Source organism: Ranitomeya variabilis, chromosome 2, assembly GCF_051348905.1.
Source record: "Ranitomeya variabilis isolate aRanVar5 chromosome 2, aRanVar5.hap1, whole genome shotgun sequence".
Lineage (NCBI taxonomy): Eukaryota > Metazoa > Chordata > Amphibia > Anura > Dendrobatidae > Ranitomeya > Ranitomeya variabilis.
This window is the reverse complement of record NC_135233.1, coordinates 1,090,557,569-1,090,701,747: the sequence shown is the minus strand read 5'-3', so window position 1 is coordinate 1,090,701,747 and position 144,179 is coordinate 1,090,557,569. Positions and strand designations below refer to the sequence as shown.

Here is a 144,179-nt window from a genome sequence, read left to right as displayed (position 1 = left end):
TTGAAGACGTCAGCGTAGGACCAGTAAGGAGAAGGTAACCCGTCAGGAACTTCAGCAGGCTGGGTACGAGAAACCGGACATACAGACCGAAGGCAACGATCATGGCACGAAGGACCCCACCGAAGTACATCTCCAGTGCGCCAATTCAGTGTGGGCTCATGTAGTCGAAGCCAAGGGAGACCCAGCAGGAAGGCGTAGGAAAGGTTAGGCAGAACATAAAAAGCGATCTTCTCGCGATGAAGGGCCCCAATTTGTATCTCCACCTCTTCAGTGACGAGGGAAATTGCATCTTGTAAAGGTCTTCCATCCACAGAGGCGATTAGACGGGGGGTGTCCAAAGAGATTACTGGTACGCGAAGCCTCCGAACCGCCTCAAGACTGATAAAATTGCCTGCCGCTCCAGAATCCACATACGCCACCTCGGAAGATTGATGCTGGTTAGAGAAAAAAAGAATGGAAAGAGTCAAAGGTTGAGAGGAAACGCGGGCACCTAGGGAGGCCTCTCTTACCTGTCCTAGGCGGAAGAGTTTTCCGGTCTGTCAGGGCAACTGCGGAGCAAATGGGTTGCACTACCACAATAGAAGCAGAGGCCCTGGGTGCGTCTCTCTTTGCGGCGTTGTTCCGCCATTTTAACTCGATCCACTTGCATAGGTTCAGAGGTTGGAACAGTAGAGGGAACAGAAACGGGAGCACGAGAAATACTAGACTGACGGAAGGTAGCGGAGACAGGCATAGATCTCCTCTCTCTAGCAGACTCCCGCAAACGCTCCTGGAAGCGGAGGTCGATCCGAGTGGCGAGAGAGATAAGGTCCTCCAGGGTAGTTGGAGTGTCACGACCGGCGAGCTCGTCTTTAATACGGCTGGACAGGCCTCGCCAGAAAGCACCCACAAGAGCCTCATTGTTCCACCCTAACTCCGAGGCCAAAGTACGAAAGCGGATGGCATATTGTCCAACGGAAGAAGAACCCTGACGCAGATTAAAGAGAGACTCGGTCGTAGAGGCTAAACGTCCGGGCTCATCGAAAACTTTCCGAAACGTCTCAAGAAAGTCCTCCAGGTGGCTGACAACGGGATCGTCACGCTCCCATAAGGGGTTCACCCAAGCTAATGCCTCCCCCTCAAGATGAGACACTATGAACGCCACTCTCGCCCGATCTGATGGATACTGAAGTGGGAGAAGCTCAAAGTGGAGGCGGCATTGATTTAAAAAACCCCTGCAAAGTTTTGGATCGCCAGAGTACCTGGGAGGTTTACCCAAACGAGGGGGAGGGTGAGCGGTAGACGGAGAACTGGAGTCAAGGGAAGAGGCTTGTGTGACCACAGCTGGGGCAGACTGGAGATTAAACAAACGGTCATCAATAGAGGCCATATAACTCAGCATGTGGGATTGGGTATCGCGTTGCTGGGCAAGCTCTTGTTGGAGACTAGCTAACTGGGCAGCGTTAACTGGGTCTGAAGTCTGTATCGAGGTAAGGCGGGACTCCATAGACTTCATAAAAGCCATTATGCACCGTTGGTTTTCACGCAAATGGGCTAGCTCTTTCTGGGCCGAGAAAGGGGTACCCGCGGGGTCCATGGCCTGATTGTACTATAGCGAACTAGGAGAGACAAGAGTGGACCCTCTGGACCGTGGGGAGCCCTACCCCTGGGCGAGCGACCTAGGAGATAACGACCCCTATACAGGGACCGCAAGGAGCAAGCCCAGAGGTCACTTACCCACGGTGAGATACCAGTAGGGACGGCTCCAGGAAGAGAGATAAACGAAGGCAGGATACTGAGGAAGAATACGGGAAGCAGCTAGAGAGCCCGGAGGGCTGGGAGGCAGGAATGGAGCTGAGCTGAGGGAAGGAAAACAAAACAAAGACCATAGGTAAACTACAGGAAAAGAAGAACGGGGACTGCAGGTAACAACAAGGAGGAAACGGAGTGAACCAGAGAGAACCGGAAGGTAGCACGGTAAGGCACAGAGTGCAGGTACTTGAGCAGGGAATACGAAGGTCCAAACGTAATAGCAAACGTGCTAAAACAATCAGGCACCAGGAAGCAGGAAGAACTACCTTTTATAGGAGGAGCAGGAACAGGATTGGGTGGAAAGAACATGTGACTTCAGGAGGAGGTAACAGAGACGCTGGGCCTGCGAGCTACAGGGAAGCTAGAGCGCCTGCGCAGAGAAAGAACACCTGCAGAGGAGCGTGCAGACCGGGACGCTGGAGCGGTGGAAACGGCGACGCTGGAGCGTGCAGACCGGGACGCTGGAGCGATGGAACGAGGACGCTGGAGCGTAGCGGAGGATGTAACACACAGTCAATATGTGTGGGGGGCTGCCTTTACCTTTGGGGAATTTCTCTGAGGCAAGGTTAGGCTTCTATTTCTATCTTTAGGGGTAGTTAGCTCTTAGGCTGTGAAGAGGTGTCCAGGGAGAGTTAGGTACGCTCCATGGCTATTTCTAGTGTGTGTGATAGGAGTAGGGTTTGCGGTCAGCAGAGTTCCCACTTCCCCAGAGCTTGTCCCGATTACTAGTTTACTCATCAGGTCATTCCGGGTGCTCCTAACCACCAGGTCCATAACAGACATGTACTGAAGCGGATACAATTTACCAAAGAACACATCAACTGGCCTAAAGAGAAATGGAGAAACATTCTGTGGACGGATGAATGTAAAATTGTTCTTTTTGGGTCCAAGGGCCGCAGACAGTTCATCACACGACCCCCAACTCTGCATTCAGCCACAGTACACTATGAAGACAGTGAAGCATGGTGGAAGCATCATGATATGGGCAGGTTCCTCTTACTATGGTGCAAGAACCTATTTACCGCATATCAAGGATCATGGACCATTTTGCATATATTACAATACTTGAAAAGGTCATGTTGCTTTACACTAAAGAGAATATGCCCATGAAGTGGGTGTTTCACCAAGACAACGACCCTAAACACACCAAAAAATTTGCAAAATCTTGGTTCCAGTCCAAAAAATTGAGGTTTTGGAGCGGCCGGCCCCATCCCAGGACCCTAATCCGATAAAACACTTCTGGGGTGACATCAAAAATGCCTTTTCTGAGGGAAAGCCAACAAATGCCAAAAAAGTGTGGGATGTCGTCCATGCATCCTGGGTTGGAATAACAGGTGACAGGGGCCAGAAGTTGGTGACTCCGTGCAACATAGATGTGAAGCAGCTCTAAAAAAAATTGTGGGTAACAATGAAATATTAGGTCAGCGATTAACAGGAATGATCAATCCTCATAAAAAGTAATACAAGAGACAAATACATACGCGGCTGTTTATTAGAATGGCCCAGTGTTAATTCTTTGTTATTTTCTCTAAATATTATATAACTAGATGGTGGCCCGATTCTAACGCATCAGGTATTCTAGAATATGTATGTCCATGTAGTATATTGCCGAGCCACATAGTATATTGCCCAGTGACGTAGTATATTGCCCAGCCACGTAGTATATTGCGCAGCCCATGTAGTATATTGCCCACTGACGTAGTATATTGCCCAGCCATGTAGTATATTGCCAAGCCACGTAGTATATTGCCCAGCCACGTAGTATATTGCCCAGCGACGTAGTATATTGCCCAGCGACGTAGTATATTGCCCAGCGACGTAGTTTATTATCCAGCAATGTAGTATATTGCCCAGCCACGTAGTATATTGCACAGCCACGTAGTATATTGCCCAGCCACGTAGTATATTGCCCAGCGAGGTAGTATATTGCCCAGCGAGGTAGTCTATTGCCCAGCCACGTAGTATATTGCCCAGTGACGTAGTATATTGCCCAGCGACGTAGTATATTGCCCAGCCATGTAGTATATTGCCCAGCCACGTAGTATATTGCCCAGCGACGTAGTATATTGCCCAGTGACGTAGTATATAGCACAGCCCATGTAGTATATTGTCCAGCGACGTAGTATATTGCACAGCCACGTAGTATATTGCCCAGCGAGGTAGTATATTGCCCAGCGAGGTAGTATATTGCCCAGCGAGGTAGTATATTGCCCAGCCACGTAGTATATTGCCCAGCCACGTAGTATATTGCCCAGCCACGTAGTATATTGCCCAGCCACGTAGTATATTGCCCAGCCACGTAGTATATTGCCCAGCCACGTAGTATATTGCCCAGCGACGTAGTATATTGCCCAGCGACGTAGTATATTGCCCAGCGACGTAGTATATTGCCCAGCGACGTAGTATATTGCCCAGCCACGTAGTATATTGCCCAGCGACGTAGTATATTGTCCAGCGACATATTATATTGCCCAGCGACGTAGTATATTGCCCAGTGACGTAGTATACAGCACAGAGCCACGTATTATATTGCACAGTGACGTAGTATACAGCACAGAGCCATGTAGTATATTGGACAGTCACGTAGTATATTGCCCAGCCACGTATGTCACAGGTTAAAAAAATAAACATATACTCACCTTCCGCAGGTGCGTTGTAGTTCTGTCGCCTGTGTGGGGTGCAGGCGGCAGCTTCCGGTCCCAGGGTGTGATGACGTCGCGGTCACGTGACCGTGACGTCATGGCAGGTCCTTTTCGCGCAGGCGTGCAGGACCTGTGATGACGTCGCGGTCACATGACCGTGATATCACGGCAGGTCCTTCTCGCGCAGGACTTGTGATGACGTTGCGGTCACATGACCGTGACGTCATGGCAGGTCCTTCTCCCAGACCATCCTTGCCACCGGAATGTGCCGCTTGCATGGACCGGCCGGAGCATCGCGAGGAGCGGGAAAGGTAGCAGAAGGTGAGTATCTAATGATTTTTTATTTTTTTAATTATTTTTAACATTAGATGTTTTTACTATTGACGCTGCATAGGCTGCGTCAATAGTAAAAATTTGGTCACACAGGCTTAATAGCGGCGGTAACGGAGTGCGTTACTTGCGGCATAACGCCGTCCATTACCGCCGGCATTAACCCTGTGTGAGCGGTGACAGGAGGGGTGTATGCGAGCGCCGGGCACTGAGTGCGGGGAGTAAGAAGCGGCCATTTTCTTCAGGATTGTGCGCGTCGCTGATTGGTCGTGGCAATGGTCGTGGGTGTTTTGCCACGACCAATCAGCGACTTGGATTCCATGACAGACAGAGGCCGCGACCAATGAATATCAGTGACAGACAGAAGAACAGACTGACAGACAGACGGAAGTGACCCTTAGACAATTATATAGTAGATTATCTACATTTCTCTTGGTGTTGTGAATTAAAGAACAGTGCGATGTTCCCAACTAGGAGAAAGATTCTGTGATTAACTCAGGTTTCTGATCACACTGATCCAGAGGTGTAGCTAGGGTTTTGGTTCAGGGGGGAGCAAAGCTTCAGAGTGGCCCCTAACCAGGTAACCTTGATTACACCTGGGTAACGCGCCCTAATAGTGGAGGAGAACCTCAGCAGATAACGGCGCTGTTACTGAAGATAATCTCTATATAACGACCAACATGGATATTACCGCCATATGGTCAGTGGTAGATACCAGTCCTACAGAACATATAAGAGATCACAGCACAGTTACAGATAATGTCTTACCGCTGACGTTCTTTCTGATGGAATCGTTCACTTTTCCCGTCTTTTCCATCTGGCCCAGACCGACATGACAACTTCTTCCAGCTACAACTCGTCTGCAGAGAAAACAACAAAGACACATTTCACTTCTCATATTCCAGCCATCACTATCTATCCCCAACCTGCATAAACTCCTCATCCTGCTGCTACCCCAATACTGAGCCGCTCCTGCCTTATGTGTCCCTATTACTTCCCCTGATACCCCAATACTGAGCCGCTGCTGCCTTATGTGTCCCTATTACTTCCCCTGATACCCCAATACTGAGCCGCTGCTGCCTTATGTGTCCCTATTACTTCCCCTGATACCCCAATACTGAGCCGCTGCTGCCGTATGTGACCCTATTACTGCACCTGATACCCCAATACTGAACCGCTGCTGCCGTATGTGTCCCTATTACTGCCCATGATACCCCAATACTGAGCAGCTGCTGCCGTATGTGACCCTATTACTGCACCTGATACCCCAATACTGAGCCGCTGCTGCCTTATGTGTCCCTATTACTGCACCTGATACCCCAATACTGAGCAGCTGCTGCCGTATGTGACCCTATTACTGCACCTGATACCCCAATACTGAGCCGCTGCTGCCGTATGTGTCCCTATTACTGCCCCTGATACCCCAATACTGAGCCTCTGCTGCCATATGTGTCCCTATTACTGCCCCTGATATCCCAATACTGAGCCGCTGCTGCCGTATGTGACCCTATTACTGCACCTGATACCCCAATACTGAGCCTCTGCTGCCGTATGTGTCCCTATTACTGCACCTGATACCCCAATACTGAGCCGCTGCTGCCATATGTGTCCCTATTACTGCACCTGATACCCCAATACTGAGCCGCTGCTGCCATATGTGTCCCTATTGCTGCTCCTGATACCCCAATACTGAGCCACTGCTGCGGTATGTGACCCTATTACTGCACCTGATACCCCAATACTGAACCGCTGCTGCCGTATGTGTCCCTATTGCTGCCCCTGATACCCCAATACTGAGCCGCTGCTGCCGTATGTGTCCTTATTACTGCACCTGATACCCCAATACTGAGCCGCTGCTGCCGTATGTGTCCCTATTACTACCCCTGATACCCCAATACTGAGCAGCTGCTGCCGTATGTGTCCCTATTACTGCACCTGATACCCCAATACTGAGCCGCTGCTGCCGTATGTGTCCCTATTACTGCACCTGATACCCCGATACTGAGCCGCTGCTGCCGTATGTGTCCCTATTACTGCACCTGATACCCCAATACTGAGCCGCTGCTGCCGTATGTGTCCCTATTACTGCCCCTGATACCTCAATACTGAGCCGCTGCTGCCGTATGTGTCCCTATTACTGCACCTGATACCCCAATACTGAGCCGCTGCTGCCGTATGTGTCCCTATTACTGCACATGATACCTCAATACTGAGCCGCTGCTGCCATATGTGTCCCTATTACTGCCCCTGATACCCCAATACTGAGCCTCTGCTGCCATATGTGTCCCTATTACTGCCCCTGATACCCCAATACTGAGCCTCTGCTGCCGTATGTGTCCCTATTACTGCCCGATACCCCAATACTGAGCCGCTGCTGCCGTATGTGTCCCTATTACTGCACCTGATACCCCAATACTGAGCCGCTGCTGCTGTATGTGACCCTATTACTGCACCTGATACCCCAATACTGAGCCGCTGCTGCCTTATGTGTCCCTATTACTGCCCCTGATACCCCAATACTGAGCAGCTGCTGCCGTATGTGACCCTATTACTGCACCTGATACCCCAATACTGAGCCGCCGCCGCTGCCATATGTGTCCCTATTACTGCACCTGATACCCCAATACCGAGCCGCTGCTGCCGTGTGTCCCTATTACTGCCCCTGATACCCCAATACTGAGCCGCTGCTGCCATATGTGACCCTATTACTGCACCTGATACCCCAATACTGAGCCGCTGCTGCCTTATGTGTCCCTATTACTGCCCCTGATACCCCAATACTGAGCCGCTGCTGCCGTATGTGACCCTATTACTGCACCTGATACCCCAATACTGAGCCACTACTGCCGTATGTGTCCCTATTACTGCACCTGATACCCCAATACTGAGCCGCTGCTGCCGTATGTGTCCCTATTACTGCCCCTGATACCCCAATACTGAGCCGCTGCTGCCTTATGTGTCCCTATTACTGCCCCTGATACCCCAATACTGAACGCTGCTGCCGTATGTGTCCCTATTACTGCCCGATACCCCAATACTGAGCCGCTGCTGCCGTATGTGACCCTATTACTGCACCTGATACCCCAATACTGAACCGCTGCTGCCGTATGTGACCCTATTACTGCACCTGATACCCCAATACTGAGCCGCTGCTGCCATATGTGACCCTATTACTGCACCTGATACCCCAATACTGAGCCGCTGCTGCCTTATGTGTCCCTATTACTGCCCCTGATACCCCAATACTGAGCCGCTGCTGCCGTATGTGACCCTATTACTGCACCTGATACCCCAATACTGAGCCACTACTGCCGTATGTGTCCCTATTACTGCACCTGATACCCCAATACTGAGCCGCTGCTGCCGTATGTGTCCCTATTACTGCCCCTGATACCCCAATACTGAGCCGCTGCTGCCTTATGTGTCCCTATTACTGCCCCTGATACCCCAATACTGAACGCTGCTGCCGTATGTGTCCCTATTACTGCCCGATACCCCAATACTGAGCCGCTGCTGCCGTATGTGACCCTATTACTGCCCCTGATACCCCAATACTGAGCCGTTGCTGCCGTATGTGACCCTATTACTGCACCTGATACCCCAATACTGAGCCGCTGCTGCCGTATGTGACCCTATTACTGCACCTGATACCCCAATACTGAACCGCTGCTGCCGTATGTGTCCCTATTACTGCCCCTGATACCCCAATACTGAGCCGTTGCTGCCATATGTGACCCTATTACTGCACCTGATACCCCAATAATCAGCCGCTGCTGCCGTATGTGACCCTATTACTGCACCTGATACCCCAAAACTGAGCCGCTGCTGCCGTATGTGTCCCTATTACTGCCCCTGATACCCCAATACTGAGCCTCTGCTGCCGTATGTGACCCTATTACTACACCTGATACCCCAATACTGAGCCGCTGCTGCCATATGTGTCCCTATTACTCCACCTGATACCCCAATACTGAGCCGCTGCTGCCGTTTGTGTCCCTATTACTGCACCTGATACCCCAATACTGAGCCGATGCTGCCGCATGTGTCCCTATTACTGTACCTGATACCCCAATACTGAGCCGCTGCTGCCGTATGTGTCCTTATTACAGCCCCTGATACCCCAATACTGAGCCGCTGCTGCCGTATGTGACCCTATTACTGCACCTGATACCCCAATACTGAGCCGCTGCTGCCGTATGTGTCCCTATTACTGCACCTGATACCCCAATACTGAGCCGCTGCTGCCATATGTGTCCCTATTACTGCCCCTGATACCCCAATACTGAGCCGCTGCTGCCGTATGTGTCCCTATTACTACACCTGATACCCCAATACTGAGCCGCTGCTGCCGTATGTGTCCCTATTACTGCACCTGATACCCCAATACTGAGTCGCTGCTGCCGTATGTGTCCCTATTACTGCACCTACTGTGTGGTTCTCTGTGCCTTCTAAATTCTAAAGCACCCCTCTATAATAAAGTAATGCCGGGTGCAAGTGCCCTAGAAAACAGTGCCCACATTTTGCCCCCTAGAAAGTAATAATGCCCTGTGTGTGCCCCTTTGATAGTCACAGTAACCTGAGTTCCCCTATAATAAGTGCCCACTTTACATTTAATAATGTCCTGAGTCTCCCCCCGTACAGCTCCCTTATACACAGCATAATGCTCTCTTATACACAGTATAATGCCCCCTCAATATATAGTACTACCCACACAGTATACTGACCCCTTAGTAACCTCCAAACTGTTTGATGGCTTAAACGCTGTATGATGGCCCCTCCACTGTAATCCCCACACTGCAGGATGGCCCCCTCACTGTAATCTCCACACTGTATGATGCCCCCCTAGATAGCCTCCATATAGTATAATGCAGCAGATAGTTCAAAATGTAGTATAATGCACTCCCCATAGGCATACTCTATATTGTATAATGCACCCCCCCATAGGCAGACTCTATAGCACAAGGCAGCCCCCATAGGCAAACTCTATATTTTAACATGCACCCCCCATAGGCAGACTCTATAGCACAAGGCAGAACCAAAAGGCAGACTCTATAGCACAAGGCAGCACCCCATAGGCAGACCCTGTAGTATATGGCAGCACCCCCTTAGGCAGACCCTCTAGTATAAGGCAGCACCTCCATAGGCAGACCCTGTAGTATAAAACAGCACCCCTATAGGCAGACCCTGTAGTATAAGGCAGCACCCCAATACGCAGACCCTGTAGTATAAGGCAGCACCCCACAGGCAGACCCTGTAGTATAAGGCAGAACCCCACAGCAGACCCTGTAGTATAAGACAGCACCCCCATAGGGAGACCCTGTGGTATAAGGCAGCACCCCTATAGGCAGACTCTGTAGTATAAGGCAGCACCCCTATAGGCAGACCCTGTAGTATAAGGCATAAGGCAGCACCCATAGAAAATGAGATTTTTGTGTACTCACCGTAAAATCTCTTTCTCTTAGCCTCTAATTGGGGGACACAGGACCATGTGTTATGCTGCTGTCCACTAGGAGGTGACACTATGCATAATCTGAAAAAGATTAACTGTGGCTCCTCCTGTGCAGTATACACCCCTGGACGGCATCAGCCTTCTCCAGTTTTGTGCAAAAGCAGTAGGAGGAACGTAACATGAATAACATAATTATGCCTGTAAGAAGGCAACTATGTACGAACTCAACAGTTCCAACAGCCCGGAAAGGGCAACAGGGTGGGAGCTGTGTCCCCCAATTAGAGGCTAAGAGAAAGAGATTTTACGGTGAGTACACAAAAATCTCCTTTACTCTGTCACCTCATTGGGGGACACAGGACCATGGGACGTCCTAAAGCAGTCCCTGGGTGGGAAGCAATGGACGAATATTGTGCAGACAGGCCCGTACACTTAGGGCACCGCCGCCTGCAGGACACGTCTACCCAGGCTCGCGTCCGCTGAAGACTGGGTATGAACCCTGTAGTGTTTAGTAAACGTGTGTAAGCTAGTCCAAGTGGCCGCCTTACACACTTGTTGTGCCGAAGCCTGGTGCCGAATGGCCCAGGAGGCCCCTACCGCCCGTGTAGAGTGTGCCGTAATACCGGCTGGAAGAGGAGAATTCTTAAGGCGGTATGCCTCTTGTATGGTGGATTTGATCCACCTGGCAAGAGTAGCTTTGGAAGCTGGCATACCCTTGTGGCCGCCTTCCGGAAGGAGGAAAAGGGAATCAGACCTCCGGAAGGACGCAGTCCTAGACACGTATATACGCAAAGCCCTGACAAGGTCCAGCGTATGCAGAGCCTTCTCCACTCTATGAACCGGAACCGGACAAAGGGATGGTAGTGAAATTTCCTCATTGAGGTGGAAGTCGGACACAACCTTCGGAAGGAAGGATGGGACCGTACGAAGAACTACCTTGTCCTGGTGAAAAGCCAGGAAAGGCCGTCTGCAGGAGAGTGCTGTCAGTTCAGACATCCTGCGTAGCGAGGTGATTGCCACCAGGAAAACCACCTTCTGGGAAAGAAGGCGGAGCGGGACCTCCTTAAGGGGTTCGAAGGGTGGTTCCTGCAATGCTGTCAGGTCCAGGTTGAGGTCCCACGTTTCTAGTGGTCGTCTGTAGGGGGGAACCAATCGGGAAACCCCCTGAAGGAAAGTCCTTACTTGCGGCTTGGTAGCAATGCGCTTTTGGAAAAGCACTGAGAGGGCTGACACCTGGCTCTTAAGCGAGCCCAATGACAGCCTGGCCTCCAGACCCGATTGGAGAAAACCAAGCACTTTGGGTAGGGAATAAGGGAGTGGGATCTGGCCACGAGATTCGCACCAGGTAAAGAAAGCTTTCCAGGTACGGTATAAATCTTGGCAGAGGCTGGTTTCCGTGCTCTGATCATGGTTCCAATGACATTTGTCGAGAGCCCTGCCTGGGTTAGAACCCAGGTCTCAAGGGCCACGCCGTCAAATTGAGAGCCCCTGAGTTCTGGTGGTAGAACGGCCCCTGTGATAGAAGGTCGTGGCGGTCGGGGAGACGCCAGGGGGCGTCTGCTGTGAGTTGTACGATGTCGGCGTACGATGTGCGTCTGGGCCAGTCCGGTGCAATGAGGATGGTTGGAACTCCCTCTTGTTTGATCTTCCTCACCACTCTGGATATCAGGGGGAGAGGTGGAAAAATATACAGAAGCTGGAACTGGGTCCAGTCCTGAACCAGAGCGTCTGCTCCGAGCGACCGCGGATCGTGTGTTCTGGCAATGAAGTTGGAGACCTTGGCACTGAAATGGGATGCCATTAGGTCCACATCCGGGGTCCCCCAGCGGAGACAGATCTGTTGAAAAATTTCGGGATGGAGAGACCACTCTCCCGAGTCTATTCCTTGTCGGCTGAGGAAGTCTGCTTCCCAGTTGTCCACACCCGGAATGTGGACCGCCGAAAGAACCGACCCTGTGTCCTCCGCCCAGCGGAGGATATGTGACACTTCCCGCATCGCCTGGGTACTGCGGGTCCCCCCTTGATGATTCACATATGCCACAGCTGTGGCATTGTCCGACTGTATCCTGATGTGAGAGGCTGCCAGTAAGTGATGGAAGGCCCTCAATGCCAGAAGGATGGCACGAATTTCCAGGATGTTGATGGGCATGGTCACTTCCGCTGGGGACCACTTGCCCTGTGCCCTGTGGTGTAGGTGCACCGCACCCCAACCCGTCAGACTCGCGTCGGTGGTCAGAACCTTCCATTGACCTGAGAGAAAGGATTTCCCCTTTGCTAGCGAGGTTGGCTTGAGCCACCAGTGCAGGGACCTCCTGGTTGACGACGTTAGCTGGAACGCCCTGTCGAGAGAGAAGGGATTCCTGTCCCAGGACTTGAGAATGGCTAGTTGGAGAGGTCTGAGGTGAAACTGGGCAAATGGGATGGCTTCTATTGCTGCTGCCATCTTGCCGAGGACTCTCATGGCAAAACGGAGAGATCGAGGGGGTTTGCGGAGGAGGGTGCGAACTGCTAGTCGGAGGGCCAGTGCCTTGTCCTTGGGAAGGAGCACTAGACCCCTGGAGGTGTTGAATAACATTCCCAGGAAGGTCAGGGACTGACTCGGGGTTGGTGATGACTTTTGTAGGTTGATTAACCAGCCCATGCGACTGAGAGTATCGGTTGTGATTGAGACGCTGAGCTCGCAGTCCTTGAAGGTGGGAGCCTTGATGAGTAGATCGTCCAGGTATGGAACGACTACTATGCCTCTGGAATGCAGGACGTCCATGGTTGCTGCCATGACCTTGGTGAACACTCTGGGAGCCGTGGCGAGTCCAAAGGGGAGAGCCACGAATTGGTAGTGGTCCTGGCCTATTGCGAACCTGAGAAACCTCTGATGGGCAGGTGCAATGGGTATATGCAGGTATGCGTCTTGTATGTCTATGGAGGCGAGATATTCTCCCTTCTCCATGGACGCAATGATGGACCGAAGGGACTCCATGCGGAAGTGACGGACCCGTACATATTTGTTGAGCTGTTTTAGGTCTAGTATGGGCCGTACGCTGCCTCCCTTCTTGGGAACTACGAACAGATTGGAGTAGAACCCTCGGAAGCGGTCGGTCGTGGGTACCGGTACTATGACTCCTGATTGATAAAGCGAGGAGACCGCTTGGTGGTAGGCTCGAGCCTTGGCTGGCGGTTTTGGGGGGACAGAGAGGAAGAACCGGTCCGGTGGGTTGGAGGTGAAGTCTATTTTGTATCCGGAAGACACTAGTTCCATGACCCACCTGTCTTCTGTAATAGGCAGCCAGACTTGATGAAAGAGCAAAAGTTGGCCGCCTACTGGTGTGGTGTCTTCCGGAGTCCGTGAGTCATGAGGAAGAGAAAGTCTGAGATTTTCCTCCTCTGGGCTTAGACTGGCCTGCTTTTGACTGCCAGGTCTTGTCCGACCTTTGCGTCGATAGTGAGTTGTCCCTGCGTGGGGAACGGTTACGATTTTGTACTGGACGTGAGACGGACCAGCCGGAGGAATTCCGAAAGGATCGGAATCGAGTTTGGTTACGCTTCTTGTAAGTACGTTTAGGTTTCAGTTGGGGAAGAGAAGTACTCTTACCCCCTGTGGCGTTGGATATCATAGTATCCAACTGTTCACCGAAAAGTCTCCCACTGAGGTAGGGGAGGTGCGTGAGGGACTTCTTTGAGGCTGCGTCTGCTTTCCATTCCCGCAGCCAGAGGATATGCCGAATCGTGATGGCGTTTGATGCTATCCCCGCGACTCCCTTTGCTGAATCCAGAGCTGCATGGAGCATGTAATCTGCTACAACTGCAATTTGAACCGCTTGGTCCGACAGTTCAGGAGCGGATGCTTGGAAGGCTTGTAAATTCTTTGCCCAGGCCAGGATGGCCTTGGCAGCCCAAACTGAGGCGAACGCGGGAGCCAGGGATGCCCCTGCTGCCTCGAAAATTGAACGAGCCATGCGTTCTACCTGCCGGTCTGCTGCGTCCCTGAGGGTTGAGCTATCTGGCAGTAAAAGGAGGGTCTGTGCTGCTAGCCTGGAGACTGGGGGATCCACTTCAGGTGGATCTGTCCATTCCTTGGTGTCCTTCTGTGGGAAGGGGTACCTCGCCTCCAGATATTTGCGATTAGCGAATTTTTTCTCAGGCTGTGAGAGCTGTTTTTTAAGGATCGCCTTAAACTCTGGGTGGTTAGAGAAAACCTTAGGCGGCTTCAGAGGTCCTTCAAAGGAAATCTTATGCTCTGGGGCCTCTGGTGGCGGATCAGAAATGTCCAGCACCCGATGGATAGACGATATTATGTCCTCAACTAGCGCTGTATTGCTAGGAGGGATTGGGATCAGGGACCCCTCCGTTTCTCTGTCCGAGTCAGAGTCGCAGATGCCTTCCGAATCCTGTGTATCACTGAGGCGTCCCCTGCTGGGTGGGCTGGGGAGGAGGCCTTCTCTGGTTGGGGATTGCGGAGATCTGCATTGTATGTCCCTGGAATGGGACAGTCTAGATGACCTGGAGCTACGGTGTCTCTCCCTAGAGGGGGATGACCGTGTGCTATGGGATGACGCAGATGGACTTGATCTATGGGTCCGCTTGCGTCCTGACCTAGACGTGGATGTGCCAGGGTCATCTTGTTCCTGAGTCAAGCTCTCCCTTTGCTGGGTAACGGTCATAGCCGGGGCATGACCCTGCAGAGCCTGAAGCAATGTGGAAGTTAGGTTATCTATAGACTGCGTCATAGATTGCGATATCTGAGTGGCCCATTCCGGCGTGGCATTAGACACCGAGGCATTGGCAGGGGCTTCTTGAGGCTGTGACACATTAGTTTGTATACAGTTCTGACAATGCGGGTACGTGCTACTACTGGGGAGAGCGGTCCCGCAGGCTGTGCAGAATGCATAATAGCAGTTCTGCCTGGTTCTCTTGGACCTTGAGCCCTGCATAGTGCACAAAGTGCAGAGGTGCTGCCAGCAGATGGACCTTACAGGGGTAGAGAACCTACAGGGGAGCCTTATAGGTAATATGGATTCACAGCTGAGTAAAAGGAACCCAGCTGTGATCTTACCCCACCAGTGTGCCCCTAGGTCCAGCGCCGAAGATCCACAGTCCTGTGCCCCCCGGAGACTGGCTGCCTGGTCCTGGTCCTGCAGACCGGGAGATGCAGGGTTAATCTGCAGCCGAAAATGGCTGCAGAGACAGAGAAGAGAGGAGGAGAAGGGGGCGGAGAGCTGTAAAAAGGCGGCAAGGCTGTGTAAAAACGCGCCCTTTCTGTCTCGATCCGCCCCCTGTATGACACGGTAGAGTGTCATATTTTTCATCCGGGGGGCAGGCCGGGGGGTGGAGAGGAGGCTGTGGCTTCAGCTAGGCCGAAGCCGGGGCCTAAAGTAGATGCCTGAGGCCCAGAAGGGCTCCAGGCCGGCGCGAAAGTCCGGGAGGGGGTCGGATCTGAACCGGACCCCTCCGGATTTAAAGGCAGGATAGCGGTGGGGCTGTAAGCAAGAGGTGAGCCCTGTGAGGGGTCCCCCTGAGGCAGTATAGAGCTGGTGCTGCCGCAGAGACAGGGACGCAGGGAGCTATGTGTGCCATGCCTGCCTGCACTCCCCCCGGCCCCAACAGGAGCCCGCAGCTGGGCTGGGGTCCCTGGATGCAGGCGCAGTGTGCTGGCCCATTGCTGGGAGCTGTAGGATGCTGCCTGTACAGGCCTTACCTGAGGTGTCTCAACCTAATACCCCCAGAGGGGGATAGGGAGGGTGCTTTGTCACCTTCAGGGGCCTTTATCCTCGCCTCGACCTCAACCCAGAAACCAAAAGGAATTGGGGAAGGAGGGGGGGTCTCGACTTCGAACCAGCACCCGAGGGACTGGGGAAGGAGCAACATGGGGAATAGCCATCTCAACTTCAACTGGGCACCCCATAATAGGGGGCCGATGAAGGAGCCATGCCGGGAGTCTCACAGGAGACCCTCTTTACTTCATCTGTAATCCCGTCGGAAAACAGAGTAAAAATCTTTTAGGTGTGCCTCCTTTGCGACACTAAGCAAAAACTGGAGAAGGCTGATGCCGTCCAGGGGTGTATACTGCACAGGAGGAGCCACAGTTAATCTTTTTCAGATTATGCATAGTGTCGCCTCCTAGTGGACAGCAGCATAACACATGGTCCTGTGTCCCCCAATGAGGCGACAGAGTAAATAAATAAATACTCGCTGTCAGAGTCGGCGTCAGTGAAGTGAGACGCTGACAGGGGGATGATGGGAGGGGGAGCATAGCATAGAGCTCCTTCTCCCATCAATGAAATCAGCTGTATCGGCTAAATGCCGATACAGCTGACCTTGCGATGACGGGTGGGGGGCCCAGTGCTGGCACCAGGGTCCCCCTGCATGATCAGGGGCCCCATAGCGGCCAAGCGGCAGAGCAGGGAGATCGATTCTCCCTGCTCTGCCGTAGAATGTAACTGTATCGGCGCGCTGTGCACGTCGATACAGTTACAGTAGTGTAGCTCCAGGTGGGCCCCCTCAGAGCACTGGGCCCTGGGCGCCCGCACCCTCTGCCCCCCGGTAGCTACGCTACTGCACTGATATTATTTTGAACACTACAGTATGTTACATTATTTATCCTGTATTATACTCCAGAGCTGCACTCACTATTCTGTTGGTGCAGTCACTGTGTACATACATTACATTACAGATCCTGTACAGATCCTGAGTTACATCCTGTATTATACTCCAGAGCTGCACTCACTATTCTGCTGGTACAGTCACTGTGTACATAGATTACATTACTGATCCTGAGTTACATCCTGTATTATACTCCAGAGCTGCACTCACTATTCTCCTGGTGCAGTCACTGTGTACATACATTACATTACTGACCCTGAGTTACATCCTGTATTATACTCCAGAGCTGCACTCACTATTCTGCTGGTGCAGTCACTGTGTACATACATTACATTACTGATCCTGAGTTACATCCTGTATTATACTCCAGAGCTGCACTCACTATTCTGCTGGTGCAGTCACTGTGTACATACATTACATTACTGATCCTGAGTTACATCCTGTATTATACTCCAGAGCTGCACTCCCTATTCTGCTTGTGCAGTCACTGTGTACATACATTACATTACTGATCCTGAGTTACATCCTGTATTATACTCCAGAGCTGCACTTACTATTCTGCTGGTGCAGTCACTGTGTACATACATTATATTACTGATCCTGAGTTACATCCTGTATTATACTCCAGAGCTGCACTCCCTATTCTGCTGGTGCAGTCACTGTGTACATACATTACATTACTGATCTTACATCCTGTATTATACTCCAGAGCTGCACTCACTATTCAGCTGGTTCACTCACTGTGTTCATTCATTACATTATTGATGCTGAGTTACATCCTGTATTATACTCCAGAGCTGCACTCACTATTCTGCTGGTGCAGTCACTGTGTACATACATTACATTACTGATCCTGAGTTACATCCTGTATTATACTCCAGAGCTGCACTCCCTATTCTGCTTGTGCAGTCACTGTGTACATACATTACATTACTGATCCTGAGTTACATCCTGTATTATACTCCAGAGCTGCACTTACTATTCTGCTGGTGCAGTCACTGTGTACATACATTATATTACTGATCCTGAGTTACATCCTGTATTATACTCCAGAGCTGCACTCCCTATTCTGCTGGTGCAGTCACTGTGTACATACATTACATTACTGATCTTACATCCTGTATTATACTCCAGAGCTGCACTCACTATTCAGCTGGTTCACTCACTGTGTTCATTCATTACATTATTGATGCTGAGTTACATCCTGTATTATACTGCAGAGCTGCATTCACTATTCTGCCGGTGGCAAATCCTGTGCATAGGTGATAAATTATACTTCTAGTTGGAATCAGGTGCCCGATTATCAGACTTCGTAGAGAAGCAATTCCTATGATGGACTGTTTTTTTAGTGGTGTGTTTTCTGGGGTGTCCAGGCGATGCTGTGGGTTTCCTGCAGTCCTATGTAAGGATGATGTGCACAGAGATGGGAGCTTTTGTCGTACATGGATGTTTAGCCATTCTTCCTCTTGCTGTTAATATGATGCATTTTCTTGCGCCGTCCTTGGCTCGTTTAATCTTCACTTTAGGCTTCATCAGTGTAAATGGGGCTCCGGAGTACTGTGGTAATTGAGGTAATTCCCTCCTCTCGCCGTGACTCCATCTCTGCATCCTGTGCATTGGCCTAATGTATGCTCCAAACATAAGTCATCATTAAGCCAATAGGAGGGTCTGAAGGCAGCGCTGCCGTCTCCGCTAATAGGTCTCATAAACAGTTCAATGTTCCTGAGCGGGTGATTGAGAGACGCGCAATCATTCAAGGGAAAACTCATTTTTTTTGCTATTATTATTTCATTTTCCAAGAATACAAGAACATAATGAAATGGGAGGAAAAAAGTAATATTGTTTTTTATTATTATTTTTTAAATAGCATGAAGAATATTCATTATATAAAGGACGTAAGAAAGAGCTTTATGGGATGAAGACGAGAACGCTGAACAACGGCGGAGAAAGGGGAAAAAATATATATTATATGTGACGGCACCGCCAATGTAGGGCGATGGATGACCGGACCATGGCATCACATGCTTGACACAAAGTTTTTTACCCACAATTTTGGAAAGGTGCCAACAATTTTGTCCAGACCATTATTAGGGTTGTGTGTGAAGTTATCTCCAATTTACCTTTTTGTGTTTTTCCAATAAACAGAAAGGAAATAAATATGTATATAAAACAAAATATATGTAACAGCATTAATTTCCTAGGAGAAATACTTCAATTTCTGTAACAATTGGTAAGGGTGCGACAATATTACTATATATATTACTATATCACACTGAGGAGAAGGGCGGCCATGTTACTATATATATTACTATATCACCAATGAGGAGAAGGGCGGCCATATTACTATATATATTACTATATCACCACTGAGGAGAAGGGCGGCCATATTACTATATATATTACTATATCACACTGAGGAGAAGGGCGGCCATATTACTATATATATATTACTATATCACACTGAGGAGAAGGGCGGCCATATTACTATATATATATTACTATATCCACTGAGGAGAAGGGCAGCCATATTACTATATATATTACTATATCACACTGAGGAGAAGGGCGGCCATATTACTATATATATTACTATATCACCACTGAGGAGAAGGGCGGCCATATTACTATATATATTACTATATCACACTGAGGAGAAGGGCGGCCATATTACTATATATATTACTATATCACACTGAGGAGAAGGGCGGCCATATTACTATATATATTACTATATCACACTGAGGAGAAGGGCAGCCATATTACTATATATATTACTATATCACCAATGAGGAGAAGGGCGGCCATATTACTATATATATTACTATATCACCACTGAGGAGAAGGGCGGCCATATTACTATATATATTACTATGTCACCACTGAGGAGAAGGGCGGCCATATTACTATATATATTACTATATCACCACTGAGGAGAAGGGCGGCCATATTACTATATATATTACTATATCATCACTGAGGAGAAGGGCGGCCATATTACTATACATATTACTATATCATCACTGAGGAGAAAGGCGGCCATGTTACTATATATATTACTATGTCACCACTGAGGAGAAGGGCGGCCATATTACTATATATATTACTATATCACCACTGAGGAGAAGGGCGGCCATATTACTATATGTATTACTGTATCATCACTGAGGAAAAGGGCGGCCATATTACTATATATATTACTATATCACCACTGAGGAGAAGGGCGGCCATATTACTATATATATTACTATATCACACTGAGGAGAAGGGCGGCCATGTTACTATATATATTACTATGTCACCACTGAGGAGAAGGGCGGCCATATTACTATATATATTACTATATCACCACTGAGGAGAAGGGCGGCCATATTACTATATATATTACTATATCATCACTGAGGAGAAAGGCGGCCATGTTACTATATATATTACTATGTCACCACTGAGGAGAAGGGCGGCCATATTACTATATATATTACTATGTCACCACTGAGGAGAAGGGCGGCCATATTACTATATATATTACTATATCACCACTGAGGAGAAGGGCGGCCATATTACTATATATATTACTATATCAACACTGAGGAGAAAGGCGGCCATATTACTATATATATTACTATATCACCACTGAGGAGAAAGGCGGCCATATTACTATATATATTACTATATCACCACTGAGGAGAAGGGCGACCATATTACTATATATATTACTATATCATCACTGAGGAGAAGGGCAGCCATATTACTATATATATTACTATATCACACTGAGGAGAAGGGCGGCCATATTACTATATATATTACTATATCACCACTGAGGAGAAGGGCGGCCATATTACTATATATATTACTATATCACCACTGAGGAGAAGGGCGGCCATATTACTATATATATTACTATATCACACTGAGGAGAAGGGCGGCCATATTACTATATATATTACTATATCACACTGAGGAGAAGGGCAGCCATATTACTATATATATTACTATATCACCACTGAGGAGAAGGGCGGCCATATTACTATATATATTACTATATCACACTGAGGAGAAGGGCGGCCATATTACTATATATATTACTATATCACACTGAGGAGAAGGGCTGCCATATTACTATATATATTACTATATCACACTGAGGAGAAGGGCGGCCATATTACTATATATATTACTATATCACCACTGAGGAGAAGGGCGGCCATATTACCATATATATTACTATATCACACTGAGGAGAAGGGTGGCCATATTACTATATATATTACTATATCACCACTGAGGAGAAAGGCGGCCATATTACTATATATATATATATTACTATATCATCACTGAGGAGAAGGGCCGCCATATTACTATATATATATATTACTATATCACACTGAGGAGAAGGGCGGCCATATTACTATATATATTACTATATCACACTGAGGAGAAGGGCAGCCATATTACTATATATATTACTATATCACCACTGAGGAGAAGGGCGGCCATATTACTATATATACTACAATATCATCACTGAGGAGAAGGGTGGCCATATTACTATATATATTACTATATCACCACTGAGGAGAAGGGCGGCCATATTACTATATATATTACTATATCACACTGAGGAGAAGCGCAGCCATATTACTATATATATTACTATATCACCACTGAGGAGAAGGGCGGCCATATTACTATATATACTACAATATCATCACTGAGGAGAAGGGTGGCCATATTACTATATCACACTGAGAAGACGGGAGGCCATATTACTATATATATTACTATATCACACTGAGGAGAAGGGCGGCCATATTACTATATATATTACTATATCACACTGAGGAGAAGGGCTGCCATATTACTATATATATTACTATATCACACTGAGGAGAAGGGCGGCCATATTACTATATATATTACTATATCACCACTGAGGAGAAGGGCGGCCATATTACTATATATATTACTATATCACACTGAGGAGAAGGGTGGCCATATTACTATATATATTACTATATCACCACTGAGGAGAAGGGCGGCCATATTACTATATATATTACTATATCACACTGAGGAGAAGGGTGGCCATATTACTATATATATTACTATATCACCACTGAGGAGAAAGGCGGCCATATTACTATATATATATATATTACTATATCATCACTGAGGAGAAGGGCCGCCATATTACTATATATATATATTACTATATCACACTGAGGAGAAGGGCGGCCATATTACTATATATATTACTATATCACACTGAGGAGAAGGGCGGCCATATTACTATATATATTACTATATCACACTGAGGAGAAGGGCGGCCATATTACTATATATATTACTATATCACACTGAGGAGAAGGGCGGCCATATTACTATATATATTACTATATCACAGTGAGGAGAAGGGCGGCCATATTACTATATATATTACTTTATCATCACTGAGGAGAAGGGTGGCCATATTACTATATATATTACTATATCACCACTGAGGAGAAGGGCGGCCATATTACTATATATATTACTATATCACCACTGAGGAGAAGGGCGGCCATATTACTATATATATTACTATATCACACTGAGGAGAAGGGAGGCCATATTACTATATATATTACTATATCACACTGAGGAGAAGGGCGGCCATATTACTATATATATTACTATATCACACTGAGGAGAAGGGCGGCCATATTACTATATATATTAGTATATCACACTGAGGAGAAGGGCGGCCATATTACTATATATATTACTATATCATCACTGAGGAGAAGGACGGCCATATTACTATATATATTACTATATCACCACTGAGGAGAAGGGCGGCCATATTACTATATATATTACTATATCATCACTGAGGAGAAGGGCGGCCATATTACTATATATATTACTATATCATCACTGAGGAGAAGGGCGGCCATATTACTATATGTATTACTATAGCACCACTGAGGAGAAGGGCGGCCATATTACTATATATATTACTATATCACACTGAGGAGAAGGGCGGCCATATTACTATATATATTACTATAGCACCACTGAGGAGAAGGGCGGCCATATTACTATATCATCACTGAGGAGAAGGGCGGCCATATTACTATATATTACTATATCACCACTGAGGAGAAGGGCGGCCATATTACTATATATATTACTATATCATCACTGAGAAGGGCGGCCATATTACTATATATATTACTATGTCACACTGAGGAGAAGGGCGGCCATATTACTATATATATTACTATATCACAATGAGGAGAAGGGCGGCCATATTACTATATATATTACTATATCATCACTGAGGAGAAGGACGGCCATATTACTATATATATTACTATATCGCCACAGAGGAGAAGGGCGGCCATATTACTATATATATTACTATATCATCACTGAGGAGAAGGGCGGCCATATTACTATATATATTACTATATCATCACTGAGGAGAAGGGCGGCCATATTACTATATATATTACTATATCACCACTGAGGAGAAGGGCGGCCATATTACTATATATATTACTATATCATCACTGAGGAGAAGGGCGGCCATATTACTATATATATTACTATATCACACTGAGGAGAAGGGCGGCCATATTACAATATATATTACTATAGCACCACTGAGGAGAAGGGCGGCCATATTACTATATATATTACTATATCACACTGAGAAGGGCGGCCATATTACTATATATATTACTATAGCACCACTGAGGAGAAGGGCGGCCATATTACTATATCATCACTGAGGAGAAGGGCGGCCATATTACTATATATTACTATATCACCACTGAGGAGAAGGGCGGCCATATTACTATATATATATTACTATATCACACTGAGGAGAAGGGCGGCCATATTACTATATATATTACTATATCACACTGAGGAGAAGGGCGGCCATATTACTATATATATTACTATATCATCACTGAGGAGAAGGGTGGCCATATTAATATATATATTACTATATCACACTGAGGAGAAGGGCGGCCATATTACTATATATATTACTATAGCACCACTGAGGAGAAGAGCGGCCATATTACTATATCATCACTGAGGAGAAGGGCGGCCATATTACTATATATATTACTATATCACCACTGAGGAGAAGGGCAGCCATATTACTATATATATTACTATATCTCCACTGAGGAGAAGGGCAGCCATATCTATATATATAATTGTCTAAGGGTTTTTCCGTCTGTCTGTCTGTCTGTCTGTCCTGGAAATCCCGCGTCTCTGATTGGTCGAGGCAGCCAGGCCTCGACCAATGAGCGACGGGCACAGCATGGCGACGATGATGTCATAATGGAAATCCCGCGTCTCTGATTGGTCGAGGCCGCCAGGCGACGGGCACAGTATCGACGTAGATGTCATAATGGTTGCCATGGCAACGATGATGTCATAAAGGTTGCCTCGACCAATCAGCGACAGGCACAGTCTGCCGTGAATTCTGGAATCATCATTGTCCATATACTACGGTGACATGCATATTCTAGAATACCCGATGCATTAGAATCGGGCCACAGTCTAGTTACTATATATATTACTATATCACCACTGAGGAGAAGGGCGGCCATATTACTATATATATTACTATATCACACTGAGGAGAAGGGCGGCCATATTACTATATATATTACTATATCACACTGAGGAGAAGGGCGGCCATATTACTATATATATTACTATATCACACTGAGGAGAAGGGCGGCCATATTACTATATATATATCACACTGAGGAGAAGGGCGGCCATATTACTATATATATTACTGTATCATCACTGAGGAGAAGGGCGGCCATATTATTATATATATTACTATATCACCACTGAGGAGAAGGGCGGCCATATTACTATATATATTACTATATCAGACTGAGGAGAAGGGCGGCCATATTATTATATATATTACTATATCACCAATGAGGAGAAGGCCGGCCATATTAATATATATATTACTATATCACACTGAGGAGAAGGGCGGCCATATTACTATATATATATATTACTATAGCACCACTGAGGAGAAGGGCGGCCATATTACTATATCATCACTGAGGAGAAGGGCGGCCATATTACTATATATTACTATATCACCACTGAGGAGAAGGGCGGCCATATTACTATATATATTACTATATCATCACTGAGAAGGGCGGCCATATTACTATATATATTACTATGTCACACTGAGGAGAAGGGCGGCCATATTACTATATATATTACTATATCACAATGAGGAGAAGGGCGGCCATATTACTATATATATTACTATATCATCACTGAGGAGAAGGACGGCCATATTACTATATATATTACTATATCGCCACAGAGGAGAAGGGCGGCCATATTACTATATATATTACTATATCATCACTGAGGAGAAGGGCGGCCATATTACTATATATATTACTATATCATCACTGAGGAGAAGGGCGGCCATATTACTATATATATTACTATATCATCACTGAGGAGAAGGGCGGCCATATTACTATATATATTACTATATCATCACTGAGGAGAAGGGCGGCCATATTACTATATATATTACTATATCACACTGAGGAGAAGGGCGGCCATATTACTATATATATTACTATAGCACCACTGAGGAGAAGGGCGGCCATATTACTATATATATTACTATATCACACTGAGAAGGGCGGCCATATTACTATATATATTACTATAGCACCACTGAGGAGAAGGGCGGCCATATTACTATATCATCACTGAGGAGAAGGGCGGCCATATTACTATATATTACTATATCACCACTGAGGAGAAGGGCGGCCATATTACTATATATATATTACTATATCACACTGAGGAGAAGGGCGGCCATATTACTATATATATTACTATATCACACTGAGGAGAAGGGCGGCCATATTACTATATATATTACTATATCATCACTGAGGAGAAGGGTGGCCATAATAATATATATATTACTATATCACACTGAGGAGAAGGGCGGCCATATTACTATATATATTACTATAGCACCACTGAGGAGAAGAGCGGCCATATTACTATATCATCACTGAGGAGAAGGGCGGCCATATTACTATATATATTACTATATCACCACTGAGGAGAAGGGCAGCCATATTACTATATATATTACTATATCTCCACTGAGGAGAAGGGCAGCCATATCTATATATATAATTGTCTAAGGGTTTTTCCGTCTGTCTGTCTGTCTGTCTGTCCTGGAAATCCCGCGTCTCTGATTGGTCGAGGCAGCCAGGCCTCGACCAATGAGCGACGGGCACAGCATGGCGACGATGATGTCATAATGGAAATCCCGCGTCTCTGATTGGTCGAGGCCGCCAGGCGACGGGCACAGTATCGACGTAGATGTCATAATGGTTGCCATGGCAACGATGATGTCATAAAGGTTGCCTCGACCAATCAGCGACAGGCACAGTCTGCCGTGAATTCTGGAATCATCATTGTCCATATACTACGGTGACATGCATATTCTAGAATACCCGATGCATTAGAATCGGGCCACAGTCTAGTTACTATATATATTACTATATCACCACTGAGGAGAAGGGCGGCCATATTACTATATATATTACTATATCACACTGAGGAGAAGGGCGGCCATATTACTATATATATTACTATATCACACTGAGGAGAAGGGCGGCCATATTACTATATATATTACTATATCACACTGAGGAGAAGGGCGGCCATATTACTATATATATATCACACTGAGGAGAAGGGCGGCCATATTACTATATATATTACTGTATCATCACTGAGGAGAAGGGCGGCCATATTATTATATATATTACTATATCACCACTGAGGAGAAGGGCGGCCATATTACTATATATATTACTATATCAGACTGAGGAGAAGGGCGGCCATATTATTATATATATTACTATATCACCAATGAGGAGAAGGCCGGCCATATTAATATATATATTACTATATCACACTGAGGAGAAGGGCGGCCATATTACTATATATATTACTATATCACAGTGAGGAGAAGGGCGGCCATATTATTATATATATTACTATATCACCACTGAGAAGGGCGGCCATATTATCTATATATATAATTGTCTAAGGGTTTTTCCGTCTGTCTGTCTGTCTGTCTGTCTTTCTGTCTGTCTGTCCTGGAAATCCCGCGTCTCTGATTGGTCGAGGCCGCCAGGCCTCAACCAATCAGAGACGGGCACAGCATGGCGACGATGATGTCATAAAGGTTGCCTCGACAAATCAGTGACGGGCACAGTCTGCCGTGAATTCGCCTCGACCAATCAGCGACGGGCACAGTATCGACGTAGATGTCATAATGGTTGCCATGGCGACAATGATGTCATAATGGTTGCCTCGACCAATCAGCGACGGGCACAGTCTGCCGTGAATTCTGGAATCATCATTGTCCATATACTACGGGGACATGCATATTCTAGAATACCCGATGCATTAGAATCGGGCCACAGTCTAGTTATATATATTACTATATCACCACTGAGAAGAAGGGCGGCCATATTACTATATATATTACTATATCACACTGAGGAGAAGGGCGGCCATATTACTATATATATTACTATATCACACTGAGGAGAAGGGCGGCCATATTACTATATATATTACTATATCACCACTGAGGAGAAGGGAGGCCATATTACTATATATATTACTATATCATCACTGAGGAGAAGGGCGGCCATATTACTATATATATTACTATATCACCACTGAGGAGAAGGGCGGCCATATTACTATATCATCACTGAGGAGAAGGGTGGCCAGATCAATATATATTACTATATCACCACTGAGAAGTGCGACAATATTACTATATATATTACTATATCACAGTGAGGAGAAGGGCGGCCATATTACTATATATATATTACTATATCACACTGAGGAGAAGGGTGGCCATATTACTATATATTACTATATCACCACTGAGGAGAAGGGCGGCCATATTACTATATATATTACTATATCATCACGGAGGAGAAGGGCGGCCATATTACTATATATATTACTATATCACACTGAGGAGAAGGGTGGCCATATTACTATATATATTACTATATCACACTGAGGAGAAGGGTGGCCATATTACTATATATATTACTATATCACACTGAGGAGAAGGGCGGCCATATTACTATATATATTACTATATCACTACTGAGGAGAAGGGCGTCCATATTACTATATACATTACTATATCACCACTGAGGAGAAGGGCGGCCATATTACTATATATATTACTATATCATCACTGAGGAGAAGGGCGGCCATATTACTATACATATTACTATATCATCACTGAGAAGGGCGACCATATTACTATATATATTATTGTATCATCACTGAGAAGGGCGGCCATATTACTATATATATTACTGTATCATCACTAAGGAGAAGGGCGGCCATATTACTATATATATTACTGTATCATCACTAAGGAGAAGGGCGGCCATATTACTATATATATATTACTATATCACACTGAGGAGAAGGCCGGCCATATTACTATATATATTACTATATCACACTGAGGAGAAGGGCGGCCATATTACTATATATATTACTATATCACACTGAGGAGAAGGGCGGCCATATTACTATATATATTACTATATCACCACTGAGGAGAAGGGAGGCCATATTACTATATATATTACTATATCATCACTGAGGAGAAGGGCGGCCATATTACTATATATATTACTATATCACCACTGAGGAGAAGGGCGGCCATATTACTATATCATCACTGAGGAGAAGGGTGGCCAGATCAATATATATTACTATATCACCACTGAGAAGTGCGACAATATTACTATATATATTACTATATCACAGTGAGGAGAAGGGCGGCCATATTACTATATATATATTACTATATCACACTGAGGAGAAGGGTGGCCATATTACTATATATTACTATATCACCACTGAGGAGAAGGGCGGCCATATTACTATATATATTACTATATCATCACGGAGGAGAAGGGCGGCCATATTACTATATATATTACTATATCACACTGAGGAGAAGGGTGGCCATATTACTATATATATTACTATATCACACTGAGGAGAAGGGTGGCCATATTACTATATATATTACTATATCACACTGAGGAGAAGGGCGGCCATATTACTATATATATTACTATATCACTACTGAGGAGAAGGGCGTCCATATTACTATATACATTACTATATCACCACTGAGGAGAAGGGCGGCCATATTACTATATATATTACTATATCATCACTGAGGAGAAGGGCGGCCATATTACTATACATATTACTATATCATCACTGAGAAGGGCGACCATATTACTATATATATTATTGTATCATCACTGAGAAGGGCGGCCATATTACTATATATATTACTGTATCATCACTAAGGAGAAGGGCGGCCATATTACTATATATATTACTGTATCATCACTAAGGAGAAGGGCGGCCATATTACTATATATATATTACTATATCACACTGAGGAGAAGGCCGGCCATATTACTATATATATTACTATATCACCACTGAGGAGAAGGGCGGCCATATTACTATATATATTACTATATCACACTGAGGAGAAGGGTGGCCATATTACTATATCACACTGAGGAGAAGGGCGGCCATATTACTATATATATTACTATATCATCACTGAAAAGAAGGGCGGCCATATTACTATACATATTACTATATCATCACTGAGGAGAAGGGCGACCATATTACTATATATATTACTATATCACCACTGAGGAGAAGGGCGGTCATATTACTATATTTATTACTATATCTCCACTGAGGAAAAGGGCGGTCATATTACTATATATATTACTATTTCACCACTGAGGAGAAGGGCGGCCATATTACTATATATATTACTGTATCACACTGAGGAGAAGGGCGGCCATATTACTATATATTACTATATCACCACTGAGGAGAAGGGCGGCCATATTACTATATCACCACTGAGGAGAAGGGCGGCCATATTACTATATATATTACTATATCATCACTGAGAAGGGCGGCCATGTTACTATATATATTACTATATCACCACTGAGGAGAAGGGCGACCATATTACTATATATATTACTATATCACACTGAGGAGAAGGGCGGCCATATTACTATATATATTACTATATCACACTGAGGAGAAGGGCGGCCATATTACTATATATTATACTATATCATCACGGGGGAGAAGAGCGGCCATATTACTATATATATTACTGTATCATCACTGAGGAGAAGGGCGGCCGTATAACTATATATATTACTGTATCATCACTAAGGAGAAGGGCGGCCATATTACTATATATATTACTATATCACACTGAGGAGAAGGGCGGCCATATTACTATATATTACTATATATTACTATATCACCACTGAGGAGAAGGGTGGCCATATTACTATATATATTACTATATCATCACGGAGGAGAAGGGTGGCCATATTACTATATATATTACTATATCACACTGAGGAGAAGGGCGGCCATATTACTATATATATTACTATATCACACTGAGGAGAAGGGCGGCCATATTACTATATATATTACTATATCACTACTGAGGAGAAGGGCGTCCATATTACTATATACATTACTATATCACCACTGAGGAGAAGGGTGGCCATATTACTATATATATTACTATATCATCACTGAGGAGAAGGGCGGCCATATTATTATACATATTACTATATCATCACTGAGGAGAAGGGCGCCCATATTACTATATATATTACTGTATCATCACTGAGGAGAAGGGCGGCCATATTACTATATATATTACTGTATCATCACTAAGGAGAAGGGCGGCCATATTACTATATATATTACTGTATCATCACTAAGGAGAAAGGCGGTCATATTACTATATATATTACTATTTCACCACTGAGGAGAAGGGCGGTCATATTACTATATTTATTACTATATCTCCACTGAGGAAAAGGGCGGTCATATTACTATTTCACCACTGAGGAGAAGGGCGGCCATATTACTATATATTACTATATCACCACTGAGGAGAAGGGCGGCCATATTACTATATCACCACTGAGGAGAAGGGCGGCCATATTACTATATATATTACTATATCATCACTGAGGAGAAGGGCGACCATATTACTATATATATTACTATATCACACTGAGGAGAAGGGCGGCCATATTACTATATATATTACTATATCACAGTGAGGAGAAGGGCGGCCATATTACTATATATTATACTATATCATCACGGGGGAGAAGGGCGGCCATATTACTATATATATTACTGTATCATCACTGAGGAGAAGGGCGGCCGTATAACTATATATATTACTATATCACACTGAGGAGAAGGGTGGCCATATTACTATATATATTACTATATCACACTGAGGAGAAGGGTGGCCATATTACTATATATATTACTATATCACACTGAGGAGAAGGGCGGCCATATTACTATATATATTACTATATCATCACGGAGGAGAAGGGCGGCCATATTACTATATATATTACTGTATCATCACTGAGGAGAAGGGCGGCCATATTACTATATATATTACTATATCATCACTAAGGAGAAGGGCGGCCATATTACTATATATATTACTGTATCATCACTAAGGAGAAGGGCGGCCATATTACTATATATATTAGTATATCACCACTGAGGAGAAGGGCGGCCATATTACTATATATATTACTATATCATCACTGAGGAGAAGGGCGACCATATTACTATATATATTATTATATCACCACTGAGAAGGGCGGCCATATTACTATATTTATTACTATATCACACTGAGGAGAAGGGCGGCCATATTACTATATATATTACTGTATCATCACTGAGGAGAAGGGCGGCCATATTACTATATATTACTGTATCATCACTGAGGAGAAGGGCGGCCATATTACTATATATATTACTATATCACACTGAGGAGAAGGGCGACCATATTACTATACATATTACTATATCACACTGAGGAGAAGAGCGGCCATATTACTATATATATTACTATATCATCACTGAGGAGAAGGGCGGCCATATTACTATATATATTACTATATCATCACTGAGGAGAAGGGCGGCCATATTACTATATATATTACTATACCTCCACTGAGGAGAAGGGCGGCCATATTACTATATATATTACTATATCACCACTGAGGAGAAGGATGGCCATATTACTAAATATATTACTATATCACACTGAGGAGAAGGGCGGCCATATTACTATATATTACTGTATCATCACTGAGGAGAAGGGCGGCCATATTACTATATATATATTACTATATTACACTGAGGAGAAGGGCGGCCATATTACTATATATATTACTATATCACACTGAGGAGAAGGGTGTCCATATTACTGTATATATTACTATATCACACTGAGGAGAAGGGCGTCCATATTACTATACATATTACTATATCACCACTGAGGAGAAGGGCGTCCATATTACTGTATATATTACTATATCACACTGAGGAGAAGGGCGGCCATATTACTATATATATTACTATATCACCACTGAGGAGAAGGGCAGCCATATTACTATATATTACTATGTCACCACTGAGGAGAAGGGCGGCCATATTACTATATATATTACTATATCACACTGAGGAGAAGGGCGGTCATATTACTATATATATTACTATATCATCACTGAGGAGAAGGGCGTCCATATTACTATATATATTACTATATCATCACTGAGGAGAAAGGTGGCCATATTACTATATATATTACTATATCACCACTGAGGAGAAGGGCGCCATATTACTATATATATTACTATATCACCACTGAGGAGAAGGGCGGCCATATTACTATATATATATTACTATATCTCACTGAGGAGAAGGGCGACCATATTACTATATATATTACTATATCACACTGAGGAGAAGAGCGGCCACGTTACTATATATATTACTATATCACACTGAGGAGAAGGGCGGCCATATTACTATATATATTACTATATCACATTGAGGAGAAGGGCGGCCATATTATTATATATATTACTATATCATCACTGAGGAGAAGGGCGGCCATATTACCATATATATATTACTATATCATCACTGAGGAGAAAGGTGGCCATATTACTATATATATTACTATATCACCACTGAGGAGAAGGGCGCCATATTACTATATATATTACTATATCACCACTGAGGAGAAGGGCGGCCATATTACTATATATATATTACTATATCTCAATGAGGAGAAGAGCGGCCATATTACTATATATATTACTATATCACACTGAGGAGAAGAGCGGCCACATTACTATATATATTACTATATCACACTGAGGAGAAGGGCGGCCATATTACTATATATATTACTATATCACATTGAGGAGAAGGGCGGCCATATTACTATATATATTACTATATCACCACTGAGGAGAAGGGCGGCCATATTACTATATATATATTACTATATCACACTGAGGAGAAGAGCGGCCATATTACTATATCACCACTGAGGAGAAGGGCGGCCATATTACTATATATATTACTATATCACACTGAGGAGAAGGGCGGCCATATTACTATATATATTACTATATCACACTGAGGAGAAGGGTGGCCATATTACTATATATATTACTATATCATCACTGAGGAGAAGGGCGGCCATATTACTATATATATTACTATATCACACTGAGGAGAAGGGCAGCCATATTACTATATATATTACTATATCACCACTGAGGAGAAGGGTGGCCATATTACTATATATATTACTATATCACACTGAGGAGAAGGACGACCATATTACTATATATATATTACTATATCACCACTGAGGAGAAGGGCGGCCATATTGCTATATATATTATTATATCACCACTGAGGAGAAGGGCAGCCATATTACTATATATATTACTATATCACACTGAGGAGAAGGGCGGCCATATTACTATATATATTACTATATCACACTGAGGAGAAGGGCAGCCATATTACTATATATATTACTATATCACACTGAGGAGAAGGGCGGCCATATTACTATATATATTACTATATCACACTGAGGAGAAGGGCGGCCATATTACTATATATATTACTATATCACCAATGAGAAGGGCGGCCATATTACTATATATATTACTGTATCACACTGAGGAGAAGGGTGGCCATATTACTATATATATTACTATATCACACTGAGGAGAAGGGTGGCCATATTACTATATATATTACTATATCATCACTGAGAAGGGCGGCCATATTACTATATATATTACTATATCACACTGAGGAGAAGGGCGGCCATATTACTATATATATTACTATATCACACTGAGGAGGGCAGCCATATTACTATATATATTACTATATCACACTGAGGAGAAGGGCGGCAATATTACTATATATATTACTATATCACACTGAGGAGAAGGGCGGCCATATTACTATATATATTACTATATCACCACTGAGAAGGGCGGCCATATTACTATATATATTACTATATCACACTGAGGAGAAGGGCGGCCATATTACTATATATATTACTATATCACACTGAGGAGAAGGGTGGCCATATTACTATATATATTACTATATCACACTGAGAAGAGCGGCCATATTACTATATATATTACTATATCACATTGAGGAGAAGGGCGGCCATATTGCTATATATATTACTATACAGTTATATGAAAAAGTTTGGGCACCCCTATTAATCTTAAGCTTAATGTTTTATAAAAATTGTTTTTTTTTGCAGCAGCTATTTCAGTTTCATATATCTAATAACTGTTGGACACAGTAATGTTTCTGCCTTGAAATGAGGTTTATTGTACTAACAGAAAATGTGCAATGTGCATTCAAACAAAATTTGACAGCTGCATAAGTATGGGCACCTCACCAGAAAAGTGACATTAATATTTAGTAGATCCTCCTTTTGCAAAAATAACAGCCTCTAGTCGCCTCCTGTAGCTTTTAATGAGTTCCTGGATCCTGGATGAAGGTATTTTTGACCATTCCTCTTTACAAAACAATTCCAGTTCAGTTAAGTTTGATGGTCGCCGAGCATGGACAGCCCTCTTCAAATGATCCCACAGATGTTCAATGATATTCAGGTCTGGGGACTGGGATGGCCATTCCAGAACAGTGTAGTTGTTCCTCTGCATGAATGCCTGAGTAGATTTGGAGCGGTGTTTTGGATCATTGTCTTGCTGAAAGATCCATCCCCTGCGTAACTTCAACTTTGTCACTGATTCATGAACATTAGTGTCAAGAATCTGCTGATACTGAGAGGAATCCATGCGTCCCTCAACTTTGGAGATCTCCTAGTTCCTTCTCAAGAGATGGACACTGGAAGCAGTCACCATTTATCGGAGAGAGATGTGAGTTTATTTAGGTATAAACATAATATGTGGCTATTTCATAAAAACAGAAACATCTTAGATCATAACAGAACGTACAACAAAGCTGAGCACTAGCTTCATGTATCTATAAGAAGAGCAAAAGAAGCGAAGCTCCTGCTGTTCATCCACAATGATGAAAATACAGCATTTTCTGAAGCCGACAATGACCAAATCATGTCCATTCTCCTCTGCTCTGACTTGCACAATTGCTTTCAAGTAGGTTGATCTTTTTATTCTTCCATCTTAAAGACCCTTGACAGCCATGTTTAATCAAGTCTCTTTACCATGTAGGGCCCCTCTAGTTCATATCCAATTTTTCTGTAGTAGTTTCTGGTGCCAACACCTAGACAAGAACAAATGAGAAGTCAATGAGTTGGCAACATACTGTGCACAGAACTGGCGATAAATAAGCATCAAATATCCAATGTAGAGATTTATACTCACAACTTATCACAAATGTATCATTCACATGTAAATCGAATCTCAAAGAGCTGCAGTCACTGTGTACATCCTGTATTATACCCCAGAGCTGCACTCACTATTCTGCTGGTGCAGTCACTGTGTACATACATTACATTACTGATCCTGAGTTACCTCCTGTATTATACCCCAGAGCTGCACTCGCTATTCTGCTGGTGCAGTCACTGTGTACATACATTACATTACTGATCCTGAGTTACATCCTGTATTATACCCCAGAGCTGCACTCACTATTCTGCTGGTGCAGTCACTGTGTACATACATTACATTACTGATCCTGAGTTACCTCCTGCATTATACCCCAGAGCTGCACTCACTATTCCGCTGGTGCAGTGACTGTGTACATACATTACATTACTGATCCTGAGTTACCTCCTGCATTATACCCCAGAGCTGCACTCACTATTCCGCTGGTGCAGTGACTGTGTACATACATTACATTACTGATCCTGAGTTACATCCTGTATTATACCCCAGAGCTGTACTCACTATTCTGCTGGTGCAGTCACTGTGTACATACATTACATTACTGATCCTGAGTTACATCCTGTATTATACTCCAGAGCTGCACTCACTTTTCTGCTGGTGGAATCACTGTATATGTTCTGTACTTTACATGTTTGTTCTGCTCTTGAGATGATCAGGTTTCATCCGGAACCATTCAGAGCTGCATGCAGAATTCTGCGGTTTGTGCTTGGCTTCTTCTACATTGTACAGTGGCAGATCACTACTTGTATGTGTCAGGGTGTCATTACTTTTACTCCCCTTTAGGTATAACAGGCCCATCAGCTTCATGCTCTAGATGTGTCCATCAAAGAACAAAGGGAACCTGACACAGAACAGTGCGCACAAGTGTGACCAGAGCCGTACACCGCCAGCGGTTGGATGCAGGGATTTTACAGCAGAGCATGAAGGACACTGTGCCACTCAAGGGAGGGAACAAAGGTCACCAGATGCCCGTATGTCAGTCTACAATATAGCACCACTTTATTACCCTACAAACAGCGCCACTCTTGTCCAGTGGCTGTGTCTGGTATTGCAGCAACCAAATAAATTGCGAGACAAAAGCAGAAAGCCTAGAGCGACACTGAAAAATAAGAAGATTTCTTTTCTCTGAAAGGCAGGAATTCCTAGTGCTCCGGTGTTTCTTGGTAAATTACAACATTAGACATTTCTTAGACGAGAACACGGAACATGACTTGTAAAATGCAGAGGACGAGAATGGAAGTGAAGACACCGATGTAATAAACGTAATTCCCACAAATCACATGTATAATGCAGCGCGCTCTCCGCGCCACCACTTTGTGCCCATCATCGGGTAATGTAACGGAAGCGGCGGCTCGAGAGTCACCTTGACGTTCCATTACAGCGTAAAAGCTCTCAGCTTCCAGTCTGAACAGCGTCCGTGGAAATTATCAGGTCTAGCTTCTATGTCCCCGCTTTGCTTGGATTTTGGAGTTGATGCTTGAGTTGTTGTTACCGTCAGATGCGACATCCAGGGGCAGCGAGGTCCCAGCGATTGAAACAGCAGCACTATCATCAGCGGGAACTTTGTAATTAATGTATATAGAATGCAACATGTACACAAAAGCTAGCCCGGAGATCAACTTGGCCACCAGCGCTGACGGGCCAGGCCACTTTTACATGCTGCTGCCAACCAATCCAATGCCTGTGTAATGTGTGGACGAGCCGGGTCCTACAGAGAAGCTCTTTATTCTGACTTTGTGGTAAGTCCCGAATGCGGGAACCCCCGTCTATGATACTCGTATGCCCGATTAGGGGATGACCCTTAAAAAATAATCCGCAATCAGGACGGTATTAATTCACTCTTCCAGGACTTAGTTTAGTATTTTGCTGGAAGATGCAGCTACTTTTCTCGACCAGTTGCAGCTGCTAGTCTGCATGTGTCCAACTCTGGTCAAACTGTACAAACTGTCCCTTCAGTCACTGGGTTTGCTTTTCAATGAAAGGTTTGAGAAGGTCATCTCTAAAGGTGAAAAGAAGCTCTGCCTGTGTGGAAGATGCAGCTACCTTTTTAAGCCTGCTACAGCTGCTAGTCTGCAAGTGTCAACCCCTGGTCAAACTGTACAATCTGTCCCTTCAAGTCATGGAGTTCGCTTTTCAATGAAACATTTGAGAAGGTCATCTCTAAAGGTGAAAAGAAGCTCTGCCTGTGTAGAAGATGCAGCTACCTTTTTAAGCCTGCTACAGCTGCTAGTCTGCATGTGTCAACCCCTGGTCAAACTGTACAATCTGTCCCTTCAAGTCATGGAGTTCGCTTTTCAATGAAACATTTGAGAAGGTCATCTCTAATGGTGAAAAGAAGCTCTGCCTGTGTGGTAGATGCAGCTACTTTTCTCAGCCCATTGCAGCTGCTAGTCTGCATGTGTCCATCCCTGGTCAAACTGTACAGACTGTCCCTTCATTCACCAAGTTAGCTCTTCAATAATATGTTTGAGAAGGAAATTGATTTTCCATATAACTATAAGGATAAAAGTATTACATGTAGTGTTTTTTGCAGCATTTTTTCTACGACCAAAAAACATTGTATATTTACAGAACAAGCAAAGTGAACAAGACTTCAAAAAAATCATGGACACGCTTGTATTTTTTTCCGCTTTTTGACCTGCTAGGTGTTTTAGGAGATCCACAGTATATCAATTCTTTGTGTTTTTCATACATACAAATTAATGGGAAAAAAGCAAGTAAAAATGCCACAAAAGTGCACACAAAGCTGTTTTTTTCTGGAATGAGTAACATAAAATAATGGTCATGTATTTGGTTTTGATCTGACTTACAAATCAAAATTGGCTCAAATAAGTCTATGGGTCTGTAAAAATTGCCAACATCATTCATGCACAATCTCTGTGCTCCGTGATTAACAATGCAATGGGTAGGAGAAGTTTTACAATTTTTTGAAAACATTGAAAACACTGATGGTTCATTGACGAAACATCAATTAGAATCTGATCCAAAACTTATAGGCAAAAAATAAAGACCAATTTTCAAAGAGAAATCACTGACATCTGAACGAGGTCTAATGGTGTCAAGGACAATCTCTTCTTTCTTAATCATCTCAATATACCGACCTCCTACAAGAGAAGGAAAGGAAACCTCTCTCCGTAGCTTCTTCTGTCATTCTCCAGCCACTTCTGACTGCTCGTAACTAGAGTTCAGTGAATATGTTCAGAAACGATCGCCGAATCCCAATTTGCCATATTTGTACCATTTTGGTCCCCTATTTGTGCCGAATTTATGTTTGACGATGAGTTCTGAACATATTCGCTCAACTCTAGTCCCATTGACTTCAACATTCGCCGGCGATCGTAATCCGAACCAAATTTTGCTAAATTCGCTCAACTCTACTCGTGACCTCATGAATGATGTTTCTCCAGAAGGTCCAGTCTAGAGGGCTTCATGACGTCCATGATTGCATCCATCATCATCTTCTGTTCCCTCTTATTTCCCATGATACTTTCATGATGATAAGTTATTTTTTAAATAACCTTTACAACATTCATGAGACCTTATTGTAAAAAATCAGTCTCATTTTCTTCATCCACTGTGGATTTTACTCTCTGTGATGAGGAGATAGGGGTCCGTGCGTAACTGGGTCACACGATGGTGATGATCTCGGTACATAAAGTCATGGATATTGCTGTGTGTATAGCCAAAGGCGCACTGTGCTCAGTCTCCGAAAATGGGAATGTGTGTCATTCCTGCTGGGAAAGCCACATGACACTAATGAGACCCGGAGTAAACATGTCTCATCCCTCATGGCGTGGCGGCTGACGTTAGGTCCTCACAGTTTCCGTTTATGGCTTCATCCTTCTCCGAGTCCTCTGGATTCTGGAGTCTACAATCAGCTCTTTAAAACTACAAAGTGTGAAATGACTTATATTAGCTCGGGAACGTCTCTGCTTACATCCCACTGTCGTGTACATACAGATATTGCTGGTTTCTGGGAAGTCAACATTTTACATTTATGTACGAACACTCAATTTTTTTCCCCCAGAAAAAAATTTCAATTTGGAGTTTGAGCCTTCACAAGCTTTCTTCTGCATTGTCCCCACTCCCCTGTTCTACGAGCACCTGACAAACAATTCTTCTCTGGGTCTACTTTCCTAAAGGACCACCGTAATTAAGTGAAGAAATAGACCGGATAAAGACCAGAGGACTGAAATATTCCTCCAAGAACGATCTGTAAGGAAAATGCCAATGCACCATGGAGAACATCGCACGCATGACTTCCCGCATGACTTCCGTTATGATGGAACCATCCTTCACGATGAGATTACGAAAACCATTGTTTTATAATTTGTCTACAGTGAGATTAGGGAATGGGGGGGGGATTGTCCAAAAGTTACAGACCTTTAAATTGAATGCATCATTTTATTGAAACAAGTCAGTCAGAGGAGAACAAAGATGCAATGTGATGATCAATGGTGCGCGGTCTTCAGGCTTCGTCTAGACACCGGTGACAACCATAAGACATACATTAAAAATGGAAGGAAGACGCTTCCAACAGTCATTTTTGGCCTAGTTTTTGTTATTTTTTGGTTGTTTTTATTTGCATCTTATTTTTTCTTTAACCCCTTAACCATCATGGAGCATGGTAGATACAATTAAAAGGAATGTGTGCCTCTGCTCACACGCTCCTGCTTCCATTGGCTCTCCGCAACGCCAGTAATCTCCTTTCTCGAGATTTGCTTTATCCGAAACGTTGCCACGCCACAGGGCATTAAAGTTCTCTTTTTTATATCTTTTTGTGCTGTTTCCCTTTTTATTAACTGTTTCAAAGGCCATTGGAATGCTGGTCAGGGAAGTGTGCACGCTTTAAGGTATTTTTTCTGGTGCTGTTCCTCCTTATCTACATTATATATCACAAAAAATACCAAATTTGCTATTTTGCTTTGTCCTCCTGCCCTCCTACAAAATACAATAAAACACCCAATACGTCACATGTGCATAGATGCACAGCAGCTTCCAAAACGGACACTGCTCCATTGACAGAAAAATATAAAATTTAAGGGTCTAAGAAGAGGGTGACACAAACCGCATTTTTAGTTTGATGTCGCCATAATCGTCCTGACCCCGAAAAATCATATTGTCAGGTGATTGAATGCCCGAAAAACACAATCGGGAAAAATGAACACGTCCCACAAAATAATAACCCTATAGCTTATGCTGATGGGGGGGGGGGGGAGTTTTAGTTCTTGGAAGAAGGAGAAGAATAAATAAACAAGAATAAAATATTGGTTGGTTGCGAAGAAGATAAAAGTCATGGTCCATTCCAGTGCAGTCCCGTCTCCGTTGACCCGTCAAGGACCTTGTAAGTGCAGGATCTGAAGGACCCACTGGATTACAATTCTTATACCAAAATCTACGGACTGTAGAGATGAATGTGGGATTCTTTTTTATTAGTTTCTAATTCCGGAGGAGTAAACAGAAATATTTCGATTAAAAAAATCTAAAGCAAAAGATCCGTGAACAGCTCCCACTGATGATAAAGGGGTCAGAACTGGTAACAATATGTCCATCACTTCGGCATCCGACTGTATGATTTTTTTTTTAACCCATAAACATAAAAAATATATTTTTTTAATGGAATCCAAACTTTTTGGGTAGACAATACATAAGCGCGTCTGATAATCCGGCTTCGAGGGCCTAGTGTGCGATCTTACCTTCTTCCTTACACCGGAGCCGTCTTTATACAAGAATGTATTTTTTTATTTTTATGATTTTAAAATAAAGCTAAAATAAAACTTCTGCATTTCTCCATCTAAATAAAAACTGTAGATAACATCGCTACCTTGGTCTATAATTATACCTTCGCTTCTTCCACAATACCGTCTCTGCATTTAAGAAAGTTTCTTCCGCGTTTCCGAGCCTTATTATTATGTTAAATTACATCGTATTGTTCCGTCTTTCTTCGGTCTTTTTATTTTTTCCATCCTGCTAGGATGCGTTTGTCCTTTTCTAAAAATGTACATTTACATAAAGATGGAACCAAAGTTCAAAGCAATTAAAGCATAAAGAAGTTCACGTCGGCGGAGACGATGAGCGATGAGCATTGTTCCGGTTCTCAGGTGGACATAATAAATGTATATGGGCGAACCATTAAATCACCATCTGAGCCAACACCTGCACTGTGCGTCACGTCACTAAATCCCACAAAAATACATAATTGAGCACCAGAAGAAAGTTTATTGTTAGCAGCTCGGATGATGAGTCTGCAGCCCCTCTATATCACAAGTCTGGATGATGACTCTGCAGCCCCTCTATAACACAAGTCTAGATGATGACTCTGCAGCCCCCTACAATATCAGGTGGTCGGACACATTAATATACTATATGGACATTCGAGAAGTATGTCCTGAGAGCGAGTTATCACTACGTTAAACACAATACTATGTGACAATATTGACAACTGAAGGTTTGTTAGAATTGCATCAATGAGCAGCAGATGCACAAATATCTTTCCTGCAACAACGTAGATAAAAGTATCAATCCCAAATCGAAAAGATAGTAAGTGACAAGAAACCTAAGACTGCCCGGCCCCCCCAGCACACAAACTAGACATCACCCCTACTAATTTAGCAGTGTCTCCCTCTACTGGTAACACTAATGAGACCGTCCCCATTCTACCAGTGATTTAGTACTGACAATTTCCCAGTAATTAACTGGTAATTAGCGCAATCAATGATAATGAGACGAATATAACAAATCATCTAAATAATAATGACACAATTTACCATCCAATTACCTAGCACCAGTCATGTGCTATAATCCAGATGCTCCAACAGAGAAAATAAGCCCCCATGGAAAAAAAAGCCCTCTATGGGAAGGATGGCATGGACAAACTGACATCAAGCTATCCCGTAACCATAATGGTCTTTTAACATCTCATAAAGGAGCTAGTGGGCAAATTGTTAGGTCAAATGCCTGATGTCTGAGCACAAATACCCAGACAGTGTCCCCCCGGATCTTTGAAAGTTTGTGAACCCTTCGGGATCTTCAATATTTGACCTAAAACTACTTCAGATTTGCACACTAGTTCTAAAAGTAAAGAAATATCAAACAAAACAGTCAAAAAGGAGGAAAATTATAAACTATCACATCTTTACGAGAGGCAAAAGTATGTGACCCTTTAGGATTATCAGATGATTTGAAGGTGAAATTAAGAGTCTGGTGTTTTCAATCAATGGGATGACAACAAGTATGAGTGGGCGACCTGTTTTATTTAAAGAACAAGGCTCTATCAAAGTCTGATCTTCACAACACACGTTTGTGGAAGCGTCATGGGAAGAACAAAGGAGATGTTTGAAGACTTCAGAAGAAGAGTTATTGATTATCATCAGGCTGGAAAGAGTTCTAAACTATCTCTAAAGATTTTTGGACTCCATTAATCCACATTCAGACAAATTGTGTACAAATGTAGGAAATTAAAGACCATTATTAACTTCCCCAGGTGTGGACGACTCACAAAGATCATTCCCAAGACCTAGAAGTATAATAGTCTGCGAGATCACAAAGGAACCCAAGAAAACCTCTAAACAACCAAAGGCCCCTCTCACATTAGGTAATGTTAGTGTCCATGAGACCACTGTCAGGAGGACACAGAATAACAAATGTGTGCATGGCAGGACTTCAAAGGGAAAGCCTCTGCTATCCAAAAAGTACATTGCTGCCTGTCTGCAGTTTGCTAAAAATCACTGTGACAAGCCAGAAGGCGACTGAAATAATGTATTGTGGACGAATGAAACCAAAATGGAGCTTTTTGGTTTAAAAGAGAAGCATTATATCTGGAGAAAGAAAAATACTAAAACCTCCAACATCTGTGATCACGGCGGTGGTAGTATGAGGGCTCGGGATGTTTTCTGCACCTGGGCCAGGATGGCCGCAATCACCGATGGCACAATGAATTCAGAACTTTACCAGCAAATTCTAATGGAAAATGTCCAGACGTCTGTCCATGAGCTGAATCTCAGGAGAACATGGGTCATGGAGCAAGACAATGACCTAAAGACACAAGTCGTTCTACAGAAGAAAAGTTACAGAAGGGTAAAGGTAAAGTTCTGGAACGGCCGAGTCCCAGTCCTGACCGGAATCCTCTGGAAGTGTTGTGGAAGGAGATGATGGAGGAAAACCACCAATATAACAGAGGAGAAGGGGTTTTACAGGGAGAAATGGGCTAAAACTCCTCCATCCGATGTGCAGGAATAATCAGCAATTACCGGAGAAGTTTATCTGCAGTTATCGCTGCACAAGAGGTCACACAGGACACCGAGATCAAAGGGTTCACATACTTCTGCCACTCACAGACATGTGATACTGGAGCATTTTCTGCATCTAAAAAATGACAGTCTGATATTTTTGACTCCTTTGCTCGATTTTTTAATCTACTTTTACAAAAAATGTATGCAGAAATATGGAAAATTCTGAAGGATCAGACAGCAGGGGAGAGGCGGATCAGACGGCAGGGGAGAGGCGGATCGGACGGCAGGGGAGAGGCAGATCAGACGGCAGGGGAGAGGCGGATCAGACGGCAGGGGAGAGGCGGATCAGACGGCAGGGGAGAGGCGGATCAGACGGCAGGGGAGAGGCGGATCAGACGGCAGGGGAGAGGCGGATCAGACGGCAGGGGAGAGGCGGATCAGACGGCAGGGGAGAGGCGGATCAGACGGCAGGGGAGAGGCGGATCAGACGGCAGGGGAGAGGCGGATCAGACGGCAGGGGAGAGGCGGATCAGACGGCAGGGGAGAGGCGGATCAGACGGCAAGAGAGAGGCGGATCGGACGGCAAGGGAGAGGCGGATCGGACGGCAGGGGAGAGGCGGATCGGACGGCAGGGGAGAGGCGGATCGGACGGCAGGGGAGAGGCGGATCGGACGGCAGGGGAGAGGCGGATCGGACGGCAGGGGAGAGGCGGATCGAACGGCAGGGGAGAGGCGGATCGAACGGCAGGGGAGAGGGGGAGCGGACGGCAGGGGAGAGGCGGATCCGACGGCAGGGGAGAGGCGGATCGGACGACAGGGGAGAGGCGGATCGGACGACAGGGGAGAGGCGGATCGGACGGCAGGGGAGAGGCGGATCGGACGGCAGGGGAGAGGCGGATCGGACGGCAGGGGAGAGGCGGATCGGACGGCAGGGGAGAGGCGGATCGGACGGCAGGGGAGAGGCGGATCGAACGGCAGGGGAGAGGGGGAGCGGACGGCAGGGGAGAGGCGGATCCGACGGCAGGGGAGAGGCGGATCGGACGGCAGGGGAGAGGCGGATCGGACGGCACGGGAGAGGCGGATCGGACGGCACGGGAGAGGCGGATCGGACGGCAGGGGAGAGGCGGATCGGACGGCAGGGGAGAGGCGGATCCGACGGCAGGGGAGAGGCGGATCGGACGACAGGGGAGAGGCGGATCGGACGACAGGGGAGAGGCGGATCGGACGACAGGGGAGAGGCAGATCGGACGACAGGGGAGAGGCGGATCGGACGACAGGGGAGAGGCGGATCGGACGACAGGGGAGAGGCGGATCGGACGACAGGGGAGAGGCGGATCGGACGACAGGGGAGAGGCGGATCGGACGACAGGGGAGAGGCGGATCGGACGACAGGGGAGAGGCGGATCGGACGACAGGGGAGAGGCGGATCGGACGACTATGGGAGAGGCGGATCGGACGACTATGGGAGAGGCGGATCGGACTGCAGGGGAGAGGCGGATCAGACGGCAGGGGAGAGGCTGATCAGACAGGAAATAAGGATCAGACGACAGAGGAAAGGAGAGTCAGACAAAGAAAAGAAGAGGAAAGGAAATCAAGCAGTAGATGGCAGAACTGACTCTCTAACACTCTACCTGTGCCACTGGTCACCTAGAGGACACACGGTCTGGGCAGTACATCCTCATGGGTGCAGCATACTTCTTGCCCATAGAGAACGACTTACAGCTACAGTAGGTGATAATCCAGTGGACACGTCTGCAGCATTGGATGCGTGGGCTTCACATAACAAGACTTTAAAAGCAGTTTCAGACAGCGTGGGAGGTGGAGGATGAGCAGTTTGCACATTTACAGCAGAAAATTATGACATGATTGAATTTGTTCCTGTGTTTTAATTCAGACACAAAGATTTAATTATCGCAGAATATGTAGAACGTCGGAAAGAGTGGACTGAGCCCCGGAGAAAGCATTAACCCCTAAGCACAGGTCAGAGCACAGCTCCGGAGAATGCAAATTAATAAACACTTTACTTAATAGGTGAATGATTAACGGACACCAGGCAATAAAAATATTAACTTGCTCAGTTCGGGGGCCTCACGACTAATAAAGCTACATGCAAAGCCCCTAACCCATATGCTCCCACCAGTGATGCCCTCTCCGCTCCAGTCCAACTATTCACGTCACGGAACAGATAAAAATTCCATAAAATCCACCTCTTCTCCTTCCTGCACATACTTTCTACTCTGTTTTTGCGGATTTATTTTGTTTTAAAGACCCTTCAAATCTAAGGCCCCATACACAATAGATCACTGTCAGACACCAAGAGGCACGACTTATAACTACTACTTCCCAAAAGCACCATGCAAAATGCTAACACTCAAAGGTAGCAGCTAGGTGAGGATGGCCATCAGTATTTTGCACCCTCGCTCATATAACTTTGTGCCTGATCTCTATTCTGCTGGAAAGTCCTATTATAGTGTGCCTTGGTGCAAGGATATCCTCTAGTTTCATAGTTGCACTGATCAGGTATAGCTAATTTACAGCAATTTCTTCACCTAAAACACTCAAGAAAACTAAATTTACTGAAGACATCCTAGATCCTGGTACTTCAACAATGAAAAATTCACTATAATTTATACTACAAGTCGCTAAACATTCACCTGAAATGACGGCTATTTTGAAGGATCCGTGCTCGTCTCTCGCTATACGTTCTGCCTCTTCCATCAGTAACATCCCAAAACCCTGAACAAAGAGCAACAGGAAATAACCATAACTAATCATAAAAAGAAGCATTACAGTAGTTATAACACTGTAAATAGAGGCACTATTGTATCAGCTATATTCTTGTACATAGGGGCAGTATTATAGTAGTTATATTCTTGTACATAGGAGCAGTATTATAGTAGTTATATTCTTGTACATAGGAGCAGTATTATAGTAGTTATATTCTTGTACATAGGGGCAGTATTATAGTAGTTATATTCTTGTACATAGGGGGCAGTATTATAGTAGTTATATTCTTGTACATAGGGGCAGTATTATAGTAGTTATATTCTTGTACATAGGAGCAGTATTATAGTAGTTATATTCTTGTACATAGGAGCAGTATTATAGTAGTTATATTCTTGTACATAGGGGCAGTATTATAGTAGTTATATTCTTGTATATAGGGGCAGTATTATAGTAGTTATATTCTTGTACATAGGGGGCAGTATTATAGTAGTTATATTCTTGTACATAGGGGCAGTATTATAGTAGTTATATTCTTGTACATAGGAGCAGTATTATAGTAGTTATATTCTTGTACATAGGAGCAGTATTATAGTAGTTATATTCTTGTACATAGGAGCAGTATTATAGTAGTTATATTCTTGTACATAGGGGCAGTATTATAGTAGTTATATTCTTGTATATAGGGGCAGTATTATAGTAGTTATATTCTTGTACATAGGGGGCAGTATTATAGTAGTTATATTCTTGTACATAGGGGCAGTATTATAGTAGTTATATTCTTGTACATAGAAGCAGTATTATAGTAGTTATATTAATATACATAGGGGCAGTATTATAGTAGTTATATTCTTGTACATAGGGGCAGTATTATAGTAGTTCTATTCGTGTACATAGAAGCAGTATTATAGTAGTTATATTCTTGTACATAGGAGCAATATTATAGTAGTTATATTCTTGTACATAGGGGCAGTATTATAGTAGTTATATTCTTGTACATAGGAGCAGTATTATAGTAGTTATATTCTTGTACATAGGGGCAGTATTCTAGTAGTTATATTCGTGTACTTAGAAGCAGTATTATAGTAGCTATATTCTTGTACATAGGGGCAGTATTATAGTAGTTATATTCTTGTACATAGGAGCAGTATTATAGTAGTTATATTCTTGTACATAGGAGCAATATTATAGTAGTTATATTCTTGTACATAGGGGCAGTATTATAGTAGTTATATTCTTGTACATAGGAGCAGTATTATAGTAGTTATATTCTTGTACGTAGGGGCAGTATTATAGTAGTTATATTCTTGTACATAGGGGCAGTATTATAGTAGTTATATTCTTGTACATAGGAGCAGTATTATAGTAGTTATATTCTTGTACATAGGAGCAATATTATAGTAGTTATATTCTTGTACATAGGGGCAGTATTATAGTAGTTATATTCTTGTACATAGGAGCAGTATTATAGTAGTTATATTCTTGTACATCGGGGCAGTATTATAGTAGTTATATTCTTGTACATAGGGGCAGTATTATAGTAGTTATATTCTTGTACATAGGAGCAGTATTATAGTAGTTATATTCTTGTACATAGGAGCAGTATTATAGTAGTTATATTCTTGTACATAGGGGCAGTATTATAGTAGTTATATTCTTGTACATAGGGGCAGTATTATAGTAGTTATATTCTTGTACATAGGAGCAGTATTATAGTAGTTATATTCTTGTACATAGGAGCAGTATTATGGTAGTTATATTCTTGTACAGAGGAGCAGTATTATAGTAGTTATATTCTTGTACATAGGGGCAGTATTATAGTAGTTATATTCTTGTATATAGGAGCAGTATTATAGTAGTTATATTCTTGTACATAGGAGCAGTATTATGGTAGTTATATTCTTGTACAGAGGAGCAGTATTATAGTAGTTATATTCTTGTACATAGGGGCAGTATTATAGTAGTTATATTCTTGTACATAGGGGCAGTATTACAGTAGTTATATTCTTGTACATAGAAGCAGTATTATAGTAGTTATATTCTTGTACATAGGGGGCAGTATTACAGTAGTTATATTCTTGTACAGAGGGGCAGTATTATAGTAGTTATATTCTTGTACATAGGGAGCAGTATTATAGTAGTTATATTCTTGTACATAGGAGCAGTATTATAGTAGTTATATTCTTGTACATAGGGGCAGTATTATAGTAGTTATTTTCTTGTACGTAGGAGCAGTATAAAAAACCGAGGCTACTCTGTCATTACAGAATACCAGACAGGAGGAATCTAATTAATCACCTGATGCTGAAATTTGGATGGGTCACGACTGCTGACAGGCACCACGCTCCCATAAACATGAAGTTCTCTCACTATGGAAACTCCACCCTTTAGCTCAGGCCTGAAAGATTCTGGGGAACACTTCCGCAGACGCAGCAATCCAATGAGAATATCTTGTTCCGGATCCTCGTATGACAAGAAAGTCTCCCAGCCCCCATTGGCCATGTAATCTCTGCGGATTAGTTCCACCTAAAACAAAAACAAATAACAACAACAAAAATAATAATAATAATAATAATAATAATAAAACATACAAAAAATTAGACAATATTTATTAACAAGATGAAGTTAATCAGGATTACAGGGCGAGGGTGACTGGTGGTTTACGTTTGCTAATTCAGAGTAGATAAAAAGGTAGAAAAAATATATATATATACCGTATATACAATTTGACAAAGCGCCATATAAAATACTTTTACTAGAATCAGCATTGCATTTACTATTAAAAAAAATTCTCCCTGGAAATCAAGATTCAGAAAACTGAGTGCGGCAGCGATTCCCAATATTTAGCGCCATAGGACAGAAAACGGAATAATAATAATATTGTCATTTAAATTTCTGGAATGTCAACAAAACATGTGAAACGAGGTGGAGGCGGCAGGAGACGGGTTACGCTGCCGCGCTTTGTGACAGCTGATTCCGCCAGCCGCCGCGTTTCCCTGTGATATTAGCTGACGTAGCCGCGCGTCCTCCGCTCCCCGAGCGCCCTGTGTAAACGAGATCCCTGGTAATGTTATTGCTTGTGGGGCTGTTGGGCTCGGATTGTAAATTTCACGCGGGGGTTGTGCGGAGGGGACATGTCCACATAGATGTAGTCAGTAAGAATAACGATTTGCGAGGGAAGACGGCGCCCGGCCGCTCAGCTCTACGTGTGTTACCAGTCCCCTGGTTGATCCGACAAACGGTGTTTATGTAAGGTTTTGCAAAATGCTAAACAAAGGGTTAATTTGGCGATAAATGTAATTTTTTTTTACCAAAGGATAAAATATAATAGTATTTTTTTCCTCTGTTTTGGGGGCTACGTGTTAAATTCATGTATTTGTTGGATATCATTGCCTGTATGTACTACTATGCATTCAATAAACAAAGTTTAAAAAAAAAATAAAAAAGATAAAAAATAAAAATATAATAGTATCTATATATAGGATATATAGTGTTGTGGGTTGTTGTTTTATTTACTTGTTTTTTGTAGTTTCTGAAACTCCAGGAAAATCCATTTAAATGGGTTATTTCATCATAGACATGGGATAAAATTGCATTAAAAAATCTCATATATTGAGAAAAAAAACTTGTTTCTACCACCATCTTGGAAAAAAAATGAATACAACAAAAAATGCATAAAAATAAATAAATCATGTTCTGCTACTCAAGGCCAAAATTGTTGCTCAAAAGCGGAGCTGGCTCCTTAGGGGCATTTCTCTGCTGTGGCCACTGATTGGCAGCGGAGAGTCATGTGCCGTCCCCCGCGGAAGAAGGAAGCAAATACACCAGGCTGCGATGCGGAGGAGCAGTGGGGAAATAGGTAGAGGAGTATATATTTGGGTTCGGGGAAAACAAAAAAAAAATTCATAAAAAAGGGTGCAGGAACCTTTTAAGTCAGCTCGCCTTCATCTGCAGAGCCGTGATAGAAGAAGCCCAAAGTGGAAAGCTAAGCCTTTAGGGGGAAATGCGGTCTCAATGGAAGGGACATCAAGATTTACCTCCAACCTCGCCATTATACATCCCATTCAAAGACACAAAGAGAAGAACTTGAGGGACCAAATTTTCAGCGCAGTTTGGGTTCTGAGCGCACGTTGTCGGCAAGTTCATAAGTTTTGAGGTGTAAAATACGACCACTATGTGGAGGGGAACGCACCTGGTAGGGTCTGACTTTGTGATGAATTTCTTGGATTCCCACTTCTCTTGTCCTGACGTCACGACACTACGGAGGGCAGACAGATGACGGCAGGTCAGTCGCTAGATACATTTATGACATTGTCAGGTTATTGTTCCATCAGAAATTAATTCCAGGCAAAGCGTCAATTAACTCTACAAGTGGAGATGAAATTAATGAAGGACAATCGATATCCAACATTGACGACCATCATGATTACCAACCTGTATACAATTAACCATAATCATCTTTTATGGATGGAAGTCAAAATTACTTTGCTTAGATGTTGAAGAAGAGGCCATGATATCAGGCCTTCATTGTGGAAATACGACCATAAATTGTGTAGGCTTCTATGGAGAACTTTAAAGAGGACCTATCACTTGCCATAAATGTGACATTATTTTACTTGGTGTAATTGCCGTTGTTCTACAGAATCCCGCAATGTTTTTTCCTTTTCTTCCTACGCCTCTCTGTTCCTGAGATATGACCTCTTTTTCCCTGTATGTAAATCTAGTCTTTGTAGTCAACTGGGAGTGGTCTTTATCTTGAGAGTCATGGTCAGCTGGCTGAGATGGAGAAGAAGAGGCCATATCTCAGGAACGGAGAGGCACAGGAAGAAAAGGAAAACATCTCCGAATTTAGGAGAACAGCAACATTTACACAGAGAAAAAACATTATATATTTATGTCAAGTGGCAGGTCCTCTTTATGGTGGCTGTACACATTATAAAAATATTGGCCTACCATAGTAATTTATCTAGGACCATCCTACCATCTAATGTGTAATGTTGTCTTCCCACAATGGCGAATAGTGAGGGAAAAAAAGGGTTAGCTGTCTGAATTTAGACTTGTCTGATTTTGTCCTCTCATGAGATAAGCCAACTCTAGAGGTGTCTGAAACTGGCTTAGTCCCATCCCCAATGAGAACACATGCAAACTCAGCTGTGCAGAGTGTCCAGGGAAATCAGGAGGAATAAAGGTTCTCGAACAAATGGCAATTGTCTGACAGCTGTCTAAAGTAAGAGTCATATCATTACATAAATGATCTCTAGATAAGTGGCCACCGTGTGACCATCATGACCTCCCTAGACCTTGTATAGCCAACAGGCTCATAAATATATAATACACACATCCGATTTAAAGTAAAAAGGGGAAATGAAGAGTAGGGGACAGTGCCCGCAAATATTAGGAGACTGATTCAACTTGCAATCTGGAGTAATATCCTCTCACCTCGACGCGCGTTTCTCGCCACTGGCTTCTTCCGGTGGCACGGTCCCCTACTATTTGCAGGTACTTTCCTTGATTCTGTCGGTGGTTATTCGGCTTGAAACTTCTCACTAGTAGGCATTACCATACAATTTGTTGGGCCAAATATCGCGCACATGTTGCCATTATTACAGGTGGTAAGCAAAATAGGTTTCGGTATTCTCTCCGCACTCCTGCTATTATTCCATAGGCATTGCACCTTTACTTATTATGGTTTTGGGCTAGTTGCTTGATTTTTTTCCTCACTGTGAAGCAGCTACTAAGTAAAGGATAGGAACATATTTATTTGGATATTGCTACTTATGAAGCACTAGACATTTCAATTGTGGCTTTTTAAGCTGGTTATTATAACATATATGTAGGTCATTCTACCTGATTTTCTAGTAACTGATTTTGTTCTATTAGACATTTATATACCATATTTGAGGAGTGTTAGATTCTGGTAGCCTGGACCGTCCTCTATATGAGGCACACTGCTTTTTTATACTTTTAATCTCTATAAATAACAGTTCATTTTTAACTTATGGATCTCTTCATTACCTCTTTTTAAATTTAAATGGGATGTATTATATATTAAGGTGAAGTGCCATTATCTACGAATATTTGGACACAATTTTGATTAGGATCATAACTCTGTCTGGGGACGAGTGAATGAATATCTTACTTCTGTGCCAAGATCTTTCATCCGTGCCAATGCCAACTCTCGTAGGTTGCCGTGCTCCACCCCGGAGCTTACCAACGGCATTGGAATGTCTCTGAAAACCAAGGAAAAGAAAAGTCTTCTTATCAATCTGCCAAGTGTTTTGCATCTTCTAATTCATAAATGAGAAATATTTGCATCATTGGTAAGATCTCAAGACTACGAGGACAAACGGTGAAGGAAGTTCTATAAAGGATTGTGTCATTACACAAGAGTGAGGTCTGGTTGGGACAGAAGCGGAGAATTGGGCCATACTGGAAGATAAATAAGAGAGGGTGAGAGTGACGGTAGTACTCACCTACACAAGCTGTAGTATCCATGGCTGAAGCCCCGAGGCTAGAATAAAAAATTCTACCAAATTGCAATTCACTTTAGTGGAGATACCACGGTTCCTGTTCTGCACTTGCGGGAATGAAAATTCCTCAAAGATATAAAATTACGGCTTTTATTACACCAAAGCTTTTTGGTCTGACGTTGAAACGCTGTAATAAAAACCTTAATTTTATACCATTGAGGATTTTTCATTCCCGTAATCGCAGCCCAGTCACCGTGACATCTCCACTTCAGTAAATAACACAAGAGTGAGACTCCTATGAATTTTACGAAAGACCAAGTCAATGAAGACCAGAAGAACCACTGGTGAACACAGATCTCTTTTTTTAGGGACCCCCAACAACTCCTCCTAAACATTTTTCCAAATTTTGGTTTTCTGTATATGAAAGGCAACATAATCTCTCAGATTTAAACTACAAATTTCCTGAAGGACATGTCAAAGCTAAATACAAAGAAAACCATGTTCACTGTCCCCCCCTCTATTATTTATACACCACTAGCAACTACAGATCTCCATTGTAAGGTCTATGAGCAGAGATTTATTTTTCAGGAGTTATTTTTTGTTTTTAGAGCGAATGTGCTCCAGAAAACCCAAATAAAAAGAGATTAATTAGAAGAGTCGATCAAGCAATCTTTCGATTTCTGTAAAGCCTTCTCCGAGGTTCATACAATCAATTTTTTTTTATATATTTTATCCCCTCCTCCGGGTTTGAGAAACAAAAACGCCTGATGAAATAAAAGAAAATGTGGCTCCTGATGGAATCCGCTCCAAATTCAACACTGGCCAAACAAAAAGCCTTCAAAAAGGGTCCAGGAAAAAAGAAACTTCTTCCGAAATGCTTCACAAAAGCTTCAAAACTGCCTCAAGAAACAAGCAAAAAAAACCACTGTTCCATACATTCTCCAAGAGAGGAGAATTTTATAAAGTAGTTTCCACTTGAAAAACTCGTCTTTGACTTCCTAAAAAAAAAAAAAACCTGTTTGCACATACACTAAGGTCTCCAACAACTCCTAAGTCTCTCAGAAGTTACCTAATCCATAATCCTCACATTTACAGAAGGAAATATTAAGACTTCAGTCAACGAAGACCTTCTTCTCTGTATCCCATTTTTGTCACCTCCAACTAGAACAACCACTACATTTCAGGGACTTCAACAAAAACTCCTAAAAAGTTTCCCAAAATTCAGTTTTCTGTATATACAAGACAACGTAACAATCTTACCAAATAAGGAGGAAAAAATATTCTAAAAGAACATTCCTAAAGCCGGCACTGGTGGAAAAACTTTTTGCATGCAATTTTACCTAACTTTTCGGCGACAATGTTGCCAACGTAGAGACATACAAACAAATCAAGAACAGTTCCGCTACCCTGACATCTCGAGAATATGAGAGGGAAGAGGCCATTAGAGCACAAGCTACAAATCACTGTAGACTCCTTCTCTTTCAAGTCGTAGAACTGCTTGTAGGAGACGCTTGTGGCGTAATGTATCACTCGCTAAATGAGCAGCGGGGCCAAGATCTGAGAATAGCTAATGGAGCTTAGAGCGCAGCGTTGATGTTGGGAGAGGTAGACCTAATGAACATCTTCTGTCATTTGCTCTAAAGGATTTCAAAAGGACGGTGTTCTTACCGAGGGGCATTGTAAGTGGATACTAATGATCACTCATCATGTCTGTGATCTCCAAGAAATAACGTACAGGGGTAAGTAAAATCACAAGGGAGAGCACAACTCCACTCAAAACAAAGACGTTCATGCTTGACAGTAAATGACCCCAATAATCTCCAGCGAGGGGTCCAGGAAGATCCGGTGTGTAGAACTGTTTGGTGTGGTCCAAGAATATGAGTTAACAGAGTTTTCTGGGGAAAAAAAAGGTCTACAGCTGATAAATGCCAGGAGCGCGGGTGGAATAGAGTTGGAATCGCCGAATTGGCAACATAGATTAGCACGAGCTCTACTGCTTCATAGAAGCCTTGCAGAGGTTAGGGTTGTCTTAGTCTAGACTAACTGGTCTAATTTCAGCAGTCAGGCTTCGGATTATCACCAATCCAGTGGATAAACCTGCTACACCCCTTTCAGTGGAGTAATTTGTTGGAGTGGTCGAAGAACCATAAACACAACTAAAGCTTCATAGAGTGGTCCACCCCTCGAGCCCCCAAATCCTTCTATTTGCCAGAGCAGAGGAGCGAAGTGTGTGGCTCCTGTTTTGGAGAACTCGCGAGGCCATGTGCAAAAGATGTCTTGGAGCCTCCAACGTTAGAGGCTGTGGTCATGTAGACCAATTTTTGATGCCCTATTTTGTTCGTAAACTCAACAAGAATGTCTACAACTGAAGAATCAACTATATTAATGGATCATGTAATAATTCTTGTCGACCGGTCATTGGTTTCCCGGCACATGTGAAGAGAAAATCAACCCTGCGTGCTACATGTGTAAACCAAATTAATGTTCGTGACCCGTCATGACCCAAACAACATCCACTTTTGGCTCTAGGCAAGCAAGTCGAAACTAATTTTTAAGAAAACACGTTTAGACCCTTAGGAAACAGATACATGGAATGGAGAAGTTGTAAGTTCCCATGTAGAGGTGACCCCTGTGAGTCAGGTCACAAGTGGAGAATTGGATTAAAGTACCATGAATAGTAATGTACATCTAAGACGTCTATAAAAAAAAAAACCTCTATATACGCTACCGTTCAAAAGTTTAGAGTCACCCAGACAATTTTGTTTCTTCCATGAAAACTCATACTTCTATTAATCAAATGAGTTACCAAATGAATTGAAAATCTAGTCCAGGCATTGACAAGGTTCAAAAAAAGATTATCATTTTAAATAATTTTCTCCTTCAAACTTTACTTTCATCAAAGACTGCTCCCTTTGCAGCAATTCCAGCACTGCAGACCTTTGGCATTCTAGCAGTTAATTTTCTGAGGTAATCTGGAGAAATTTCCCCCCATGCTTCTTTGGCTTGATGGGCACTTTTTGGCACCATACGGTCAAGCTGCTCCCACAACAGCTCAATGGTGCTGAGATCTGGTGACTGCGCTGGCCACTCCATTACACATAGAATGCCAGCGGCCGACTTCTTCCCTAAATAGTCCTTGCATAATTTGGAGGTGTGCTTTGTGTCATTGTCCTGTTGCAGGATGAAATAGTCTCCAATCAAGCGCTGTCCGCAGGGTATGGCATGACATTGCAAAATGAAGTGATAGCCTTCCTTACTCAAAATTCCTTTTACCTTGTACAAATGTACCACTTTACCAGCACCAAATCAACCCCAGACCATCACATTACCTCCACCATGCTTGACAGATGGTGTCACGCACTCTCCAGCAGCTTTTCAGTTCTGTGTCTCACAAATGTTCTTCTGTGTGATCCAAACACCTCAAACTTGGATTCGTCTGTCCATAACACTTTTTTCCAATCTTCCTCTGTCCAATGCCTGTGTTCTTTTGTCCATATTAATCTTTTCCATTTATTAGCCAGTCTCAGATATGGCTTTTTCTTTGCCACTCTGCCCTGAAGGCCAGCATCCCGCAGTCGCCTCTTCACAGTAGACGTTGACACTGGCGTTTTGCGTGTACTATTTAATGAAGCTGCCAATTGAGGACCTCTGAGGCGTCGATTTCTCACACTACAGCCTCTAATGTACTTGTCTTGTTGCTCAGTTGTGCAGCGCGGCCTCCCACTTCTCTTTCTACTCTGGTTAGAGCATGTGCTCTCCTCTGAAGTGAGTAGGACACACCGTTGTAGGAAATCTCCAGTTTCTTGGCAATTTCTCGCATGGAATAGCCTGCATTTCTAAGAACAAGAATAGACTGTCGAGTTTCACATGAAAGTTCTTTTTTCTGGCCATTTTGAGAGTTTAATGGAACCAACAAATGTAATGCTCCAGACTCTCAACTAGCTAAAAGGAAGGTCAGGTTTATAGGTAGAATAGTAATTTACCACATTAACAATGCATAGAGTGTATTTCTGAATCATTTACTGTTAGCTTCATTGGAAAACACTGTGCTTTTCTTTCAAAAATAAGGAAATTTCTAAGTGACCCTAAACTTTTGAACGGTAGTGTATATTTTTGAACAAATAGATAAATGTTAGTAGATCAAATGGATAAGACGCGACGCAGCTGCCCAGAACAGAGAAAGACCGATCCTCATGAAATTAGAATATATTAGAGCTCTCCAGGTCTTCCAGAACAATAAGTTCTCCGCTTTCCTTGAAGGGGTTGTCCAGATAACATACGTTTTTACCTATCTACTGGAAAGAACAGGCACTTTTATACCAGACAGGGCACTTACATCACTGTTAAGATTGGAGTCACAGTGCGCATGCCCAACTACTCCACTCTTCCTCAATTGGGCGGTCAGGGTGGCACTCGGCTTTTTCTGGCAGCCCGGTAGAAAATGAGCGGGTCAAAAAACGAGTAAGCGCACTACAGCTCCCTTCTAACAGGTATAAAAATGCCCCATTCTGATTGCTGTTGTGTTTCGAACCTCCATCGATCTATTATCTTCACTAGAAAACCCTTTAAATGGAATAGTGAGGGATGTCACTTGTTGGCTGAGGGGCAGCGGCTACTGGAGAAGGTGGTGTCGACCACGGTCTGGAAATGCCCATCGGACCCCACTCGACATAAGGGCAAGCAACAGCCTATTGTGTGAACAGGCACTACGATGCATGACTTACAGACCCTTTTATAAGTCAATAGGGTGCACCGTATCACAAATCCAGTAAGTAGACGTGTACCGAAAAACCAAGTGGGTCTCAAAGTCCACTGACGATCTGCAACACTATTACCTGGGGTATCCAGTAAGACCATCAGAGGTCCTACAGGGAGACAACCCTCTACCATTCTTTAGGTGGAGATATTTTATTTCAAAAGTTCAATTTTTGGGGGTTGAGTTTCCTCCATCAAAGGTTTAGCCACTATTTTGGGGCAATTAAAAACTTTCAGTGCACAACTAATGGAAAGAAACTCCTCCAGCCAGGGTGTGTATGAAGTAACGTCATGCTCCTTAATGCTGTATGTTCATGTTTTTATTTCTTTGGAACCCAGAATTGTCTGAAGGAGGTGCAACTATTTACAAAGGGTTTTAATCATTGCCGAGGCTTCTTCCACAGGCACAATGACTTAATATGTTTTGAAGGACAATGGATCGAGTTCCCCACCAGTGAAGCTGATATCACTGTCAAGAGGTTTTCGGAGAGATAAAGGATGCAAAAAATGTATACAATTCTAATCAGAAATCTAAGTTTGTTGTTTCGGAATGGTTAGAATGTTCTGTATCATCGCTCTCCTTTATTAGCAGGAAACACAAAATTGCATTCTCCTCGAAAATGATAATCTGTCACAGATGTATTTAAAATTTCCAGTAACACAAATTAATCCCCGTAAGATTTACAGACACCTTTTCATTGGTCCTACAGAGCTCTCTCCCTGGTATACCCTTTATTTCCCAGGCTCTGTAAATAATAAGTCTCTACAGCCCTTCCCTGCCCAAGTCATTCATGTGAACGGCCTGTTACTGGTCCTGAAGGATCTGCACCCTGCTTCCTCCAGGCAGAGGTCATCCATCTGTAAGGAAAATGATAACTTCTCCATACCCCAAGATGGAGTACAGCGACAGTGAACGGAGCATGTTACATTACGCCTTATACAAGGTCAGAAAAAGGCAGGTAAATGGCTGACAGCCGCAACCTGTGCAAGACTAGACACACGAAGACAAGCAGCTTTTACAGGGTCATAAACAAGCAGACAAAGCATTGAGCATCCCATAGCGTGTAAGGTTAGATACAGACAAGATGCTGACCTTCCTACAGATTGTACAGGGAAAGTCACAGACAGACATGCAGCCGACCCTCCTACAGTCTCTACTGGGGAAGACACAGGCAGACATGCAGCCGACCCTCCTACAGTCTCTACTGGGGAAGACACAGGCAGACATGCAGCCGACCCTCCTACAGTCTGTACTGGGGAAGACACAGGGAGACATGCAGCCGACCCTCCTACAGTCTCTACTGGGGAAGACACAGGCAGACATGCAGCCGACCCTCCTACAGTCTGTAGGGGGGAAGACACAGGCAGACATGCAGCCGACCTTCCTACAGATTGTACAGGCGAAGACACAGGCAGACAACCAGCCGACCCTCCTACAGATTGTACAGGCGAAGACACAGGCAGACAACCAGCCGACCCTCCTACAGATTGTACAGGCGAAGACACAGGCAGACAACCAGCCGACCCTCCTACAGATTGTACAGGCGAAGACACAGGCAGACAACCAGCCGACCCTCCTACAGATTGTACAGGGGAAGATAAGCAGCCGACCCTCCTACAGATTGTACAGGGCAAGTCACAGACAGACATGCAGCCGACCCTCCTACAGTCTGTACTGGGGAAGACACAGGCAGACATGCAGCCGACCCTCCGACAGTCTGTACTGGGGAAGACACAGGCAGACATGGAGCTGACCCTCCGACAGGTTGTACAGGGGAAGACACAGGCAGACATGGAGCCGACCCTCCGACAGGTTGTACAGGGGAAGACAAGCAGCCGACCCTCCTACAGATTGTACAGGGCAAGTCACAGACAGACATGCAGCCGACCCTCCTACAATCTGTACTGGGGAAGACACAGGCAGACATGCAGCCGACCCTCCTACAGATTGTACAGGGCAAGTCACAGACAGACATGCAGCCGACCCTCCTACAGTCTGTACTGGGGAAGACACAGACAGATAAGCAGCCGACCCTCCGACAGATTGTACAGGGTTAAGACACAGGCAGACAACCAGCCGACCCTCCAACAGATTGTACAGGGTAAGACACAGGCAGACAAGCAGCCGACCTGCTGTATCACTGCTAAAAAGTTGGAAACTACGAATGTGGAGGAGGAACGCCTCTGCCTAAAAATCTCAAAAATATCTGATGTAAGTTTATTTCTGGGACACAAACAGCTCAAGAAAATTTGGTAAGGTAAAAAAATCCAAAATCTGGCAGTTCACTGGTCCAAGCCATTCTGCTGCTGTGTAAGGTGATGACAACCGTACTGGGCATCACTAAACCGCGTGTGGTGTAGATGCTGAAAATTATGCATTCGGATACAATAGTAAAATAGAAAAAACAGTAACATAAGCTAAAAATATTCAGTATTTTACAGTCAGAGACACCGAATGTTCAGTTTATGACGCCTCCAAGGCGTTCTCTGGATCTCTCCAAAAACAGATTTAAAAGGAAGGTGTCACCAGCTTCTTCTTTTTCTTGGCCACGCAGCCATTTGTCAGCGAGTTGAGCAGCATTCACAGAAATCATTGATCTCTTCTCCCGGGAATTTACTTCTTTAAGGCTGCATTACAAGAGACAAATCGCTCCTGAGAAAACTGTGCAGCAAATAAATCCAACTAAAAGCAGATGATCACCCGAGAAAAATTCTCAGCGATCCATTTCCTAGACAGATTTTCTATAACTGTCTCAGGAGGACAGAGAACGCTCCAGCGTCAGGACTCTAACACCATCATTTGTAACGCGGCTCTCCACTGTTCTGCAGCTTCACGAGTTCCCGAGGAAATAAGAACAGGGTCTCCATCGCACGTGTCCTTAGGACGGATGCGTGCAAGTGGAAATGCAAAAGGATTATGTTCCCTCCTCCACAATGGACAGGACGATTCCTCAACACCTTGCACTCAAACATTCAATAACATGGAGGAAAGGAGTCGCACAGGCGATCCGTGGCAAATTCTCTACTCGGCAGGCGGAGGTGGAGTATGTGCTGCTCCAATCTCACAGAGATTAAACTGCCCCGTTTTGCCAAACTGTGAGGGTCCCAGTGGTCAGACCCCCACTAACCAACAAGCTATCGTCAATCCGGAGCATAGGAGGCTTTTTTTTCTACCAGACGACCCCTTTCACTATTTCCTGCTGCAACCAATGTTCATGTCGTGACTTTTTTCTTGTCTGTTGACCATATCAGGGCTCGTTCCTTGAGGAACAAATTGTAGCACAACGCCATTATCTCAGACCTGTAACTCCTTTATCATTCAATCAATGGAGCAATTCTCAGTGTTTGTGTAGAAAAGTGGCCTCTGAAAAAAAAAGTTTTTTTTCTTTTTTACTTTTTCTTAATTACTTTACATAATTTTACATTTTGATAGAACTTTACGGACTCATCGATGCCGAATAGGTTTCCTTTTTTTTTTTTTCTTTCAAAGTCTTTATTTTTAAAGTCCCCTTAGGGGACTTGAACCTGTGATCGTTTGGTCGACTGTTCTGAATAATCACGGTCTCTCACGAAGTGTCCACATGGGGATCTCGGGACTGTAAACAGGTTCTGAGCGGGATGTCGGTATCAAGGGGTCCGATAGGTGCCTGGAATGTTGATTGACAGCGGCATTTATGGATTTAACAGCAGCGATCAGAACATGCCTCCAATCGCTGCTGTTACATGCAGATGCTGGCTGTACAACAGGTGGCATATGGCGGGCACAGCTCCTGAGGACGCTCAATACACCCACACCTGGGGTGTCACATTGTACAAAGGAAAAGAATCCTAGACTGAAAAGAATATGTTTCTCTGGTCTGAAGTTCTACGTATCCGCTACCACCCAGGTGAGCACAGACGCATTCTGCGGGGGTCCATCCAGACAGACGCAATAACGGCGCACAGATGGAATAATAGATTTTCTCATTCCCCTCAGACCTCCTTGAGAATCCTCGCAGTTACATGTTAAAGATGAGTGAGAAAATATAAAGGGAAAAGTAATTAATTAACCCGCATGCGGCCATTTTCTCTAGTGTGGAGTTTATTGGTCTGGTCGTTATTACTTTTCGGAAATCCAATCGCTCCTTTTGATTTAGCGCGCGGTTCAGAGAAAGGTCGTATAGCTTCCTTGTCAGATCTCGTGATCTTGTGGCAGGGGGGCAACAAGAGGATTTTCTTGTAGCCCCTACACCAGGTGAACATCTCACTGACCACTTTTCAATGGAGGCAATCGACATTTAACTGCTCCGTAAAAAAAAATATGTCAATATGGGGGTCAAGGAAGACGAGACAACAACCTAAATTCGAGATTTAAATAAAACTAATACAACCAACGGCAATGTGGACACTCCATTTTGGACTGTTCAACACGTCGTGTTCTTACCCTTTTATTTGGGGCTAACTTCCTGATGGCTCTCTCTTTTGCCTCCTCTCAGTGTTAAAGAAATCACCAAGAAAGATTGTAGACAGAGCTCCATAAAACGGAAAGGGGGAAAGCATGAACAGTCTCAGGGAGGGTAGAAAAAAAAATTACTGTAGAAAAGGAGGAAAGCACATGAAGATTAAACTGACCTGTGCTGATATATGAGCTAATAAGCAGAACCCTGGATACATATACAGCCTATATTACTGTGAAGGAAACTCCTACAAGAAAGAAAACTGAAACTTGCATCAGGCAAAGAACAGCAGTCTTAAGCAGGAACCCCATTTTATACTCCTGTGACTGGACCTACCTACAATAGCTGGTGTAAAACCGCTTAGACGCCACGGTCAGTATGAAAGTAGCACTACGAGGATAACCTGTCACAGGGTACAACATAGCCACTTATTGCTATCAAGTTCTTGTTTCTTAAATCCGCCATGTGGTTCCAAAGATATAGGATTTCTATTTTGTGCTGACTTTATTAAAGAGCTCTGGAGGGCTCTCTCTACTCCTTCCTCTCATTATTCCTCTCAGTGTTAGAGATAGCACCACAGAAGGAATTGAAGACAAACCTCCCTACTATAGAAAGAGGGAAAGCATGTAGAGTCTCAGGAAGGGGAGAGAAAAATCATTGTAGAAAAGGAAGAAAGCATATAAATATTAAAAGAAGCTGTGAAGTTACATGAGCTAATAAGCAGCACCCCAGATACATACACAGCCTATATTACTGTGAAAGACACTCCTAAAATAAATAAAACAGAAACTTGCATAGCAGTCTTAAGTAGGAATCCGTTTCTTACAGCTGTGACTGGACCTACCTACAATAGCTGGTGTAAAATCACTAAAGACGCCGCTGTCAGTGTGAAAGTGGCACTAAAAGGAAAACCTGTCACAGGGTACAACATGGTCAGTTTTTGCTATCAATTTTCTTGTTTGTTTGTTTTTTTTTTAATCCACCACATGGTTTCAAAGATATATGATTTCTATTTTGTGCTAACTTTATTAAGGAGCTCTGGAGGGCTCTCTCTACTCCCTCCTCTAAGTGTTAGAGATAGCACCAATGAAAGGATTAAATACAAAGCTCCCTCATTTGGAAAGGGGGGAAAGCATGTAGAGTCTTAGAAAGGGCAGAGAAAAATTACTGTAGAAAAGGAAGAAAGCACATAAAAGCTGTGCCAATACATAAGCTAATAAGCAGCACCCTGGATACACTCACAGCTTATATTATTGTGAGAGACACACCTACAAGAAAGAAATCTGAATCTTGCATCAGGCTAAGAACAGCAGTCTCACCTCTGTACTCTATAAACTCGGGTCCATGGTGGAACAAGAGCCAAAATCCTGGCCACTAGATCTACCAAGGTGCTCGGAGAATAACTTCTGTATCTTCCAGTTTTCCAGAGTTCGTACAACCCAGTGCCACGAATGACTAGTGTTGGGTAGAGCTTCATTCCGTCTGGTCTGAATGCCGGGTTTTCAAAAAACTCCTGTTAAGCAAAAGGAGAGAGATGACAGAAGAAGTGCATCGAACAGAAGAAGTACCCCACCTCACACAGTATGATGCCCCCCCAAAAGTATTCCATTTGCCTGTGTGTCCTGCTGGGCTCTGCTACCCTGTCCCGAAACCTGAGGATGTCTCATGAGCTGAAGGTCTCTGCAATTCCTTCATTCAGACAGGATAGTGGAGCAGGGATTTCAGAGGTCCCTGCTCCACCATAGTGCAGCACACTGATACAACAGAATTCTGTGAACTTTCTGGGACAGAAACCTAAATTCAACACTTTCCCGCTAGGTCTGGGACAGTTAGGAAGTAGAACAACAACTTTTTATATAAATCATTTCTATATGTAAATTGAAAAATTGCAGACGTTTCCTCAACGGTTTTATTTTTCCCCATCAGTAAACTTGATTTACAATCTAGATGTTGTTAAATGTGTAAAGTTCATCAAGCAAACGACATCCAGACATAAAATGTATCAGTCCATCAATCCTAAACCAAAATAAACATAACATTTATCATTTGCAGACTAATGCGCTGTCAGGTTTACAGCTCCGCAGACAGGAATTATACGAGAAGCGATAGTCGGATGCGGTTTGTGATATTTAGATTTACCCATAGGGAGCAGGAGCGAGAGAGATCACAGGATCTGGGACGGGCGGTCAGGGATTAGTTTCTGTCTGTAGGAGGTAACAAGCCGATTATATGACAATGGCTGCTACGTCATCACCGACTGATAGGAATATATAAACAGATCTTTAAAAAAAAAAAAAAAAATGTTGAAAAACTAGAGGAAAGAAAAAAAAAATCAAAGTGGAAATAATAAGAAGGAAATTTCATTGGCGAGTCCTTAAAGCGTAAAATACTGCTAAGAGATGATAGCAAAGAAAACTAGAATGAAACGAAGGCAACAAAGTGCGTCAACTAAACTAACTCTGCAGAAGAGAAACTTCTTCCAAGTTGGTACTGTGGCAAGAGTCCAGTCATCTATCACAACACCAGTGAAGTCAGCGTCAACACAGTGTAGCTACTTCCAATCGATGGCACCAGAGAGTCTGAATTCTTTCTTACAGTTTTGCCACGGAGGATTGGCAGATCAATATATCTCCCCAGTCCCCCTTAAAAAGGAACAGTCACTTGCTTAAAAACAGAGTTAGATACCTTATAATAATCCCTGAGTTCTCCTGATTCTGACACTTTTTTCTGTTTTGGGCTACGCTGCTCCATTGCCAAGATAATCACATTTGTTTAATATAGAGTGCAGTATGAGAAATCTCTGCTTGTGGTGCAACTGGGCGTTTCTTTACAGTCTTCTTCTGTCACCACTCCCTCCCAGAAGCTGCCAATCACAGCTCAGAGTCTGAGCTTGCTAGATCATCTGCTGAGCTGTGATTGGCAGCATCACAGAGGGAGAGGTGAAAGTGCACAATCATCAGAGAAGACTCTGAACAAACGTCCAGTTGCACTACAAGCAGAGATTTCACATACGGCACTTCAGAAGAGGCAAATGTGAATATCTTCGTAATGGAGCGATGTAAAGAAAAACGGAAAAAAGTTTCAGAATCAGGGGAGATCAGGTATTTTTACAAGACATTTAACTCCATTTTTATTTTGCAAGCCAGAGATCCTCTTTAAAGATTTACATCATGTCCTTTAGAGTGTGAAATATACAAAAAGTGGAAATCCTTCTTGTGAAACCTCTGAGAAAAAGTTATACCTCAAAAGGCTGAGGATTTTCCAGGCTGCAGAGCAGAGGTTTTCTTGCTGCTGCTATTCTATGAATCTTTTTGGCCAGGTCTCTATATTCTTGGGAAGTCAGAAGAAACAATCATGTGGCTCAGTCATCCAACGTCGTCACTTATCCTTTGTAATAATTTTGTCAGCCCAAACAGTCCTTTTTTGATGCCCTGACAAAAATGAAAACTGATATATAAGTGAAAAATTTCGGAAGCGGTAACAAAAGCAGAGGGAGTAAGTCAACCGTTTGACGTGAAGATTAACTACTGCACGTTCCACCAGTAGAACAATTTATGAAGATGATTATGTGTCGCATTAAATCAGTGGCGCTGCCTGTCCCATCGGGGCATGACGAGAGATGACAGTCCTGTGCCAGCACTTTAAGTCAGGTCACAATAGAACGTTACAGTCTACAGGTTTCCTGAAATGTCACAAGTCTGTTTTTTTTTATTTTTTTTTTTACTTTTTACAGCAAGAAACCATCTCTAAACTCAGTGTGTGGGAGTCCATCAAGCAGCAACAGCAGCAGCGGACAAGATGTTATAATTCATTTTCCATGTAATATACTGCTGGTGCTGACAAAGTGTATATCTGATGATTGCTATGTCTACTTATCATCAGAGGGAAAAGTAGGGTACTAAATAAGAGAGCCCCGGAGAGGGCAGTGAGATTTCAGATGTGATCACGACTAATGGGCTCTACCGAGGTCACCTTCTCACAGTCTCCTGTTGTGAATTCTGTTTTTGGGCTCCCTCTGGTGGTTACTGGTGGTACTGGCTGACTTTTGTCTTGCACCTGTTTCCATCAGGAAACTGGGAGTTTCCTATTTAGTCTGGCTTCTCAGTCATTCTAGTGCCGGCAATCAATGTTACCAGAGCACCTCTGTTGCTTGCTACCTGCTCCAAGTCTGCAATTCAGCTAAGTTGGATCTTTGGCTTTTTTTTGTGTTTGTTTGTCCAGCATGCATTTATATTTCTCTTGCTGCTGGAAGCTCTAGTGATCTGAAATTACTACTCCGGTGTCATGAGTTGATAACGGAGTTAAAGTAATTTCAGGATGGCTGTTTAGGGTTTTGAGGTGACCGCGAAGTCCTCTTTTGTATTTTCTGCTATCTAGTCAGAGGGCCTCTCTTTGCTGAATCTATATTCATACTGCGTACGTGTTTTCCTCTTACCTAACCGTTATTATATGTAGGGGGCTACTATCACTTTTGGGGTTTCCCTGGAGGCAAGTCAGGTCTGTGTATTCCTCTACTAGGGGTAGCTAGATCTCCGGCTGGTGCGAGACGTCTAGGGATAAAACGTAGGCACGCCCCCTGGCTACTATTAGTTGCGTGTTAGGTTCAGCATCGCGGTCATCTGAGATTCCAACATTCCTAGAGCTAGTCCGTTTTTGCCTGAGTCCCTGCCATTGGGAAACATGACAGTATTGCCGGCCCGAATGTATTAAAGGTATTGGCTGAAGAAAGAGAGAAAAAAAAAAGAAGTTCCTGACACTTTTTTTTTTTTTTTTTACTCAGAAGTTCTGTCTAGCCATAATTGCAGTCTGCTGCTTTTTTCTCTCCTCTTAACCCCTGAATGGCTCAGATCTCAGCTGTTGAGAAATGGATATCCAGAGTTTAGCTGCAAACCTGAATACTCTTGCTTCTAAGGTTCAAAATATCCAAGACTATGTTATACATGCTCCTATGTCAGAACCCAAGATTCCTATACCTGAGTTCTTTTCTGGAGATAGATCTCGTTTTTTGAATTTTAAGCACAATTGTAAATTGTATCTTTCTCTGAAATCTCGCTCCGCTGGAGACTCCGCTCAGCAGGTTAAAATTGTTATTTCCTTGCTGCGGGGTGACCCCCAGAATTGGGCATTTGCATTGGCACCAGGGGATCCTGCGCTGCTCAATGTGGATGCGTTTTTTTCTGGCACTGGGGTTGCTCTATGAGGAACCTAATTTGGAGATTCAGGCTGAAAAGGCCTTGATAGCCCTTTCTCAAGGGCATGATGAAGCTGAAATATATTGTCAAAAATTTCGAAAATGGTCTGTGCTTACTCAGTGGAATGAGTGCGCCCTGGCGGCGAATTTCAGAGCAGGTCTCTCTGACGCCGTTAAGGATGTCATGGTGGGGTTTCCTACGCCCACAGGGCTGAATGAATCCATGTCTATGGCTATTCAGATTGATCGGCGTTTACGGGAGCGCAAACCTGTGCACCATTTGGCGGTGTCTTCTGAGCAGACACCGGAGATTATGCAATGTGATAGAATTCTGTCCAGAAGTGAACGGCAGAATTATAGACGTAAAAATGGGTTGTGCTTCTACTGTGGTGATTCTGCTCATGTTATATCAGCATGCTCTAAACGCACAAAAAAGGTTGATAAGTCTTTTGCAATTGGCACTTTACAGTCTAAGTTTATTTTGTCTGTAACTTTGATCTGTTCATTATCATCTATTACTGTGGATGCCTATGTGGATTCTGGCGCTTCCTTGAGTCTTATGGATTGGTCCTTTGCCAGACGCTGTGGGTTTAGCCTAGAGCCTTTGGAAGTTCCTATCCCTCTGAAGGGTATCGACTCCACACCATTGGCTAGGAATAAACCACAATACTGGACACAAGTGACTATGTGTATGACTCCTGACCATCGGGAGGTGATTCGCTTCCTTGTGTTGCATAACTTGCATGATGTCTTAGTGCTTGGATTGCCATGGTTGCAAACTCATAATCCAGTCCTTGACTGGAAAACAATGTCTGTGTTAAGCTGGGGATGTCAGGGGGCTCATGGGGAAGTAACTTTGGTTTCCATTGCTTCATCTACTCCCTCTGAAGTTCCAGCATTTTTGTCTGACTATTATGATGTTTTTGAGAAGCCTAAACTTAGTTCTCTCCCCCTCACAGGGATTGTGATTGTGCTATAGACTTGATTCCTGGCAGCAAGTTTCCCAAGGGTCGTTTGTTCAATCTGTCTGTGCCTGAGCATGCTGCTATGCGAGAGTATATTAAGGAGTCCTTGGAAAAGGGACATATCCGTCCATCCTCATCCCCTTTAGGAGCAGGTTTTTTTTTCGTGGGTAAAAAAGATGGCTCCCTGAGGCCTTGTATTGATTATCGCCTGTTGAATAAGATTACAGTCAAATACCAGTATCCTTTGCCACTATTGACTGATTTATTTGCTCGTATTAAAGGGGCAAAGTGGTTCTCTAAGATTGATCTTCGGGGTGCGTATAATTTGGTGCGGATTAAGCAGGGAGATGAGTGGAAAACTGCATTTAATACGCCCGAGGGCCATTTTGAGTATTTGGTAATGCCTTTTGGTCTTACTAATGCTCCTTCAGTCTTTCAGTCCTTTATGCACGATATTTTCCGTAAATACCTGGATAAATTTATGATTGTGTATTTGGATGATATTTTGATTTTTTCGGATGACTGGGAGTCGCATGTTCAACAGGTTAGGAAGGTTTTTCAGGTTTTGCGGGCCAATTCTTTGTTTGTAAAGGGTTCAAAGTGTATTTTTGGGGTTCAGAAGATCTCCTTTTTGGGGTATATTTTTTCCCCTTCTTCTGTTGAGATGGATCCTGTCAAGGTTCGGGCTATTTGTGATTGGACGCAGCCTACTTCCCTGAAGAGCCTTCAGAAGTTCTTGGGCTTTGCTAATTTCTATCGTCGATTTATAACTGGGTTTTCAAGTGTTGCTAAACCTCTGACTGATTTGACTAAGAAGGGTGCTGATGTTGCCAATTGGTCCTCTGCGGCTGTGGAGGCCTTTCGGGAGCTTAAGCGCCGCTTTTCTTCCGCCCCTGTGTTGCGCCAGCCTGATGTTTCGCTCCCTTTTCAGGTCGAGGTTGATGCTTCCGAGATTGGAGCGGGGGCGGTTTTGTCGCAGAGAAGTCCCGATTGCTAAGTGATGAGACCATGTGCATTCTTCGCTCGAAAGTTTTCGCCCGCCGAGCGAAATTATGATGTCGGTAATCGGGAGCTCTTGGCTATGAAGTGGGCATTTGAGGAGTGGCGTCATTGGCTTGAGGGTGCTAGACATCAGGTGGTGGTCTTGACTGATCACAAGAATCTGATTTACCTTGAGTCTGCCAGGCGTCTGAATCCTAGACAGGCGCGCTGGTCGTTGTTTTTCTCCCGGTTTAATTTTGTGGTTTCATACTTGCCGGGTTCAAAAAATGTGAAGGCAGATGCCCTTTCTAGGAGTTTTGAGCCTGACTCCTCTGGTGATTCTGAGCCTACGGGTATCCTTAAGGATGGGGTGATTTTGTCTGCTGTCTCCCCAGACTTGCGACGTGCTTTGCAGGAGTTTCAGACTGATAGGCCTGATCGTTGTCCGCCTGGGAGACTGTTTGTTCCAGATGAGTGGACCAGTAGAGTCATCTCGGAGGTTCATTCTTCTGTGTTGGCAGGTCACCCTGGAATTTTTGGTACCAGAGATTTGGTGGCCAGGTCCTTCTGGTGGCCTTCCCTGTCTCGGGATGTGCGTGCCTTTGTACAGTCTTGTGATGTTTGTGCTCGGGCCAAGCCTTGCTGTTCTCAGGCTAGTGGATTGTTGTTCTCCTTGCCTATTCCGAAGAGGCCATGGACGCACATCTCTATGGACTTTATCTCGGACCTCCCGGTTTCTCAGAAAATGTCCGTCATTTGGGTGGTGTGTGACCGTTTTTCTAAGATGGTTCATTTGGTACCCTTGCCCAAATTGCCTTCTTCATCTGAGTTGGTTCCTTTATTTTTTCAGAATGTGGTTCGTTTACATGGTATCCCGGAAAACATCGTTTCTGACAGGGGGTCTCAATTTGTGTCTAGGTTCTGGCGAGCGTTCTGTGCCAGGATGGGCATTGATTTGTCTTTTTCGTCTGCATTCCATCCTCAGACTAATGGCCAGACGGAGCGAACTAATCAGACCTTGGAGACTTATTTGAGGTGTTTTGTGTCTGCTGATCAGGATGATTGGGTCGCCTTTTTGCCGTTGGCAGAGTTTGCCCTCAATAATCGGGCCAGTTCTGCCACTCTGGTTTCTCCTTTCTTTTGCAATTCAGGGTTTCACCCTCGTTTTTCATCTGGCCAGGTGGAATCTTCGGATTGCCCTGGAGTGGACACGGTGGTGGATAGACTGCACCGGATTTGGAGTCATGTGGTGGACAATTTGAAGTTGTCTCAGGAGAAGACTCAGCAGTTTGCTAATCGTCATCGTCGTGTGGGTCAGCATCTCCGCGTTGGGGACTTGGTGTGGTTATCTTCTCGTTTTGTCCCTATGAAGGTCTCTTCTCCTAAGTTTAAACCTCGGTTCATAGGTCCTTATAAGATTTTGGAGATTCTTAATCCTGTATCTTTTCGTTTGGACCTACCAGCATCTTTCACCATTCATAATGTCTTCCATCGGTCGTTGTTGCGGAGGTACGAGGTACCGGTTGTTCCTTCTGTTGAGCCTCCTGCTCCTGTGCTGGTGGAGGGTGAGTTGGAGTATGTTGTGGAGAAGATTTTGGACTCTCGCGTTTCCAGACGGAGACTTCAATATTTGGTTAAATGGAAGGGATACGGTCAGGAGGATAATTCTTGGGTGACTGCCTCCGATGTTCATGCCTCTGATTTGGTTCGCGCCTTTCATAGGGAGCATCCAGATCGCCCTGGTGGTTCTCATGAGGGTTCGGTGCCCCCTCCTTAAGGGGGGGGTAATGTTGTGAATTCTGTTTTTGGGCTCCCTCTGGTGGTTACTGGTGGTACTGGCTGACTTTTGTCTTGCACCTGTTTCCATCAGGAAACTGGGAGTTTCCTATTTAGTCTGGCTTCTCAGTCATTCTAGTGCCGGCAATCAATGTTACCAGAGCACCTCTGTTGCTTGCTACCTGCTCCAAGTCTGCAATTCAGCTAAGTTGGATCTTTGGCTTTTTTTTGTGTTTGTTTGTCCAGCATGCATTTATATTTCTCTTGCTGCTGGAAGCTCTAGTGATCTGAAATTACTACTCCGGTGTCATGAGTTGATAACGGAGTTAAAGTAATTTCAGGATGGCTGTTTAGGGTTTTGAGGTGACCGCGAAGTCCTCTTTTGTATTTTCTGCTATCTAGTCAGAGGGCCTCTCTTTGCTGAATCTATATTCATACTGCGTACATGTTTTCCTCTTACCTAACCGTTATTATATGTAGGGGGCTACTATCACTTTTGGGGTTTCCCTGGAGGCAAGTCAGGTCTGTGTATTCCTCTACTAGGGGCAGCTAGATCTCCGGCTGGTGCGAGGTGTCTAGGGATAAAACGTAGGCACGCCCCCTGGCTACTATTAGTTGCGTGTTAGGTTCAGCGTCGCGGTCATCTGAGATTCCATCATTCCTAGAGCTAGTCCGTTTTTGCCTGAGTTCCTGCCATTGGGAACCATGACAGTCTCCATAGTATGTCAGAAGATAAGCGTTACATAGACTTCCCCTATACAGATATATAATGGGCTACTGGTTTATGGCCACTAATAATAAAAGGTGTAACACAAAGTATCCAGTACTATAGTAGTTATATTCTTGTACATAGGGGCAGTATTATAGAAGTTATATTCTTGTACATAGGAGCAGTATTATAGTAGTTATATTTTTGTACATGGGGCAGTATTATAGTAGTTATATTCTTGTACATAGGGGCAGTATTATAGTAGTTATATTCTTGTACATAGGAGCAGTATTATAGAAGTTATATTCTTGTACATAGGAGCAGTATTATAGTAGTTATATTTTTGTACATAGGGGCAGTATTATAGTAGTTATATTCTTGTACATAGGGGCAGTATTATAGTAGTTATATTCTTGTACATAGGAGCAGTATTATAGTAGTTATATTCTTGTACATAGGAGGCAGTATTATAGTAGTTATATTCTTGTACATAGGGGGCAGTATTATAGTAGTTATATTCTTGTACATAGGGGCAGTATTATAGTAGTTATATTCTTGTACATAGGGGCAGTATTATAGTAGTTATATTCTTGTACATAGGAGGCAGTATAATAGTAGGTATATTCTTGTACATAGGGACAGTATTATAGTAGTTATATTCTTGTACATAGGGGCAGTATTACAGTAGTTATATTCTTGTACATAGGGGCAGTATTATAGTAGTTATGTTCTTGTACATAGGAGGCAGTATAATAGTAGTTATATTCTTGTACATAGGGGCAGTATTATAGTAATTATATTCTTGTACATAGGAGGCAGTATTATAATAGTTATATTCTTGTACATAGGGGCAGTATTATAGTAGTTATGTTCTTGTACATAGGGGGCAGTATTATAGTAGTTATATTCTTGTACATAGGGGCAGTATTATAGTAATTATATTCTTGTACATAGGAGGCAGTATTATAATAGTTATATTCTTGTACATAGGAGCAGTATTATAGTAGTTATATTCTTGTACATAGGGAGCAGTATTATAGTAGTTATGTTCTTGTACATAGGGGGCAGTATTATAGTAGTTATATTCTTGTACATAGGGGCAGTATTATAGTAATTATATTCTTGTACATAGGAGGCAGTATTATAATAGTTATATTCTTGTACATAGGAGCAGTATTATAGTAGTTATATTCTTGTACATAGGGAGCAGTATTATAGTAGTTATGTTCTTGTACATAGGGGGCAGTATTATAGTAGTTATATTCTTGTACATAGGGGCAGTATTATAATAGTTATATTCTAGTACATAGGAGCAGTATTATAGTAGTTATATTCTTGTACATAGAGGCAGTATTAAAGTAATTATATTCTTGTACATAGGGGCAGTATTATAGTAGTTATATTCTTGTACATAGGGGGGCAGTAGTAGTAGTTATCTTCTGAAGCATTATGAGGGTCATGTTCTGTATAAAGCTTTCTGTAATTACAGATGTGGCTATAATTATGGTATTCATCTATACTGTGACAATCCCTGGGTCACGGCTGAGTGTTATTGTCATATCAGGAGCCTGGATGACGATCAGACCAGCGTGTGGACATTGCGGACTTTGCTGGGAAGTGATGACAGTCAATACGAGTCGTCCTATCTGGGATTCCCCCTTGTAAAGAGACCCTGATATTGACTTGTGTCACTTGCGGCCCCGGTGATTAATGATCTCGCTCCCCCTTGTCCGTTACTGTCCAGGTGTCACCTCATCCCTCTTGTGAGACGACAATACAAAGGCCGAGATATCGTGCTGGGGAATGAGGTGTCAGGTGGGCACAGAGCCCCATTAATCGTGTCTGGAGAGGAGGTGATTTATTACAACTATTAATTTAATTATCTTATCTGTGACACAAGTCCGGGATGGAGCAGAGGCGACTGACTCACTCCAATTACCGTAAGGAGACGTCAATGACGCGAGCCATGAGCCTTGATTACTGGGAAAATTATGGGAAAAACCCGCCACCCTGTACACTGCTATAAGCTGCTATACGCTGATAATAATGATGGAGTGAGGTTCCACAGTAATTATAAAATTATGAAATATTATGATATGTCCTCAAATGGGAAAAAAAAAAAACTTTAAAAAATATATATTTAAAAATCACTAGTCTTTTCCCAAATAAAAAAAAACAAATCATATCAGATATTGTGACGTTAATAAAAATCAGATCAATAAAAATACAAAACTTAACTAACCTAAAAAAGAAAAAAGGTCCATTACATTTTTGTCAAAATTTATTTATTTTCAGAAAATTATTTTTACTACCTAAAAAAGAAGCTTTACAAACTGTGGTATCCGCATTATAGCACTGATGTGGATTGTCACGTCTACGGCACAATAAATTCCGTAAAAACAAAAGCCATAAAAAGGGAATTGATTTTTGTGGGGGTTTTTTTGCAATTTCTTTGCATTTTTTTCATGTTTTTCTGTAAATTGAAAGCTGTTGTTCAAAAATCAATGGCAGCAGCAAAAATCTCCAAGTAGCCGATCAGGTGATCAGTAAGAGGGAACTCGCAGAATGGACAATACCCACATATGTACTAATAGTGGCGCCATCACATGCTGTAACCTTCCATACAGTGCACATACTGACAGTGTAATTGTACCGGGATACTCACTATGAATTGATCAATGTCCCGCTCCAGCCCCATGTTCGGCAGATCTGGCATCATGTGCGAAACCACTTTGAATCCAGCGTCCTTAGCCATGTGAAAGGACTCGCACACCGCCTTCACTGTGTGACCCCTATAAGAGAACAAGGGGACGAGAACATAACAAGGAGTACGAGAAAAAAGAGGAGTGAAAAGAAGAAGCATCCTGGTGAGGACATCACTGATCCTGTACTGATCATGAGTTACATCCTGTATTATACCCCAGAGCTGCACTCACTATTCTGCTGGTGGAGTCACTATGTACATACATTACTGATCCTGAGTTACCTCCTGTATTATACTCCAGAGCTGCACTCACTATTCTGCTGGTGGAGTCACTATGTACATACATTACTGATCCTGAGTTACCTCCTGTATTATACTCCAGAGCTGCACTCACTATTCTGCTGGTGCAGTCACTGTGTACATACATTACATTACTGATCCCGACTTACATCTTGTATTATACTCCAGAGCTGCACTCACTATTCTGCTGGTGCAGTCACTGTGTACATACATTACATTACTGATCCCGAGTTACATCCCGTATTATACTCCAGAGCTGCACTCACTATTCTGCTGGCGCAGTCACTGTGTACATACATTACATTACTGATCCTGAGTTACATCCTGTATTATACCCCAGAGCTGCACTCACTATTCTGCTGGTGCAGTCACTGTGTACATACATTACATTACTGATCCTGAGTTACATCCTGTATTATACCCCAGAGCTGCACTCACTATTCTGCTGGTGCAGTCACTGTGTATATACATTACATTACTGATCCTGAGTTACATCCTGTATTATACCCCAGAGCTGCACTCACTATTCTGCTGGTGCAGTCACTGCGTATATACATTACATTACTGATTCTGAGTTACATCCTGTATTATACTCCAAAGCTGCACTCACTATTCTGCTGGTGCAGTCACTGTGTACATACATTACATTACTGATCCTGAGTTACCTCCTGTATTGTACCCCAGAGCTGCACTCACTATTCTGCTGGTGCAGTCACTGTGTACATACATTACATTACTAATCCTGAGTTACCTCCTGTATTGTACCCCAGAGCTGCACTCACTATTCTGCTGGTGCAGTCACCGTGTACATATATTACATTACTGATCCTGAGTTACCTCCTGTATTATACCCCAGAGCTGCACTCACTATTCTGCTGGTGCAGTCACTGTGTACATACATTACATTACTGATCCTGATTACATCCTGTATTATACTCCAGAGCTGCACTCACTATTCTGCTGGTGGAGTCACTGTGTACATACATTACTGATCCTGAGTTACATCCTGTATTATACCCCAGAGCTGCGCTCACTATTCTGCTGGTGCAGTCACTGCGTACATACATTACGTTACATCCAGTATTATACCCCAGAGCTGCACTCACTATTCTGCTGGTGCAGTCACTGTGTACATACATTACTGATCCTGAGTTACCTCCTGTATTATACTGCAGAGCTGCACTCACTATTCTGCTGGTGCAGTCACTGTGCACATACAGTTAGGTCCATATATATTTGGACAGAGACAACATTTTTCTAATTTTGGTTATAGACATTACCACAATGAATTTTAAACAAAACAATTCAGATGCAGTTGAAGTTCAGACTTTCAGCTTTCATTTAAGGGTATCCACATTAAAATTGGATGAAGGGTGTAGGAGTTTCAGCTCCTTAACATGTGCGACCCTGTTTTTAAAGGGACCAAAAGTAATTGGACAATTGAATCCAAGGCTATTTCATGAACAGGTGTGGGCAATCCCTTCGTTATGTCATTCTCAATTAAGCAGATAAAAGGCCTGGAGTTGATTTGAGATGTGGTGCTTGCATTTGGAAGGTTTTGCTGTGAAGTAAACATGCGGTCAAAGGAGCTCTCCATGCAAGTGAAATAAGCCATCCTTAAGCTGCGAAAACAGAAAAAAACAAGCCGATAAATTGCTACAATATTAGGAGTGGCAAAATCTACAGTTTGGTACATCCTGAGAAAGAAAGAAAGCACTGGTGAACTCATCAATGCAAAAAGACCTGGGCGTCCATGGAAGACAACAGTGGTGGATGATCGCAGAATAATCTCCATGGTGAAGAGAAACCCCTTCACAACAGCCACCAAGTGACCAACACTCTCCAGGAGGTCGGCGTATCAATATCCAAATCTACCATAAAGAGAAGACTACATGAAAGTAAATACAGAGGGTTCACTGCACGGTGCAAGCCACTCATAAGCATCAAGAAAAAAAAGGCTAGACTGGACTTTGCTATGAAACATCTAAAAAAGCCAGCACCGTTCTGGAAGAACATTCTTTGGACAGATGAAACCATGATCAACCTCTACCAGAATGATGGAAAGAGAAAAGTATGGTGAAGGCGTGGTACAGCTCATGATCCAAAGCATACCACATCATCTGTAAAACACGGAGGCAGTGTGATGGCTTGGGCATGCATGGTTTCCAGTGGCACTGGGTCACTAGTGTTTATTGATGATGTGACACAGGACAGAAGCAGCCGAATGAATTCTGAGGTATTCAGAGACATACTGCGTACTCAGATCCAGCCAAATGCAGCCAAACTGATTGGTCGTCATTTTATACTACAGATAGACAATGACCCAAAACATGAAGCCAAAGCAACCCAGGAGTGAATTAAATCAAAGAAGTGGAATATTCTTGAATGGCCAAGTCAGTCACCTGATCTCAACCAAATTGAGCATGCATTTCACTTGTTAAAGACTAAACTTCAGACAGAAAGGCCCACAAACAAACAGCAACTGAAAACCACCGCAGTGAAGGCCTGGCAGAGCATCAAAAAGGAGGAAACACAGCGTCTGGTGATGTCCATGAGTTCAAGACTTCAGGCAGTCATTGCCAGCCAAGGGTTTTCAACCAAGTACTAAAAATGAACATTTTATTTAAAATTATTGAATCTGTCCAATTACTTTTGGTCCTTTTAAAAACAGGGTGGCACATGTTAAGGAGCTGAAACTCCTAAACCCTTCATCCAATTTTAATGTGGATACCCTCAAATGAAAGCTGAAAGTCTGAACTTCAACTGCATCTGAATTGTTTTGTTTAAAATTCATTGTGGTATTGTCTATAACCAAAACTAGAAAAATGTTGTCTCTGTCCAAATATATATGGACCTAACTGTACATTACTGATCCTGAGTTACCTCCTGTATTATACCCCAGAGCTGCACTCACTATTCTGCTGGTGCAGTCACTGTGTACATACATTACATTACTGATCCTGAGTTACATCCTGTATTATACCCCAGAGCTGCACTCACTATTCTGCTGGTGCAGTCACTGTGTATATACATTACTGATCCTGAGTTACCTCCTGTATTATACCCCAGAGCTGCACTCACTATTCTGCTGGTGCAGTCACTGTGTACATACATTACATTACTGATCCTGAGTTACATCCTGTATTATACTCCAGAGCTGCACTCACTATTCTGCTGGTGCAGTCACTGTGTACATACATTACATTACATTACTGATCCTGAGTTATATCCTGTATTATACTCCAGAGCTGCACTCACTATTCTGCTGGTGCAGGCACTGTGTACATACATTTCATTACTGATCCTGAGTTACATCCTGTATTATACCCCAGAGCTGCACTCACTATTCTGCTGGTGCAGTCACTGTGTATATACATTACTGATCCTGAGTTACCTCCTGTATTATACCCCAGAGCTGCACTCACTATTCTGCTGGTGTAGTCACTGTGTACATACATTACATTACTGATCCTGAGTTACCTCCTGTATTATACCCCAGAGCTGCACTCACTATTCTGCTGGTGCAGTCACTGTGTACATACATTACATTACTGATCCTGAGTTACATCCTGTATTATACTCCAGAGCTGCACTCACTATTCTGCTGGTGCAGTCATTGTGTACATACATTACTGATCCTGAGTTACATCCTCTATTATACTCCAGAGCTGCACTCACTATTCTGCTGGTGCAGTCACTGTGTACATACATTACTGATCCTGAGTTACATCCTGTATTATACCCCAGAGCTGCGCTCACTATTCTGCTGGTACAGTCACTGCGTACATACATTACGTTACATCCTGTATTATACCCCAGAGCTGCACTCACTATTCTGCTAGTGCAGTCACTATGTACATACATTACATTACTGATCCTGAGTTACATCCTGTATTATACCCCAGAGTTGCACTCACTATTCTGCTGGTGCAGTCACTGTGTACATTACATTACATTACTGATCCTGAGTTATATCCTGTATTATACTCCAGAGCTGCACTCAATATTCTGCTGGTGCAGGCACTGTGTACATACATTACATTACTGATCCTGAGTTACATCCTGTATTATACCCCCAGAGCTGCACTCACTATTCTGCTGGTGCAGTCACTGTGTATATACATTACTGATCCTGAGTTACATCCTGTATTATGCTCCAGAGCTACACTCACTATTCTGCTGGTGCAGTCACTGTGTACATACATTACATTACGGATCCTGAGTTACATCCTGTATTATACCCCAGAGCTGCACTCACTATTCTGCTAGTGCAGTCACTGTGTACATACATTACATTACTGATCCTGAGTTATATCCTGTATTATACTCCAGAGCTGCACTCAATATTCTGCTGGTGCAGGCACTGTGTACATACATTACATTACTGATCCTGAGTTACATCCTGTATTATACCCCAGAGCTGCACTCACTATTCTGCTGGTGCAGTCACTGTGTATATACATTACTGATCCTGAGTTACATCCTGTATTATACTCCAGAGCTGCACTCACTATTCTGCTGGTGCGGTCACTGTGTACATACATTACATTACTGATCCTGAGTTATATCCTGTATTATACTCCAGAGCTACACTCAATATTCTGCTGGTGCAGGCACTGTGTACATACATTACATTACTGATCCTGAGTTACATCCTGTATTATACCCCAGAGCTGCACTCACTATTCTGCTGGTGCAGTCACTGTGTATATACATTACTGATCCTGAGTTACATCCTGTATTATACTCCAGAGCTGCACTCACTATTCTGCTGGTGCGGTCACTGTGTACATACATTACATTACTGATCCTCAGTTACATCCAGTATTATACCCCAGAGCTGCACTCACTATTCTGCTGGTGCAGTCACTGTGTACATACATTACTGATCCTGAGTTACATCCTGTATTATGCTCCAGAGCTACACTCACTATTCTGCTGGTGCAGTCACTGTGTACATACATTACATTACTGATCCTGAGTTACATCCTGTATTATACCCCAGAGCTGCACTCACTATTCTGCTGGTGCAGTCACTGTGTACATACATTACATTACGGATCCTGAGTTACATCCTGTATTATACCCCAGAGCTGCACTCACTATTCTGCTGGTGCAGTCACTGTGTGCATACATTACATTACTGATCCTGAGTTACATCCTGTATTATACCCCAGAGCTGCACTCACTATTCTGCTGGTGCAGTCACTGTGTACATACATTACATTACTGATCCTGAGTTACATCCTGTATTATACTCCAGAGCTGCACTCACTATTCTGCTAGTGCAGTCACTGTGTACATACATTACATTACTGACCCTGAGTTACATCTTGTATTATACTGAATGTATGGGGGTCGTACGGTATTTTAGTGCTCCTTTACGTCCCTCAGGCGCAGAATTGCCTGAATATATACAAAAGTGAAAATTACGAGGCCATTGTTATTTGTACTATCACGAGCTTAATTATCTTATTTGCCAAAGAAAATTCAAAAAAAGGAAACAAACGAGAAATAAAAGGTGCAGTCAGTGATCACATTTCGGCATCGCCCGCACTCATCAGGAGAACAAGAAAACAAAAGGCAATAATAATAATATAATATCAGTAATAATGCCGCCACCACCACCTCCCACAAGTCAATTACTAGCGGACGTTACTCCTTCTACCAATACTAGAAGAGAAGAAATAGATAATTCAATCAATATATGTCAAAGCTCTAAAATCTGGGAGACAGAAGGATCCGCACAAGTCTCATACACAGAGGATCTGGGGTCAGTTCTCCAAGATGTTTGGAAGAACCTACTCCTTAAAAGAATTGATGTACAGTATTGAATATGCATAGTTGTATTAATTATACAGTAGAGGCTGAAAGTGTTGGCACTCTTGACATTTTTCCAGAAAATTAAGTATTTTTCCCTGAAAATTATTGCAATTACACATGTTTTTTATATACATGTTTATTTCCTTTGTGTGTATTGGAACAGAGAAGAAAAAGGCAAATTGGACACAACTTCACACAAAACCCCAAAAATAGGCCAGACACAATTGTTGGCATCTTTCTACAACTGAGGGTAAACAACTTTGTTTCAAGCATGTGATACTCGTTCAGACTCACCTGTGGCAAGTAACAGGTGTTGGCAATATGAAAATCACACCTGAAACCAGATTAAAAGGGGAGAGGTTGACTCAATCTTTGCATTGTGTGTGCCACACTAAGCCTGGTGAACAGAAAGAGGAGACAAGAACTGTCTGAGGACTTGAGAATCAAAATTATTGATGAATATCAACAATGTCAAGGTTACAAGTCCATCTCCAGAGATCTTGATGTTCCTTTGTCCACGGAGCAACATAATCAAGAAGTTTACAACCCAAGGCACTGTAACTAACCTACCTGGACGTGGACGGCAGAGAAAAAATGATGAACGGTTGCAACACAGGTTAGTCCAGATGGCGGACAAGCAGTCCCAATCAAGTTACAAAGAAATTTAAGCTGTCCTGCAGGCTCAGGGTGCATCAGTGTCAGGGCAAAATATCGGTCAACATGTGAATGAGATGAAACGCTATGGCAGGAGACCAAGCTAGACTGCAGTTTAACAAAATGTGAGTAAGCCAAAATCCTTCTGGGAACGTGTCTTGTGGACAGACGAGACCAGATAGAGCTTTTTGGTAAAGCACATCATTCTACTGTTTACCAAAAACGGAATGAGGCCTAGAAAGAAAAGAACACAGTACCTACAGTCAAATATGGTGGAGGTTCAAAGATGTTTAGGGGTTGTATCGCTGCCTCTGGCACTGGGAGCCTTGACTGTGTACAATGCATCATGAAATCTGAAGGTCACAATGTAGTGCCCAGTGTCAGAAAACTTCCAGCACTACCTCGCCCCCAAACCTACTTCAAGAAGTAACAGACGGAAACAAAGCCCTGGAGAGTTCTGAAGTGACAGCAATGAGTCCGGATCTAAATCCCATTGATCACCGGTGGAGACATCTTAAAATTGCTGTTGGGAGAAGGCGCCTTCACATATTAGAGATATGGAGCACTTTTCAAAAAAGCTCCAAAATTCCAGCTGAGAGGCTTAAGAAGCTTGTTGATGGTTATAGGAAACAATTGATTGCCGTTATTTATTCCAAAAGGTTATGCAACCAAATAATACATCAAGGGAGCCAACAATTTTGGAGTTTTATGTAAAATTATGTCCAATTTGTCTTTTTTTTCTCTGTATTTTTTGTGTTGTTCCAATGCACACAAAGGAAATAAACTTGTGTAACAAAACGTGTGTAACTGCAAATTTTCAGGCAGAAAAACTTCATTTTCAGGAACAATTTCAAGTGTGCCAACACTTTTGGCAATGACTATTTTTTTTACATGATCTGTCCTTCAATAAATCATAAAAGATTTCTAGAGAACATGTTTTTTTTCTCCCCGGGGTCCCTGGTTATGTCAAACTTGCCACATTGCAGAGTTCAAGTCCAGCACAAGGTCCCAGATTCATCAAAGCGATTACGTCAAAATTCTGGAGCAAATTGAAAAGTAGCAAAATATGCGCAATGTGGGGTTGTGCAAAAAAAAAAGAGACTTTTGCCATCTGCATGTGAGTTTAGACCAGTATTGCCAAAAATGAGCAGAGTGGGGATGCGACGAGCTGTGGCATTCCTTGTGTCACAAATCCTACTCCAGGCAAAATGGAGGAGAATGCCACTTGTCGTTCTTGATCAATCACAACCAAAGTGTCATAAATTTACAGCACTTATCGGGAAAAAAGGAAACTTCAACAGCGACATACTGTAATATGTCTGGTGCATGGTGGCCACCGGAATTCCATAGGGGGGAACTCTTTGTAGAACTAAAATTGAAGAAAAAGTTATAATTTTCTATTTTTTTAGATTTATGCTTGCATTCAATATCTCCAGTGTCTGCCCCACTCATGTAATCAACACAGCATTCATTTTATGTATATAGTTCCAATGAAGACCTATGCATCTCTATGGTTACAGACTATCAACAAGCCATATGTAGTCCGATTCTGTGACCTTTCAGGCTGCTCTAACATAAGGGACTAGTGGAAGAAAAAGTTTGTCAAGACATTGATCTTTATACATAAAACAGTCAAAGATCTTTTTAAAATCAAGGGCATTTACAAAACTTTCCTCAAACCATACAAAACTTTCCTCGACCTTACAAAACTTTCCACAAACCTAACAAAACGCTCCCCAAACCTTACAAAACTTTCCTCAAACCATACAAAACTTTCCTCAATCCTTACAAAACGCTCCTCAAACCTTACAAAACTTTCCTCAAACCATACAAAACTTTCCTCGACCTTAGAAAACTTTCCTCAAACCTAACAAAACGCTCATCAAACCTTACAAAACTTTCCTCAAACTTTACAAACTTTCTTTAAACTATAAAAGCGGTTCCGGTTGCCAAAGTGTCCGTACCCGTGAAGTCTCTAACTGCAGGTATGGCCCAGGTGTCCTCTCTAGTACAGATCAGCTTGAGATATACAGGTCGGCGAGGATATGTCCCCTTGAGTCCCCTCTTCAGTATTATGGAGGGGTGCTTGACATTTTGCAGAGAATTGTAACGAATCGGTGGGAAGTGCAGACAATGGCACCCTGTCTTTTACACAGATTCTCTTGGGCCCTGAGTTATATATAAGATGTAAAGAATGGTTTCTCCAGTAATGACGGCACTTCATGGATAACTAATAGACAGGATAATTCACTTTCCTCGCAGACAGGTAAGAGGCTCTTATCTGCTCACCATAAACTTTTATTAATTCTACATTCTCTTCACAAAGAAGAAGAAGCACTTAAACATGGCAGCGTTCCTGCGTTATCCGGAAGAACGGTCATGTGCATCGATCATTAATTACACAGGGGGCCGAGAGATGTTACTTTAAAGAACACGGGTCACGATGACCCTTCTCCAATAATCATTTTTCTTCCTCCACTTCTTGCAAGAGCCATAAGTTTGTTGTTTTTTTTACCGTCCATAAAGCCGTAGCATGGCTCGATATTTATACTTTCGAATCACGCCAACTATTTTACTATATTACCGTATGTACTGAAAAATATTAAAAAAAAGAAAATAAAAATAGTGGAGAAAAGGTGGGAAAAAACTAAATTCCACCATTATTTTTAATTATGTATTTTGTTTTCACAGCATTAATTGCATTGAAAATTTGACTTTGTTACAGGTAATGTTTTTTTTTTATATATCTTGAAAAACCTTTAACATTTCGCTTTTTTATTTAGTCTCCTTAAAATCGGATCACGTGTACAATATACTGCTATATTCCAGTTATTATATCACTGGAGGAGCCTACAAGGGGAAGTTATGGTTACGCCCAGGAGGAGCCTACAAGGGGAGACACAATGCTGTGCAAAGTTTCTAATAATATATCAATAAATGTAATTTTTGTGTACCCCATGATATTGTCTTTCAGATAGTATAAAGACCCAACTATAGTTTTAAGTCGGAGAATTAATTGCATTTACTTCATTTAGGATTTTAAGCCACTGAATCAAAGTTGATATTTTGGGAATAAAACTTTAAAGTGGATTTCGGAGAATAATGATTGCTGTCACATATTTCAAACAGCAACGAATACTAGTCACCTATCAGGAAGGGATGTAGCCTGCAAAAAACTCTTTGAGTGTGTCTCAGCTGTCAGAGGAGCAGCGTCCTGATCTGCTCTGCTCTCTCAGGATTGAGAAAATGCGTAATTTCCTCCAGCTTCACCCGGCTGTTAGCTCGGTCAGTCTCTACATTAGGCTGTATTTATCTCAGAGTGACTGAGAAGAACGTGTTTACAAATGGGCATGAAGCAAGATGGTGCAGGAGAACAAAAACATAAACCCATTGTGCTCACTGCCGAGTGAGCAGATCAGTTATGTTTGTTCACCATGCTGCTCCTCTGACAGTGGAGACACATGTTTCAGTTGGCGTTTTCTTCAGGTTGCAGTTTGAAATATGTGACGGTGAACATTTTTATCACATTCTCATAGAACCCCTTTAAACTTGTTGGGCCTTGACAGCCTGTTATAATACCCTACTGGGAATCATACCGATAAAACTGGCCATCCTAGAACAGAGTCTGGCGATATTTCATTAGCATGTGAAAGAGATTATACACACAGGTCCCACATAGTGCTAAAGCTTGCAGACCCCAGATGTAGCCTAACAGTTGTGCTACGCGTGTAAAGGTTTTATCATCAAGAATGTCCATATTCACTGCACGCTGCACGCGTGAAGTTCCAAAGCACATTCCAAAGTTGTAGAACTTTTCTTTGTATCGGACAGGACGATATCATCATTCACAAATTTTGTACACTCGCGCGGCTCGCCGAGCCCGACTTTCTTCCCTTCCCTCGTCTGCACAGTTCACTGTGACGAAGGGCGAGACTATTGCCAGCTTTGTGACAAGGACAGGCATTAATATAATGGAGGTCAAGGAAAGCCAAGATTACAAGTCTTACAGTTAAAGGATTTATTGATTGCGCTGATCTAGCACCTTGGCAGGACGGTTATCTCACATCTTCTTCCGCCCACTCGTTCGCTTCTACTTTTCCAGACTTGTGAGCAGCTTATTCTAAACCTTCATATTAGAAACTTTCAGCATCAGCTAAAGAAAAAGTTTTTATGGGGTCTGGCGAACTGCAGAACCTCAAAAGAAACCGGAAAATGAGCAGGACCAGAAACCCCAAAACTCTCATACCTGGAAAGATGGGAAATTGCAATCCCGGAAACATCTCAAACTGGAACCTTTTGCATAAACATGGAGTGAATAGGTGACAAGAGGATTTTTTACCACCAATTCTGTATGGTTACCTTTGCCTTTAAGCCATGTTATCTTTGCCTTTAAGCCTTCTACTGCTTTTCCACAATGCTTTACACTGCAGCTTTATTTGAGAAGATTGGTTGTTGCAGTGATCCGGCCAGATGCAAATCAAACAGCTAGGAGCTTGTACACACGCGCAGCTTGCCTAGGAAACCTACCTACCCATGATGGACTGCAAAAAGTGGCCGATACAAGCATTAAACTATAAAATTAAAGGGAATGTGTTTTCAGAGAATTACTCATTCTTTAACTCAGACTATTGAGTTACATGGATCTTTTTAATTTGGGCAAAGATTTTTTCCCCATCTCATAATCTTTATTTAAATAAAAAATCAAAATACTGGCCAATAGAGCTTTTCAGACTCACACTTGCTGACCTTTCTGGGAGAGTTATCAGCAGGTTCATTATCAGCAGAGGTAGGGTTACACTGACAGGTAACAACTCTATACACAGCTGACAACACAGAATCCACCAATCACAAAAGGTATTACAGCTCACCTCCTCCTCCTTCTGTACAATGACTGATAACACCTATACACACAATAGATGATGTCACAGCTCACCTCCTCCTCCTCCTGTACAATGATGACATCTCTATATACAGTAGATAACACAGGATCCACCATTCACAATAGGTGATGTCACAGCTCACCTCCTCCTCCTGTACAATGACTGATAACACCTCTATATACAGTAGATAACACAGGATCCACTATTCACAATAGGGGATGTCACAGCTCACCTCCTCCTGTACAATGACTGATAACACCTCTATATACAGTAGATAACACAGGATCCACCATTCACAATAGGTGATGTCACAGCTCACCTCCTCCTCCTGTACAATGACTGATAACACCTCTATATACAGTAGATAACACAGGATCCACTATTCACAATAGGGGATGTCACAGCTCACCTCCTCCTGTACAATGACTGATAACACCTCTATATACAGTAGATAACACAGGATCCACCATTCACAATAGGTGATGTCACAGCTCACCTCCTCCTCCTGTACAATGACTGATAACACCTCTATATACAGTAGATAACACAGGATCCACTATTCACAATAGGGGATGTCACAGCTCACCTCCTCCTGTACAATGACTGATAACACCTCTATATACAGTAGATAACACAGGATCCACCATTCACAATAGGTGATGTCACAGCTCACCTCCTCCTCCTGTACAATGACTGATAACACCTCTATATACAGTAGATAACACAGGATCCACTACTCACAATAGGTGATGTCACAGCTCTCCTCCTCCTCCTGTACAATGACTGATAACACCTCTATATACAGTAGATAACACAAGATCCACCATTCACAATAGGTGATATCACAGCTCACCTCCTCCTCCTGTACAATGACTGATAACACCTCTATACAGTAGATAACACAAGATCCACCATTCACAATAGGTGATATCACAGCTCACCTCCTCCTCCTGTACAATCACTGATAACACCTCTATATACAGTAGATAACACAGGATCCACCATTCACAATAGGTGATATCACAGCTCACCACCTCCTCCTGTACAATGACTGATAACACCTCTATATACAGTAGATAACACAGGATCCACCATTCACAATAGGTGATGTCACAGCTCACCTCCTCCTCCTGTACAATGACTGATAACACCTCTATATACAGTAGATAACACAGGATCCACTATTCACAATAGGGGATGTCACAGCTCACCTCCTCCTGTACAATGACTGATAACACCTCTATATACAGTAGATAACACGGGATCCACCATTCACAATAGGTGATGTCACAGCTCACCTCCTCCTCCTGTACAATGACTGATAACACCTCTATATACAGTAGATAACACAGGATCCACTATTCACAATAGGGGATGTCACAGCTCACCTCCTCCTGTACAATGACTGATAACACCTCTATATACAGTAAATAACACAAGATCCACCATTCACAATAGGTGATGTCACAGCTCACCTCCTCCTCCTGTACAATGACTGATAACACCTCTATATACAGTAGATAACACAGGATCCACCATTCACAATAGGTGATGTCACAGCTCACCTCCTCCTCCTGTACAATGACTGATAACACCTCTATACAGTAGATAACACAAGATCCACCATTCACAATAGGTGATGTCACAGCTCACCTCCTCCTCCTGTACAATGACTGATAACACCTCTATATACAGTAGATAACACAGGAGCCACCATTCACAATAGGTGATGTCACAGCTCACCTCCTCCTCCTGTGCAATGACTGATAACACCTCTATATACAGTAGATAACACAGGATCCACCATTCACAATAGGTGATGTCACAGCTCACCTCCTCCTCCTGTACAATGACTGATAACACCTCTATATACAGTAGATAACACAGGATCCACCATTCACAATAGGTGATGTCACAGCTCACCGTTACCCCCTCCTTGCCCAGTGACCATTGCACACATTCATTAAATGCTTCAACACAACAGATAGGGTCACAGTCCCTTCATTGCAGCTAATGTACATGTATTGTTTCCTAAAACAGCCGAAAGTTCTAGACTAAGCAAGCCCCAGCGGCCGGTGTAAAAACTGCAATATTTCTCATTTTTAATAAACATTGTGATATGAAGAAAATAAAACATTTAAAATAATACAAAAACGTTATAAAAACAATAAGTCGTTTTCCGATCAAACATTACCTTTAAAAATCCCTCTGTTCTCGGCGAGGTAAATTACGTAGCGCCTTACCCACTTATGAAGATAAAATGACTCCTTTACAAAAGACCTTGTCAAAAGTGTCCAGTTTTTGCACTCATTTTACTCCGGTTGCTCTCCTGGGTACTCAGTTTTACCTTTCTTTTCTTTTTCTTTTCTTTTCTTTTTTTTAAAGATCAGCCATACAGTTGCAGAGATTTGGTCCTTTTCCTTCAGTGCAGATTTTTAGTGTCTTTACAAGGGGGCGCAGTTCACGGGATTCCTCGGAGGCATGTCTTTATTGTACTCTGCATTACTACACTGAATATCACCCCATGATAAAAAAAGCATAAAAATTGACACAAAATAAAAAAGGCCCATATTTGCAACATTACCGTGAATTAAAATAAAATTAATAAAAAAACAAACAAACTAATTCTTAGGGGAGCAGTGGGAATAAAAGAAGAGCAAAGACTGTCCCCTTATATCCTGTTCATGTGCTCCCAGTACTATACTCTTTTGGAAGCGCACTGTCATCAGTGACATCTGGTTCGGGGGCTGATCTCTGCTCTCACTTCTCTCCTTTTCCATGAGCACTGACAGTGCGCTCTCTTGCCAGCTTCTTAATTCTCTTTAGTGCCGGCGAAGAAGTGTAAGGTCAGTGAGCATTCAAAAGAACATAACTCAGTGAGCAGGAGGCACATAATGAGCATGCGTCAGGACTGACTACCAACCGGCACACGCTCAAGTAGGACAGGGACTAGCCCAGCAAGGATTTTGGACTAGCCCAGCCGAGATATGACTGATGACGCTTTGTTTCACAGCAGGAATAGCAGCTGCAGCAGTGACCACAGCGCCTACCCCCGATGTCCTGTCTCAATATCCCAGCATGCACTAGGCATTCTTAAAGAGACATTTATTCACATTTGGCTACATCCCCTTTAATTACAGTTTAACCACTATGGACCATCACATATTACCTGGGGGTTCAATTTATTAGAAAAATTAACCCCGTAATCAAGTCATCACATCACTTACCGATTAGTATCCCTTGCTACGTCTTCATATACACTCTGTACTCCTATTTCCAGCCTGGTGCAGCCGTAGCATAACATGTCGCTCAGGTGCCGCTTCAGACAGTAATCCGGCCTGGTCTCGATGGTGATCCCCACACACTTCGTGTTACTCCTTTCAGAATATCTGAGGACACAACAAAACAATGAAGACGTAAGACAAAAAAACTGCAGCAGTGAAACACAAAATCCCCCGATAACCCTAGCCCAATCATGACAGTACCCTGTGTACAAGAAAACTACTCTTATAATATTTTCCCTATGTACAAGAACATAACTACTATAATACTGCTCCTATGTACAAGAATATAACCACTATAATACTGCCCCTATGTACAAGAATATAACTACTATAATACTGCTCCTATGTACAAGAATATAACTACTATAATACTGCCCCTATATACAAGAATATAACTACTATAATACTGCTCCTATGTACAAGAATATAACTACTATAATACTGCCCCTATGTACAAGAATATAACTACTATAATACTGCTCCTATGTACAAGAATATAACTACTATAATACTGCCCCTATGTACAAGAATATAACTACTATAATACTGCTCCTATGTACAAGAATATAACTACTATAATACTGCTCCTATGTACTAGAATATAACTACTATAATACTGCCCCTATGTACAAGAATATAACTACTATAATACTGCCTCAATGTACAAGAATATAACTTCTATTATACTGCCCCTATGTACAAGAATATAACTACTATAATACTGCCCCTATGTACAAGAATATAACTACTATAATACTGCTCCTATGTACGAGAATATAACTACTATAATACTGCTCCTATGTACAAGAATATAACTACTATAATACTGCCCCCTATATACAAGAATATAACTACTATAATACTGCCTCTATGTACAAGAATATAACTACTATTATACTGCCCCTATGTACAAGAATATAACTACTATAATACTGCCCCTATGTACAAGAATATAACTACTATAATACTGCTCCTATGTACAAGAATATAACTACTATAATACTGCTCCTATGTACAAGAATATAACTACTATAATACTGCTCCTATGTACAAGAATATAACTACTATAATACTGCCCCCTATGTACAACAATATAACTACTATAATACTGCCCCCTATGTACAAGAACATAACTACTATAATACTGCTCCTATGTACAAGAATATAACTACTATAATACTGCTCCTATGTGCAAGAATATAACTACTATAATACTGCCCCCTATGTACAAGAACATAACTACTATAATACTGCTCCTATGTACAAGAATACAACTACTATAATTCTGCCCCCTATGTGCAAGAATATAACTACTAGAATACTGCTCCTATGTACAAGAATATAACTACTATAATACTGCTCCTATGTACAAGAATATAACTACTATAATACTGCTCCTATGTACAGGAATATAACTACTATAATACTGCTCCTGTGTACAAGAATATAACTACTATAATACTGCCCCTATGTACAAGAATATAACTACTATAATACTGCTCCTATGTACAAGAATATAACTACTATAATACTGCCCCTATGTACAAGAATATAACTACTATAATACTGCCCCTATGTATAAGAATATAACTACTATAATACTGCTCCTATGTACAAGAATATAACTACTATAAATACTGCAGAAAAAATAGGAAATGATCCGACACTCTGTGTTGGATGAAAAATATAAAAAAACTGTGTTTTGGATGAAAATTAAAAACATCCAGCACATGGAAAAGGAAACAATTCTCCTGTGTTTAGAGCGCGGTATGTGCAGTTAGTCATAGCATGCTCATACTGCGCTCAAAACCTTTCCAGGTCCAGTGTCCGTTCCCTGCTGCTGCTTTGGTCTCGGTGTTTTGGCTGGAGCTGTGACATCACATCGAGTGTGCTCAACACCGCTGCAGTCAATCACCGAGCTTAGCAGCTCATGCCATCTACCTCACTGAGCTACGTGATTGGCTAATACGGTGATGTGTGCTTTTAACGAGACATGACAACTGCAGCCATAAAATCCGAGCAGTTGACTCTGGGCTTGGGGAGGGAGAGTCCTCGCTGTTTATTATCAAGTGGAAAACATCCTTTACACAAAGGTAACTCTGCAGCTGACTTGACAGCTTCGCTGTACAGAATGAGACAGAATAAGCAGAGTTATAGCAGTTTCATTTTCCAGCCTCATTTGTTTGCGGCTTCCATTCTAGATTTCTCATAACTGGAACATCAGATCTTTTTTTAAAAAAAAAAATGCTGAGTCTCTTTGAAACGTACTCTTCCCTTGCAAAAAAAAAAAAAAACATACCGTACATCCCAGATAAACAAAATACCGCTACCATTTGTAGTTTGCTCACTAAAATCTCAGAGCGGCATTAGCAGAGCGCCAGGCTCTGCGCTCGCTCGTGTGACACATTACGGCTCATCACGCAGGGTTCAATTGCAGTTTTCTGTCCACTCGAGATCTTGGACAAATTGATTGCTCTTAATAAAACTAATTACACATAAAAATTGATTTTTTTTTTCTAGAATGTTCTTTGCGTTTGCTTAAACTCCCACACAAGAACTACTTTGCCTCCTGGTCATTAAAAAACAAAACAAAAAAACCCCAGCTATTGTATAGAAATAAGTTTTCCGTCCATTTGTAAGTGTTTACATGGGGCGGTTCAAATATCACAAAAAGTACGGATCCAAACAATCAGCTGATAAGTGTCCCTTTAATCAAAATATTTACTACCGATTCTTTGTTTTTTCCTTTTCGTTTTTTAGAGTCCTTAATGTTATTTACTTTAGATTCCCTTTAAGGGCAATATTGTTTAATGTCCAAACCAGTCAGCATTTATCAGTCCTGGCTGTATGATTGCAGTCAGGTATGTTTTACCCGCCTCGGCCAGCTGCCACTCCCCCCTAAGGCCAGTTGCCCCCACCTATGGCCAGCTGCTCCCCCCGGCCTACGACCAGCTGTTCCAAAGCCTCCGGCCAGCTGCTCCACCGCCCCCGGCCAGCTGCTCTACCGCCCCCCGGCCAGCTGCTCCACCGCCCCCGGCCAGCTGCTCCACCGCCCCCGGCCAGCTGCTCCACCGCCCCCGGCCAGCTGCTCCCCGCCTCCAGACAGCTGCCCCCCACCTACGGCCAGCTGTTCCAAAGCCTCCAGCGAGCTGTTCCACTGCCCCCGGCCAGCTGCTCCCCACCTACGGCCATCTGTTCCAAAGCCTCCTGCCAGCTGCCCCCACCTACGGCCAACTGCCCCACCGCCCCCGGCCAGCTGCTGAACCGCCCCCGGCCAGCTGCTCCAAAGTCTCCAGCGAGCTGCTCCCCGACTCCAGACAGCTGCTCCAAAGCCTCCGGCCAGCTGCTCCACTGCCCCCGGCCAGCTGCCCCACCCCCGCCAGCTGCTCCCAGCATCCAGACAGCTGCCCCCCACCTACGGCCAGCTGTTCCAAAGCCTCCAGCGAGCTGTTCCACTGCCCCCGGCCAGCTGCTCCCCGCCTCCAGACAGCTGCCCCCCACCTACGGCCAGCTGTTCCAAAGCCTCCTGCCAGCTGCCCCCACCTACGGCCAACTGCCCCACCGCCCCCGGCCAGCTGCTGAACCGCCCCCGGCCAGCTGCTCCAAAGTCTCCAGCGAGCTGCTCCCCGACTCCAGACAGCTGCTCCAAAGCCTCCGGCCAGCTGCTCCACTGCCCCCGGCCAGCTGCCCCACCCCCGCCAGCTGCTCCCCGCCTCCAGACAGCTGCCCCCCACCTATGGCCAACTGTTCCAAAGCCTCCTGCCAGCTGCCCCCACCTACGGCCAGCTGCTCCCCCGCCTCCGGCAGCTGCTCCCCGGCCTGCTCCAGTTGATTGACAGCTCACCCATATCAATTTCAGCAACTATTATTCAAGCTATAACATCAGACAAAAGAAGAGAACAAGTACGGTCCTGGAGGACATGAGCACATAGCGGAGGTCACTTTCACAGCCCTTATTGACTGGTTCAGGTGGCGCCAAGGCACCTAAATATTCAGGTAGTTGGCGAGAGACCTACTACTGAGGAGTTTCACGCTATGCTCCACAAAACTGGGTTACTAGTGACATTCCCAGCTCTGCAGTGCTGCTGGGCTCTGCTACATTAACTACTAGCCAGTCAACTTGGCTCTACTAGATCACCATTACTAAGTAACCTGACATACTCTACATGGCTGTCCTCTGCTACATCACTACAAGCGACTCACCTAACATCGAAAGCTAAGTTATGCTAATAGGCTCTGCTCCATCATTACCAAGGAGTCATCTAACATACCCAGCTTACAGAGTCATCGGACAGGTCCTACTTTGCTGTGCCACACGAAACTAGATTACTAGTGAGTCTCCTCACATTCCCAGCTCTGCTGTGCTGCTGGGCTCTGCTACATCACCACTAGTGAGTCACCTGACATTCAAAGCTCAGATATGTTACTTGGCTCTACTAGATCTCTATTAATGATTCACCTAACATACCCTACACGGCTGTTCCCCGCTTCATCTCTACAAGCGAGTCACCTGATATTCAAAGCTCTGCTATGCTACTTGGCTCTGCTACATCACTACAAGGGAGTCACCCAAAGTACCCAGCTCCACTGTGCCTCTTGGTCCTGCCACAATGCTTAACTCCGCTAGATCGCTCCCACGGGTTTCCGGATCCAGTCAGCTCTGCATCATCACTTCTGAGCGTTTCTCTTGACTTCTCTGCTGTATATACTCTAATGTTCCAGCTGCCATCCAGCCATTGCTCCAACCCGTCAATCTCTCTGCACCAACATTCTCTGTCCGTGCTGCCCAACAACTGCTCAACATCTGGGCCAAGAAGTTTTACCACCCACCTCCCTTAGGTGAATCTACCGTATAAAGAATAAGAAAGGACCCTTGCCCACGAGTGCTGCCAATCTACAAGGCTATAAAGTAATAAGAAATCAAGAAACCGGGAAGACGAATCTCCAGTGTCTCCTGAATCTCTCTGAACTCAAAGTCAAGAAATACAATTTCATAAAAAAATATAAAATAAAAAAAAAATTAGGCTGTCAGATTCCGTATCCAAAGCCATAACGAAAACATGACATTCCCCACTCTTTGGTGGATATTCGATCAGAAAAGAAGCCAGTATTACATTTTCCGAACAATGGACACATAATGAATGCGATCTGAGCAGTGTCTTGGTGCTGCGTCTTTGTAACGAGCGGTGAGGAGGGCAGGTAAGGTTCTTGTTCTACAGTGCGACAGCCGGAAATCTATAAAATTCACAAAAGCTTTCAAAAGGTCATTTATATAACTCGCTCCATACATCTCTGCTTCACGGAGCCGAGACCTGCAGACAATAGCTACTATACAAAAATAATACAGGAGCGCTCAACCAGCAAAGAAAAAACTGAACGTGACGGGAAGCCCATGCTCGAGATGAAAGGACATGTAGGGGGACCAGCTAATATTTGTGTGTACTTGTAGGGATGCCGCTTAGTGACATGCATGTTGTATACCCAAGTATTATTCTTCTTATTTACTTATTTATCCTGTGTAGGTTTTTTTTCCTGAAGTTTACAAAAGAACCTAAATCCTTAAGTCACCATAGCTCTGACATCTCTAGGATTCATTTCTTGCCAACTTTATTTTTTTAATTCTGTGCAGCACCTTTGTTTTGATGCCACCAAGACTTGCAGTGGTTAGGGTTACCAGTATAAAACTTTACAAATTTTTTTAAATTTTTTTTGGAGAGGACTCGTTACACAGTATTATCTGTTGAGTAGAGATGGACGGACCCCTGGATGTTCGGGTTCCGGAGGGTTCGGCTGTACAGTGAAAAAAAAGATTCTGGTTCGGTTACCAGAACAGTACCTGGGCACACCCCATTTACTTGAATTGGGGACCCAAACTTCAAGCCTTTGCCACGCTGTCATCTAATAGATTCACTTTCTCTGGGCAACTGCAGGCTGCCATCTTTAGGCTGGGGGGGGCAATATCCATGGCCCCTTACCAGCCTGAGAATACCAGCCCCCGGTTGTCTGCTTTAGCTTGGCTGGTTGGAAAAAATGGTGGGACCCCATATCATTTTTTTTTTATTAATTTATATAATTTGAAATACGGCGTGGAGACCCATCTATTCTTGATAACCAGCCTTGCTAAAGAAGACAGCCGAGGGTTGCAACCCACAGCTGTCAGTTTTGCCTGGCTGGTTATCAAAAATACAAGAGAACCCATGTCCTTTTTTGTTTTAATTATTTACTTAGAGTGTAGGCACCAGCTGATGAATACTCCCATCAGCCACTGCCTGCTCTCGCTGTTATTAGAGGCAGCAGGTGTAGGCTGATGGGAGTAGTGGTCCCATCAGCCAACCGACGCCAGTGACCAGAGGTACGCTTTTTAACTCCGATCACAGCTGCAGGCTCATTTGTCAGCATGGGTACGGAGTCTGTTTAACCAGCAGTAATGATTTTACTACCGAGCAGAACCAATGTTTTCCGCGCTATCATGCACATAACAGTGCAAGAAACACCAGGTGATTGGGGGAGGAGTGGGTCGAATCCAAACAATAATATGGACTTCCTGGTGAAGTTCGGTGTCGGTGCCCGAACAGTAGGTGTCCAGTACAGATGCCGAACTTTACCGTTACATAAGTTACATTTCTTAAAGCTCAGTTTTTATGGTACCCGAAATTGATGTTGAATCTGTAAAATTTAGTGAAATTAGTAATTAATTCCATTTGTTACTAATCAATTTGCTGATTTCTAGAATCTGGCGGTGTTTTTTGTTCCTGCCATTGTCTAATCTGGCTGATTGGCTTATTAGGATAGCTAAGCCAGCCCCCTTCACATAAAAGGAAACACTCGACTGTGCCCAGCACAAGCTCCTACCAAGCCGAAATTGTATCTATGCCAGTGCAGGGAATTTGGAGCTTTGCAACAGGAAAGAGTGACGTCAGGCCCAGATAAAAATGTATAAGGTAAATTTTAACATTGACTATAAAAAAGGACGAGACGTGTGTTTCTCTGCCCAAGTGAATCCATTGCCAAATAACTTTTCGCATATTTGCCTTTAAAATGCACATTAAAAGCCGTCTCTATAGGACTCCCACAACGCTTTACTGCTGCAGCAATGAATAATAAGCATTCATCGGCACCAAACATCACAGCGGAGTCGTCAGCGCAGAGCAACATAATTCCCCCTTTTAGTCTCGTCTGTCATCGGTGACTCAGTCGGGTTATAAAGAAGTTAATGCAGATTATAGGACTCCATCAGAGCATAATCCGGCATTGTCCTTTATTCAAGTTCATCTCATTCCTGGTGAAGGGAAAGACAATTAATTACAGAGATAAGGGAGAGTTCCTGTAAGGTTTGACCCAGGGAGAGACCACAGCTCAGAAACAGAACTCAGACTTTTAACCCCCTTGTGACCGAGAGACCAAAATACAATCCCCGAGTCAGAGAACAGTGAGCGAAGAGACGTCAAATAAACAAAAGTCACAACTGTCTTTGACATCGGGGGCAGTATTATAGTAGTTATATTCTTGTACATAGGGGCAGTATTATAGTAGTTATATTCTTGTACATAGGAGCAGTATTATAGTAGTTATATTCTTGTACATAGGAGCAGTATTATAGTAGTTATATTCTTGTACATAGGGGCAGTATTATAGTAGTTATATTCTTGTACATAGGGGCAGTATTATTGTAGTTATATTCTTGTACATAGGGGCAGTATTATAGTAGTTATATTCTTGTATATAGGGAGCAGTATTATAGTAGTTATATTCTTGTACATAGGGGCAGTATTATAGTAGTTATATTCTTGTACATAGGGGCAGTATTATAGTAGTTATATTCTTGTATATAGGGGCAGTATTATAGTAGTTATATTCTTGTACATAGGAGCAGTATTATAGCAGTTATATTCTTGTATATAGGGGCAGTATTATAGTAGTTATATTCTTGTACATAGGAGCAGTATTATAGCAGTTATATTCTTGTATATAGGGGCAGTATTATAGTAGTTATATTCTTGTACATAGGGGCAGTATTATAGTAGTTATATTCTTGTACATAGGGGCAGTATTATAGTAGTTATATTCTTGTACATAGGGGCAGTATTATAGTAGTTATATTCTTGTACATAGGGGCAGTATTATAGTAGTTATATTCTTGTATATAGGAGCAGTATTATAGTAGTTATATTCTTGTATATAGGAGCAGTATTATAGTAGTTCTATTCTTGTACATAGGGGGCAGTATTATAGTAGTTATATTCTTGTACATAGGAGCAGTATTATAGTAGTTATATTCTTGTATATAGGGGCAGTATTATAGTAGTTATATTCTTGTATATAGGGGCAGTATTATAGTAGTTATATTCTTGTACATAGGAGCAGTATTATAGTAGTTATATTCTTGTACATAGGAGCAGTATTATATTAGTTATATTCTTGTACATAGGAGCAGTATTATAGTAGTTATATTCTTGTACATAGGGGCAGTATTATAGTAGTTATATTCTTGTACATAGGGGCAGTATTATAGTAGTTATATTCTTGTACATAGGAGCAGTATTATAGTAGTTATATTCTTGTACATAGGAGCAGTATTATAGTAGTTATATTCTTGTACATAGGAGCAGTATTATAGTAGTTATATTCTTGTACATAGGAGCAGTATTATAGTAGTTATATTCCTGTACATAGGGGCAGTATTATAGTAGTTATATTCTTGTACATAGGAGCAGTATTATAGTAATTATATTCTTGTACATAGGAGCAGTATTATAGTAGTTATATTCTTGTACACAGGAGCAGTATTATAGTAGTTATATTCCTGTACATAGGGGCAGTATTATAGTAGTTATATTCTTGTACATAGGAGCAGTATTATAGTAGTTATATTCTTGTACATAGGAGCAGTATTATAGTAGTTATATTCTTGTACATAGGAGCAGTATTATAGTAGTTATATTCCTGTACATAGGGGCAGTATTATAGTAGTTATATTCTTGTACATAGGGGCAGTATTATAGTAGTTATATTCTTGTGCATAGGAGCAGTATTATAGTAGTTATATTCTTGTACATAGGGGCAGTATTATAGTAGTTATATTCTTGTACATAGGGGCAGTATTATAGTAGTTATATTCTTGTACATAGGAGCAGTATTATAGTAGTTATATTCTTGTACATAGGGGCAGTATTATAGTAGTTATATTCTTGTACATAGGGGCAGTATTATAGTAGTTATATTCTTGTACATAGGGGCAGTATTATTGTAGTTATATTCTTGTACATAGGGGCAGTATTATTGTAGTTATATTCTTGTACATAGGAGCAGTATTATAGTAGTTATATTCTTGTACATAGGGGCAGTATTATAGTAGTTATATTCTTGTACATAGGGGCAGTATTATAGTAGTTATATTCTTGTACATAGGAGCAGTATTATAGTAGTTATATTCTTGTACATAGGAGCAGTATTATAGTAGTTATATTCTTGTACATAGGGGCAGTATTATAGTAGTTATATTCTTGTACATAGGGGCAGTATTATTGTAGTTATATTCTTGTACATAGGGGCAGTATTATTGTAGTTATATTCTTGTACATAGGAGCAGTATTATAGTAGTTATATTCTTGTACATAGGAGCAGTATTATAGTAGTTATATTCTTGTACATAGGAGCAGTATTATAGTAGTTATATTCTTGTACATTGGAGCAGTATTATAGTAGTTATATTCTTGTACATAGGAGCAGTATTATAGTAGTTATATTCTTGTACATAGGGGCAGTATTATAGTAGTTATATTCTTGTACATAGGAGCAGTATTATAGTAGTTATATTCTTGTACATAGGGGCAGTATTATAGTAGTTATATTCTTGTACATAGGGGCAGTATTATAGTAGTTATATTCTTGTACATAGGGGCAGTATTATAGTAGTTATATTCTTGTACATAGGGGCAGTATTATTGTAGTTATATTCTTGTACATAGGAGCAGTATTATAGTAGTTATATTCTTGTACATAGGAGCAGTATTATAGTAGTTATATTCTTGTACATAGGAGCAGTATTATAGTAGTTATATTCTTGTACATTGGAGCAGTATTATAGTAGTTATATTCTTGTACATAGGAGCAGTATTATAGTAGTTATTTTCTTGTACATAGGGGCAGTATTATAGTAGTTATATTCATGTACATAGGGGCAGTATTATATTTGCAGTTTAGCCCACAGACGCAGCATAACTGTAATGTTTATTTTTTCCTTTTTGTGTATATTCACTTGTTAGAGTTAAATGTTCAATCCTAGCTGCCAGTAACGATTATGTATGCACATAAATTATAAAAAGACTAAGAACAAACAAGGAGACATTTTAAATAGTTTGTGCTAAATGCTACAATTATTAACGCAGCAATTTTCTATGTAAGTGCTGATCAAGCTGTGCCTATCATAAGCAAACAGCCCACCCAAATGGGATAAAATAGCACTTTATATTAGTTGGTGTCAAGAAAAACAAAGGCACGTCAGAGACATTACAGGTTACAACAGCAAGTTGTCTTAGGGGAAAAGAGTTAAAACAATTAAAATGTTGTGTTTTTTCTTTGAACGTGGGAATACTTTTATTATTCCTTGCAGCACGTATAAAAATGGGTTAATTCAACATAAAATGTGAATAATTTCTTTTTTTTGTAATAAGCAATTACTTTCTTCAGGCGTGTAAAACAATATATATCATCACTGTAAAATTTGCTTGAAATGGGAAAAATAAAGTTGTGATGTAGCCGCACACGGCCGACTGCTGCGTCCATCTGGCCACATGGTGCCAAGCAATATTTTTTTGCTGTGCAATATCAAAAATATGAGGAAGGGACACTCGATGACCCATGATTAGTGATTGGCGAATCTGTGGCCGTTCCGAGTCCGGCAGGTTAGACCAAATAGCTAAAAGAAAAAGTTTGGTTCAGTACCAGAACGGTACCCGAACCTGGACCCCATTCAGATGAATAGGGGGCTCCGAACAACCATTGCTTGCCATGCTGTCATCTGCATGACAGCACGGCAATGACAGGCTCTGATTGGCTGCAAGATCACCGCCGGTCAGAGAGCTGCGGTTCCCACGCGGTCAGATGACAGCATGTGACAGAAGCTGGGATGGGCGGTTTAAAAGGTTACCGACAGTCACACGCATCAGCTGATGAGAGAGTACTACTCTCCCTCAACCTACGCCTGTTGTCACTGAGAAAAGTGAGAACAAGCGACGCTGATGAGAATACCTGTGCTATAAATAAAAACAAAAAAAATTACATGGGGTCTCTTCTATTTTTGATAACCAGTGCAGGCAAAACAGACAGCTGCAGCCAGCAACCCTCAGCTGTCAGTTTTATCATGGCTGGTTATTAAGAACAGTGGAATCAACACGCCATTTTTTTTCTAATTGTTTAAATAATTTAATAAAGCGATGTGGAGTTCCACTCCCTATTTTTGAAAACCAGCCAAGCTAAAGAGAACAGTGGGGGCTGGTATTTTCAGACTGGCAAGAGGCCATGGATATTGCCCTCTACTCAGCCTAAAAATAGCAAATTTATTAGGCGCGCCAATTCAAGCGCTCTTCCCGACTCTACCAACTTGCTTTGGTGCAGTGGTAAGTGGGGTAATGGTTGTGGGGCTCATGTCAGCTGTTTTATGGCCGCTAACATCATGCCCATAGGTTAGTAATGGAGAATAGTAAGACACCCCCATTTCTAACCCCATAGTTAGATTGTAAAAAAGACACAGCCAGAATAAAATCAGACACAGACTCCTTTAGTTGAAATAACAAAAAAAAAAGCAGTTATACTTACGCCTAATCCACCGATGCCCATGTCCCCTAGAAAAAAATGGAAAATCATAAACAACCATATCCCTCACCTGTCTGATGTGAAGATAATCCATACTGTCACATGATGATCCGGATGATTTGGAGAGCAGTCACATCAGTGTCCGCTCTCCCCGCCAGCCGGAACACACCAGCAGGAGCGTAATCGCTCCTCCAGTGTCTAGCACTGCACTGCCGTAAGTTCTCCAGAATTCAAACCCGATAAAACCCAGTGACCTCACTTACGACACCGCTCGCTTACGTGCTGGCCGGGATAGTGGTCACATCAATGATGTGACTGCTCTCCAAATCAAATCCAAATCTGTTTTTTTTATAGGCGACATGGACATTGGTGGATTAGGCGTAAGGTGCTTTTTGATTTTTATTTCAAATAATGATGTCAATGTCTTTCTTTCAAATAAAGCATTTTATTCTGGCTGTGTATTTTTTACAATCTAACTATGGGGTTAGTAACGGGACTGTCATAGACGCCTCTCCATTACTAAGCCCTGGGTTTGATGTCAGCTGACAACGCAAAGCTGACATCAACCCCACAAATATTACCCTACTTGCAACGCACCAGGGAAAGTGGGAAGAGCCGATTGGCGCCTTTTCTGGGGCAGCTCTTGGCTGCTATTTTTAGGCTAGGGGAGGGAAATATCTATGGCCCCTTACCAGTCTGAGAATACCAGCCCTCAGCTGCTTGCTTTAGCTTGGCTGGTTGTCAAAAAAATGGGAGGGACCCTACGTAGTTTTTTATTATTATTATTTAAATAATTTAAAAAACCAGGGTGGGACTCCTTTACTCTTGATAACCAGCCATGATAGAGCTGACAACTGAGGGTTGCAGATTGCAGCTGTCAGCTTTGTCTGTGTTGGTTATCAAAAATAGAAGAGACCCAAAGTATTTTTTTTTTTTAATTTATTTATAGCACAGACGCTGGCTGATGAATACTCCCATCAGCGCCTGCTCTCGCTGTTATCAATTCATGTGTACCTGGAGGCCACAGTAAGGCATTTCTCGTTTCCAGGACCTAGCAATGCCATTCTTCTCTTAGAATAAAGTCTTCATCTGAATGGGAACCTAATAGGAGTCCTCTTTTAGACTAAAATCTATCTCTTTGTGGAGGGGTAGTGGTCCTGCTGTGATTAAAAACACCTGTAGCAAAAAGGCGGAGTGCTCAGTCAGAAGGCTAATGAATACAAATCACAGCAGGACCACTACCGCTCCACAGAGAGATAGATTTTGGTCTAAGAGAGGACTCATATTAGGTTCCCATTCAGATAAGACTTTATTCTAAGAGAGGAATGGCATTGTTAGGTCCTGGAAATGAGAAACACCTTACTGTGGCCTCCAGGTACACATGAATTGGCCAATTTATGTGCTAAGCTTTCTCAATTTTTCATATTTCTAGTGCAGTAATGCAATTCAATTTTCATATTTCATATTTGCATGCTATGGCGCCACAGAGTGCTGCCTTTTTGTTTGAGGGAAAATGAGTTGGTGACTCTAGGTTAGCACCTGTTCACACTTAGTTTTTGTTTGGATGCAACGGTCAGTTTTCTGATATTTATATTAAAGCAACTTGTAGTTGGTTTAGGGTAGTCAGAACACTCCATTAAATGAACATTAAGCATAATAAAATGCAGAAAAATATAATACATACCAACCCCTTTTTGTAACCTTTTCTATCTCTCATTTATCTCAATTACAACTAAGAAATACATAAAGAAATCTCTACGTGTCCAGTGAGCTACCTGCCTGCAGCAGGATCCTCCTCCCTCTGCAGAAAGACATGAAAATGTTACACCTTGCCTCTTTGGCTGAGCCCCTCTCCCTAACCCATTCCTGAGGATAAAATAAAAAATAGATTGAAAGATTAACCCCTGCAGGATTTCTAAAACATGGAGGTTTAGACCTCACTTTACCAAGCAGTTTTATGCTCTAAGGACTCTAAGCTATGGTGGGGGCGAGTTTTTCTTTTTCCCACTGTGTTACTGCCTGTTCATCATTGGTCAGCATCATACAGGGAGAAGGAGTACACGCCCCCAGTGATAACTGTCTGATAACAGCCACTTGGACACTAAAAATATATATATATATATATATATATATATATATATATATATATATATATATATATATATATATATATATATATTATATATATATATATATGCAAATACTTTTATTTCTAATATCTCAACAACGAAGAGGCGAAATAAAAAAAAACTAAAATAAAAACACATTTTATTCTGCTCTTCAGCCACTATTACATTGTGCCACCAGTTCAACATAAAAACATTTAGTGAAAGGTTCTCTTCAAGCCAAAAAGTGGTGTAAAATTACAACAAAAATGTAAACCAATCTCTGACTGCAGTATATTTCTTGCGATGCTCATGACTACTGCAAGTTGCATCAAATTTAATAAAGGCTTGTGCACCTTAAAGGGGTTGTCCCCTTTCAGACAATGTTTTGCTCCTGATGCAGTTTGTTAAAACATAAGAAAATGCCCTATACTCCTTCCCAGGGTCCTTAAGTTTCTTGTGTCTGGCATTGGCCGTGGCACTGACATCACGTTGACAACCAGGCAGCGGTTCTGAAAGGGAAGCCAACTTTTCTAAAAGTAAGGCAGATTTGGTCACAACTGAAAAACGCCAAGGTTGCAAAAATTGCATTATAGTAAGAGTGTGGACCAGGCATGGTTAAAAGAGTTAATGCCCATGTAGTTATCTACTCAACATTGCAACTCTGCAATTTACATGTTAATAAAATTCTTCTCCATTCTCAGGAACAAAGACATTTAGAATTTTATTGTTCATAGCACACTGCCTTCAGGACCAGCCACCACTGCATACTAGCAGAGGTGGCCGAGCATGCTCGGAGCTTGTGATCTCTAAATCCAGCTGTGATAGCTAGAGAACATCATTAGCTCCCGATCAACTTCAGTGCCACTGCAATCCCCAAGATACTTCAGAAGCAAAGCTGCCTCGTAAAACCGTTTGGGCAAGTGAAGAAACAAAGGTGCGGGTCTGTCTGGACTGTCAATCAAAAAGGATTGTACCACTGGTCAACGAACGGGAAGCTGGGAGGTGAACACTCATGCCAAAGACCACGGGATAACCTCTAGGGTGTTCATTTTCAGCTCTTTTTGAGGACGGGTTCACCTTAATATAAACATAAATTAAATTAAAAAATGCAGATACAATAAAGAATGCAAAAGACTAGTCATTCTTCTACCTGGACAACCCATCGTAGAAGTTATAGGGTTGGAATCAATCCAAATAATGACAGATAAGATCTGATGTAACCCATCGTAGAAGTTATAGGGTTGGAACCAATCCAAATGATGACAGATAAGATCTGCTGTAACCCATCGTAGAAGTTATAGGGTTGTAACCAATCCAAATAATGACAGATAAGATCTGATGTAACCCATCGTAGAAGTTATAGGGTTGGAATCAATCCAAATAATGACAGCTAAGATCTGATGTAACCCATCGCAGAAGTTATAGGGTTGGAATCAATCCAAATAATGACAGATAAGATCTGATGTAACCCATCGTAGAAGTTATAGGGTTGGAACCAATCCAAATAATGACAGATAAGATCTGATGTAACCCATCGTAGAAGTTATAGGGTTGGAATAAATCCAAATAATGACAGATAAGATCTGCTGTAACCCATCGTAGAAGTTATAGGGTTGGAATCAATCCAAATAATGACAGATAAGATCTGCTGTAACCCATCGTAGAAGTTATAGGGTTGTAACCAATCCAAATAATGACAGATAAGATCTGATGTAACCCATCGTAGAAGTTATAGGGTTGGAACCAATCCAAATAATGACAGATAAGATCTGATGTAATCCATCATAGAAGTTATAGGGTTGGAAACAATCCAAATAATGACAGATAAGATCTGATGTAATCCATCGTAGAAGTTATAGGGTTGGAAACAATCCAAATAATGACAGCTAAGATCTGATGTAACCCATCGCAGAAGTTATAGGGTTGGAACCAATCCAAATGATGACAGATAAGATCTGCTGTAACCCATCGTAGAAGTTATAGGGTTGGAACCAATCCAAATAATGACAGATAAGATCTGATGTAACCCATCGTAGAAGTTATAGGGTTGGAACCAATCCAAATAATGACAGATAAGATCTGATGTAACCCATCGTAGAAGTTATAGGGTTGGAACCAATCCAAATAATGACAGATAAGATTTGATGTAACCCATCGTAGAAGTTATAGGGTTGGAGTCAATCCAAATAATGACAGATAAGATCTACTGTAACCCATCGTAGAAGTTATAGGGTTGGAATCAATCCAAATAATGACAGATAAGATCTGATGTAACCCATCGTAGAAGTTATAGGGTTGGAATCAATCCAAATAATGACAGATAAGATCTGCTGTAACCCATCTTAGAAGTTATAGGGTTGGAACCAATCCAAATAATGACAGATAAGATCTGATGTAACCCATTGTAGAAGTTATAGGGTTGGAACCAATCCAAATAATGAGAGATAAGATCTGATGTAACCCATTGTAGAAGTTATAGGGTTGGAACCAATCCAAATAATGACAGATAAGATTTGCTGTAACTTATTGTAGAAGTTATAGGGTTGTAACCAATCCAAATAATGACATAAGATCTGCTGTAACCCATCGCAGAAGTTATAGGGTTGGAGTCAATCCAAATAATGACATAAGATCTGCTGTAAAAAGGGTCTCTTGCTATGGCCAATTTATGAGATTGGTGCCATGTAATCTAATATGAAAAGAAAAGAAAATGCAGCCGTGAAGAACATCACCAAAAAATAAATGGGAAAATCCCCGGGAAAATCCCGGTAGCTTGTCGCCCCTATCATCCTCTTCCCTATCAGGCGGAAAATTTGCGGAAAATTTGCAAATTAAGAAGATATTAATCCAGATGGACAGACCATGGCTGAAATACGCTTTTATTTTATTTTTCATTGACCAAAACAGACATTTAGGCGGTAAGGAAATATATATTTTTACATCCCAATAACAAAGCGCTCCTAGAAAACTCAATGTCAATAGATAAAGAGGAGGAAAGCTCATGCCTGTGCCTGTGGTGAGCCGCAGGGAAGAGACAGAATTTTCCAAAAACATCACAAAGGAATACAAGATTGTGCCAAGTACTGACTGCTGAGTCCTGCTCAGCATCCGGCAGGCTCGTCCTCTTCTGCGCCGTCGTCCTTGTTATTATTCTATTTTCACAATCGGCCGGCGCTGCGCGGTCGCCCAGGTTGCGGGAGAGACAAGCAAAAGCCGTGTTGTCTCTGACAAGGAGGACCGTGTACTAATGCGGCAAGATAAGACCCGTCTGCATTTGATCGGAGCGTAATAAGGCAGATAAGCGTGATTTTCTATAACCCTCAGCACCAATCCAATCTCTCTTAGCGCAATCAATGTCTTTTGGGATTAGCCGAGACACGTAGGTCAAAGGGTTGGACGCATGGTGCGGCCGATTACACAACGAGGTTACGCAGACCCTAATGATAAGGAGTTAACCGTACGAAGACTGATGATAACCATCTCCGCGAGTTCTGCCTTACCGACCATTTGTGGGTAAATGCTGCCTTTACACAGGGAATAGTAATTTTCAGCTTTCTTTTTAGGTTCGGAAACAATAGCATCGGTGGAATGAAATGTCAATGTATTCGGAACGCTGGTTATCTCGATGCGCAATCAACAAAAACACAACCTAACCTTTTCAGGTAGAGAAGAGAGAAAAAAAACAAACAAAAACACACAATAGAAATGTAGAAAGAAATCCGGAAAAAAAGGGAAAGTTACATCGCATTGACTAGAGGGATTTGGTATGGAAAACTTCATGGTCTCGCAACGTCCGATAGCGACTGTAATTGTTGTCCAGCTTAAAAAAAGCTACAGATGTGAGACAGAAGATAAATTATTAATCTCTTCTTTCCCCCGATCCAAAGCGATTTACTAGCGGGCAGCATGTGACAGCTGCAGTCAGTCAGTGGTCACTTCCCATATATTACTGGCATCACCACCAGTGGCTCACTCTCGCGCCATGATGGCAGCAGTATGGCACTTGTCCACCTGCGGTAATAAATATGGCCGATGATGGTGGTAGGGATGGGATGTAGAGTTCAATTCATCTGGCAGAGATGACAAAAAATTCTCAAATCCAAGATTCAGTCAGATGAAAGTCCTTGAGCATAACCCCAGCAGCTATGCAGAAGACCACCTCAAACACTTGCAGAAGCCAACGTTAGCATAGCACGTTCAGGTCACAGAAGACCATGGAATCCCAGATATCAAGTTCTCAGCAGATGGAATGGTTTACATATTGTCATCGTTGTCAAGGCCACCTCCATGTGTCATGCTAGCTAGAAACATGCCTTCGTGGTATCATCATTACTGTAGCGGCTTGTCTTCTAGAGCTGTTTTGGGTTGCACTTCACCATTGTTCTTCCACGATGAGTGTAATTTTCTTCAGCGTCCTGGTCACAACTTTTTGTGTATTTGGTGCAATGGACTTGGGGGTCGGGGCGTTTATTTTTCTTTCTGGTGGAGCACTTTCATCTTCTGGATGAAAAGCAGATAATCATCTTTTTCCAGTCCCTGCTTTCAGAAAAAACCCTTCAATGTGGTTCCTCAACAGGAATGCTTCCACCATGAGGTCAATCTTCTTCAGAATCCTGATCATAACTCTTTCTGTGTTCAATGCATTGGACTTGGGGTTGGGGCGTTTTTCTTCGTAGTGGAGCATTTTCATCTTCTGGATGAAAAGCAGATCATCATCTTCTACCAGCCTCTTCTTTCAGAAAACCCATTGGTGTGGTTCCTCAACAGGAACACAGTGTGGGGTCAGACAAAGAATACGGTTTTCTACTCCTGTCCAAGTGTCCGTTCTAAAATGATTATCAGCTTGCAGTCAGATAAAATTGATGGATTTCTCCAAGGGCTTGAAAGTGCCGCCGGTTGATGAGCTTGCAACGTCTTGACTCAAAACGCGACATGTTTTTAGTAATATTGGCAGTACTACCCTGCTCGCTCCATTTGCTCATGTGGCGGTGGCAACATCTGACAACATGGAAGGTCATTCTGATCATGCTCTTCGCAAATTTAGAGGCAAGGGACAAAACTTCTGACCATGGAGGTGCCCTTGATGGGAAGTGGTGAGACTTTCATATCTTGCCATCTTCCATGCTGCCACAATGTCTAGCTCAGAGCACATGGCGCCATTTTTATTCTATGTCTTAATTGCAAATGGGTTACATCTCCATCAATGCCTATTTATTCGTCACTTTTAGAAACTACTCCCATCTTAGAATTTCTACCACCCCGACTAAATGATTATTGATAGAAACCTTTCTCAAAGTTACACATTTCACTCATCTCAACTAAAGAATAAAAGAATCTATACAATGACCCGAGATCGGAAACAAACTCAAAGTCCTGAGCAATTCAGGCAAAAATCAATAAAAAAAAAAAAATCTATATAACCACAGAGGAAGTACCTATAACAGCCTCACATCAAATATAGGAAGTGCTTGGTTGTAGAACCAGGGGAGTAACCAACCAATCCCAATAAATAATGATTTATCTCACATCCTCTCCCCTCCCTGCACAATGACCTCTGCACAGATAACAGGGCATGCCTACAACCCATCTATAGGAGTCAATGAATGTAACTCATCGCTGCCTGCACGCCATTCTTCTGCACTAAATATGTAACAAGTTACTGTGTGCAAAAATGTAACAACTTTTCATTCAGTGCACAAGGGAAGATAACTGCTTCTTCTAAGTGCACTGACCCGCCCCAAGTGCACTTCCAGCCTATTTGCATATGGCTTTAATGCTACATTTTTTATTACTGGCACATCAGATCTCTACAAGTAAGGTATCATTTATATTGAGGGACAAGCCCCCGTACATACCATACCAAGACTTCTATATGTCACAACTTGCTGACAGGTTCCTTCCATTGAATCCGGCACATGAACTGAAGACACTGTGGGGAGGGGGAACAGAACCTGTTCCTTAGCTTTGCACTTTACAAGGGATTGTCCACTAATTTAAAGGGGTTTTCCGAGATTAATTTATTTTTTTACTATGGGCCTAAGAACAGAAGGTATTTTCTACCTACCTGTCTGTTCTCTCCAGCACAGACTAAGAGCAATCACAGACCGCTCCTGATTCTCTTCCTCTTCCAGGCTGCTCTGTAAACAGAGCGTGGCTGTCGTCATCATGCTGATTGACAGCTGACTTCCCATAGCTAGGCAGTGAGGAGCTGGCTGTCAATCAGCATGACCTCAGCAAACACACCTCGTCAACAGATCGGAAGAGAAGTAGCTGCTCTGTCGACGTGATGTAAGTGGAAGCCGCAGGAATGGTCTGTGCCGGCAGAGATTGCCAGCAGACAGGTAGTTAGCAACTAGCTGCCTGTTAGTTCTTAGTAGAAAAAAATACATTAATTCTGGGTAACCCATTTAGGACATTTTATTCATGGAGCCCGAGAGGCCCAACGCTCCATTAATAAATTGGCTTTTTAGAGTGGTTATTCACTGTTCAAAGTCGATAGGGGGCATTTAATATTGTTGGTTTTGTCCCAGAAAAGTGCATTTAAAAAATAAACTGCAGAAAAATGTGGGACTTTTCTCTGTCCTGTGCTTCCGGATGGATTAATGTGCTATAATTCAAGTTAGAAATCGATGCAAACTATGGGGCAAATCTCTGCTGGAGTACATCTTTTCTTCTATATGGGCAGACGTGTAAGGGTATGTGCACAAGAAGACATTCGCAGGCGGATCCCAACTTGTAACCCGCCAGGAAAAGCGCTAAATAAACTCTATAAAAGAATGATCGCATGCACTGCGAGGTTGAAACGACTCGCTGTTCATATGTTCAACTTCACGTTTCCAAAGAAATGGCAAAAAAAAAAAAAAAAAGATATTGCAAAAAATCACCAAAAGCCGTCTCATCTCGCTAGAGTCGCTCTAGTAATCTTTTGCGCCACTCTGCCACTTTACAAAATGCAACTTCCAGACGTCATTTGTCTCCTACCAGTCCACTATGCCAAGGTGCTCTGGTGGTCGCCATGTTAACACAACACTGCACCCTTCTGGCTTGTCCAAAATGGGCAAAAGGTGGGTTAGGGCTGAACTACAGAGAAAAGCTGGAACGGCGGAGAGGAACACGGGGGCATTACAGAAAAAGGGCACAGGAGGGGCACAGAAGAAGGACACGGGAGGGGCACAGAAAAAGGACACGGGAGGGGCACAGAAAAAGGACACGGGAGGGGCACAGAAAAAGGACACGGGAGGGGCACAGAAAAAGGACACGGGAGGGGCACAGAAAAAGGACACGGGAGGGGAACAGAAAAAGGACACGGGAGGGGCACAGAAGAAGGACACGGGAGGGGCACAGAAGGACACGGGAAGGGCACAGAAGGACACGGGAGCGGCACAGAAGGACACGGGAGGGGCACAGAAGGACACGAGAGGGGCACAGAAAAAGGACACGGGAGCGGCACAGAAGGACACGGGAGGGGCACAGAAAAAGGACACGGGAGGGGCATAGAAAAAAAAACACGGGAGGGGAACAGAAAAAGGACACGGGAGGGGAACAGAAAAAGGACACGGGAGGGGCACAGAAAAAGGACACGGGAGGGGCATAGAAAAAAAAACACGGGAGGGGAACAGAAAAAGGACACGGGAGGGGCACAGAAAAAGGACACGGGAGGGGCACAGAAAAAGGACACGGGAGGGGCACAGAAAAAGGACACGGGAGGGGCACAGAAAAAGGACACGGGAGGGGAACAGAAAAAAAAACACGGGAGGGGAACAGAAAAAGGACACGGGAGGGGAACAGAAAAAGGACACGGGAGGGGCATAGAAAAAAAAACACGGGAGGGGCACAGAAAAAGGACACGGGAGGGGCACAGAAAAAGGACACGGGAGGGGCACAGAAAAAGGACACGGGAGGGGAACAGAAAAAAAAACACGGGAGGGGAACAGAAAAAGGACACGGTAGGGGAACAGAAAAAGGACACGGGAGGGGCACAGAAAAAGGACACGGGAAGGGCACAGAAAAAGGACACGGGAGGGGCACAGAAAAAGGACACGGGAGGGGCACAGAAAAAGGACACGGGAGGGGCACAGAAAGGACACGGGAGGGGAACAGAAAAAGGACACGGGAGGGGCACAGAAGGACACGGGAAGGGCACAGAAGGACACGGGAAGGGCACAGAAGGACACGGGAGCGGCACAGAAGGACACGGGAGCGGCACAGAAGGACACGGGAAGGGCACAGAAGGACACGGGAAGGGCACAGAAGGACACGGGAAGGGCACAGAAGGACACGGGAGCGGCACAGAAGGACACGGGAGGGGCACAGAAAAAGGACACGGGAGGGGAACAGAAAAAGGACACGGGAGGGGCACAGAAAAAGGACACGGGAGGGGCACAGAAAAAGGACACGGGAGGGGCACAGAAAAAGGACACGGGAGGGGCACAGAAAAAGGACACGGGAGGGGAACAGAAAAAGGACACGGGAGGGGAACAGAAAATGGACACGGGAGGGGAACAGAAAATGGACACGGGAGGGGAACAGAAAAAGGACACGGGAGGGGAACAGAAAAAGGACACCGGAGGGGCACAGAAAAAGGACACGGGAGGGGCACAGAAGGACACGGGAAGGGCACAGAAAAAGGACACGGGAGGGGAACAGAAAAAGGACACGGGAGCAGCACAGAAAAAGGACACGGGAGGGCACAGAAAATGGACACAGGAGCGGCACAGAAAAAAGACACAGGAGGGGCACAGAAGAAAGACACGGGAGCGGCACAGGAGAAGAACACGGGAGGGCACAGGAGGACACGAGAGGGGCACAGAAGAAGGACACGAGAGGGGCACAGAAAAAGGACACGGGAGCGGCACAGAAAAAAGGCACCGGAGCAGCACAGAAGAAGAAGAACAACACCGGAGCAGCACAGAAGAAGAACACCGGAGCAGCACAGAAGAAGAACACCGGAGCAGCACAGAAGAACAACAGAGCAGCACAGAAGAAGAACACCGGAGCAGCACAGAAGAAGAACACCGGAGCAGCACAGAAGAAGAACACCGGAGCAGCACAGAAGAAGAACACCGGAGCAGCACAGAAGAAGAACAACACCGGAGCAGCACAGAAGAAGAACACCGGAGCAGCACAGAAGAAGAACACCGGAGCAGCACAGAAGAAGAACACCGGAGCAGCACAGAAGAAGAACACCGGAGCAGCACAGAAGAAGAACACCGGAGCAGCACAGAAGAAGAACACCGGAGCAGCACAGAAGAAGAACACCGGAGCAGCACAGAAGAAGAACACCGGAGCAGCACAGAAGAAGAAGAACAACACCGGAGCAGCACAGAAGAAGAACACCGGAGCAGCACAGAAGAACAACACCGGAGCGCACGCCTTCATCACTAAACATTTTTAAAACTGGCACAAGTTTTCGCTAATGAGTCTAAACCTAAAGCAGAGAGTCACGATCTCGCATGGCGAGCGAATCCGTGAGTACGGTTTTATCGTTCCCCCCAAGATTATATACAAAAAGTTGCAGGAAAAGCAAATGATAAAGATGACGGCCATTCTGCCTCGTACCGTACTGCCTCGGCCACGCTGTTGGAGGTGTGCCCGGACAGCGCGTCGTGCAGGTTGCGGATGAAGTAATCTCGATACTCTTCTGGAAGGGCCATGAATGTGCCCCCCATGACGATGAACTCCACCTTGTCCACGCTGTGCCCGAGCTGCTTGAGCTGTAATGTAGAAAACACCACGGCGGTAATTAATTAATGAGCGGAGTTTCGCCATTCAGGTCATTAGGAGGCAATGCAATTATCCCCCGGGAAGAAAAATAAAAACCATTTCATACATATTCGCTCCGAGGCGAGCGACTGCCGCAGAGAAGGAAATGATGTTAAATTACGAGACCCCACGACAAGACTTCTTAGATTATGTTCATATTACACAGTAATTATTCCTTTCTCCGGGCAAACAAAGGTCTGGAAAAAATAAGATCAATTACAAATCAAAAAAATCCAAAAGATGGATCTGTCCAATAATGACGGCGTGTTTCCGGCTTTCCTAAACCTTCTTCATCTGACACCATGGCCTGTCACTGAAGTCGTGGACCATCAAGTGTAAACCCCCCTATCTTACACTAGACCACCAGGTCTAAAAAACTAAAATTAAAAATCACACCTATCTCCTAATTCACCCCAAAACACCAATTACTAACCTCCTATTTAACACTAGAATCGGACACCCCTCTAATGCACCCGCCAAGACCACCAGCAATTAAGTACCTGCTTTATACTAGACCTCTAAGGTAGAACAGTTATCCCCCCAGTGCTAATGTGTTCTGGACCACAAGTATTAACCAACTATCTTAACAAATCGACCGGCAATTATTAGACGCATAAGATACCCCCCTCAAAAAAGGAGCCCCGCTGCACTCTAGACCACCAGGTAATAAAATCCAAATGTTATAGTAGACCACTAGAATGGGAAATATAAAAAAAAGGAAAAAAAAAAGGACCCCCTTCCTCCTAAAATGCACTATCCCACCAGGTATAAAACCACCTCTCTTACACTAGACCAAGTATAAAACTACCTATCACACTAGACCACAAGGTATAAAACAAACTCTCTAACACTAGACCACCAGGTATATACTACCTATCTGGCACTAGCCCACCAGGTATAAAACTACCCATTTTACACTAGACCACCAGGTATAAAACAAACTCTCTAACACTAGCCCACCAGGTATAAAACTACCTATTTTACACTAGACCACCAGGTATAAAACTACCTATCTGCCACTAGACCACCAGGTATAAAACTACCTATCTGACACTAGACCACCAGGTATAAAACTACCTATTTTACACTAGCCCACCAGGTATAAAACTACCCATTTTACACTAGACCACCAGGTATAAAACTACCTATCTGCCACTAGACCACCAGGTATAAAACTACCTATTTTACACTATCCCACCAGGTATAAAACTACCTATTTTACACTAGCCCACCAGGTATATACTACCTATCTGGCACTAGCCCACCAGGTATAAAACTACCTATTTTACACTAGCCCACCAGGTATAAAACTACCCATTTTACACTAGCCCACCAGGTATAAAACTACCCATTTTACACTAGCCCACCAGGTATAAAACTACCCATTTTACACTAGACCACCAGGTATAAAACTACCTATATGACACTAGACCACCAGGTATAAAACTACCTATCTGACACTAGACCACCAGGTATAAAACTACCTATTTTACACTATCCCACCAGGTATAAAACTACCTATTTTACACTATCCCACCAGGTATAAAACTACCTATATGACACTAGACCACCAGGTATAAAACTACCTATCTGACACTAGACCACCAGGTATAAAACTACCTATTTTACACTAGCCCACCAGGTATAAAACTACCCATTTTACACTAGACCACCAGGTATAAAACTACCTATCTGACACTAGACCACCAGGTATAAAACTACCTATTTTACACTATCCCACCAGGTATAAAACTACCTATTTTACACTAGCCCACCAGGTATAAAACTACCCATTTTACACTAGACCACCAGGTATAAAACTACCTATATGACACTAGACCACCAGGTATAAAACTACCTATCTGACACTAGACCACCAGGTATAAAACTACCTATTTTACACTAGACCACCAGGTATAAAACTACCTATTTTACACTAGACCACCAGGTATAAAACTACCTATCTGACACTAGACCACCAGGTATAAAACTACCTATCTGACACTAGACCACCAGGTATAAAACTACCTATTTTACACTATCCCACCAGGTATAAAACTACCTATCTGACACTAGCCCACCAGGTATAAAACTACCTATTGTATATGACACTCAGCTTCTAGGAAGAGGTAAGTTCCGGACTGGACCAAGGGAACCCAGTGGATGTAGTGTATATGGACTTTTCAAAAGCTTTTGATACGGTGCCACACAAAAGGTTGATACATAAAATGAGAATAATGGGGATAGGGGAAAATATGTGTAAGTGGGTTGAGAGCTGGCTCAGGGATAGGAAACAAAGGGTGGTTATTAATGGAGCACATTCGGACTGGGTCGCGGTTAGCAGTGGGGTACCACAGGGGTCAGTATTGGGCCCTCTTCTTTTTAACATATTTATTAATGACCTTGTAGGGGGCATTCAGAGTAGAATTTCAATATTTGCAGATGACTCTAAACTCTGCAGGGTAATCAATACAGAGGAGGACAATTTTATTTTACAGGATGATTTATGTAAACTAGAAGCTTGGGCTGATAAATGGCAAATGAGCTTTAATGGGGATAAATGTAAGGTCATGCACTTGGGCAGAAGTAATAAGATGTATAACTATGTGCTTAATTCTAAAACTCTGGGCAAAACCGTCAATGAAAAAGACCTGGGTGTAAGGGTGGATGACAAACTCATATTCAGTGGCCAGTGTCAGGCAGCTGCTACAAAGGCAAATAAAATAATGGGATGCAGTAAAAGAGGCATAGATGCTCATGAGGAGAACATAATTTTACCTCTATACAAGTCACTAGTGCGACCACACTTAGAATACTGTGCACAGTTCTGGTCTCCGGTGTATAAGAAAGACATAGCTGAACTGGAGCGGGTGCAGAGAAGAGCAACCAAGGTTATTAGAGGACTGGGGGGTCTGCAATACCAAGATAGGTTATTACACAAAACGAAGACTAAGGGGTGATCTTATTTTAATGTATAAATATATGAGGGGACAGTACAAAGACCTTTCTGATGATCTTTTTAATCATAGACCTGAGACAGGGACAAGGGGGCATCCTCTACGTCTGGAGGAAAGAAGGTTTAAGCATAATAACAGACGCGGATTCTTTACTGTAAGAGCAGTGAGACTATGGAACTCTCTGCCGTATGATGTTGTAATGAGTGATTCATTACTTACATTTAAGAGGGGACTGGATGCCTTCCTGGAAAAGTATAATGTTACACGGTATATACACTAGATTCCTTGATAAGGCGTTGATCCAGGGAACTAGTCTGATTGCTGTATGTGGGGTCGGGAAGGAATTTTTTTCCCCATGGTGGAGTTACTCTTTGCCACATGGGTTTTTTTTGCCTTCCTCTGGATCAACATGTTAGGGCATGTTAGGTTAGGCTATGGGTTGAACTAGATGGACTTAAAGTCTTCCTTCAACCTTAATAACTATGTAACTATATATGTAACTAGACCACCAGGTATAAAACTACCTATCTTACAGTATTTAGCCATCTTGCTAAAGGAAAAAAAATTGCCTTCTCCAAGATGGTGGCGCCAACGCCTGCGCAGTAGCATCTATCGGATCGCTGATACATGATACTGCGCAGGCGCCGCAACTTGCTAAAGAAAAAAAATTATCATCACTAAAATGGCGCCAGCCGCGCCTGCACAGTAGCATCTATTGGCAATCTGGTCATTGAGGGATCAGTTACAGTGGGGAAAAAAGTATGTAGTCAGCCACCAATTGTGCAAGTTCTCCCACTTATAAAGATGAGAGCGGCCTGTAACTGACATCATAGGTCGACCACAACTATGAGAGTCACAATGAGAAAACAAATCCAGAAAATCACCGCGTCTGATTTGGTAAGATTTTATTTTGCAAATTATGGTGGAAAATAAGTTTTGATCATTAACAAAACTTCATCTGAATATTTTGCTACACTTCCTTTGCTGGCAATGACAGAGGTCAAACGTTTTCTGTAAGTCTTCACCAGGTTGGCACACACTGTTGGTGGTATGGTGGCCCATTCCTCCATACAGATCTCCTCTAGAGCAGTGATGTTTTGGGCCTGTCACTGGGCAACACGGACTTTCAACTCCCTCCAAAGGTTTTCTATGGGGTTGAGATCTAGAGACTGGCTAGGCCACCCCAAAACCTTCATATGCTTCTTACTTAGCTATTCCTTTGTTGCCCTGGTAGTGTGCTTGGGATCATTATTGTGCTGAAAGACCCATCCACGTTTCATCTTCAATGCCCTTGCTGATGGAAGGTTTGCACTCAAAATCTCACGATACATGGCCCCATTCATTCTTTCATGGTTTCTTTGTAGAAAAACAGCCCCAGAGCATGATGTTGCCACCCCCATGCTTCACAGTAGGTATGGTATTCTTTGGATACAACTCAGCATTCTGTCTCCTCCAAACACGATGAGTTTTGTTTCTACCAAACAGTTCTACTTTGGTTTCATCAGACCATATGACATTCTCCCAATACTCTTCTGGATAATCCAAATGCTCTCTAGCAACTTTAGACGTGCCCGGACATGTACTGTAAGCAGGGGGACACGTCTGGCACTGCAGGATCGGAATCCCTGTCGGCGTAGTGTGTTACTAATGGTAGCCTTTGTTACGGTGGTCCCAGCTCTATGCAGGTCATTCACTAGGTCCCCCCGTGTGGTTCTGGGATTTTTGCTCACCGTTCTTGTGATCATTCTGACCCCATGAGGTGAGATCTTGCGTGGAGCTCCAGATCGGGGGGGAGATTATCAGTGGTCTTGTATGTCTTCCATTTTCTAATTATTGCTCCCACAGTTGATTCCATCACACCAAGCTGCTTGCCTATTGCACATTCAGTCTTCCCAGCCTGGTGCAGGGCTACAATTTTGTTTCTGGTGTCCTTTGACAGCTCTTTGGTCTTCACCATAGTGGAGTTTGGAGTCAGACTGTTTGAGGCTGTGCACAGGTGTCTTTTATACTGATAACAAGTTCAAACAGGAGCCATTACTACAGGTAATGAGAGGATGACAGAGGAGCCTCTTAAAGAAGAAGTTACAGGTCTGTGAGAGCCAGAAATCTTGCATGTTTTTAGGTGACCAAATACTTATTTTCAACCATAATTTGCATAATAAATCTTATGAAATCAGACGCGGTGATTTTCTAGATTTGTTTTCTCATTGTGACTCTCATAGTTGTGGTCGACCTATGATGTCAGTTACAGGCCGCTCTCATCTTTATAAGTGGGAGAACTTGTACAATTGGTGGCTGACTACATACTTTTTTCCCCACTGTAACTGATCCCTCAATGACCAGATTGCCAATAGATGCTACTGTGCAGGCGCGGCTGGCGCCATTTTAGTGATGATAATTTTTTTTCTTTAGCAAGTTGCGGCGCCTGCGCAGTATCATGTATCAGCGATCCGATAGATGCTACTGCGCAGGCGTTGGCGCCACCATCTTGGAGAAGGCAATTTTTTTTCCTTTAGCAAGATGGCTAAATACTGTAAGATAGGTAGTGTTATACCTGGTGGTCTAGTTACATATATAGTTACATAGTTATTAAGGTTGAAGGAAGACTTTAAGTCCATCTAGTTCAACCCATAGCCTAACCTAACATGCCCTAACATGTTGATCCAGAGGAAGGCAAAAAAAACCATGTGACCTGCTGTAATTAAAACACCTGTGACTAGGAGGCGGAGTGCTCGGTCAGAAAGCTAAATAATACATTAGACTAAGTGTGAACAGGTGCTAAACCTAGAGTCGCCAACTCCTATACATTCAAGCAAATAAGGTAGCACACTGTAGCGCTGAAACATGCAAATGTATTATTTAGCTTTCTGACCGAGCACTCCGCCTCCTAGTCACAGGTGTTTTAATTACAGCAGGTCCATTACCCCTCCACAGAGAGAGAATGGTAGTCTCACAAGAGGTTTTCATAGGCACCCATTCAGATGGAGACGTTTATTCTCAGTGAAGAAGGAAATCGTAGGACCTGGTATAAGAGAGATGCCGTAAAGTGGCTACCAGGTACACATAAAATTGGCCTTTTTTTATGCGCTAAACGCTCTCATTTTTCATATTTCTAGTGCAGTAATGCAGTTACATTTTCATGTTTGATGTTTCGGCGCTGCAGTGTGCTGCCTTATTTGCTTGAATGTATAGGAGTTGGCGACTCTAGGTTTAGCACCTGTTCACACTTAGTCTATGTATGGATGTGACGGTCAGTTTTTTCACCTGTGTGTCATCAGTGAGCAGCACGCATTTTGTCCCAAAAAAAAAAAAAAGGGACATGTCTGAGTTTTTTGCATGGAATCACGGTCTGTGGGAAAAACCTGACGTGTGCGCACCACCACTGAATACAACGGGTGTGCGTGTGAATGTACATACTACAGACACGGACATAAGAAACGGACGTGAAAAGGGGGCATAAGAGATCATAAAAGTAAAAATGTACCTGTTCAACTCTATGTCTTGTCTGCAGGAAAGGGTCGTACCGGGCCCGGATAGCACGCATGGAGGTCGGCTGTACAGAGATGGGGACAAGATGAGAAAGGAATAGAAATAACAGCAGCAGTCGGGGCAGGCTCCATACACTGGTCTAACAGGCCGAAGACGAATCTACTATATAATTGTCTAAGGGTCACTTCCGTCCTTCTGTCTGTCTGTCACAGATATTCATTGGTCGTGGCCTCTGTCTGTCATGGAAGTCGCTGATTGGTCGTGGCCGTTTTGCCGCGACCAATAAGCGATGGGCACAGTCCGGCGGCAAAATGGCCGCTCCTTCCTCCCCGCAGTCAGTGCCCGCTCCGTACTCCCCTCCACTCAGCGCTCACACAGGGTTAATGGCAGCGGTAACGGGCCGCGGTGTAACGCAGTTCGTTACCGCTGCTATTAACCCCGTGTGACCAACTTTTTACTATTGATGCTGCCTATGTGGCATCAATAGTTAAAAGATCTAATGTTAAAAATAATTTAAAAAATAAAAAATCGTTATATACTCACAGTCCGTCGACCCCCGCATCCAAAACAGGCCTTTCCCTTTCCTCGCGTCTCTCCAGTGACCGCACCATGCATTGCGGTTTCGCGAGACTGCTACGTCATCATCTCGCGAGACCGCAATGCACCCTTGAGACCGTAGCGCGCGAGGAGCGTCGGTAACCGCTTCGCCTGGATCCGGGGCCAACGGAAGGTGAGTATATACCGTAACTATTTTTTATTTTAATTATTTTTTTTAACAGGGATATGATGCCCACATTGCTATATACTACGTCGCTGGGCAATATACTACGTGGCTGGGCAATATACTACCTGGCTGTGCAATGTACTATGGGGGCTGTGCAATGTACTATGGGGGCTGTGCAATATAATACGTGGGCTGTGCAATATACTACGTGGGCTGTGCTATATACTACGTGGGCTGTGCAATATACTACGTGGGCTGTGCAATGTACTACGTGGGCTGTGCAATATACTATGTGGGCTGTGCAATATAATACGTGGGCTGTGCAATATAATACGTGGGCTGTGCTATATACTACGTGGGCTGTGCTATATACTACGTGGGCTGTGCTATATACTACGTGGGCTGTGCTTTATACTACGTGGGCTGTGCTATATACTATGTGGGCTGTGCAATATACTACGTGGGCTGTGCAATGTACTACGTGGGCTGTGCAATATACTACGTGGGCTGTGCAATATACTACGTGGGCTGTGCAATATAATACGTGGGCTGTGCAATATACTACGTTGGCTGTGCAATATACTACGTGGGCTGTGCTATATACTACGTGGGCTGTGCTATATACTACGTGGGCTGTGCTATATACTACGTGGGCTGTGCTATATACTACGTGGGCTGTGCTATATACTACGTGGGCTGTGCTATATACTACGTGGGCTGTGCTATATACTACGTGGGCTGTGCTATATACTACGTGGGCTGTGCTATATACTACGTGGGCTGTGCTATATACTACGTGGGCTGTGCTATATACTACGTGGGCTGTGCTATATACTACGTGGGCTGTGCAATGTACTACGTGGGCTGTGCAATGTACTACGTGGGCTGTGCAATGTACTACGTGGGCTGTGCAATGTACTGCGTGGGCTGTGCTATATACTACGTGGGCTGCTATATACTACGTGGGCTGTGCAATATACTACGTGGGCTGTGCAATGTACTGCGTGGGCTGTGCTATATACTACGTGGGCTGTGCTATATACTACGTGGCCTGTGCTATACACTACGTGGCCTGTGTTATACACTACGTGGCCTGTGTTATACACTACGTGGCCTGTGTTATACACTACGTAGGCGGTGTTATATACTGCGTGCGTGGGCTGTTATATACTACGTGGCTGTGTTATATGCTACGTGGGCTGTTATACACTCCGTGGGCTGTGCTATATACTACGTGGCTGTGCTATATACTCCGTGGGCTGTGCTATATACTCCGTGGGCTGTGCTATATACTCCGTGGGCTGTGCTATATACTCCGTGGGCTGTGCTATACACTCCGTGGGCTGTGCTATACACTCCGTGGGCTGTGCTATATACTCCGTGGGCTGTGCTATATACTCCGTGGGCTGTGCTATATACTCCGTGGGCTGTGCTATATACTATGTGGCTGTGCTATATACTACGTGGCTGTGCTATATACTACGTGGCTGTGCTATATACTACGTGGCTGTGCTATTTACTACATGGGCTGTTATATACTACATGGCTGGGCGCGAACAATCAGCGACAGGCACAGTCCGGCCGCGAATTGGCGCGGGATTTGAACCACGCTTCGCTAATTGGTTGCGGCCGGACGAATCCTGTGTATTCAATGTATTATTATAAAATCTTCATAAATAAACTACATACATATTCTAGAATACCCGATGCATTAGAATCGGGCTACCATCTAGTGTATAATAAGAATTGCTGAGTCTGCTCCAGACATGGGGACGCAAAATAGGATGTAATATTACACACACTGCAGGAAGAGGTTAAAAAAAGACCTGGAAACATACCTCATATCCTGTGTATGACTGTGTGGAGTACTCAAAATCAGAGTCCGGACCTCCGGGGCAATACCTGTAGCAGAAGATGACATACAGAGCCAGGATCAATAGACTAGTGAGTGCAGCTCTGGAGTATAATACAGGAGGTAACTCAGGATCAGTAATGTAATGTGTGTACACAGTGACTGCACCAGCAGAATAGTGAGTGCAGCTCTGGGGTATAATACAGGATGTAACTCAGGATCAGTAATGTAATGTATGTACACAGTGACTGCACCAGCAGAATAGTGAGTGCAGCTCTGGAGTATAATACAGGACGTAACTCAGGATCAGTAATGTAATGTATGTACACAGTGACTGCACCAGCAGTACAGTGAGTGCAGCTCAGGAGTATAATACAGGATGTAACTCAGGATCAGTAATGTAATGTATGTGCACAGTGACTGCACCAGCAGAATAGTGAGTGCAGCTCTAGAGTATAATACAGGATGTAACTCAGGATCAGTAATGTAATGTATGTACACAGTGACTGCACCAGCAGAATAGTGAGTGCAGCTCTGGAGTATAATACAGGATGTAACTCAGGATCAGTAATGTAATGTATGTACACAGTGACTGCACCAGCAGAATAGTGAGTGCAGCTCTGGAGTATAATACAGGATGTAGCTCAGGATCAGTAATGTAATGTATGTACACAGTGACTGCACCAGCAGAATAGTGAGTGCAGCTCTGGAGTATAATACAGGATGTAACTCAGGATCAGTAATGTAATGTATGTACACAGTGACTACACCAGCAGAATAGTGAGTGCAGCTCTGGAGTATAATACAGGATGTAACTCAGGATCAGTAATGTAATGTATGTGCACAGTGACTGCACCAGCAGAATAGTGAGTGCAGCTCTGGAGTATAATACAGGATGTAACTCAGGATCAGTAATGTAATGTATGTACACAGTGACTGCACCAGCAGAATAGTGAGTGCAGCTCTGGGGTATAATACAGGAGGTAACTCAGGATCAGTAATGTAATGTATGTACACAGTGACTGCACCAGCAGAATAGTGAGTGCAGCTCTGGGGTATAATACAGGATGTAACTCAGGATCAGTAATGTAATGTATGTACACAGTGACTGCACCAGCAGAATAGTGAGTGCAGCTCTGGAGTATAATACAGGATGTAACTCAGGATCAGTAATGTAATGTATGTACACAGTGACTGCACCAGCAGTACAGTGAGTGCAGCTCAGGAGTATAATACAGGATGTAACTCAGGATCAGTAATGTAATGTATGTGCACAGTGACTGCACCAGCAGAATAGTGAGTGCAGCTCTGGAGTATAATACAGGATGTAACTCAGGATCAGTAATGTAATGTATGTACACAGTGACTGCACCAGCAGAATAGTGAGTGCAGCTCTGGAGTATAATACAGGATGTAACTCAGGATCAGTAATGTAATGTATGTACACAGTGACTGCACCAGCAGAATAGTGAGTGCAGCTCTGGAGTATAATACAGGATGTAGCTCAGGATCAGTAATGTAATGTATGTACACAGTGACTGCACCAGCAGAATAGTGAGTGCAGCTCTGGAGTATAATACAGGATGTAACTCAGGATCAGTAATGTAATGTATGTACACAGTGACTACACCAGCAGAATAGTGAGTGCAGCTCTGGGGTATAATACAGGATGTAGCTCAGGATCAGTAATGTAATGTATGTGCACAGTGACTGCACCAGCAGAATAGTGAGTGCAGCTCTGGAGTATAATACAGGATGTAACTCAGGATCAGTAATGTAATGTATGTACACAGTGACTGCACCAGCAGAATAGTGAGTGCAGCTCTGGGGTATAATACAGGATGTAACTCAGGATCAGTACAGGATCAGTAATGTATGTTCAGAGGAAATACAATTTATGAGTAAATTAAATGTATATAACAACTACTTTCTATTGGTTGACAAACCCCTTTAAAACATGTTGGCCGCAGTGATTATATTGACACCACAGGGGTGTCACAGAATTTTAAAACATTGGGCAATGAAGAAAAAATATGTACATTTTTACTTTTACCACAAAAATTTTGTTTCATCTCCCAAATCTACATTTTCACACAGGGAAATGGGTAAAAATGGCATAAAATGTGTCCCATAAATTCTGCTGAACGTGGCAATACCCCATATGTGGCTGTACAGTACTACTTTCCCCTAAGTGATAGAAGAGCAGAGTACCCCCTCAAGTGACCCCATTTTGGAAATTTCACCCCTCTGGAGATTTATTCACAGGTGTAGTGACAATTTTGACTCCATTTTTTTTTTTTCAAAAACAAGCAGAAGAGGAATTTGCTGAGTGAAAATTGCAAACTGCCGTTATAGTCACCAGTACGTTGTAGTCACAAGCACGTTATAGTCACCAGTACGTTGTAGTCACAAGCACGTTCTAGTGCCCAACATGTTGTAGTCACCAGTAGGGTTGAGCGACTTTTATTTTTATAGGATCGGGTCGGGTTTCACGAAACCCGACTTTCTCAAAAGACGGGTCGAGTGAAATCGGCCGATCCTATAAAAAAGTCGGGGTCGGCCGAAACACGAAACCCAATGCAGTGCAATGGGATACTATGGTTCCCAGGGTCTGAAGGAGAGGAAACTCTCCTTCAGGCCCTGGGATCCATATTAATGTGTAAAATAAAGAATCAAAAAAAAAAATATTGATATACTCACCCTCGGACGCGCCCTGGTACTAAGCGGCAGCCTTCCTTCCTAAGAATGAGCGCGTGAATGACCTGCGGTGACATCACAGCTTGTGATTGGTCGCGTGACCGCCCATGTGACCGCCACGCGACCAATCACAAGCCGCGACGTCACCGCAGGTCATTCACGCGCTCATTCTTAGGAAGGAAGGCTGCCGGTTAGTACCAGGGCGCTTCCGAGGGTGAGTATATCAATATTTTTTATTTCGATTCTTTATTTTACACTTAAATCTGGATTCCGATACCGATTCCCGATATCGCAAACATATCGGAACTCGGTATCGGAATTCCGATACCAGATTCAGAAGATCGCCGACCTCATGGCCGACCCCACACAGGGGTTGGGTCGGGTTTCATGAAACCCGACTTTGCCAAAAGTCGGCAACTTCTGAAAATGGCCGACCCGTTTCGCTCAACCCTAGTCACCAGTACGTTGTAGTCACCAGTACGTTGTCGTCACCAGCACGTTGTCGTCACCAGCACGTTGTAGAGCCCAGTACGTTATGCTATGTCCAGCTCATTCTTCTGGAGCAATGCACCCATAAATTAGGAGGGCTCTCGTTGCTATAGAAATGCCAAACATGTGGTTGCTAAATGTGGTTTAGGCACACTGGGGGGGCTAAGAAAGGAGGGGGCATTTGGATCTGGAAGTGTAGAATTTGCTGGATATCTTTTGGGCTGTGAGAAGCTATAGCGCTTTTCCAGAGCCTTTTTACTAGCAGCAACATGGAAGCCCCCTATATTTTCATTATCAGGTGATGGACCGGAGTGAGGACTTGCTATTTTTGTGGAGTTGAAGGTTATGTTGGGAACATTTTACATAACATTTGGAATCACACTTATCCGGCGCTCCACACTGAGCACTTACATGGGGGCTTACATCCAATGGGTGTGGAATACGGTGAATATTCATTTCTCTTAAGTAGTGGGCACACGTGCCGCCAGCAGCTGCAGGCCACATTATATTAGTTCTGTCCTTTCTACCTCAAAATTATTTCACTGTTTTTCTCACTGGATTTGTACAAATCATAAGTTACATTAAAGGGGAAAAAAGTTCTGAAATTATTCTTCTCGGTAGAACTTTCTTTATATTATTGAAATCTGGCATCGTAACAGGGGTGTGCAGATTTCATATATCCACAGCATAATTAACAAATATATATGCATACACACTGCTCAAAAAAATAAAGGGAACACTAAAATCCCACATCCTAGATATCACTGAATGAAATATTCCAGTTGTAAGTCTTTATTCATTACATAGTGGAATGTGTTGAGAACAATAAAACCTAAAAATGATCAATGTAAATCACAACTAATATCCCACAGAGGTCTGGAGTTGGAATGATGCTCAAAATCAATGTGGAAAATCAAATTACCGGCTGATCCAACTTCAGTGGAAATGCCTCAAGACAAGGAAAGGATGCTCAGTAGTGTGTGTGGCCTCCACGTGCCTGTATGACCTCCCTACAACGCCTGGGCATGCTCCTGATGAGGTGGGGGATGGTCTTCTGAGGGATCTCCTCCCAGACCTGGACTAAAGCATCCGACAACTCCTGGACAGTCTGTGGTGCAACGTGACGTTTGAGGATGGTGCGAGACATGATGTCCCACATGTGCTCAATCAGATTCAGGTCTGGGGAACGGGCGGGCCAGTCCATAGCTTCAAAGCCGTCATCTTGCAGGAACTGCTGACACACTCCAGCCACATGAGGTCTGGTGTTGTCCTGCATTAGGAGGAACCCAGGACCAACCGCACCAGCATATGGTCTCACAAGGGGTCTGAGGATCTCATCTCGGTACCTAATGGCAGTCAGTCTACCTCTGGCGAGCACATGGAGGGCTGTGCGGACCTCCAAAGAAATGCCACCCCACACCATTACTGACCCACTGCCAAACCGGTCATGCTGAAGGATGTTGCAGGCAGCAGATCGCTCTCCACGGCGTCTCCAGACTCTGTCACGTCTGTCACATGTGCTCAGTGTGAACCTGCTTTCATCTGTGAAGAGCACAGAGCACCAGTGGTGAATTTGCCAATCCTGGTGTTCTGTGACAAATGCCAAGCATCCTGCACGGTGTTGGGCTGTGAGCACAACCCCCATCTGTGGACGTCGGGCACTCAGACCATCCTCATGGAGTCGGTTTCTAACCGTTTGTGCCGACACATGAATATTTGTGGCCTGCTGGACGTCATTTTGCAGGTCTCTGGCAGTGCTCCTCCTGTTCCTCCTTCCATAAATGCTGAGGTAGCGGTCCTGCTGCTGGGTTGTTGCCCTCCTATGGCCCCCTCCACGTCTCCTGGTGTACTGGCCTGTCTAATGGTAGCGCCTCCAGCCTCTGGACACTACGCTGACAGACACAGCAAACCTTCATGCCACAGCTGGCATTGATGTGCCATCCTGGATGAGCTGCACTACCTGAGCCACTTGTGTGGGTTGTAGAGTCCGTCTCATGCTACCACGAGTGTGAAAGCACAACCAACATTCAAAAGTGACCAAAACATCAGCCAGAAAGCATTGGTACTGAGATGTGGTCTGTGGTCCCCACCTGCAGAACCTCTCCTTTATTGAGGGGGTCTTGATAATTGCCAATAATTTCCATCTGTCGTCTCTTCCATTTGCACAACAACATGTGAAATTGATTGTCAATCAGTGTTGCTTCCTAAGTGGACAGTTTGATTTCACAGAAGTTTGATTTACTTGAAGTTATATTCTGTTGTTTAAGTGTTCCCTTTATTTTTTTGAGCAGTGTATTATTATATATATATATATATATATATATATATATATATATATATATATATATACACACACATATATATACATACACACATTATATATATATATATATATATATATATATATATATATATATATATATATATATATATATATATATATATATTCACATATACAGTGCCAGGTTTCCATTCAACCACTATACAATCTGCATGCAGTAAAGGGATAATTCAAATGTGTGTTTGGTCAGAACATAAAAGAAAATGAAATCCAAAGGACGACAGAACAATAAACTTACACACAGATGTTTCCAGTGAAGTTAATATGAGGACATCGGTGAGGCTTACACATGACAGCAACCACAGCAATCTGCATCAGAACACAAAAGAATAATTGTACATAGGAGCAGTATTATAGTAGTTATATTCTTGTACATAGGGGCAGTATTATAGTAGTTATATTCTTGTACATAGGGGGCAGTATTATAGTAGTTATATTCCTGTACATAGGGGCAGTATTATAGTAGTTATATTCTTGTATATAGGAGCAGTATTATAGTAGTTATATTCTTGTACATAGGAGCAGTATTATAGCAGTTATATTCTTGTACATAGGGGCAGTATTATAGTAGTTATATTCTTGTACATAGGGGCAGATTATAGTAGTTATATTCTTGTACATAGGGGCAGTATTATAGTAGTTATATTCTTGTACATAGGAGCAGTATTATAGTAGTTATATTCTTGTACATAGGGGCAGTATTATAGTAGTTATATTCTTGTACATAGGGGGCAGTATTATAGTAGTTATATTCCTGTACATAGGGGCAGTATTATAGTAGTTATATTCTTGTACATAGGAGCAGTATTATAGTAGTTATATTCTTGTACATAGGAGCAGTATTATAGTAGTTATAATCTTGTACATAGGGGGCAGTATTATAGTAGTTATATTCTTGTATATAGGAGCAGTATTATAGTAGTTATATTCTTGTATATAGGAGCAGTATTATAGTAGTTATATTCTTGTACATAGGGGCAGTATTATAGTAGTTATATTCTTGTATATAGGAGCAGTATTATAGTACTTATATTCTTGTATATAGGGGCAGTATTATAGTAGTTATATTCTTGTACATAGGAGCAGTATTATAGTAGTTATATTCTTGTACATAGGGGCAGTATTATAGTAGTTATATTCTTGTACATAGGGGCTGTATTATAGTATATTCTTGTACATAGGGGCAGTATTATAGTAGTTTCTCACCCCACTGGCAGTACGGATGGGCTTTGCTTTTAACTTTGGCACAAGAACTTTGCGGTACTGCGGTGGGACAGCAGCTATAATGTCCACGAGCCGTGGCTGAGCGGACAGACCGTATTTGGCGGATGTTTTAGTCTTCAACCTGGATTTAAAGAAAAAAAAAAAAAAACACATTGAGTGTTGGTTGGAGACGCACACATCGAGTCCTCCAGGAAACGAGGAGGTTTTTTTTTTTGTTTTTTTTTTAATTATCTGAGACGGCTCAACTCCAGATCGTCAGCCTCGGAGTAGCTGCGGGGATAAACACTGAGCGCACCGACAAGACGTTCTGCACACAAATCCAATTACACAGCACGCCGTTGCGCCTTCATCAAACACGCAGCACTTTGAACATGTGCCTCCTGATAGCCCGGCTCCGAGCTCCAGCTGTTCCACTAATACAGACGACCACGGCACTTCCCAAGGTGGCACAAATTGCTATTTACAAAAGTTTCTTCGGAGGAGGAGAGTGGAGGAGCCGTCAGAAGGAAAGAAAATAGCACGCGTGCCCCAGCGAGGGCAGAGAAAATATCACCGCCACGTCTCGCCACCGGAGAGTGATCGGTTCGTCAATATTTATCGCTTCTAAAGACAGACGAAAAGTTAAGAAGTAAACGAGCGCAGCGGCTACCAATAACTGTGACGGGATCCGCAGAATGGTTTTCATCTGAAATACTCTGTGCTGCTGGGAATATTGGAGAAGCCAGCAAAAAAAGTTATACCCTATCTAATCTTATTATCTTTCCTCAGTAACAATGGTGCACAACATGATTTTAGGATATATCTGATATTAGGTATAAGGACAAATTGGGTTTTGAGGCCATTTAATAACAGAAATAACATTAATTTGGCTGAAGCAGAATAAAAAAAAATTAGTTTATTATTATTTGCAATAACAATGCCGCCATCTGCTGGAGAAAGATTGGAAGTATTAAAAAAATGAAATGATAAAGCGCCATCTAGTGGTTAAAGTAGGGAATTAATAAACAAGTGTATACTATTCGTGGCGCCATCTGCTGGTAAAAGTGGGGAATTCATTAAACAAGTGTATACTATTCGTGGCGCCATCTGCTGGTAAAAGTGGGGAATTCATTAAACAAGTGTATACTATTAGAGGCGCCATCTGCTGGTGAAGGATAGAAAATAGCAATCAAAAACTGTATCCACAATTCCTCCACAAAAAGTAACTGAGGCAAAAGTAAATTTATGAAATAAAAGAAATAAGTCCGAGAAAATAACAGGTGAATGATCATAGTAAGTGTAAGAACCTCTTATGTGCGAGATGAGGCTCCGCATTACGGGATAATAAAGACTCCATTTGTCCCACTAGACTAGATACATTTTCCTATCACCATCCCTGCATGCTAAATGCAACCTGTGGCCATTTTTACTTTTCACCTTTGTATTCAGTGCTCTCTGCAGTGCACTGACTGCTGATAACACTTCCAGAACGAGGAGGAATATTCAGTGCACTGACTGCTGATAACACTTCCAGAGGGTGGAGGAATCTTCAGTGCACTGACTGCTGATAACACCTCCAGAGAATGGAGGAATCTTCAGTGCACTGACTGCTGATAACACTTCCAGAGAATGGAGGAATCTTCAGTGCACTGACTGCTGATAACACCTCCAGAGAATGGAGGAATCTTCAGTGCACTGACTGCTGATAACACCTCCAGAGAATGGAGGAATCTTCAGTGCACTGACTGCTGATAACACCTCCAGAGAATGGAGGAATCTTCAGTGCACTGACTGCTGATAACACTTCCAGAGAATGGAGGAATCTTCAGTGCACTGACTGCTGATAACACCTCCAGAGAATGGAGGAATCTTCAGTGCACTGACTGCTGATAACACCTCCAGAGAATCGAGGAATCTTCAGTGCACTGACTGCTGATAACACCTCCAGAGAATGGAGGAATCTTCAGTGCACTGACTGCTGGTAACATCTCCAGAGAATGGAGGAATCTTCAGTGCACTGACTGCTGATAACACCTCCAGAGAATGGAGGAATCTTCAGTGCACTGACTGCTGATAACACTTCCAGAGAATGGAGGAATCTTCAGTGCACTGACTGCTGATAACACTTCCAGAGGGTGGAGGATGCTGTGAATTTACTTTTTGGCTCCCTCTAGTGGCTACTAGTGATTTGACTCTGGATATGTCAGTCATTCCTTTTATGCTCACCTGGGTCGTTAGGTCAGGGGTGTTGCTATATAAGCTCCCTGGACCTTCAGTTCAATGCCTGGCAACGTTGATATCAGAGCTAATCTGTAGTGCTCTTGTCTACTGATCCTGGTTCCTGCTTGATTAAGTTAAGTCTGCTTTTTTGCTTTTTGCAATTCGTTTTTGTTTGCATTTTCTGTCCAGCTTGTATATAATCTGTATCCTGACCTTGCTGGAAGCTCTAGGGCGGCTGGTGTTCTCCCCCGGGCCATTAGACGGTTCGGGGGTTCTTGAATCTCCAGCGTGGATTTTTTGATAGGGTTTTTGTTGACCATATAAGTTATCTTACTATATTCTGCTATTAGTAAGTGGGCCTCTCTGTGCTAAACCTAGTTCATCTCTGCATTTGTCATTTCCTCTTACCTCACCGTTATTATTTGTGGGGGGCTTGTATCCTACTTTTGGGGTCTTTTCTCTGGAGGCAAGAGAGGTCTTTGTTTTCCTCTTCTAGGGGTAGTTAGCCCTCCGGCTGGCGCGAGACATCTAGCGACCAACGTAGGCATGTTCCCCGGCTACTTCTAGGGTTGGCGTTAGGAGTAGATATATGGTCAACCCAGTTACCACTGCCCTATGAGCTGGTTTTTTGTATTTTGCAGACTTGCTGATATCTCTGAGACCCTCGCCATTGGGGTCATAACAGTTTGCCAGGCCATGGAATCATTCAGACCTGTGGGAATGGGAAAACCCACCATCACATTCTTAATGGCTTCAGAAAGGCCATTTCTAAAATTTGCAGCCAATGCACACTCGTTCCACTGGGTCAGCACGGACCATTTCCGAAATTTCTGGCAATACACCTCAGCCTCGTCCTGGCCCTGAGACATAGCCAGCAAGGCTTTTTCTGCCTGAATCTCAAGATTGGGTTCCTCATAAAGCAAACCGAGCGCCAGAAAAAACGCATCAATATCAGCCAATGCCGGATCTCCTGGCGCCAGCGAGAAAGCCCAATCCTGAGGGTCGCCCCGTAAAAAAGAAATAACAATTTTCACTTGCTGAGCGGAGTCTCCAGAGGAACAGGGTCTCAGGGACAAAAACAATTTACAATTATTCCTGAAATTTCTAAACTTAAATCGATCTCCGGAAAACAGTTCAGGAATCGGTATCTTAGGTTCTAACATAGGATTTCTGGTAACATAATCTTGTATGCCCTGCACACGAGCAGCAGTCATGGTGTTGGTTGAGGGCGAGTTGGAGTACGTGGTGGAGAAGATCTTAGACTCTCGTCTCTCCAGGCGGAGGCTTCAGTACCTGGTCAAGTGGAAGGGCTATGGTCAGGAGGATAATTCCTGGGTGGTCGCCTCTGATGTGCATGCGGCCGATTTAGTTCGTGCCTTTTACGCCGCTCATCCTGATCACCCTGGTGGTCTTGGTGAGGGTTCGGTGACCCCTCACTAAGGGGGGGGTACTGTTGTGAATTTACTTTTTGGCTCCCTCTAGTGGCTACTAGTGATTTGACTCTGGATATGTCAGTCATTCCTTTTATGCTCACCTGGGTCGTTAGGTCAGGGGTGTTGCTATATAAGCTCCCTGGACCTTCAGTTCAATGCCTGGCAACGTTGATATCAGAGCTAATCTGTAGTGCTCTTGTCTACTGATCCTGGTTCCTGCTTGATTAAGTTAAGTCTGCTTTTTTGCTTTTTGCAATTCGTTTTTGTTTGCATTTTCTGTCCAGCTTGTATATAATCTGTATCCTGACCTTGCTGGAAGCTCTAGGGCGGCTGGTGTTCTCCCCCCGGGCCGTTAGACGGTTCGGGGGTTCTTGAATCTCCAGCGTGGATTTTTTGATAGGGTTTTTGTTGACCATATAAGTTATCTTACTATATTCTGCTATTAGTAAGTGGGCCTCTCTGTGCTAAACCTAGTTCATCTCTGTGTTTGTCATTTCCTCTTACCTCACCGTTATTATTTGTGGGGGGCTTGTATCCTACTTTTGGGGTCTTTTCTCTGGAGGCAAGAGAGGTCTTTGTTTTCCTCTTCTAGGGGTAGTTAGCTCTCCGGCTGGCGCGAGACATCTAGCGACCAACGTAGGCATGTTCCCCGGCTACTTCTAGGGTTGGCGTTAGGAGTAGATATATGGTCAACCCAGTTACCACTGCCCTATGAGCTGGTTTTTTGTATTTTGCAGACTTGCTGATATCTCTGAGACCCTCGCCATTGGGGTCATAACAGGAGGAATCTTCAGTGCACTGACTGCTAATAACACTTCCAGAGAATGGAGGAATCTTCAGTGCACTGACTGCTAATAACACCTCCAGAGAATGGAGGAATCTTCAGTGCACTGACTGCTGGTAACATCTCCAGAGAATGGAGGAATCTTCAGTGCACTGACTGCTGATAACACCTCCAGAGAATGGAGGAATCTTCAGTGCACTGACTGCTGATAACACTTCCAGAGAATGGAGGAATCTTCAGTGCACTGACTGCTGATAACACTTCCAGAGAATGGAGGAATCTTCAGAGCACTGACTGCTGATAACACCTCCAGAGAATGGAGGAATCTTCAGTGCACTGACTGCTGGTAACATCTCCAGAGAAAGGAGGAATCTTCAGTGCACTGACTGCTGGTAACATCTCCAGAGAATGGAGGAATCTTCAGTGCACTGACTGCTGATAACACCTCCAGAGAATGGAGGAATCTTCAGTGCACTGACTGCTGATTACACTTCCAGAACGAGGAGGAATCTTCAGTGCACTGACTGCTGATAACACTTCCAGAGAATGGAGGAATCTTCAGTGCACTGACTGCTGATAACAACTCCAGAGAATGGAGGAATCTTCAGTGCACTGACTGCTGGTAACATCTCCAGAGAATGGAGGAATCTTCAGTGCACTCACTGCTGATAACACCTCCAGAGAATGGAGGAATCTTCAGTGCACTGACTGCTGATAACACCTCCAGAGAATGGAGGAATCTTCAGTGCACTGACTGCTGATAACACTTCCAGAGAATGGAGGAATCTTCAGTGCACTGACTGCTGATAACACTTCCAGAGAATGGAGGAATCTTCAGTGCACTGACTGCTGATAACACCCCCAGAGAATGGAGGAATCTTCAGTGCACTGACTGCTGATAACACTTCCAGAACGAGGAGGAATCTTCAGTGCACTGACTGCTGATAACACCTCCAGAGAATGGAGGAATCTTCAGTGCACTGACTGCTGATAACACTTCCAGACAATGGAGGAATCTTCAGTGCACTGACTGCTGGTAACATCTCCAGAGAATGGAGGAATCTTCAGTGCACTGACTGCTGATAACACTTCCAGAGAATGGAGGAATCTTCAGTGCACTGACTGCTGATAACACCTCCAGAGAATGGAGGAATCTTCAGTGCACTGACTGCTGATAACACTTCCAGAGAATGGAGGAATCTTCACTGCACTGACTGCTGATAACACCTCCAGAGAATGGAGGAATCTTCAGTGCACTGACTGCTGATAACACTTCCAGAGAATGGAGGAATCTTCAGTGCACTGACTGCTGATAACACTTCCAGAGAATGGAGGAATCTTCAGTGCACTGACTGCTGATAACACTTCCAGAGAATGGAGGAATCTTCAGTGCACTGACTGCTGATAACACTTCCAGAGAATGGAGGAATCTTCAGTGCACTGACTGCTGATAACACTTCCAGAGGGTGGAGGAATCTTCAGTACACTGACTGCTGATAACACTTCCAGAGAATGGAGGAATCTTCAGTGCACTGACTGCTAATAACACTTCCAGAGAATGGAGGAATCTTCAGTGCACTGACTGCTGATAACACCTCCAGAGAATGGAGGAATCTTCAGTGCACTGACTGCTGATAACACCTCCAGAGAATGGAGGAATCTTCAGTGCACTGACTGCTGATAACACTTCCAGACAATGGAGGAATCTTCAGTGCACTGACTGCTGGTAACATCTCCAGAGAATGGAGGAATCTTCAGTGCACTGACTGCTGATAACACTTCCAGAGAATGGAGGAATCTTCAGTGCACTGACTGCTGATAACACCTCCAGAGAATGGAGGAATCTTCAGTGCACTGACTGCTGATAACACTTCCAGAGAATGGAGGAATCTTCACTGCACTGACTGCTGATAACACCTCCAGAGAATGGAGGAATCTTCAGTGCACTGACTGCTGATAACACTTCCAGAGAATGGAGGAATCTTCAGTGCACTGACTGCTGGTAACATCTCCAGAGAATGGAGGAATCTTCAGTGCACTGACTGCTGATAACACTTCCAGAGAATGGAGGAATCTTCAGTGCACTGACTGCTGATAACACTTCCAGAGAATGGAGGAATCTTCAGTGCACTGACTGCTGATAACACTTCCAGAGGGTGGAGGAATCTTCAGTACACTGACTGCTGATAACACTTCCAGAGAATGGAGGAATCTTCAGTGCACTGACTGCTGATAACACCTCCAGAGAATGAAGGAATCTTCAGTGCACTGACTGCTGATAACACTTCCAGAGAATAGAGGAATCTTCAGTGCACTTACTGCTGATAACACCTCCAGAGAATGGAGGAATCTTCAGTGCACTGACTGCTGATAACACCTCCAGAGAATGGAGGAATCTTCAGTGCACTGACTGCTGATAACACCTCCAGAGAATGGAGGAATCTTCAGTGCACTGACTGCTGATAACACCTCCAGAGAATGGAGGAATCTTCAGTGCACTGACTGCTGATAACACCTCCAGAGAATGGAGGAATCTTCAGTGCACTGACTGCTGATAACACCTCCAGAGAATGGAGGAATCTTCAGTGCACTGACTGCTGATAACACCTCCAGAGAATGGAGGAATCTTCAGTGCACTGACTGCTGATAACACCTCCAGAGAATGGAGGAATCTTCAGTGAAATGACTGCTGATAACACCTCCAGAGAATAGAGGAATCTTCAGTGCACTGACTGCTGATAACACTTCCAGAGAATAGAGGAATCTTCAGTGCTCTGACTGCTGATAACACCTCCAGAGAATGCTGTGGTGACTATCATACAATATCATGCAACTGATCACTGTACTAAGCTTTGCCCTTATAGTCAAGTACTTACGGTGGTTCTGGTGATGTATTCATGTACTGATAATGATTTTTGTTTCATATCCATGTACTAATAATGGTTTTGATGATGTATTCGTACTGTGATGAGCATTTTGGATTCGTTTTTATGTACTCATGGTGGTTCTGGGGAGATTTTCATGTACTGATGATGGTTCTGGTGATATACAGTGGGGAAAATAAGTATTTAATGCACTACCGATTTTGGAAGTTTTTCTACCTACAAAGAATGAAAAGGTCTGTAATTTTTATCGTAGGTACACTTCAACTGTGAGAGACTCCGTAAGAAGCACTTCAAGGTCCTGGAGTGGCCTAGCCGGTCTCCAGACCTGAACCCAATAGAAAATCTTTGGAGAAGCTGAAACTCAATGTTGCCCATCGACAGCCCCGAAACCTGAAAGTTCTGGGGAAGATCTGTATGGAGGAGGGGGCCAATATCCCTGCTGCAGTGTGTGCAAACCTGGTCAAGAACCACAGGAAACATCAGAGCTCTGTAACTGCAAAGTTTTCTATACAAATATGAAGTTCTGCTTTTCAATTGTATCAAATACTTATTTCATGTAATAAAATGCAAATTAATTATGTAAAAATCAGACAATGTGATTTTCTGGATTTTATTTTTACATTGTGTCTCTCACAGGTGAAGTGCACCTATGATAAAATTACAGACCGCTCCATTCTTTGTACGAAAACTTGCAAAATCAGCAATGTACCAAATACTTATTTTCTCCATTGTATTCATGTACTGATGATGGTTCTGGTGACGTAATCATGTATTAATGGTGATTAGAGTGACCTATTTATAAAGTGATGATGGTTCTAGTGCCATACTCATCTACCACTGATGACTGTTGTTCTATTTACATACAGATCACTATTTCGGTTTCATATATGGATGATAGTTCCGGTGACGAATACATCCCCAGAACCATCATCACTACATGAATACATCATCAGAGCCAATTTAAGTACATGAATACACCGCCAGAACCATCACTACATGTATACATCACCAGAAACACTATCAGAACAGGAATACGACCTCAGAATCACCGTTTTGTTGCAAGCTGTATTTTTTGCATGTCGGAAGCAAACATCATCAGACGAGGGGCGTAACTATGTGTCTACCGGGTCTTCACTAGGGCCTCTGATGGTGAGGCTAAGTCAGGCTGCCACTAGACTCCGGACTTCTCCACACCAGAAACTTACCTGGTTTCCATCAAGGGTGAGCTGATTTTTTCCTTGCTAGTTCACCAAAATACTTTGTCCTGCCGCTGCATTGACCCGATAACACTTGCGATGCGCAGGCACAGAGGAGCTGAGCATTTACCAATCGTGCTTGTGCTTCTGACCATCTATAGGAGTGTTCACACCGGCTCTCTGCTCGTTTATCCGGTGGATGTAATGTGAAGCCCGGGCCTCGCTCTGACCGTGTGTTCTAGGCGCTGAGGTTCCAGTGACGCGGAGTCTCGCACAATAGTTATTTCTTTTACTTACTACGATCGTTCTCCTGCGGTTTCTTGTAATCGTTTCTTTTATTTACTTTTTAGACAGTTTTTCCTCGGACGACGGTCCAGGGACGAGAACCGAAAACTCAAGATCTGACCCTGTTTTTAGCATCACAGATTTTCTCGTTGAACAAAAATAAAATTTGCAAAACTTCTTGTGCCTGTGACAACGAGAAAACATCCTCCTCCTCACACACATCGTCCTCTCCTGCCTCCTCCTCCTCTAGACTCACTGTCCTCTCCCGCATCCAGACACACCGTCCTCTTCAGCCTCCTCCTCCAGACACACCATCCTCTCTCACCTCCTCCTGGCACACCATCCTCTTCCGCTTCCTCCAGACTCACTGTCCTCTCCCGCCTCCTCCTCCAGACTCACTGTCCTCTCCCGCCTCCTCCTCCAGACTCACTGTCCTCTCCCGCCTCCTCCTCCAGACACACCGTCCTCTCCCGCCTCCTCATCCTCCAGACACTCCGTCCTCTCCCGCCTCCTCATCCTCCAGACACACCTTCCTCTCCCGCCTCCTCCTCCAGACACACCGTCCTCTCCCGCCTCCTCCTCCAGACACACCGTCCTCTCCCGCCTCCTCCTCCAGACACACCGTCCTCTCCCGCCTCCTCCTCCAGACACACCGTCCTCTCCCGCCTCCTCCTCCAGACACACCGTCCTCTCCCGCCTCCTCCTCCAGACACACCGTCCTCTCCCGCCTCCTCCTCCAGACACACCGTCCTCTCCCGCCTCCTCCTCCAGACACACCGTCCTCTCCCGCCTCCTCCTCCAGACACACCGTCCTCTCCCGCCTCCTCCTCCAGACTCACTGTCCTCTCCCGCCTCCTCCTCCAGACTCACTGTCCTCTCCCGCCTCCTCCTCCAGACACACCGTCCTCTCCCGCCTCCTCATCCTCCAGACACTCCGTCCTCTCCCGCCTCCTCATCCTCCAGACACACCTTCCTCTCCCGCCTCCTCCTCCAGACTCACTGTCCTCTCCCGCCTCCTCCTCCAGACACACCGTCCTCTCCCGCCTCCTCATCCTCCAGACACTCCGTCCTCTCCCGCCTCCTCATCCTCCAGACACACCTTCCTCTCTCGCCTCCTCCTCCAGACACACCGTCCTCTCCGGCCTCCTCCTCCAGACACACCTTCCTCTCCCGCCTCCTCCTCCAGACACACCGTCCTCTCCCGCCTCCTCCTCCAGACACACCGTCCTCTCCCGCCTCCTCCTCCAGACACACCGTCCTCTCCCGCCTCCTCCTCCAGACACACCGTCCTCTCCCGCCTCCTCCTCCAGACACACCGTCCTCTCCCGCCTCCTCCTCCAGACACACCGTCCTCTCCCGCCTCCTCCTCCAGACACACCGTCCTCTCCCGCCTCCTCCTCCAGACACACCGTCCTCTCCCGCCTCCTCCTCCAGACACACCGTCCTCTCCCGCCTCCTCCTCCAGACACACCGTCCTCTCCCGCCTCCTCCTACAGACACACCGTCCTCTCTCGCCTCCTCCTCCAGACACACCGTCCTCTCCCGCCTCCTCCTACAGACACACCGTCCTCTCTCGCCTCCTCCTCCAGACACACCGTCCTCTCCGGCCTCCTCCTCCAGACACACCGTCCTCTCCGGCCTCCTCCTCCAGACACACCGTCCTCTCCCGCCTCCTCCTCCAGACACACCGTCCTCTCCCGCCTCCTCCTCCAGACACACCGTCCTCTCCCGCCTCCTCCTCCAGACACACCGTCCTCTCCCGCCTCCTCCTCCAGACACACCGTCCTCTCCCGCCTCCTCCTACAGACACACCGTCCTCTCCCGCCTCCTCCTACAGACACACCGTCCTCTCTCGCCTCCTCCTCCAGACACACCGTCCTCTCCCGCCTCCTCCTACAGACACACCGTCCTCTCTCGCCTCCTCCTCCAGACACACCGTCCTCTCCCGCCTCCTCCTCCAGACACACCGTCCTCTCCCGCCTCCTCCTCCAGACACACCGTCCTCTCCCGCCTCCTCCTCCAGACACACCGTCCTCTCCCGCCTCCTCCTACAGACACACCGTCCTCTCCCGCCTCCTCCTCCAGACACACCGTCCTCTCCCGCCTCCTCCTACAGACACACCGTCCTCTCTCGCCTCCTCCTCCAGACACACCGTCCTCTCCCGCCTCCTCCTACAGACACACCGTCCACTCTCGCCTCCTCCTCCAGACACACCGTCCTCTCCGGCCTCCTCCTCCAGACACACCGTCCTCTCCGGCCTCCTCCTCCAGACACACCGTCCTCTCCGGCCTCCTCCTCCAGACACACCGTCCTCTCCGGCCTCCTCCTCCAGACACACCGTCCTCTCCCGCCTCCTCCTCCAGACACACCGTCCTCTCCGGCCTCCTCCTCCAGACACACCGTCCTCTCCCGCCTCCTCCTCCAGACACACCGTCCTCTCCCGCCTCCTCCTCCAGACACACCGTCCTCTCTCGCCTCCTCCTCCAGACACACCGTCCTCTCCCGCCTCCTCCTACAGACACACCGTCCTCTCTCGCCTCCTCCTCCAGACACACCGTCCTCTCACGCCTCCTCCTCCAGACACACCGTCCTCTCCCGCCTCCTCCTCCAGACACACCGTCCTCTCCCGCCTCCTCCTCCAGACACACCGTCCTCTCCCGCCTCCTCCTCCAGACACACCGTCCTCTCCCGCCTCCTCCTCCAGACACACCGTCCTCTCCCGCCTCCTCCTACAGACACACCGTCCTCTCTCGCCTCCTCCTCCAGACACACCGTCCTCTCCCGCCTCCTCCTACAGACACACCGTCCTCTCTCGCCTCCTCCTCCAGACACACCGTCCTCTCCGGCCTCCTCCTCCAGACACACCGTCCTCTCCGGCCTCCTCCTCCAGACACACCGTCCTCTCCGGCCTCCTCCTCCAGACACACCGTCCTCTCCGGCCTCCTCCTCCAGACACACCGTCCTCTCCGGCCTCCTCCTCCAGACACACCGTCCTCTCCGGCCTCCTCCTCCAGACACACCGTCCTCTCCCGCCTCCTCCTCCAGACACACCGTCCTCTCCGGCCTCCTCCTCCAGACACACCGTCCTCTCCCGCCTCCTCCTCCAGACACACCGTCCTCTCCCGCCTCCTCCTACAGACACACCGTCCTCTCTCGCCTCCTCCTCCAGACACACCGTCCTCTCCCGCCTCCTCCTACAGACACACCGTCCTCTCTCGCCTCCTCCTCCAGACACACCGTCCTCTCACGCCTCCTCCTCCAGACACCGTCCTCTCCCGCCTCCTCCTACAGACACACCGTCCTCTCCCGCCTCCTCCTCCAGACACCGTCCTCTCCCACCTCCTCCTCCTACAGGCACACCGTCCTCTCCCGCCTCCTCCTCCAGACACACCGTCCTCTCCGGCCTCCACACTCGGTGCGGTCCTTACTTGTTCAGGTTCACGTCCTTCCCTTGCTCGTGAGCTTCCAGCAGTTGCTTGATGACGTCGGCGATGGTCATCATCATCAGCTCGGCATGGCTGACGTCTCCTGTGAGGGGGACGATACAAGACGATGAGACGCGTACAGTAACAAGACCCCCGGCTCTGTGGGCCGAGAGATGACCGAGAGGAGGGTCTGACACTGATCGGTCATTTACATCCAGTATGAGACCAGGGCAGATCACAGCGGAGGGTTTGTTACAATGTATCAGCTGAAGACATCAGGAATACACATTTCCTGTCCTGATGGTTTGTTACAATGTGTCAGCGTATGAAATATGTATCAGCGTATGAAATATGTATCAGTACGAGCTGTGGACGCTTACAAGGTCGTGGGACTGGATACAATTGTAACAAACCTTCAGCTGTGAAGTACGTGTGGACGTAAACAAGAAAGCTCTCAATCAAGTTCACACTGTATTTTTTTATCGTCTCGGTCGATTCGGAATGTTTTTTTTCCCCATTTTCCAGTAAAATAAATGGCGTCATTCAAAACTATAACTCGTCCTGGAAAAGAAAAAAGAGACTTCATAAGACGATGATGACGGAAGAGGAAAAAATATCTCCAAATATGAAGGAGTTAATGCCTGAACTGGTTTTTGGTCTCTGAAAAGTAAAATAAGTTGTGAGACTACAACTCCCAGCATGCCCTGCCTGCATGTGATGATGGGGGCTGTGGCGCAGCAGCCCCTGGAGCAGGGATATACACATATGATTAGCACAGGAGGTAACGCAGCTGTTCTCACCTTGTTTTTTCTTGGGCTTCATCTCCGGGTGATGCGGGTGTACTCACAACCCACGAGTGCGGCTGTCTGACCGAGCCGTAAAGCAGCTTCCGGACAGTACGGAGCGCGGAGAGGGACACACAGTCATCGTAGGCGGTGACGTCTTGTGCATGTGACCACCAGAGGGCGCAGTGTGATGCATGAACAGCTAAGGACCACCAGAGGGCGCAGTGTGATGTATGAACAGCTAAGGACCACCAGAGGGCGCAGTGTGATGTATGAACAGCTAAGGCTGGAGGCGGTGATGAGGGCAGTGACCACCAGAGGGCGCAGTGTCATAGTGGATATAGTACAGTCCATGGCTCCATGTGATGATGGGGGTGGTAGTCTGCAGCCTTCTGGATCACACCATTGGTTTGTTGGTATTTTTTTTTTCTTATTTATTTAATCGTTTACTTTAACTCCTTCACCCCCGGCGATTTTCCAGATATTTTTTTCTTTTCCGTTTTCAGTTTTTCTTCCCGTTTTTCCTAGCTCTGTCGTTTTTCTGAACGCGGCGACACTAAACATGTGGAATTTTTTGTGTTTGGTTTTTATTTTTAATTGAGCAAAAAGTGAAGTGATGTGAATATATTTTTCACTTTTTTTTTTTCATAGTTTTAAAAACTTTTTTTACCTTTTGCCTTATTTAATAGTCCCCTTAGGAGACTTGAAGCTGCGATCGTCCGATCGCCTGTGACACATATATCAGGACGATATTGCTCGGCTCACGGGTCCAGGAATTATTTTCATTTTTTTTATCCGTTTTGAGATGACAAATCCTTAAGAAAAAAATCCCGGATCCATCATCGGAATGGGAACAGAAGAGTCTTAAAACTTTTTTTTTTTTTACTGTAACAATTTTTTTATACGCCCCCCCCCCCCCCCAAAAAAAAAAAAAAAAACCCGGGATAAATAGACTTTAATGTAATGAGATGCAAAATACCAAATTTGGAAGAAAAAAATTCTGCATTTTCTAGGAGGTTTTATTAAGGAAAATAATGTTGTTTTTTTTAACTTTAAAAGCGCGCTGAGACCAAACATTGCAGAGATTTGGGATGGAAATAGGTGGGAATAAGGCTGAATATTTATCTGGGGGGATTCCTCCGGGATCTCATGGCTGCAGAACAGCAAAAAAACCAAACACCCGGGAGCGTCAGCGCGGGGACATCAGGATCTATCGGACAGGAGCGGTTTATTGCGGCTTCTGTCTTCTCCTCTGCAGCCTTCAGAGTCGCCAATGAGCCCCAGCGATGACCGAGTCCTCCCGGTGCCGGATCTCAGCGACCCAGTGGGCACCATGAGGTCTGGGGGCAAGAGGAGCCGCAGGACCCGGTGTAACAGGCCAGATTATACCCCCAGGCCAGACTATACCCGGGGTTAAAGTGGCCTAGGCTAGATTATACCCCGGGTATACTTTGGCCTAGGCCAAACTATACCCCGGGGTATAAAATAGCCTAGGCCAAAGTATACCCCTCCAGGCCAGATTATACCCCCCAGGGTAAGCTGAGGGAAAGCTGCTCATTCTTCTAGGTCACAGCTCCCCCTCCCATCGGGCACTGCTCCTTTTCAAGCTCCTCCACCTCTGGTGACGCCAGGGATCTCCCTTTCTAAGCCCCACCCCCTCCCTATAGTCACATGTGACATGAAATCTTCAGCCCTGCTCGTGCCAGCTCGTTGTCTTGGCGCCTTGGATATGCTTGGAAAAGGGCTTTGTATACCTAGGGGGCACTGACGAGCACTGAGGGGTGGGTGGGGAACCCCTTTACTGGTTGCTATGGGATATAGCATGATCACTCTATCCTAGCAACACCTTGGATACGCTTGGAAAAGGGGTTTATCTATCTTGGGGGCACCATTGCAGCACTGCGGGTGGGTGGGGAAACCTTTTACTGGTTGCTATGGGATTTTACATGATCACTCTATCCTAGCAACGCCTTGAATACGCTTGAAAAAGGGGTTTATCTACCTTGGGGGCACTCTCGCAGCACTTAAGGATAGGTGGTTAACCCCTTAGGTGGTTGCTATGGGATTTTA

At 43.7% G+C, this 144,179-nt stretch overlaps 1 protein-coding gene across 1 annotated transcript; it reads right to left on the bottom strand.

The window, feature by feature from the left end:
• Window positions 1-35,269: 35,269 nt before the first annotated feature.
• ELP3 (elongator acetyltransferase complex subunit 3) lies at window positions 35,270-142,272 on the bottom strand. Its single transcript, XM_077291742.1, has 15 exons — window positions 142,125-142,272; window positions 141,328-141,427; window positions 129,099-129,237; window positions 128,131-128,201; window positions 122,352-122,415; window positions 119,785-119,853; window positions 113,140-113,294; window positions 89,603-89,764; window positions 74,680-74,806; window positions 63,712-63,905; window positions 52,871-52,961; window positions 50,924-50,989; window positions 49,030-49,257; window positions 46,662-46,743; window positions 35,270-35,652 (listed from the first exon to the last, which is right to left on the bottom strand). The coding sequence occupies exons 1-15, from the start codon at window positions 142,144-142,146 to the stop codon at window positions 35,576-35,578; spliced, it is 1,647 nt and encodes a 548-aa protein (XP_077147857.1). The 5' UTR covers window positions 142,147-142,272; the 3' UTR covers window positions 35,270-35,575.
• Between the last annotated feature and the right edge of the window lie 1,907 nt (window positions 142,273-144,179).

Bases quoted from the DNA above. Each gene is read 5' to 3' on its own strand.
- ELP3 (XM_077291742.1), bottom strand. From the start codon at position 142,146: ATGAAGCCCAAGAAAAAACAAG. The intron at 129,238-141,327 runs GTAAGGACCGCA...CTTTAAATCCAG, and splicing joins AAGGACGTGAACCTGAACAA to GTTGAAGACTAAAACATCCG. The intron at 122,416-128,130 runs GTAAGTTTATTG...CTTCTGCTACAG, and splicing joins TTCACTGGAAACATCTGTGT to GTATTGCCCCGGAGGTCCGG.